The sequence below is a fragment of the Lichenostomus cassidix genome, chromosome 1 (assembly GCF_008360975.1).
Source record: "Lichenostomus cassidix isolate B80296 chromosome 1, HeHo_3.0, whole genome shotgun sequence".
Classification (NCBI taxonomy): Eukaryota; Metazoa; Chordata; class Aves; order Passeriformes; family Meliphagidae; genus Lichenostomus; species Lichenostomus cassidix.
The window spans coordinates 36,998,951-37,126,342 of record NC_139479.1 but is presented as its reverse complement, the minus strand read 5'-3'; the positions used below and the strand labels follow the sequence as shown (position 1 = coordinate 37,126,342).

The 127,392-nt window shown below is 40.3% G+C and overlaps 5 protein-coding genes and 2 long non-coding RNA genes across 20 annotated transcripts; 5 read left to right on the top strand and 2 right to left on the bottom strand.

Annotated features, from left to right (window-relative positions):
* Positions 1-26,310: 26,310 nt before the first annotated feature.
* TEX30 (testis expressed 30) lies at positions 26,311-31,775 on the top strand. 2 transcript variants are annotated; one of them, XM_085056852.1, is made up of 5 exons: positions 26,311-26,408; positions 27,429-27,659; positions 29,084-29,135; positions 30,060-30,265; positions 31,411-31,775. In XM_085056852.1, exons 1-5 carry the CDS (start codon positions 26,391-26,393, stop codon positions 31,582-31,584), a joined length of 681 nt encoding a protein of 226 aa, XP_084912978.1. In that variant the 5' UTR covers positions 26,311-26,390; the 3' UTR covers positions 31,585-31,775. The 2 variants fall into 2 exon arrangements, with proteins under 2 accessions (XP_084912978.1, XP_084912987.1); XM_085056861.1 differs by lacking the exon at positions 26,311-26,408 and adding an exon at positions 27,127-27,150.
* Positions 31,776-32,790: 1,015 nt separating this feature from the next.
* On the bottom strand, positions 32,791-47,256 carry POGLUT2 (protein O-glucosyltransferase 2). Of its 3 annotated transcripts, none has more exons than XM_085056793.1 (10): positions 47,241-47,256; positions 41,055-41,260; positions 40,439-40,644; positions 39,613-39,690; positions 36,352-36,524; positions 35,165-35,402; positions 34,366-34,575; positions 33,916-34,005; positions 33,275-33,379; positions 32,791-33,054 (listed from the first exon to the last, which is right to left on the bottom strand). In XM_085056793.1, exons 2-10 carry the CDS (start codon positions 41,134-41,136, stop codon positions 33,037-33,039), a joined length of 1,200 nt encoding a protein of 399 aa, XP_084912919.1. In that variant the 5' UTR covers positions 41,137-41,260; positions 47,241-47,256; the 3' UTR covers positions 32,791-33,036. The 3 variants fall into 3 exon arrangements, with proteins under 3 accessions (XP_084912919.1, XP_084912911.1, XP_084912904.1); XM_085056785.1 differs by lacking the exon at positions 47,241-47,256 and adding an exon at positions 43,316-43,631 and having other exon boundaries at positions 41,055-41,226; XM_085056778.1 differs by lacking the exon at positions 47,241-47,256 and adding an exon at positions 43,316-43,568.
* Positions 47,257-47,264: 8 nt separating this feature from the next.
* On the top strand, positions 47,265-61,800 carry BIVM (basic, immunoglobulin-like variable motif containing). Of its 6 annotated transcripts, XR_014851103.1 has the most exons (12): positions 47,412-47,521; positions 48,605-49,205; positions 50,118-50,244; positions 51,144-51,239; positions 51,338-51,442; positions 53,249-53,343; positions 54,376-54,508; positions 56,785-56,856; positions 57,682-57,765; positions 59,258-59,354; positions 59,806-59,963; positions 60,306-60,444. XR_014851103.1 is itself a non-coding variant. In XM_085056831.1 (11 exons), exons 2-11 carry the CDS (start codon positions 48,716-48,718, stop codon positions 60,594-60,596), a joined length of 1,590 nt encoding a protein of 529 aa, XP_084912957.1. In that variant the 5' UTR covers positions 47,265-47,429; positions 48,605-48,715; the 3' UTR covers positions 60,597-61,800. The 6 variants fall into 6 exon arrangements, 5 of the variants coding, with proteins under 5 accessions (XP_084912957.1, XP_084912932.1, XP_084912964.1 ...); XM_085056831.1 differs by lacking the exon at positions 59,806-59,963 and having other exon boundaries at positions 47,265-47,429; positions 60,306-61,800; XM_085056806.1 differs by lacking the exon at positions 59,806-59,963 and having other exon boundaries at positions 60,306-61,800.
* A 1,411-nt stretch (positions 61,801-63,211) lies between these two features.
* On the top strand, positions 63,212-78,252 carry ERCC5 (ERCC excision repair 5, endonuclease). 3 transcript variants are annotated; one of them, XM_085056749.1, is made up of 16 exons: positions 63,212-63,363; positions 63,502-63,619; positions 64,254-64,429; positions 64,925-65,040; positions 65,137-65,229; positions 66,012-66,072; positions 66,982-67,125; positions 67,968-68,175; positions 68,437-69,576; positions 69,951-70,183; positions 70,560-70,679; positions 72,187-72,400; positions 74,165-74,309; positions 75,109-75,311; positions 76,165-76,247; positions 77,589-78,252. In XM_085056749.1, exons 2-16 carry the CDS (start codon positions 63,532-63,534, stop codon positions 78,138-78,140), a joined length of 3,576 nt encoding a protein of 1,191 aa, XP_084912875.1. In that variant the 5' UTR covers positions 63,212-63,363; positions 63,502-63,531; the 3' UTR covers positions 78,141-78,252. The 3 variants fall into 3 exon arrangements, with proteins under 3 accessions (XP_084912875.1, XP_084912880.1, XP_084912889.1); XM_085056754.1 differs by lacking the exon at positions 63,212-63,363 and having other exon boundaries at positions 63,371-63,619; XM_085056763.1 differs by lacking the exons at positions 63,212-63,363; positions 63,502-63,619; positions 64,254-64,429; positions 64,925-65,040; positions 66,012-66,072.
* Positions 78,253-79,966: 1,714 nt separating this feature from the next.
* LOC146444540 (methyltransferase-like protein 21E) lies at positions 79,967-95,963 on the top strand. 4 transcript variants are annotated; one of them, XM_085056730.1, is made up of 5 exons: positions 80,005-80,144; positions 81,966-82,050; positions 91,475-91,568; positions 93,517-93,634; positions 94,527-95,963. In XM_085056730.1, the coding sequence occupies exons 2-5, from the start codon at positions 82,022-82,024 to the stop codon at positions 94,949-94,951; spliced, it is 666 nt and encodes a 221-aa protein (XP_084912856.1). In that variant the 5' UTR covers positions 80,005-80,144; positions 81,966-82,021; the 3' UTR covers positions 94,952-95,963. The 4 variants fall into 4 exon arrangements, with proteins under 4 accessions (XP_084912838.1, XP_084912856.1, XP_084912848.1 ...); XM_085056722.1 differs by lacking the exon at positions 91,475-91,568 and adding an exon at positions 90,959-91,116; XM_085056712.1 differs by lacking the exons at positions 81,966-82,050; positions 91,475-91,568 and adding an exon at positions 90,959-91,116 and having other exon boundaries at positions 79,967-80,144.
* On the bottom strand, positions 95,481-99,942 carry LOC146444539 (uncharacterized). The gene is made up of 2 exons (XR_014851091.1): positions 99,429-99,942; positions 95,481-99,354 (listed from the first exon to the last, which is right to left on the bottom strand). It is a non-coding gene; the product is annotated as an uncharacterized LOC146444539 (long non-coding RNA).
* A 6,692-nt stretch (positions 99,943-106,634) lies between these two features.
* Positions 106,635-118,131, top strand: LOC146444538 (uncharacterized). Its single transcript, XR_014851083.1, has 5 exons — positions 106,635-109,593; positions 109,723-109,823; positions 111,785-112,388; positions 113,912-114,100; positions 116,650-118,131. It is a non-coding gene; the product is annotated as an uncharacterized LOC146444538 (long non-coding RNA).
* Positions 118,132-127,392: the final 9,261 nt, after the last annotated feature.

Sequence of the window (127,392 nt, the reverse complement as noted above, 5' to 3'; positions counted from 1 at the left end):
GGAAAAAACCCAAACAGCCAACTAACCAACCAACCAAAAACAGTGGAAAAGGAACATTGTTTTTTCCACTATAAGAATTCAGAAATTGTCTCACATTTTCAGTGTGTGCCTTGAGTCTTTGATTAAAACATTCAGAGTCTTGGAGTTCCTGCAAGATTTGCTGGAGGGTCTGGGTGACCGGTGAATGACTGAAGAAAAATGGCAGGCTCACAGTTCTAGAGCAGATTCTCCTCATTTTCAGAGACATCTCTCAGCATCCAATGTCTACAGCATGGTCTTGGCACGGTCTACTGAAGTATAAACAACAACAAAGTGAATTTGTTCTAGGTTGGCATCCCTGACAGGGAAACACCAGTGAAATATCTCACAGGAATTAAGGGATGTTCCTCTAGGAAGATAACACAGCTGACAGCTCAGATGAGATGCCTTCACACCAGTGCAGACAGCATGGAAAACAGGAGAAGTTGGAAGTTGTGCTGCTGGAAATCTGTGACCTAGTTGCCACTACTGGAACTTGGTGGGATGAATCCCATGACTGGAGTGTGACTGTTGATGGCTACAGGCTCTTTAGAAGGAGCAGGGGAGAAAGGAGAGGTGGAGGGGCTGCCCTCCACACCAAGAGTTGGATTGAGTGTGAAGAGTTGTCTCTGAAGAACAGACATGAGCAGGTCAAAAGCCTGGGATAAGAACCAGAGACCAAGGCAGCAAAGACAAACTTGTGTTTGGGTGCCTCCAGGCCCTGGATCAAGGGCTCAGACCTAGATGATCTTTGGGTCCCTTCCAACCCAAACCATTCTGTGATTCTAAGTAATTATTTTAAATTGTGCTGACTTATAGGGGCTCTTCATGTTCAGGAGCATGGAAGAGTGAAGAAATGATGCAAGATTTTATGCTGAGCAGAGGGACACCAGGCTGTGCCCACCTTTTCACCAGCTTCTCACTGCTGTTAGCTGTGTTTTGTGCATTTCATGCCTGCTCTATCCTTCCCTGGCAGTGCAAGCACTGCAGCTCATTAACAAAGCTATTGGGGAAATCATAAGAGCCGAGATGGTGAGGAATGGGATTCTAAACGGAGTATTTATTCCCATCATCTAACCATCCTCTGTAACTTAGGCTGCTCTGGATTAGGCTAAAGAGCCTCATTCATGTGATAATAGATGTGTTCTTTCTGTGTCCATCTATGTTGTTGGTTGAACCAAGAGCTCTTCTGTCATGCATGAAAAACAAGGGGACAGATTAGTCAAATTTTTTTGGTGGTCTGAGTAAGATCTTCCTTCACCTTTCTTTAAGTGAAGAGCCATGTAGTATTATTTCAGCATGCACTCTAATACCAGAATTAAAAGGTTGGGGTTTTTTTTAACTAGTAATTTCTTCATTGAGTTTTTTGCCCAGCTTCTGTAAGTGTCTGTTACCACAGCAGAGACCATTTAGGTGCCATGCACTTGTATGAGGAGATTGGCTACAGAGGTACAACTGCAGAGGGAAGGCAGGGAAGGAACAGAGAGGCTCAACCTCTGGCACTTCTGGATGTGAAAAGTGCATTTGATTGCATGAAGTCATGGTTAAATCAGATCCTTTGCCCTTGTTTTCACATCTTGACAGCAGAGGCAATATAACTCATCCGTGGATTTTTTTTTGACACTGATTAATTCCTGTTTAATTATAAAGTCAAATACTTCAACTTCCCTCAGCAATGAGTTTTGGGAATATATTCAAGTTTTCTGCAGTTTATTTTTCAAAATCTGAAGTTGTTTGCCTTCAAGGGATCATTTTAGTTTGAATTCCATCATTAATCTCAATTCTCCTCTGTTTTAAATAGGGACAGGTTTTGTCACCTCTTTTTCATCTGCTTATTCATCCCACCTGTTTGGAGAGCCACTGCTCCCTGCAGAGAGAAGTCACTAAAGCTGAACTTTCCTCTTGAACTCTCAAAGCTTGGGAAGAATTTTAGCTCTTCACCGAGGAGCGCCCTGCCTTGCCATGAGGTGTTGTCTTACCTCCTGGGGTCCCTCTACCATTTCTCAGCGGTTGTTTGGAGAAGGAATCAATGACATCTGCTATTTTTTCCTAATGGCAAGGAAGGAGATCTTGAACTAATTCCATGTGGCTTTTTATAGAGCCGAGATTGTGATGGTCTTAATATGCTGAACTGGAAGTTTTACAGCAGAGGCTGCCCTTACTCAGTCTGTTTGGGGCTGGTTACTATAGACACAAATGAGAAACCAACTTCAGCTGGCTGTGTCAAGGGTGAGCACCCCACTCTCAGGGCTACAGGCTTTGGCTGACTACAGTTACCACCATTAACACTGACAGAGCTGCAATTTAACAGCTTGCTTTTTTGTTTTTGTTGGGCTGTTTGATTTTTGGTTTTGTTCGGTTTAGGGGTTTTTTTGGGTGGGATATATAATTATGCCCTGTTGTAATAATATTTGCCAGGCAATACATTCTTCAAGTTCTTATTCAGGTAAAGCTGCTGAAGCCAAGGAGAGTTTTGGCTTGGTGAGGGTTGATCAAATGTCCAAATAACAAGAATGTATGTTCTGAGTAATGGTATCTGACTGAAGAGTCTCCTTGCTTCTCTTCCACTTGTGAAAAATGTGGTTTCTCTCAAAGGAAAATAAAAGTGTATTTAAAGTCATTTCAGATGAATGACTAATGAGTAGCTCAAGCAATATTATAATGAGGCAATTTGTTTTGCAACAGGAATAAATATTCAGAAGTCAGTCTTTGCAGACTAGTACTAGAAGTATGAAAAAAAAATTGATGGAAGAGTCTCTATTGACTTAGAATCCTGGAATCATTAAGGCTGGAAAAGACCTCTAAGATTGAGTCCAACTGTTAACCCAGCACTTCCAAGCCCACCTTTAACCCCTGTGATTTTTAACAAACCTGGACTTGTTTGAGCTTCACTATACAGATGCAGAATACAAATACAAAGTCTGTTTCCTTAACTATTGTGTGTGCAAATCAAAAAATCTAATGCAAATTCAAAGCAGCTCTATGCCTGAATTAGTCCTCAGACTCTTGATGACATTATTGAAACCATAGTGGAAATGTCAGATGATTAACTTAAGGTAAATTTCTAGGTCACTGGAGTCACTGGGCTTTTTTGCCTTGGAATACAAAAAATATGATATTTCATATTTTTTCTCAAATTTATCTTTGAGAAGGCTCTTGTACTTTTGGCATTGTGCTTTTAATTTTTTTCCTGCCTCTCCATTTTCCCATTTATAGAATGAGTTTGGGTGTAAAAGGGATAGTTTTGAAGCCTCCAGTTTCACTCAGATTTAATCAACATCTGTGTGCTGCAGTGTACCATATGTCTGAAAGCTCAGCAGGTTTGTCCAAGCAAGAACTGCAGAATTTAATCCTGAGTCACTAATATTTATTTTTAAAAAATCTAATGAGCTCCAATGTCTATCATCACATATTTTTAACTGCTGGCTTGAACTATAAATGGGCTATAAATTCAGTACAGTTTTATCTGCTGTATCTTGCTGTGCACCTGCTTCACAGGCAAACCTGTGCTGTCCATCTCTTAGGAACAGGATGCTAATTTGGCTCTATAGAAGTTTAAATGTATTGCAATCTGGATATTTAACAACCATCTTCAGTCAGAAGTGATCATTAAGCCCTTGCTAGCTCACTAAAGAGGGAACTGCTGGCAATGTACCCATCATGATTTCTTTAGGACATCAAAATTAGTTCCTGGTTTTAGTCTGCAGAAACACAAATTAGAGACATAAATCAAAGTCTAACTGAAGGGAGAGATTTGGCTTTTTATTTTTTCAGAGGGACAGATGAATCTTAGCTCATTTCCTCAGCTTCACCTACTTTATCAGTGTGTTCTGGGGAGGTAAGAGGCCAGAAGGCCCAGGAACTCAGTGCCAGGGAGGAAGTCAGTCTTGGCAAACATTTTGTTGTGCCTCTGCCTCCCCAGTCATGCAGCATGCCTGTAGTATGTCAGGAATGGCCCAGAAAAAGCAGAATTACGTTATCTGGAAAGTACCAGTAATACTTAAAGCTATGAAAGATTTGCCTGGCAGCTTTTGTAAGGCTATTCAGAAAAGATATTTTGGGATGGCTATTACATCAAGGTTAACATGATTCCCTGCCAGCACCACCAAAATGGTGAGGGGTTACTTCATGTATTTCAACCCAGTGATGGGCCCCACAAATACTTTGTTGGCCTCCTCCCCTCCCAGGACATGGTTCCAGGCCTCATTTTCAAGCCAATTGGTCAAAACCAAAGTTGCTTTAAAAGCTCTGTATGGACTGCAATTGCAGCATTGCAGCACAGACAGAAGCTCAGAGTAGGGGTAGCCATGCAACATAGGAAATTATCTTCAAATGAAATGTATGTCACAAGTAACAATATTGTGCCACAGAGCACAGGCTAATCCACTTCTACAGCAGTAGCAATCCTGGACAATTACATCTGTGTTCCAAACCTGGTTTTGTGTCCCTTGCTCATCCTTTCCTCGGTCCCAGAGCTCCAGCCTTCCTGCCTGCAAGCTTGCTGTCACTGGCAGGTGCTCTGCCTTTCTGCTCCTGTGTCCTTGGGCGGTAGGGAGTGATGCTCACCCCTGTCTGAATGGTCGTCACCTGCTCTGGTGTCACTGCTCTGTGAAGCCTCTCTGCAGGGAAGTTATTACTCACGTATCTCCACAAAATCTCCACAACAACCATGCCATTGTGTGGATATTTTTTATGTTGTTTCTCTTTCTGGTTAGCACTGAAGTGTACTGCTAAGATGGCAAGGAGATGGCTTGCTGCTGTTTCAAATGGAAACAGCTATTGTGTATGTTATGCAGTAAATGCTTTCCCAGGCAGTTATCCATGCATGAGCTATGAAGTTCAATTAGAAGGATAACAGTCTTACTTTGGTTTTAATTGTCACTTCTGCAATGCAGCTCTTCTAAAGGATGCTGTTGGGGTAGTGCCATGTGAGCTGAACAGCAAAGCTCCTCCCCTAATAATGTGGCTTCCCCCTGCATGTGTTTTGGGAGGCAGTGAGCAGCCTGAGGTGCCTGCCCATTGCTGATGGATCTAATTCTCCCCAGCTCTTGGTCCTCCTGCCGTGCACTCACAGAGGTATCAATTGCAAAGGCACTTGTGATAGGGTTTTTCAGTCCTTGCTGACCAGATTCTGCAATATCATGCAGGCACTGGGGAGGATGTGAGTGCACAGTAATGTGCTCTCAAATAACAAGTTTACCCAAACCTTTTTAAGTTTGGCTGTCATCTTTGCTCTCCTGTATCACTCATGTGCTTGTGTCAGACAATGGAAACCTTTCATCACCTCGGCAGGGAGGTTTCATTTATTCCCATCACTCCTCCCCTGGCACAAAACAGTAACATGGTATTACAGATCTATTGGGAGTTTGTTATCCTTAAACTTGATCCCTGAGGTAAAACAAGAGATGGGAACTACGTGAATTGCTGTCTCACAATTGAAAGACATGCTCATCAGCAGGAGTAGAAAGACAATTCTGCATATTCATCCAGTGAATCTCTTTGCAGAGTCAGAGAAGACACCATAAACAATTAAATATGTCAAGACTTTCACTCTCTCCTCCTTGGACTCGGATTGATCCCCATTAATTTCTTTAGTTTAGTCCCTCCTGCCACAGCTCCACTACAGGTCAGAATTTCTCTTGTAATCCCTACCCTTTTACTACTGTGCACAGAGGCTAATGTTTGTTCTCACCCAAAGAGACTGTCAGACAAGGATGAATTTTATCTGAATTATTCAGACTCGCAGTACACATCCTGCCACTCCACAAAGTCTATGCTGATGCCAAAAAAAGAATTTCAAATCACTGAATATTGAAATAAAATTCACAAATCTCTCCTGAGGACTAGGTTGGCAGAAAAAAAAATACAATTACCTAGCAGCATGGCACTAATTAATAAAAAAGCACTGGGAGATCTCTGAGGGTGCTGTTAGTGTAAGAGGGCACAGCTTGTATTGCTTGGACAGAACCACCAGGTCAGAAAACTGTAGGATAAAAAATGGGAATCTCAGCATCAGCCTCCAATATGTTTTTTGAGCTGGAAAACAGAACCCAGTGCAAAATAAGCACAGAGTGAATCAGTGCTGCCCCTGTGAGCCAGCAGTGAACCCACAGCAGACATGACAAAAGTGAATAATATCACCACAGACCTGCTCTTCCCTTCCAGAGGCATCAGAGTGTTCCTGGCAGTGACAGCATTCTCCCATCCCTCGAAAGGACATGAATGGCTTCAATACAGATGCCTAAAGCCCTCTGAGACACCTCAGCATGTCTGAATAATTGCATCGGTTTGACAGAGAAGACATAGCACTGCTGGGTGACCCTCACCCTCCTGCAGCAGCAGCCAGAAGTCCAGATGGGGTACCTGAGATTGTTCTAGGCACCCATATTTAGGCCACTTAATCCTGCTGGGAGAAATTATTTGATACCAGGTAAGAACACCTAAATTCAGGCATCAATGTGGGAGTTCAGTTCACTCCAGTCCATGGAGATATATTCTGTATAACTGATGAATCTAGAAATAATTAATCTCTCTAAAACCAGGATTCAGTGGCCTAAAAGCAAGTGGCTAATGCTATTTTAGGTGTTGTGGAGTATCCCAGTTGGCATCCAGTTGCTTCACCAAAAAGGGCTTTCTCCGTCTTGCATCACATCTACCAGCCCTGTGCAGATGTCACATCTGCCCTGGAGTATCAAATGGCAAGAAGAGCCAGTGTTAAAGGAACTGAAGCCCATCTGTGCTGGTGGGGCATCTGATTCATCCTCCAGGCTCCACTGACTGCATCAAACAGATCTCTGCTGATTAAAGGAGGAGCCAAGATACTACATTTTAAGATAAGATATAAGCCTGACTCCCCAAAATAAAGCTATCTCACTAGAAAAATAACAAGATTTGGGAACTGAAAGCCCCTTTTAATCCACAACTAGACGATTTATGGGAGCAACTGTCTCTATTCCATCTTTCTCTTACCCCCCCTCCCCCAAATGGCAATCCAGCTTACAGGGTGATGATTATTTTTAAGTCAGTTTTTCACAGTCCCTCTTGTTGTAACTGGGACCCTGCTGTGAGAGGGTTGAGAATCCCGTGTCACCTAGAGAAGGATGCCACAAAATTGTTCAGCTAGGGATTCAAAAGCAAAGTATGACATGAGGCAATAAGTAGGCTTAAAATGAGGTCTTCCCCTTGCAAGGTGAAAGATGGGAAAGTGTCTCTTTGGAAAATTCACCAGGCCTTGAGCTCAGACAAAAACATTTGGATTTGACTAATTGCAACTATAGACAGCATCTGATGAGATGGAAATTTTACCAGGGAAATGGAGCTACAGGGGAGATTTTGCCAGAGACAAACAACAGCTTTGGGTGGAAGTTCGCAAGATAGACATTTTGGACTTGGGTGCCCAAGAGGCTTACAGTTGCCATTTGTGATCTAGACTTTTTTTCTCTCTGTGTCAACCCCCGAAAAAAATAGAAGGTAAAATGAGATGGACAGCATGTCCTCTAATCAGTAACTTGAAAACCATTCTCTTTCCAGCAGGAAAACATTCTCTTTCCCCAAGTCTTCTCTTCTTGGAGGTGATACCTAAGTAAAGTTAGAGAGGTTTAACAGCTACCAAAAAAAAAATCTGAATAACTAAGATTTGTTTTAATTTTGGCTACTAGCTAGTAGCTGTACTTGTCATCCATCTAATAGTCTAACCATCATGTACTATAATTTCCTAGAAAATCCAGAAAATTGGGTTGCAATTGCTTGTGGAAAGCCATTTTTCCAGCCCAAGGCAGAAGAAACTCCACCTGAGCCATTCTTGGCAGAAATTTGTCTAACTTGCTTTTTGAGACCTGCCAAGAGGTGCAGTCTTCATTTGACTGAGGAACAGAGGGTTGCAGGTGCTGGGTGCAAAAGTGAAAGCAGGTTTGCACAGTTTGGTTTTGTGCAGCCTCTGGTTGAAGCTCCAAGTCACATGATTGCACAAACATTAGGGACACTCCACATCCCAGTAAACCAAATAAGATTAAATTGAAAAATATATGCAAGCACATTGCTGAATGACAACCACAAATGTGTTCGAGCATGAGGTGACATTACTTGACACCTTTCTGTATCCTTGGTGCCTATTTAGACTGAGACTTACATGGCAAGAAGTTGCTCCAACCCTTTATGAGCCAACAAGTTCCACAGTTGAGTGTCCTCTGAGTTAAACTGTTCTTCTTAGCAAGATTAAAGGGCAAATGCTCATTTAAAGAGAAAAAATAGCATAGGTAGACAGACACACTACTCCTATCTCCACGACATTTCAAAACATTTGTAAACTGCAAGGTGTGAGTGTGTGACTCACTTGGTGGGCACAGATACTGCAGCCATCTATGCTGAAGGAGGACCAAAGGGAGGAGAGCTGCTTTGGCATGTTGTTTTTTCCAAACCATATCACTATGAAGACCGGACAAGAATGTACTTACTCCTCAAAATTGGAATGAGAGACTGCAAACAGAGCTATATCCAGCAAAGTTTTATAGACTCAGAATTATCTCCAGCATCTGTGCAGGAAACATGAGAAAGGACATTCATGCAGTGATTTAAGATGTTGCTAATGAGGATAAGGTTGCCTCTACCAACTCTTGTCAGCTTCCCCATGCACATTCAAGCTATTCCATCATTTCAAGCCCTTCTCTTGAACACCACACTGCTATGGGCTCTCTTCTAAAGGCTACCACCTAACAGGTCTCATGTGCTCTGATACACCTGTACAAGCAGGAAGACTTGTCTAAAGACATTCTCTGTGGCCACTTTTCTTCTGCAGAAAGCCATGGCACTGGTTTGTGTGTGGTCTGACCAGAAAAACATTTCTCTGCTGCTTGCCTGATGGGAGAATTCAGGACCAGAGAGTCATTGCTTTAGTTCTTGGTGACAAAAAGCATCTTCCTAAGAGCAATGCTGCTGGCATGACTATCTTGAGCCTTGTAGCACAGCTCTTTCAAGTCAGCTGATACCTAGGACAAGGACAGCAATAGCCAAAGCAGTATAAAATCCCTTTAAAAGAATAACACTTTCAGGTTTTTTAATGATTTTTTAAATGACAAAACAAATTTAGCCTCAGTTGAAGGTGACAATTTTTACAAATGTACTACTTAACTTGCAATGTTTTAAAAGGTTTTCTTCTGCACTTCTAACTTAATGTCTGGCTTTGCTGCTCCAAATAGAAGAAGCTCCTTTAATAAGTATCTCTGATTTGTTGGTTCTAAAGTACAGCAAACAAAACACCAAAAATATTATCTGCTACTTTAGAAATACATTATAAGCAACAGAGGCAAAACCAGCATACAGCTAAGCTTGTGGCATGTAATATTTTCATTTAAATTCAGCAGAGAATAATAGTGCCATCTTACTTAGGAGAATTCCTTGCCAGTGTTTGCTATTCACTCTTCCTAAACATAACAGATAGCCATGGTCCAACAAATTGTAAGTCAATCTTCAGGTTCAGTGAAAAGCAATATCCTGAAAGAAAAATTACTTTGGCAGTTTGTGATCAGCAACTTGAATTACACCCTTGGTACTCTCAACATCACACTGTTTCATTTAAGAAACATGACCACATATTTGTAAAGTGAGGACTGGTTTTTTATTTCATTGCAGAAGCCAAGTTAAAAATCATGAAGATAGCAAGAGAGCAACAGCTTGCCTCATCCAGAGGAGGGAAAATCAGAAAGGAGCTGTTAAGTGTAAGAAGGAAATAATTATATATAATATATATAATGGTTTATACAACATATATAATACCAATTATAACATTGGGCTGACAGTTGTTTATCTGTGCTTGTTCCGCTGCTCTGATCTCTGGATACAAATGTGGTATTCATTTTTTCCATTGTCAGTACCAATTTACCAGAAACACTGAAATGCCTGGAGCTCCCTGTCTCCGGAAACATCCCTTTCCTATACTTAGAAAGCCCAAACAATGCCCAGCATGTGCAGGGAGAACCTACTCCAGTTTTTAATCCAGGGGAGCAATGACACTAGTTGAACACAAAACAATAGGCCTTTTGACAGAACCAAAATAACTCAGGAAAAATCATTTAGGAAATCCTTCCTCCCTCACCCCTCAGCAGACAAGGCAGCTAAGGTTGGAGGCAGCTAAGGCACACCTTGCTAGGTGAGAGCACGGAGAGATGAGCTTTCCTGGTCCCAGCCTCCCACCATGCCACCCAGAGCCAGACAGGATATTTCTGAACTGCTGTCTTCAGGGGCTAATTAGCTCAGGCTTAGTTTCAAATGAGCCATGAGACCCTCTTGAGTCAAGCATCAAAATTCCAATCACTCGATCCTAGGTCTGACCTACTCAGCTTTCTGTGAAGCAGGAAGGGATAGCCTGAATGGGCACCTGAGATGGTTCCCACCAGTTCAAGGGCTTTTCCACACTGGGGATCCATCAGCAATCCAGGTCCTGGGGAGCCTGGCAGAGTAGCACCCACCTGTTCACCCAAGTCCACCTCAAAAAGTGAATGCCCACTCCTGAAAGCAGGAGATTTTGCTCCCCACAGTCGTGCCTGCCTCCCCAGCCACCTACCAGCCTTTAGGTGGCCCTGGCACTCACTGGCTGTGACATCACTGAGCTTGGTAAGTCTCTCCCCAAAGGACAGGGGTATTCTCCTGGAGAGGCTTTGTGTGTGCCATAGTGGCTGACTAGTGCCCAAGTGAGGGCAAGGAAACAGTGGCACTGTGTGGTGGGAAGTGGTGGGGAGATGAACAGAAGTGAAGAAGGAAGACAAGCCACATTCTCATTTCCATTCACCATCCTGTGCTGGCACAGAGCTTCCCACCCTACCAAGAGTCCTGCAGCTGACTCATTTATATCAGTCAATGGGGCATTCACACACCAGGAATGAAGCCTGTAGTTTGAAGGCTTGTCCTGTGCAGGAGTGCTGCAGCCCCTTTGCCATCCAGATTCGGTTCACAGATCCAGCACATTTGCATTGTACATCATCAACAGCAGAGAGGTACAATGCAAATCCTCCCTCTCATCCTGCTGTGTTTCCAGGACACTCTCCTTATTTCTTGGCTAGAAAAGTCCACTGGCACAGTTTTATATGAACAAAGGCTCCTTTCACAGAAACAGGAGCTTTTCTAATCTTACTCTCTCCCTGCTTTGAAGGCCTGCATTTTGACCTCTGACCAGGTCAGAGGTGCCTAATCATTTGTCATGTCTGTTAAGGCATGTCTAGTGCAAGAGGACAGTGACTAACTCAGGCTGCCTTTTCTGCTGGGCTCCTGGATCAGTCATACCACATCACTCAGGTGGCTTGAGACTCAAGGCACCAGGACTATTGGTTCCCTATGGAAAGAGAACTGTAGTTTCTGGATGGAAAGCCATGACCAAGGGCACTAATTATTGTATCTACAATGCAACCTGGCCTCAGCAGACCAGAGACTCTGGCCTTCCCAAGCCTGCTGAACTGGTACTTCAGCAACTGTGTTAATCATTTTCATCTTCATACTACCAATGACTTCTTATTCCATTATGCAGTGTTGAATTTTCCTGAGTGAGGACCATATCTCTTTGCCTGTAAAGTACTCAGCATAGTGAGCTTGCCACAGCCAAGTCTCCTTTCATCCCAACCAGCTGTCATATCTGGACAGGGATTTCCTCCTTCAGAGAGAGGCAAGGAGAGTAGGGAAGCCATGAATCCTTTGAATTACAGACTTTAAGATACACATCCAGACTTTGAGCTACAATTCAATCTTTTGAATTGCAGACTTTAATATACACTTTAATACACATCTCTGATTCAAAGCCTCCTGGGCAATGGGACACATCTGTGCTGGAATGGAAACACAGGCAATAAAGCTCAATATACAAACTACGCCATTTAATTCCATTATCTTATTTCACTAAGCCAGTACCCCAAGTTCTAATTCAACAGAGGTCACAGTGGTACACATGCAGCCCATGACTCAAGCACAGGTAACCATAACCACCAAGTAATGCACAGCATGTTCAAGTTATGAATGTGCTACAAGCTCATGTTTGACTTCGGCCTCCAGAAGTGAACTACTTTGGATCTGTGGATGTGTTTATTTCTGTCACAGGCTGCAGCTCTTCCCAAGTAACCATTCTTGCATCCTGGAGCTTCCCAGCCTCCCTCAGCAACTTTTCCTAAAATCTTTTGGCTTTACTGTACAGAAGGATCCTGAAAGTGTTGGGAACAACGTGTTTCCTTATCTCAGTGCACTTAAGATGTATAACCCATGTGGAATAGCCCCACTGTCCCATTCAGTGACTGTACATACACCTAAGAGAAATCAAGTTTAGGCTGAAATACGTATATCCACATGTGTCTACATGGACTTCACACACACACATACACATTTCTTTTGAAAAGGGTTTCACAAAGTCTTTGACACACATGAGGGAACAGCATGAAGCTGTGTCAGGAGAGGTTTAGGTTGAACATAAGGAAAGGATTCTTCATGGCACCAAGCCTGCCAGAGTTCAAGAAGTGTTTGGATAATGCTCTCAGGCACATGGTGTGACTCTTGGGGCTGTCCTGTGCAGGGCCAGGAGTTGGAATTTAATGATTCTTGTGGGTCCCTTCCAGATCAGGATATTCAGTGATTCCATGATATTTTTAAATGTGCAGTGAGCTTTTGAACCCAGGTGAACATATCTCACTTCAAGCACATCCAGACATCCATATCTTTTAACTGTACAGCTGCCTCCCTATGGTACCAGGAAATACACTGCAGCTGGACACCTGACCCAGCCAGGCACACTCCTGATCCTGCTCCCCACACCTCTGAGGAAAGAGGGAATACCCTGGCATGGTCCTTCCCTGGGAAACTGAAACCTGAAGTCAGAAGCACTTTACAGCCCTGACAAGCTCAGCTACCGACCTGCCGGGATAGTGCCAGAGCATTGCCTTTGATATCTGTCAGAGTGTCAGAGGTGTTAATATCCAGTTATAGCAAAAACAGAGCTCTGCAACCAAGGAAAAACTGATGATGCCTGTCCATAAACTGGGAAATCTTTGTTCCTGGAAGAGGGTTTTTTTTTTTTTGTCTACTATGAAATATACAAAATCACTGTCAGATGTGTTTTCATTAAATTGAGAATGAGGGCTTTTTTCAATATGTTGCTATTCTTCCGAAGTAAAAGAGACATTATACACAGAAAGATTTTGCTAATATATGAGCAGGGAAATTAAACTGTCTAGCACTGCAAAAGACTAAAGTTACCTTGATGAATATCTGACACCTCACTACATTTCAGAAACACAATTTACCTTCCTCCATTTTTTATTACATTTTACATGTCCATTGGCATGGCTTTTTATGCTTGCTGTTTTCAGTCTGTGGCAAGCTGCTGAGTGAGTTAAAAAGGCTGTCACAAGGAATGGCACCAGGCATTACCCTCTGCACCTCAGTATATAGGATCCCCCTGCCTCTGTGGGGATTAGATTACTGCTGAGTGAGAAGGCCTTCATGGTCAAAAATACCCTGGGAACAGTCCACTTCCTGACTTTCCATAATAAGCAGCAACATAAGAAAATCTGCCACCTGTACCTGTGGACAGTGCTTTTCACTCCCTCACACAGGCTTGGGGTGCCCCTGCCTCAGCAAGCTGGGGTCCTTTCACTCACCCAGGAGGAGCTGAGAGATGCTCTGTCTTGACATGCGCTCCCCGATGATGGAGGTGATGGAGGCTATGCTGACCCTCTGCAATGACAAGAAAATGACAAATAGATGAACCTTCAAAGACTTGCCTCAGCAGCAGGAGTTTAGTCCTGCTCACAGAACCTCTGTGAACTCACTTCTGGGCCCCAGGAGAGTGGAGGCAGAATGTCCTTCTTCTCCAGCAACAGAAACAAAGGTGAAACCAGCTGTCAGCTCTTCCTCCACAGCCCACCCCAGAGGCCTCAGCACACTGGGGCTGCCTCCTGCCACCAAGAGGTTTGCCAGCTCTCCTGACCAACTGGTAATGGCCCTGAGGCTGATGAGGACAAGCTGGCAGTGCCCACTTGCCCAGAAAATGACAGTCCATCCAGGGAGTGGGAACTGTGGGGTAAGATCCAGTCAGACTTTTGCAAGAAACTCTCTGCTGCCTGGAGAGACACTCAACCATAGCCATGATGGAGGTCACTTCACGCTTTTGGCAATCTCCCACAGCTGTTCCCAGCATTGCTTTCCTTGCCCTTCCTGCAAGCACATGGAAATTTGTTAATCATATCCTGGCATCATTTCAAATCCTACCACTATGCTAGCCAGGCAGCCTGAAATTACTGTCTGGGACATGGTGGCAGTAGCTGCAATGAGTAGCTCCAGAGCTACTCATTGCAAGCCTTAGGAAAGAGGGCACTGAGAAGGGCTTTGTGCTACACTCAGACCCCTTCCATCTCAAATATGTCCTCAGACACAGTCTTGTATGAGCAGAGAGAACTCCCTGACTCGCTGACCCCTTGCCCACAGAGCTGCCTCACAGGCTGCCTACCAACACTACACATTTCAAACATGGCCTCAGAAACATCTCTAAAAAATCACATTCCCTGAGGGACACTGGTCTTGCAGCACCTGTATCCTTAAAGCAAAGAGGGCACTGCTGCCAGCTGGCACAGCCTTGCCCAGGTGCAGGCATTTTCCAGAGTTATCCACAAGCCCTACGGGGCACACAGAGAGGTGGTGTCCTCACCTCCATAGCATTTTTGCCTAAGCAGCAGAGCAGATGTCTTTCATAAAGGTGGTGTCCCTTGCACAAAGACTTATTTATTTATATATTCTTGACTGATTGATCCCAAGCGATGTCACTCTTTAGGTGCTTCTGCCCCATGGTTGTGCCTTCCAGCTCATTGCCCTAAGCACTGGGGACAAGCTTTCCCCAGCAGCCTGGGATGCAGTGTAGGCTTCAAACTGTACCCCAGAAATTATCAAAGCAGCTCAAGATGAGCTCCAATGCTGCAACATTTTAATGGGTTGGTGCTACTGACCTAGCAGTGTTTTTCAGGGTCTCATCTGAAATGAGGGCACTCCCCAGGCTGTTTACACAATGCTGCTGCTCTTTCCCTTCTGACGGGTGTTTTGATGGGGATTTCTGCCATCCAGAGAATATCTGGGGAAGAATTTTCTGAAGGGAGCAGCTGACTGGCAAGGGATCTAGCCACCTTCAAAGCTGTCATGTGAGATCTTTCACAGGATGCCAGAGAGGGCACTGAAATCATCAAGATCACAGGTTTTCCACACATGGATTCCCGGTCATCTTACCTCTAACTATTAACACAAGCATTACTTCACAGTCAATGAACTCTACCCACTCCCCTTGCAGAGATGTGGCATGAGGCTTCTGCAACATTTAATGCTATTTAAGCTCTCAGACCAGGCCTTTAATGAGCTCTAAATGCTGAGCTTGTGTAGACTGTCCAGAGGAAAGTTTGTTTCATCCTGCAGGCCATGAACTTGTAAGAATTCTGGTATAAGCTTGAAAAAAATGTGCATAAGCATACCTGCACATTTGTGTTGGTATTCCCATGTGCTGGTATTTGAAAATACACCCCACGAAGTTTCTGGCCGAAGATTAAATGGTATAAATATAAACATGAGAAGGGATGTTTATTTGTTTGCTCTTCTGCTGTATTTTATTGGCTGCAATAAGCACAAAACCAATTATCACTGCAAATGAAGAACGGGAAGCTCCAAGACTGTGAATGTAGCCCACCAATGTGTACATATTGCAAGTGTTTATTTGTGCCCTCTCTGCACAGAACAGAAAGCATTAGGGATGATCCCTGTGGTCCCTTGAGGCTCAAGATACTCTAACCAGTCCTTGTGGCTTGAAAAATCCTTTTATCAATTGCCTAAAGATTAGTTAAAAGACCTGGTGTTATATAAATAGTGTAGTAAATGTACATGTATCTTCCAAAGATGCAGCCTCATTTTCACAGCTGGTTAGGGACTGGAAGGAGCAAACTGGGACATATGAGACCTTCTTTTTTAATACTTCAGTCATTTTCTTCCCTGGATTTTTCTCAGCAGTTTCTCACCATCTGTAAGTTGCAGAAGAAGGAATCCCATACTTAGTACAACCCTGCAGTTCTGGCTACTAGAGGAATTCTGTAGGCTCTGGGAAGACCATGTACTTCAGGATGCAGGGCCAGCAAAAGGCCATCCATACAGATGAACAGATGACTTTCAGCATGCATTAGCTTTACCAATACAGCTACCACTGGGGTGGGTTCAGTGCTTCTGCTGAACCAATAACCCATGGAATGAGCAGGTATAGTGCAGACCAAGTACATAGGAAACTGTCAGCACAAAGGAACACATGACTAAACCTTCAAGTTGATAAAAAAAGAAAAAGCAACTGGCACTGGAGAATTCATGGCTCCATAAAAAAAGAAAAAAGAAAAAAGAAAGAAAAAAATAGTTGAGGGGAGTGTCCTTGGAAGGGTAAAGAAAAGGATGTAACTACTGGAGGAAAAAAAGCAGCACTTAACATCTTTGGGGTATTATCAACGTCAGACAATAAACTAGAAAACTTGTGAAAGGAGGTCAGAACAAGAATCCATAGGCACAGGAACTTAAAGGAGCACATCTTCATGGAACGATGAAGTCTCTGTCTTCAGATTGTCCAGAGTCTGAGGCTCTTGGCAAGGTCTGCAGGTGAAACCCCTTGGTCTCACACAGAGCATATCCAGTAGAGCAGGCTGGCAGAAGAAACACTTTGCTGCTGATCATTTGATTGCCAACTATCCAGTTTCACTTCTTTGGTAGCAAACAATGTTGGGACATATCTGAGAGATGACAATGTGACATTTCCGACCGCCCTGCTACTCCAAAATATGGAGATGGGTGCACAAGTGTCAAGGAATGGCAGAGCTGCAGAAACCAAACTCCTCTCTCTCTGCAATCCTCCACTGAAACAAATCAGAAAGAGGACAGAGAGAGATCAGTCCAGGAAAAGAACCCAAAATGGCACGCTGCATCCTCCAGCCTCTCCTTGAATGATTCAACTGTAGTCACCTGAGGGCCCTGCCTGGTCAAAAGTCAGCACACCCTTCTCAGGTGCCATTTGGGGTGCCCACTATCTGTGCCAGCCTACAGAAAATCTGCCTGCCCCAAACAAAAGGAGGAACACTCTTGGGAGCTGAATAAAACAAGTGGGAAACTGTAAATGCAGTTCTGTATTAAATGCTATGAGCCAGCATTCATTACTATGCAGGTGAGCTCTGGGACTGGGACCTTGCACATAAACACTTTGTCATATGAACATTAAACATGCACTACCCTGCACTGTTTGTGCAAAGAGAAAACAAGCAATCCATTTCAAAAGAAGACACTGGGTTGGTTGCACACTTCCTCTAAGCAGAGGACAAGCAGCTGATGTTAATGATACTCTTTGATACAGGCATAAAATTTCAGGAGTGAGAGAGCTTCAGGGACTAAACAGAATTACCTACTGTGTCTGTACTGGCACAGCCACTTCCATCCCCTCTATGGGGCTTTGTCACTGCAAACACAAGGGCTGCTGCCATAACATGGTCTTAAAAGATCCTGACAGCCACCACAGCGAATGTCATACAACGTTGCACTGGCAGGGATAGGGCTGGATTCTCTTATTTCTGCAGTCCTAGGAAAATGCCTTACCACTTAAAACATATTTAACTGCTGTGATGTCAAGACATGTACTGAAATAGATTTCTGCTGCATTTCATTCCTACTACTAAATATTGAAAGGAAGATTTTAAGAATTTTAACAGATTGATGCAAAATTGATGCAAAACTATTACTTTTTTCAAACTCTTCTTTGACAAATCAACTGACCTACCTCACTGATCTCCTTTGTTGCAAATACAAGTTCATTCCTGACCACACAAGGACCTATAACCTCATCTCTGCATTTAGACAAGGCCAAGAGCTCAAAATGACCAGAGCATCTATGAGAATGACAAGTTCATAAATATGGTTTGCCACCCCTGGATCCTAAGCCTGATTGGGCAATAGTACTACATCTGATCTTGGTCCAAAGTGAAGGCTTAGAGATCTCCCTTAATCCGGAAATGGCTCATTTTCCTAAGAGTCAATATTCTAAACTCACTGGCTAAAAACCCCATAGTTATTTTCTTCAGGGAAAAACAACAACAGCCACCAACAAAACAAACAAACAAAACCCAGAACAAAACAAAAGAAAACATACTAAAACCAAACAACAACCCACAAAATCCCCAAACAAACCCCCAAAAAACAAAGTAAAAGCCAATGGGAGCATATATTCTCCCTTTGGAGCATATATTCTCCCTTTGGAGCATATAAAACTGGAGGGACTGAAAGTAGCAATTAAACCACAAAATAAATAGCACCATAAATTCCATCCTGCACATGACCTTTCCCTAGGTCATCTTTTCACCACCCCTTTCATTAGCTCTGTCCCTGTCCATCACACTATCAAGCACAAGGCCAAAACCTCCCTGTGTGCTCTGGCACAAACTGGCATGGGCATGATGCAGTTTGCCAAGCCTGCCTCCTTATGACTTTATCACCAACTTGCCTCTTGACTCCACAGACAGTGTGCCTGATGTCATTGCTCAGACATCTCTGTCTGATTTGCTGCAATTGGCAAAGAGCTATGAATTCCCCATGGAAACAAGTACTGCAACTTATGAGTGTTGTTACTATCCTTAGGGTTTTCCCAGAAGGTTGCAGTATAATGATCTTGTTTTGTAGTTGTTTTTCAGTTAATGAGAATAATTGTGAAACAGACATTTCAGAGAGCTGTGTTTTTAGATCCAGTCCCCAAAGGGGTTTGCTTGCTGAAGTATCCAGGTGATCAAGACAAGGTTGCATGTCCAAAAGTCAAAGATTAACCCTGGAATGACCAATCCCACATAAACAAGTCTTGTAATGCTACATGGTTTTAGTATTACTCAGTGGATGAAATCCTGTGCTTCATCTTCTTGTCATCTTCTTGAACTTATTCATGTCACATAATCTATTGATTTATAAGTGCTGAGGAGAAGAAGTGCCAAACACGTCCAGGGCTAAAAGCTGTCATGTGGACTTCAGCAATCTGTTGCCCCTGCAGCATCTTGTGAAAGACTTTCCACGTGGCAATCAAAGTGCCCTTGTAACAGGAAAGCAGACTTTGTGACATGAAAGCCACAGCTTCCAGTGGGGGTCAGGATACCTGACATGGTTAACTTCACCAAGCAAGAAGCTAAGAGAAGAAACAGGTCAGGACACATTTCATGGAGTATCAGAGAAGTCCTTATGAAGCTGAGCTTTATTTACAATCTGGATTTTAAATGAGCTCATGTACATAGTGTGTGTTACTACCAGCACCATTCCCAAGTCTGCTCTTCTAGCCTATCAAAGTCTTTGCAATGGCTGCAAGAGCCATACCCATTCACTTTTATAACAGTTTTGATCCATTATTTCCAGCTGAGTTCCAGATGAGTGACCTCAGGGCAAAAAAACCCCAGTACAGTCAGAGCAGGTCTTTCAGACTTATTCAAAGAGCATTCTTAGTTTGGGCACCATTTAATGTGATAGTTTCCATGCATCTCTGTTGTAAATTTTACAACCAAAACTGCAGAGCACAAACAGGTGGAGGAGGGATCATTCAGGCCATACTTAACCAGTGCTTTTCAGAATGCTGTAGAATATGTGAAGAAATTCTTACACTTGTGAGAACTGCAGTGAGAATACATCTGATCGGGTTTGAAAGGTCCTAACAATGTTGTTTCTGGCTGGTCTTTCCTTGGGAGGGAGATTGCAGAAAAGAAAGGAGGGTGCCCAAATGTCATCTCCCCAGATATGCTGAGATGGGTTTTAGGTACAGCACTAAATGCAAGACTTAAGAATGCCCACGTACCTGGATTTGTGAGGGCATGTAGTGATGGGACAAAGGGCAGTGGCTTTAAGCTGAAAGAGAGTAGGTTTAGATTGGCTGTTAGGAACAAATTCTTCACTGTGAGGGTCATGAGGCACTCAGGTTTCCCAGAGAAGCTGTAGATGCTCCATCACTGGAAGTGTTCCAGGCCAGGTAGGATGGAGCTTTGAGCAACCTGGTGTAGTGGAAGGTGTCCCTGCCCAAGGCAGGGGGCTGAAACTGGGTGATCTTTAATGTCCCTTCCAACCCAAGCCATTCTATGATTCTGTGGTTACCAAGTGCATCAAGATGCTAACAACTGCAAGCACTGATGCAGGGAGCACAGGAACTGAGATGAATTCTCTAGTTGGTTGAGCACTGAGTGCAGCTTTGCATGACACCAGGAGGATTTTAAATAGCTGGCAATAGCCTTGCAAGCATTCCTAAGCATTCCTCCACATAAGACTCCCTGAGCACAGTTAGAGGATGTCTGAACTGTCCTATGAGCACACTATGAGCTAGAAGGTTGCTCTGAGAAGTAACAGTACTTTAAAAATTCTGCCTGGAGCCACACACTGCCACATCTGTCAGTCATCAGGCTCATTTCCTTACTTGCTAACATTTCTGGTGTGCATGAGTATGGATGCTTATATTCAAAAGCATATATCTGATAGCAAACTAGATCCTGTTACACATGTAAATTCATGACAATGTATAAGATAACAAGGGAAAATAAGAATGTAGTAATTTGAACTTTCAGTTTGACTTCAGTTTCTAGGCACTAAGCAAATATACACTCTCTGAGTACACTGAAATCTACTTACAATTGAACAATATTCAGAATGAATTTGATAAATTGTGTTAAACCAAACTATCTTTCCTCCTACGCCAGTGTAGCAGATTTTGTGAACAGCAATAGATGTTGACTTTATTAAATTTTGCCACTGCTTCTTTCTATCAGACTAGAGAGTCATAGCATAATTAAACTTCCAACAGTACACATGCAAATCCAGAAACACTTCTCAGTAATGCAACTGAGACTGATATTCTGTTGGAACAGAAGAAATAAATCAGAGAGAGTTCCTTGCACTCTTTCTTGAACTCACTATGTTTAGAAATATCTTGGACTCCAGAGAAAATAATTTACTTCTTAAATATCCAGGTAATGTGAGACTAAAAGAGATTCCTGGAATGCTTTGGAGAACAGTTAGAAACATCATGAGTACATCTTATGAGGAGCAGCTGAGGCAGCTGGGATTGTTTAGCCTGGAGAGAAGGAGGCTCAGAGGAGACCTTATTGCTCTCTAAACCACCTGACAGGATGTTGCCCAGTGGGGACTGGTCTCTCCTTCCAGGCAACCAATGACAGGATGAGAGGACACAGCTTCAAGCTGCATCAGGGAAGGTCCAGACTGGACATCAGGAAGAATTCTTCAGTGAAAGGATGGTTAAGCACTGGAATGGGCTGCTCAGGGAGGTGGTGGAGTCACCATCCCTGAAATTCTTCAAGAAACACCTGGATGTGGCACTTAGTGCTATGGTGCAGTTGACATGGTGATGTTCAGCCTCAGGTTGGACTCGATGGTCTCAGAGATCATTTCCAGCCTAAATGATTCTGTGGTTTTGTTATTCTATCTAAATCAAATAAGTGACCTGGAGGTGATAATTGAAGAAGGTACAGCATATGTCTGCAGAGCCTCTGTAGTTACTCATTCTGACAATTTATGGATAAACAAAGGGCTTAATTTTCTAATTTCTGAGAATCTGTGTGTGAATTACAGGCAAAGAGAAGTTCAATGTCACTTTCTGCACCTCACAATGATCACATTAATGGAAGTGAAAATGGCCTAGAAGCTTGCAGCAAGATTTAAAATGTATACAGTGCCCATACTTAGGAGCTGTAGCATGGTGTTTACAATTATAGCTAGCAATAATCTCCAGGTAATTAACTCATTTGGATGATTAATGACACAACTGCAGAAAGTATCCAATTTTTTAACTGAGAATTAAAGAGACTCAAATCTTAATGCAGTGTTCACAGAAAAATAACCCTAGCAGCAGCAATAACATTCTTTACCATCCCTAACCATGCTAACTTTTAAAAAAGCAACAGATAGAAACAGAGTGAAACTTCAGAAAGAAAACATACCTAAAATGGAGTTCTGCATTCAAAGACCATATGAACATGCCAAAATTACTAATTCTTTCCTTGCAGCAGTGGGAGCAGAAAGGTTTGTTCCACTGGCTCCTGGCCAGATCAGTTCACCATCAGCCAAGGAGAGAGAATAACCAGAATGACCTCCCGCCAGCAATGCCCAGTGCAGTCCCAGCACACGCAAGGACTGTAACAGCTGCCGCTGGAAAACAAAGTGGTTGCATTCATCAAGAACAATGAGGGAATTCAAAATCCCTAACAAAGACTCTGAGAAATGTATAGCATCCAAATTTGCCATGCAGTAGCATGTGTTATGATGACACCTTCCTTAATTAAAGTAAGGAGCTTCCATTTAGCACCACAACTACAAAGCCAGAAATGTTCCCAAAGGGTCTCGTGGAGCTCAAAAGGGAGAGAAGTTTTCACGCACTGCACATTTGTCACCTGATGTTATCTGTGTGTATCTGTGTGTATTTGTGACCAATATAATGCTACAAAAGGCATCAGTTCTCTGTACATGACATAGTTTCATAAAAATGAGTTTCATAAATGAGCAAATGCGCATTATGTATTTATTATATATTATATACTGCCTATCAGTAGCAAGCTTACATAAGTAAGTGTGTTACTGATACATTACAGTCTGAATAGACTAATAACAGATACCCATCTGTTATTAAAAAGTTGTCCAGTGAGGGTGACCAAGTTCCCCAAATCATCATGGAGACAAGGGGATTCACATATGCCATGCTAAAGTCATGTATTTTTCTGCATATTATAGTGGTTCTGTGTATCACCTGCCCATCACCTTCTCTTTCATAGAGGACCTCAAAACTTCTTCAGACCCTCAGGAAGTATGAATGCAATAGTTAAAAATTAAGCAGTGTTTTGGATATCACCACTTTTAAACACAGGAAACTATACTGGCTAACTAGGTAATAGCTTGCTGAGCACTTTCAGAAAATTAGCAAAGCTGCTTTTGATACCTGCGAACACAGCATGTCCACGTGTTGGTGTGTATCCACATCCTCAGGAAAAAAGAATGAAGGTTCTTGCTCAAAAGTCAAGTTTGTAATTTGCAGGGAGAGAATGAACTTTTAAAATAAATATGTGCATCTTCAGCCTAAAGCAAAGAAAAAAAATTATCATCTTCTAGTAAAAAGTTTAAGAAAAGAAAAAAATATTTCTGATCCCCATGACCTTAAGCTGTTATTTATTTTGCACTGGACTACGGACTCCCCCTCCCCCCAACATATTCTTTTATACTTTTATAATTATTTTTATACATTCTTCTGAACAAATCTATTCCAACACAAGATTAATGCAAAAGGTCATCTCTGTTGTTCCCATTATATGTTAATCTAAGTCTCTGGTATGAAATGCTGTATTTATAATCCAAAGAAAAGAACAGGGATTGTCTGATGTGCTACTGAAAGTTAACAGATCCCAAGTATAGACTGGGGATAATGTCATTCTCTGATAAACAGCCACTGTTTCTTCAAACCCAGCTGCCTCTGGCATATCAAATCTGTCAGAGGTGCTTACTGCAGTGCATAGGTTATTATAACACTCAACATATATTCCCATTGAGAAATGGCACATCACATACCTTCAATGGTTTTCATATTTGGTGACAAATTTAGATTATTATGCACTATATACTGTTTTCAGAATAAACTTCTATTTCCAGGAGTGATGTAAGGTTAAAGTTATGAAATGATGCCATGCTCCTAAGAAACCATGTTTTCTTAGATATTAAATTAAAAACATTAATTCAGAAGTTCAGAAAAAAATTATGATTGGTTTGCTTTTTATTCAAAGGTGTGAGCTTTAACTTAGAATATGAATTTATATTTAAGTGTGTAAAAAAAAAAAGCATAAGGATTTTCAATACCCCTGGAAGGGAATACAACTAGATCTCAGAAGAGTTTCTCAGCACACTTGAAAATCAACAACAATCTACTTAAATGTCCCCCAAAACCCACAATGACCTTCCACTAGACCAGGTTGCTCAGGGCCCCATCCAACCTGGCATTTGTGTTGTTCTGGAATCTGTTAGGTACTAGCTACCCTACCTCAAAGACTGTGCTTATGCACAGGCGGGTTTTAAGTATTGAAAGGATGCTGGGGCCAAAAAGAATGAACAGAGAAAATAGGAAGTAAACTGGTAGCAGCTTGTCATATAGAGAAAGCAGTTTTCCAGTTGGAAAGGGTTACACATGGATATATTTAATGGGATACATATTCCTCAAGGACTGCTATGTAGACAGTATGTGAATAATGCAGGACAAGTACAGCAAGTGGACTGAAGAGGGAAGAAAAATTAAATAGAATGCAAAAAGCAGACTAAGAAAGGAGCAAAACAGCACCAAAATTATAAACTATACCAGAGCACATAAACATCCATTATGTATGAAAGAAAGCAGTGATGAAAAAAACCCAGATAATAACATGAAGTTTTTCTTAACTTTCTTTTTGCATGCCTGTTTTCTAGGTTGAGGTTGCTATTACTTTGGGACAACAAATCTTCTCAGTTCACTTTTGCCAAGCATCTAATTTACAAAGGCTTAACTGGTGTTAAGTACTAATCAGAATAGTGTGATCTCCAATCAAGATATATTAATCTGACATTTCCCTAGTCTGCTGGACTCCCCAGATGTGAGCTATGGCTCCAGGAGCAGCTGCCTGAACACCATGAGTGATTCAGCTCCTGGTGAAAGGTATACAACTCACAGAGGCTATGCCAGTGACTTTCACTCAGCTTTAAGCTTCTCCATCTCGCTTTAGCTTGGCATCTTTTAGGCAAGGTAGAAATTCAGACAAATAAATCTCCCATCTCCCTATATTTTTCAGGTTCTCCAGTTTTGTCTTTCACACTTACTGCAAAAATGCCTGGACTGGGAATTTATCAGTGAGGTGGCAGGATGGTCACTGAGACAGCAGCTCAGAACCTGAGCTAACCTGCTAGGTTCACTTCTCAGAGGGCTGCAATATTTGAATCCCAGTGTTTGACAATGTCCAGCTGGGAGGCTAACAATGAGACACTCAGAGCACAAGCCAGAGTGTGCTTTATTTCCCAGCAGATGAACACATGAAAAAGAAAGTTCTGCTTGTTGATGACATCTTCAATCAGCTAAGTAATAGGGCACCTTAATTAATATTGAGTGAGTTTTATACACTGATACTGGAAGAAAATATGAGCTCTGACTAAAGACCTTGCAACAGAGGATTTTGGAATTTGTTTTTGAACCTGTAAAATACTCATTACACAAATACTGCAAGCACTGTTGTATATTATTGGTGCCATCTTCCACCAGTTTAAGGCTGCATTTTGAACACAGTAGGTTATTTGCTGTACAATACAGCACTGCCCAGGGCACAGATATATGTTGGTACCTAGAAAACCAGCCATTGAATCTCTCTCCCATGTGTCAGTGTCACACAGATCCAGTGTGCTGACAGCCACCAAACAAAATTGCCTGATGTCACTCTAGACATTTAGCCTTTCCCTCTGTATTTGGCACAGCTGAGTACACACCTTGAATCCTGTGTCCAGCTCTGGGCTCCTCACACATTGAGATGGTTGATCAGTTCCAGAGAGGGGCAGTGGAGCTGCTGAAGGGTCTGGAGCACAAGTCTTACGAAGAGCAGCTGAGGGAGCTGGGGGAAAGAAGAGGCTCAGGGTGAAATTATCGCTGTTTACAACCACCTGAAAGGAGGCTGTGGGCAGGTGGGTGTCGGCCTCTGCTCCCAGGTAACAAGTGACAGGATGAGAGGAAATGGCCTCAAGCTGTGTGCCAGGGGAGGTTCTGGTTGGACGTCAGGAGGAATTTTTTCACGGGAAGGGCTTTTGTTAAACTGGAATGGACTGCCCAAGGAAGGTGTTGGAGTAGCCATCCCTGGAAGGTGTTAAATGACTGGATGTGGCACCCAGTGCCATGGTTTTGTTGACATGGTAGTGTCCCGTCGTAGGTTAGACGCCACGGTCTCAGGGGTCTTTTCCAACCTAAATTATTCTGAGATTTTGTAACTCATTTTAAGCATCCCATCTGTACTCCCCCAAGTCTGCGAGAACATTTCCGAGCAATCCCTAAGAAATTGGCTTTGTTTTGAGTTACCAGTCCGTGGGGGTTTTTCTTCACACAGGTGAATAAACAGTACTTATGAGGGGCTTTATTTACTTTTGGGGGGTTTTACTTATCTAACACGACTCAATCCACCTCCACCCAAATTCCCGGTCGCCCCTCAAGCCGCTGCCTCGGCCCGCCTCGGGGGGCGGAGCCCGCGCGGCTCTGGCCAATCAGCGCAGCGGCCTCCTGGCCCCGGGGCGGGATTGGCGCGAGGCGCTGTCAGTCACATGACGTCAGTGCCAGGATGAGCGGGCCGGCGGAGGTATGGCGGTGGCCGCTCGCTGCCGTTGGTGCCTCCAACCGCCGCTGGCTCCGTGTGCCGGCATTCCCTGGGGATCTGGGGCTTCTTCAGCCCATGCCAGTTGTTGTGCCCCTCTGGCGAGCCCCTGCAGCCGGGCAGGGGGGCGGGCTGGGTGCGCTGCCGCCTCTGCCTTCCCAGGAGAGGTGTATCCATGGCGGGTGGGGAGCTGCTGCTCTGCCCCTGGCTGTGTGCAGACATCCGGCTGTCCCGTATGGCCTCTGCTGTCCCCTGCTCTGGCATCTTCCACCTCCCCCCGGGGCTGTGGGAGCAGCAGCTCGGCAAGGCCGCCGAGCACCTTTGGCCTGCGCAGCTCCTGGGTAGCAGCGCTGCCGAGTAACGCCTTCGGGAGACAGCAGCGCACGGAGCTGTGCCTCCTCGGGCCGCGGGGTTTGCTCTTTGCTCTCAGAAGCCTCCACAGGGGCATGTGTGCGGCGCAGTCCATTCCTTTCATTCCCCACAGCGTTAGAGCTCGTCCTTGTCTGTGCTGATGGAGGCCCTGTGTCCCCCTGGAGCTTTGTCTGAGCCTGTGCTGTCTCGGTCCCTGGAGAAGGTTCGGTCCTTGACTGTGAGCAGCCTGCTGCTCCGCTCAGTGGTTACCACTGTGGAATTTCGAAGTGTTTGCTAGGCTGTGTCTTAATGCCACGTATTCTTTGGATTAGACTGCCAGTTAGGTCTGGAAAAGCTAGACATATATATGGGGAGGGTAAGAATCATTTCAGTTTATGCTTTGAAGCTAGGTACGCATCATTTTCTAATGCAAAATAAAAGGTGTGGAGTCATAAAGTGACTTGCCCATTATTGTATGGAAAATCTTTGAACCAGAGGTGCAGTTACTCATTTAGTACTCTTAAACAGGAGAAATAAGAACAGGCTGGCAAATTTGGTTTATTTCTTAATTGTCTGGTTTTTCTTCATAATAATGCATAGATGTGTAGACTCAGAACACTTCCTTTTTTTTTTTTCTTCTTTTTTCATTTCTAGGTTAAAGTGAAAATACCTTTTGGAAACAAATACCTTGATGCTATCTTTTCTGTCCCAGAGAAGAAACCAATATATGGAGTGATTCTTACTCACGGAGCTGGAGGAGACATGAATTTCCCTCAATTAGTGTCATTGGCAGCCTGTCTTGCATCTCACAGAGTTCTCTGCCTGCGGTTTACTTGTAGAGGCCTTAATCTTGCCTACAGGACTAAGGCTTTCAAAACAGTTGTGGTAAGGAGTGACCAAATTCTGTCAAAGCTTAGATCTATGGGTGTTGTCTTCCAGATTTCTTAAATGGTGGTCAGATATTAGTCAAGCAACAGTGGGAAAATGAGAAGCAATGTTTAGCTAAATGGAGTACTGTGTGTGAACAGAAACAGCAGAAGCCATTCTTAGATGGGCAACAGCTGGAACAGCTGCCACGGTGTGTGGGTTTGAGTTGAGGGAGAAAGAAAAGCTTGACAAAAAGCAAGAGTGTTTAATGGGAAAACTTAGAGCACGAAAAAAATGGAAGAATTTAGGGTGGAAACAAGAGGTAGGTGATCTGTGAGGGCTTGGTGAGGGGAGGGAGATGAAGAGAGGCAGCTTTGGAAGCAGTTTTGAGAGAAGTTGATCTGAAAATTGTGCTGGGTCTTAGAGGGTTGGCAGCTGCTAGTACTAGACTTTTGGGAAAGAGTAGGGGACTGGGTCACAGCAGGATTTGAAGCAAGAGAGATTGGGATTAGCATGAGAACCTTAGAACCTAAGTAATCTTTGATTCCAAAATCAGTTTAAAGTGTTATCTGCATGTGTTTCTCTTTCTGCTGCTACCTTATTAAAGATGTCCACATGTACCTAGGTTTTGCTAAAATGAGCAGCCTTTTGTTGCTAGAGTATCAGTTTAAGAGTATCCCCCTGATCTGGAGCATGTAGGAAGGAGTGGAAACTTTTTCCTGATTATCTAGTGACTTCTGCTGGGGCATAGGAAGTGTTTTGCATTGAGCATGAGGCATTTCTATAAGAGAACAAAGCCCAGTTCTTAAGGAATTAATTTGTATGATGTCATTGTGATTATATGTACATTAATTTGAAGTCAGACTTTGTTGTCTTTAATGTGGATCTGTTCTCCATTCTTTTCAGAAGAAGCATAATTATTTTAGTTTATGTTAATGTGCTGCTGTGTAAAGGTAATTTTAAGGCCTCTGCTAAGATAGCATCAGATTAGTTATCTCCTAAAACCTGAAAAAATGTTACTGAATTTTATCTTTTCTGTCAGGCTTAGCTGATTGTGTCACAAACTTTTAATTGGAAATACATAACATCAGTGAAGGGCATTTTTGCTAATCTACTTTGCCTTTTGATTGGCCAAGAGTGTGCATGGGGTCTGTTACTATAATGGAGTTGATACACAGTAATCACTTATGTTTTGGTAACTTGATAGGGCATATGATATTTTAGATTTGCTGAGAGCTAACGTGAAATTGATTATGTTCATGTTGTTGCTGCAGAATGTTATAAAACCATTTGTGTGATAAAACCCAAGAGAGCACCTGTTCTTTGTTTAATCTGCAGTGCTAAAAGGGCTTCCTATTTTCTGTTCAGTAGCTACAAATAGAAGAGATCCCCATCTGCCTTAATTGTGACTTGTAATGCTTCTCTTTCTCTTATTTCTTTAGGAATACTTAAAGCGTTCTGATGATTATCAACTTTCTGGTATTTTCCTGGCAGGTATTGTTTTTATTATCAATAATTTTCTCTCTTATGCTGTCTCTAATATTAGCAATCTGTAATTATTCCGAGTCTATCCCACTTTGGTGTGAAGTGAATGAACCCTCCTTATGATACCGCAGATCTTGCTGCAAAGGAGGAAAGAAAGAGCAATAGATTGTATTTTCCAAGTACTTTGGGAGAAAACTTCCTTGTCACTTATAAGATACAGGGTGTGAGTTTTCTGGTTATCCCTCTGTACTTTTGAAATGCAGGTCTTGAAGAATTCTGGTTATTGGTAAATGGGAAACAGTTTTCCCAAAACAGGTTTTGGTAATTAAAATCTAGTGGCAGATAGGAAAAGTCATCTATATTATATGAAAAGGGGAATAGTTGGGGGTGATTAGGAGTATCTTGATAGGGGTTATCCTAAATTTTCTCTGAAGGAAGCCATATCTGTGCTGCTATAAGAATCAGCCACTTCTAATACTCAATATCAGAGCGTTGCCAGCTCATATGCCTCCTCTTTGAGGAAATACTTTGATATTCCCTTGGTGTTACTGACTAACCTCATGTTACAAGTTCACACTTTTTTTCCGTCCTTTCTACTTTTACTTTCAGGCTGAAGTTCAAGGTGTGCATGAAAATAATGATACAAGATAATATCATGGCTATCTCAAATTTCCAGGCTTTGGAGCATAGGACCAGTCCCTCTCTTTCCCTTGCCCTCTTGTCCCTTCATTTTTTAAAGTGGGACATAAATATTACTATGCTAAACAAATATCGTGGCAGAAAATGTTGAAATTACAATTAATATTTTTCATGGAGTAGAACATCCCTAGCATTTTGTACCACTCAGTTGGATTGATTTGGGGAGTTGTTTACTAAACCAGAATGTGGATGAGGTGACAACAGATAATTTTTTTCCTTTTACATGGGACAAAGCCCGTTCCATGGGCTCACGAGCTGCTGCCTCTGTGATACATCAGATGAGCCAGGATTATGATGATGGTTTCATTCAAGGTCTCGTGTGTTTATCTTACCCACTGCATCGACCAACACTGCAGTCCAAGCTCCGGGATGAAGATTTATTACTTGTCAGGTGTCCAGTGCTGTTTGTCTCAGGATCAGAAGATAAGATGTGTGAAAAAGTGAGTACCCTTGTAAATCCTGAAAGGGCAGTCTGGAGGAGTAGGAATGAGCCTCAGTGATGTCTGTATTTCACCTGATTAATAGCCTACCCTAAATAGGTGTCTTCTGAAGGAAGCTTTGGGTAAGAAACTTCATCAGGCACAAGGAAGCCTGGTGGTGCTTTCTTTTGCTGCTTAAAACTTAATGGATCATGCTTGATCTTCCACTTTAGCAAGCTCATCTTTGAGCCAGTGAAATACCACTGCTTTAAATGGTTTTGATAGAATTGTACGAATTAAAAGTGACCGGAAGGAGTGGAAGGAGTGAGTTATTTGCTATTTTGCTTTAATCATTTCAAGTTACAAAATCCGTGCTGTAACAAAAGCCACCAATTGGTCAGATTTTCATGGCAAATTCTTCTAGCAAAATAGTTCTACCCACAAGTCAGGCTTCTGTGGGAGAAAGTGATATTTTTGTAGAGATGAAGAGCAGGTGTGCAGAGGTGAGGAAACAGTGCTTTTCTGCCTTATTTCCTTGCATACAGGTAGCTGCTCTTGAACAGGTCAGCTTGAATTTGGGGGTATGTGCAATTGGCATTTTCCATGCTTGGACAGTTTCTGAGGAGTCATAGTGCTTTTGTGAGGAGTTGTCGCCAAAATAAGTCAGGCTAGCAACCAGCAGATCCTTGGAGTGCCCTCTTAATATGGGAATCTTTGACTTTGTGAGGTGGTCCTTAGATCTGTTTGCTGAGAAATTTCAACAGTGTCAAAGCCAATCCCCAAGGAAATACATTGCTACTTGGCCTCTGTAGACAAACCTGACTTCAATTCTATCATTTTATTGCCAGCACTACCCTCTGACAATAAAAATTGATTCCTTTGTCAGTATGGGGAGGGGGTTGTAACCTGTGCAGCTTTTGAAGTTCTAATTTTCTGCTATTTGATGTTTGAGTGAGGGCAAAGCTTTGGGAAGACCCCAGTATTCATATCCTGAATAGAAAATACATCCCATTTTCCTGTCAAGGTGTTTTTCATGCACACACAGATCCATTTGGTTTTTAGGAGCTGCCTATTATGCATTACACAGGCAAAGCAAGAGACATCTAGGAGTTCCACAGTTTGTAGCAGCTGATTCTCTAATATTTGCATTCTTATTTTCTCCACAGCAATTGCTAGAAGATGTGATGAGCAAAATGAAAGCCCCTAAAAAAATCCATTGGATTGATAAAGCAAACCATGGGCTGGCAGTCAAAGGGCGAACAACAGACGATGTCATGGAAGAAATAAATGCCCAAGTTTTTTCTTGGCTTAAAGAGAATGTTCAAGTGGAGCTGGAATAATTTGCAGTGTTTAAGCAGTATCTTCATTTAGTTTTTCCTGAATGTGGCATGTAAGGGGTTTGTTATTTTTGAGAGGCATATTTTTTAAAACTGGTATTTTCAGAGGTAGAAGTGCAAATGCATATGAAGCTTTGTATGAATGAAAAAAACATGCAAAACAATAAAGAACTTCTTGAAGGACAGAAAATAAATCATGGCAGCATTGTTTTCTGTGTTTCTATGCAAATAACCATATAAAACACTTGGGAATGTAGAGCAGAAAGTAAGGCTTTTGACTAATATTTGAAGTAATACGCTGGAAAAAAACCTACTTGGGTGGCATATCTTTGGGGTCTTCAATTTCCAAGAATATTACTGATTAAAACTGACTGATTTTTAGGGTTCTGCCAGCACATCCCCTGGCAAGCACCTGGCAAGTTCACCTGGCAAGCCTGGTGAACTACTCTGCCTTGGTGTTACATCCTGGCACTCCCAGGTGCTTCAAAACCATTGAGGCAGGGAGAGGAATCCCTGGTCATTTACGTTGTCTGCCACCTTAGGGAGCCAGATTCTGCCTGTGTGGGGATGAAGAGGAGGTAATGCAGGCACAACTGAGCATGTGGGACAAAGAACATGGGTCACAGTTTTGAGAAGTCCCTGTCAGCAATGCCCTTTGTGTAAAGAACTGATCACAGAGGCCCTCTAATAAATAAGAACTGATAGAAGACAAATTGGGTTTAATGACGGAGGAACTCCTGGAGCAGGAAGCAGTCTTGCATCCATTGTGACATGTCACACAAGGCTTCTGTCCAGAGGGCTCCAAAGAGACAGGCCAGGGTCTGCACCTCATTACCCATTAGCAGGAGGAACTAAGGTCCTTGCCTGAGCTCTGACACTGGAGAGGAGATGGAACAGTCAGTGCTGGCAGCTGCAGCCTTCCTCATTATGGGCTGTGAGTAACCTGTTAGTATAACCAAGCTTACAGCAATATTGGAATTGTGGTTTTGTTTCAGGTTAACAAGGTTTATTATGAGACCCACAGCACCAAAGTTATGGTCTGAAAAAGATGCCTTTGGAGAGAGAGATGGGATGGGGCAGGAGGGAGGTGGGGGGACAGATGTACAATTCTCCTTTGTCCTTTCTTGCAGAACGTATTTGTGAAAAGGCTCAGTACATGAATAAAAAGTATCTGCATTTCCAAGGTAACTCAGGACAGGAACACATGACTGATACAAACATGGGTTTTATTTAAAAAAGAAATTATAAAAATGTGTTTGAACAAGGCTCTGCCACCACTGCATGATAAAAAGGAAATTGGGGGTGCTTTGTTTTCTTCCATATGTAGAACATGAAATGTTAAATTTCAAAATATCCACTGACATTATCCACGGGCATACTAATCCAGAATTTTCTCCTTTCTTTAAGAAGACAGTCTGAATGTAGGTAAATACTGAAAAAAATTATTTACTTCTGTCAGAGTTCATCTTTGGCCTGCAGTCAAGAAAGAGGTAACATGTTTCAGTTAACTGGAAGCTTAATTTTTCACTGTCTAGTCCTGCAAATACATCAAGAAATGTTTCTAAGTTCGATAGGTGTTAATGGCCTGGCCTGATAACTGATACTGTGGGGCACTGAGCAGCCCTGCTCCAGCAGGGATGAACAGGAACTGAAAGCACTCAGCCCTTTACATTTAACTCTGCATGTACTGTACCTTTTTTCGGTGGCAAGTGCATGGGAAAAGGTCATCATCAGGCTGCTGCACCTTCTCCATCCCATCTCTGATTTTTGGCTCACTCACTTGCAAGCTGGCATATTCCTAGTTTTAAAAAAAAGAAGATATCGTTAATTCATAAAGTTTTTAGATTGAACATCTGGTTGCCAATACTGTACCATCTCAGCTGAGCAATTCTGTAAAAACTCTGGGGCTACACAATCTGTTCCTGCAGACTCTGTTGCAGACAGGGTGAGCAGGCACCCAACTGCAGACAGGAGCCCCTCTGGGTGCCTCCCAGGAGTTTGGTATCTCGGTGCTAATGCACAGATATTTTCAGCTGTGGTTCACAGGGTGTGCATCTGATGTGGAATTCTTTGATCATTGTGGGCAACATATTCTGGAAGATTAGATCAAGATTTATGGGATCTGACTGCCTCTCAAGAAGCCTGTGTAGTCTTAAGAGGTTTCACAGGATATAATTGAATACAATATTTGTAAACCAAATGAAGACTTTAATTGCTGTGGCTTGCTTCATGGGTTTAAGTACCAGACTGGCCAATTTCCAGCAGCTCTGTTGCCCTGAATTCTTGCTGTGTGATTTCTATTTTTGTGTCAGTAGCCATTAAAAATATACTGACCTGGAAAAGTTTGAAATAGTAACAAAAAATGTGGTCTCCCATAAGATTGTTTCTTGCAAATTCTTGTCCAGATTTTGCAATATTTTTTGCCTGTCAAAGAAAATGAAAGTTTGGTTTATTTTTTTTATTATACAAAATTATATTTATTTCAGGGTGCCAGTGCTGACTGTGGAGGAACATATGATGTTGGCAGTTTAGGATACCTCAAATAAACATTCTTTTTAAAATTTAAGACACGGTTATGAGAATATTCTTTTTTTCTCCACAGTTCAATTTGATTTCAAATTAAGAGCAATATTATGATGTATTTTTACGTGGTTTTTTATTTTTAGAGTTGATAAAAATAGTTTTCAAGTCCTTCTAATATATTTTTTTTGCTTTGTTTTAAAGAAGTGCAATTTTTGTTCTCTTTTAGAAATGTTACTGGGTACTTCTAAATGTGTATTTTACCTCTTCATCATGATCTTTTGCCCACTGTAGTTTTTCTAGTAGATCACTCAGGTCACTTTTAAATGGGATGTAATGTTTCCATGGCTGCAGCTCGTTATAAAAGTGCTCATAGTAGATGGAGTCTTGCTTTAGCACCACACTGTTTCCTGCTAGTAGATAAGGCAATCTGTATGCTGCCACTGTGCCATCAATATTAATTTGGTATTTGTACTGGAAAGAAAAGGACGAGAAGTTATTAAAAACCACAAGAACCCAGTGGCTTGGTTAGGTTATATTATTCTGAGGGCACTGGTGTTACTGACTTGCCGATATTGAGACATGTAGGACTGGCTAGGCAAGCATCAATGTCTAAGGAGCTTTTATTATCTAGTTTGGAATTCATCACAGTGCAGGGTACACAGAGCTTCATCAATTAAGTTCTCCAGGAATTCTTAGACGCTCATCCTCGGATGTGAGGGTAGATGTGCCACTTCATCCACCGATTTTCCCACTATGTTAGTTATGTTAGTAGTCCTGATCGCTGAATCAGGAAAAAGAAATAAAAAGGAACTTGAAGTTACATGAATTATACAAGGTTCTACAGAACCTTTAGATGTAAATCACACATTATGATCCTCAATGTAAGAGCTACATAGCAGTTAATCCCACGGAAGGGATGTCTAGTCATGCTTGTTACTTGTTATGTTTGGTGGTGTCCTGAAAAACTAAAAATCACTTTATTATCAATAGTACATACTAAGTTATTTGATACTGGGAAAAAATGAGAACTGAGTTCTATGAAAAATGGTTAGTGGCTTACCTTAAAAAAATCAAAAAACGAAATGTGCTTAACAATAGGGCCATAGAGGCTTTCATCATGTTTAAAGAAAAAAAAGTTTGTGAAAGCAGCATCTATGATCTCTGGGTATTTCCTGCTGAGTTTTACAAGCTCAAGCCTCTCTTTGCGGCTGTCACGTCCTCTCCAGAAGGCTGTGGTATTCTTGTCTTCCCATGATGGGCCAGTGTTTGCTTGGACTGACATCATATCCAGACTGACTCTGCAGGAGAAAGAAGTGATTTAATAGTGAAGCCTACTGGAAACTTTTTGAAGTGCAATTTCTTAAAAGAGTTCACAGTACCGTTAGGCAGAGAGCAAAGGTGAAGGTAAGTCATGAGCACACCATGATGTGTTACTGTATCAGTCATTTGCAGCAACAGAAACAGATAAGGAATGTTCAATTCACAGGTATGTGGCATGACAGCATCAGTTCAACAACATGGCATGTGAAAAGAGTACCTGTCAGCTGTCATGGAAAAAGGCAGGTAAAAGTGGATATGGTTGCCAGACTGCTGAAGGTGATGCAAGGTAGTATAACTTGCTTAATAAAACATATTTCACATCCTTTAAAATGTTGAGAAATTAAAACACATAAAGTGGGAGGGCAAAGGATAGCAAATTTAGAAAAAGTCTTGATAAAACAAATGGAACCTGAACTAAACAGTGAAATGATAAACGAGCTCAAGATGGATTACAAAGATCTCCCAGAAGCTGTCTTTGTAGTGCTCAAAGATAGAACAGAGCAGTTGCCAAGGCTAGTTAAGATCAGTAATCAAACTAGGAGATGGTAGCTCCTAGTTAGAGAATTCTAGCTATGTTGGGATTTGAAAGGTACCCAAAGAAAGGATTCTAGCAAAATCAAGAAAGACACCTGGCCAGTTGTCAACAAGTTCATGGGGGGGAGAAACAAAACAAACGATTCAAATGCCTAGCCTTGAAACACTCTTAAGCACTATTTTCAGTGACTTGACCATGTTTAGATAAATTTAGATTTTTGAAATGAAACAGTGAAATATAATGCTAATATATTAATTACATAGTTACTGCCTACCTATAGGGTGCCAGTGTCTCAATGAGTAGATGAAAACAATTAATATACTGTTAACACATGAATTTCTATTGAAGACCATTCACTGTGAATTTTGTGAAAAGTTTAAGCCATTTCTTACCGTCCCATAGTCTCCAAAACTGAGTCTGTTAAGTCATATGTAGGCATGACAATGTCTTTTGACTCACTGGACCCACACCACGAGAAGATCGGGTGCAAGTTCTGTGGGGGCTTCCTTTTCTCCAGAGGCCAGTCCCCCAAATTAACAAAAAATTCTACATCTGGCATTTTCACCTAAACAGAAGGAAAGTAGGCACAAATGTAGTTTAACACAAAACAATATTCTGCTGGCACCTTGCATTTTGAAAACAACCTCACTAAGAGAAAAAAAAAAACCAGACAGATGTCTAATATACTTAATGTAACTGTAATAAATCACTGAAGTTTACAAACATGGTAGGAGTTCTGAGACCACAGAGTAAAGCTTACAAAACAATATTTTTTTTTAAATATTTGTACAAAGTCATATAAGGCACAGGAGCACCCTTTTTAGAGGATGGTTTCCTGTTATACTTTACATGATTTGCCACACAATCTTTTTATCAGGCTAGCACTGGGACCTAGTCAGGAATTGTACAGTTCCAAAGTAAATTGGATCACCCTGTTACTATATGGAAAATTACTGCTGGGTGGTAAATTAGTTTTCTGTCACATCAGTGATCTGATTCACCCTGTAGACACATCTCTGCAGGATGCCTAAATCCAACAGAACAGAAACAGAAATAAACAGCCATGATGGGAGGGCCACATGTAGTCAGTGCTGCGGTAAATTATTAAGCATTACATCCTTATTTATTTAAATTATTTGGTAGTGTGGAACCACATCTGAAATCACTGTCACAGCCAAAAAGCAAGCAAAATACAGTTGATGGACAGGAAGCAGACTGAGGGCATAATTTTGCTGCTATATGAAAGTGTGATGCACCCCCATATTAAGCATTGTGTGTGGTTTGGATATTTTCAAGTGAAGTAAGAAAAGGTACAAAGAAAGGCAGCTTTGTACTTTTCCAAAGAAAGGACGAGCTGCCTTGTGAGGAGAAACTGAAAGTGGTGGGACAGTTCAGTCTGGAGAGCAAAAGGCAAAACATGACATATGGGTGAATTTTACAGAACCTTGAAGGCACGTATAAGGTCAGTGTAGAACTAATGTCATATCTCAGTTCACTCTTTTAATTTCTTTTTAAAAAAATATAAATATCCACTACATCCCCCTCAGTCACCTCTTTCAAAGCAAAAGAAATTCATAATTTGCCAAATATCAAACACTCTTCTAAATGGTAGAAAATACTCTTAGAGTGTGTGCTAAACGTTCCAATGCTCAGCTTTAAACTTCATTGCTACAGTGCCATCTAATGGTTATAATGGGCATAAATCTCTACAAATTGTATTTTCTACATATCCTCAGTGGCAGAATCACTCAGCAGCTTAAATCTTCTTCTCCAGCCAGCTATCTACTGTCACTCAGTGACACTGTCCCAATAGAAATTTTTGAGGTATTTAATGAAAACTGTGTTTTCTAGATCTGTAAACAGTCTCTGGTTTTGGAGTTAGCAATCCCTTTTCAACATTTAGCCTGAAGTCCTTAGATGCAATTTAACTCCATTATTTCTTGTCCAACACTACTGACACCAAGAACGGTTTACTTCCATCTTCCAAAAAAAAATCTTTTAGATAATTGCAGGCTACAGTCATGTCTTACCTTAGACATCATGTCCTCCCTTAGACACTGTTAGATGAAGCAATCCCCAGTTAAATGAATGTTCATTTGTACATTTAGTAATTTGTACCATTTTCCTGTGCAATGTTTGCTCAGCAATGCTAGCAATTGAGCAATCCGTAAAGCATGGCTCCCAAAGGTGGACAGAGCAGCATAACTGATCCATTACTAATCCTGAGGATAGTGGAAAGTTTATTTGACATTTCTTTCATGTGTTATGTTAACTTGTGTTCAGCTTTTTGCAGCAGCATGCCACTGCTGAGTCACATTACATTTGTGACACTGTAACCTTCACACTTTTCTGCAGAACATAACCACTCAATAACCCTGTTTTAAACAGCTGTCATAACTACATCACTTATCCAGCCTTTGTGTATTACCCTACCCTTGTCACTTAATTTTACCCATTTTTTATGTAAATTTCTCATTAAGAAGATTTTTCATTAAGAAAATTTAAAATTATGATGCTGTAACATGAGGTACTTGAAGGTTCTTTCATTTCTGTTATCTGAAAATTCAATAAGTATATTCTCTAGTCCATCATTCAGACAAAATATAACTAGTTATTGAATGATGACTGAACCTTCAATAAATTTCTGAAGAATATTTTTTGACATCTTTTGCATCTCTGGAAGCATTGGCAACTATTATTTAAGTAAGGCTTTCCAAGCAGATTACATTAGTTTCTTCTATGCAAGGATTTTAACTTGTTTGAGTAAAGCTTTTGAGACTTAGCCCCCAAAGCATACAATTAAGATACTTGACATCCTATAGGAAATGTTTTATCTTGTTACAGAAAGGAATTTTACTACTCTGCCATATTTTATGATGAATTCACATTGTTTCATACTGATTACCTTATCTTTCAGCTACTTATAAATATTGTGTATATTTTTATTAGATTTTTAAGAAAGATTTTTAGGTGAAGAACTCCATGCTTCAGTAGTTCCTCTCTCTTCTTTCTCCTTTTTAAAAGAAAAAACACTTTGTCTTTTTACAGTCAAAACAGATACTAACTTGGCTATCTTCTTATTTCTCTTACTATTCTTTTAAAAATGACGTATTGTGTGTGCTGAAAGTTAAGCCCTGCTATATTCTGTCACTGTGTACATAATGTCAGGTTTTTTTCAAAGTTTCCCTAGGAAAGAGTCTATGTGTTGCATTTTTCTTGTACATCAAGGGAGTTTCCTCCCACACCACCTGCTGGGCTTTTGTTACTCCATCTCAGTGGAATTCAATGGAGAACAATATACATTCCTTATTTTAAGGAACAGAAATTCCTTATTTCAAGAGACAGAATTTTCTACTAGATGCTACAGGATGATTTATTTAGTCTACAGAAAAGAACCCCAACCCAACACACCCTGTCCAGGTTTATCAAACTCACCAATAAAAGCTTGCTATTCAATTAGCTTTTGTGATACTCCAGTCAGATGGCACCTAGAACATGACAGCTTCAAACAAGGAAAATCCATCTGACGTTCCCATAACTAATCAAAGAGCAAGAGCTTTTTAATAGAAACAGCAACAAATGTGAAGTGTATTTAAGCCCAGGCTTCTATAAAGTAGGACATGCAGAATAAGTGGATGTACAGATGTACTCACTTTTCTTGTCAAAGAAAGCAATATGGCATCCATGAAAATTCTGAAGCCAACATGTTCCCCATATGTCTTTATATAAACCTGAAAATAAACAAAGGTTTTACTGGGTGTTTTCATTTCAAAGAAGGAATTGCACAATTTAGAGCTCTTTTAATCACTTAGTAACTAGTCAGACAGATTGTATGGCATATATTTATGAATCAGCTGGGAAGCTGTAGAAATCTCATCACAGCAAAGTGATGAAAAAAATACAAAAATTACAAGCTTTGCTTGCTTTTGCAGACGTTTGAGGTCTGTTTCATGGAAACAGAAACTGATGCCTATTTCTGTGGTGTTCCATTCTTTTAATTTCCGTATAAAACTCCATTGAAGTGCATATAGCTTTGTTATAAGGAATTCTAGCTCTGATCCTCAGTGGAGCTAAAAGTGGTATTTCTTTACCTCAGACTTATGCACGATGTAATTTATTGATGCACTTCAAATTAGATGATCGTGACACTTCACAGCAGTATTGCTCAGAGAACAGGAAACTGAATTAGCATTTAGGAGACTTGGGTGTATGCCCAGTACTCATATTGATTGCCTGGAAAGGAATTTGCTTTCAGTATGTTTCAGTTGTAACGTGAACAAAAAAGCACTTACAAAGTAGGACAGATATTGCTGAGCTCATATACAAACTGCAAAGTATTCAAGGACAGAGAAGCAAGCAAAGTCTTGTTCTTTAAGAACAGACTACAAGAAGGTTTCACAACTGGGAACAGCTAAACTGCCCAGTTAGCATGACTTGCCACCAAATTCCCATATGGACTTTGATCAACTCATTCCATACCTCATTGTCTTTGATGGTGTAGTGACACAAACTCTGTCTTTGTCCAAATCTCTGTGGAATTTCTTTTGCAATCTTATCTGGGTCAACAGTGGGAAAATTTGCTAGGTCTCTCTGAATCTGCGGAATAGTTTGAGGGCAGTTCATCTCTTCCAGCCATGCACTGCTCTCCTCCTGAGGGCAGTCACAGTTTTCATGGTAAATAGGTCCTATCAGGAACACAATTATAATTTTATTTTTAATAGGTCATAATACTGAGCTGTTGAGATCACAGAACAGGGTCAGACACTGAATATTCATTGCTTAAGGCCAAACCTTCAGCAACTCTAAATGGACATCAGAATTTTTTTTAACTCTAATGGAGTCACGTCAACCTACATCAGCTTCTGTGTGAGCCCTCTACACATGTTCATTAGGCAACAGCTTCACAGCATTTGCTTTCTTTTATTATTTTGAGTAGTATGCATAGGACACACATAATGAATCTATAATTCCAATGGGATTTGATAATCTAGAGAAGTACTGAGATCCCAAAGGATCCTATGCTTGTAGTAGAAGGTATTCTGGGACACAGTTTGTGAGCCTTGATAGGAAATCCATGTGCAGTGGTACCTCTTACCTTTTAAAATATATGGAGACTTTGCAACATGCTTATCTCCTGTTTTGACTTCTATCCTCAGGCTTTTGTAGCTTGCATACATCCTGTATCTCACGAGGAAGGAACCATCTTTCCTGTCCAATACTTGCACACCAACCCGAGTGAACTGTTCTTCAGGAGCAGTGATCTTCACCTGGAATGCATTTTCACCTGGTGATGAAGTGAACCTACCCAGAGAATAAGTGGGAGCTTAATAAACAAAGGAAACATACAACAGATTTCTTAGTCTGGTCCATTTCTTTGCAAGTCGACAGATTTCCAATGACTTCTCTGAGAGCTCTACAAGCATATATCGTAAAGTTCACAATCAAGGTGTGAATTTTCCAAACAGAATTTTGGTAGGCTACCTAAAACATCTCATGTTATTTGAAGCATTACGTATCAAGAAGGTTCCAATCAGTCATGAGCACAGCCCCAGAAACCAGTTGGTGCCCTACATATTGAACAGCATTGGAAATATAATCTTTGACTATATGGGAAGAAAGCACCTTTAAAAAAACAGCATAGCTTTTGATTGGTAGCAGCTCAAGTGTAAAATGATGGGAAGATAGAGAGCATGCAGATTAATGGATCTTGGTGGATATATCTTGGTCTCCTTTCCTGTAGGGACAGAACAAGGGCAATAGTTTTAAACTGAAAATGGGTAGATTTGGTTGGATATCAGTAAGAAATCATTTACATGAAGGTGGTGAGACACAGAAACAGGTCGCCCAGAGAAGTTGTGGATGCCCCATCAGTAGAACTGTTCAGGGTCAAGCTGGACAAAACTTTGAGCAACTTGGACTACTGGAAGGTGTCCCTGCCCATGGCAAGGGGGTTTGAAAGAAACGATCTTTAAAAGACTCTTTTAACCCAAATCATTCTACAATTCTATTTTAAAAAATTACGAGAACAAGTTTCATTTTAACAGGTTAATAAGTCTATTATTTTACATTCAGAAGCAAGATGTTTTCAGATTACCTTATTTTCCAGGTATTATTTAAGGAAGTAAAGAACAAAGTCAAACTTCTTAATCATTATGGCAGCTTATATGGGGAAAAAACAGGGAAAAAACATTATAGAGGGATCACGTAATTCAATGTGTAAATTAGAAATTTTGGTAAAATTCACCATACACCAAACATCCATAAAACCAAATAAAATAATTTGAATAATCATGAAGTTCTCACATGTCATTGAGGTATTAATAAAGTTGGTGCAGTCAAAATGCTGTCAACTTCCTTCCACCTTTCTTCCGTATCTTTAAACATGGTCCCAAATATTTAGGGAGAGCCTGGCATGGAGAAAGGTGGTGGGAGTAGCTAATCTAAGGGGTTACAGCCCAAGAGCATGGTCACCTTTCCTAAAACTTGTCCAGACATACTAGAGATTCAGTCAAGTTCAATTAAATGCAATAAATATTTACTATCCAAATTAAGTTGAATTGGCAGCTTCCATACTCATATGAGCCATGGTGCACCTAATCTGGATGACCTCGATGGAGCATTCTGAGCTCCTACCTAGGTTGTATGACCAGTTTTCCTGTAGAAATGGAGAGCAATGATATCCTCTGAATATCACAGAATCTTTGGGGCTGGAAAGGACCTCTGGAGATCATATACTCCAATCCCCCTGCCAAGGCAGGGTCGCCTGCAGTAGAGGACACAGGAATGTGTCCGGGGTGTTTGGAATGTCTCCAGAGAGGGAGACTCCACAGCCTCCCTGGGCAGCCTGTTCCAGTGCTCTGCCAACCTCAGAGGAAAGTTTTCCTCATGGAGAGGTGAAATTTCTTGTATTTAGTTTCCGGCCACTGCTCCCCGTCCTATTTCATTCCTTTGAAGTTCATCTAATGGCACATGGAGTAATTCCTAAATGATTCTACTGATCTTGTACCTCGGCATGTAGGAGAAATATTAATGTTCCTAACAGTGCAAACAACCATAATGCCTGAGCCAAACAAATTAAATGTATTAGTCACTGCTAAAGTTTTGACAAAGGAGAATAAATCATTATTTTTTCCGTTGACTAGCACGTATGTTTTGCCGTTGAACGTTTTCATCCTCTTATCTCATCCCCTCGCGCCGTTATTTGATACTCCTTGAAAAGATTAACTAGCTCTTGCCTAATGATACACAGAAAGAGTCACGTAGAGAGCTTTTAGCCTGCACTTCCTACAAGCAAATCGCAAGCCGCTCGGTTTGCCCCTGCCCACAGTCTCCCCGCAGAGCCGCCGCCGCCCTCACCTCAGCCCCGCGGCGTCCACGGCCTGCACGTAGAAGTACCGCGCGGGGAGCGCGGCCGCGGCGCGCAGCCCGGGCCCCCACACGGCGCTGCGCTCGGCGCTCGGCCGCCCGCCCTCGCCCGCGGCCGCCGCCGCGGCTCCCAGGGCGAGGCACAGCGGCCACAGCGCACGCATCGGCAGCGCTGCCCACGGCGGACCGACACCGCCGGCACCGGCCTCCTGCCCTCGCCCCGCAGCCGGGCAGTCCCGCCCCCGGCGCGGCTCCATGGGGCGGGGACAGCGGCATGGCGGGGCGGCGCTGCCGGGAGGCGCTGGCTGGCTGGAGGCGCTGGGGAGCCCCCGGGAATTACCGGGACGGGGCGCATGGAAGGCATTGAGGACGGCCGGCTCTGCCCGCGGCCCTGATTTACGCACACGGACATCTCTGCGCCGCTGTTTAATCCGTGCCATGAGCTGAAATTCCTCTCCCCCAACCACCAGCCTCCGTTCACTCCCAAACATTAGGTAGGAAATGGGGTTTACATTTAGGAAAATGTGTTTTCGAATTCCTCCCCAGAGCAGCTGAAGGTGAAGAGCATCTATACTCTGAGGGTGGCAGAGCACTGGAACAGGCTGCCTAGGGAGGCTATGAAGATTCCCGCTCTGGAAACTTTCCAAACCACCTGCTCCAGGTGACCCTGCCTTGGCAGAGGAGTTGGATTACGAGATCTTGGTGCCCCAGTCTCCTGAGGTCCCTTCCAACCCTAACAGTTTTGTGACTCTGTGATGTATGGCTGCCGCTACTGCAGGTCTGGGATTGTCTGGAGCAGAGGTCAAGGGGCACCTCATCCGCTACCACCAGGGCAGTTGCCTGTGGACATTCGGTGATCCCATGGCCCTTTGTCTGTCAAATAATCCGACCTCCAATTGCAGAGAGCTAGTCCCAAACACCAGTGCTATTCTTAACTACATGCAGAATCATTTAGGTTGGAAAAGGCATCTGAGAACATCAGGTCCAACTGTTAACCCAGTAGTGCCAACTCCACCACTAAACCACATCCATGAGCATCACATCTACATGTCTTTTGAATACCTCCAGGGATGGTGACACAACCATTTCCCTGGGCAGCCTGTTCCACTGTTTCACAACCCTTTCTGCAGAAAAAAATTTCCCAACATCCAATCTAAACCCTTCCCTGGTGCAGCTTCAGGCCATTTCCTCTCATCAGTTACTACCCGAAAAACCAATACACACCTCACTACAATCTCCTTTCAGGTAGGTTGTATACACACATATCCAAATACTTTTCTTTGTCCAAGTTTAGCTACAGGAGCCTCACAGAAATATTAAGGGCTGTTTATGGGAGCACTTAAATCCCAAAAGATACTTTCAACTTTGCTCCTTATTGCTTCTCTCTTCTAAGGCAAACAATACAGAAAATTGAAACTCATCAGCAAGGACTCATGAATTTCAAAGAGATTTTGTATTTTCTGTTTTGAAATACTGCAAATATGCTTAGAGAAAAGCACACAAAAATTACTTGCTTGGAGAAAATTCCATGCTGAGAAATGACAACTTGGGTCAATGAAGAGGGTGTTTTCTAACCAACAACTTCATTACAAAATGTTTTAAATATTACCAAGCTCCAGCTCTTAAAGACATTGTTTTTGCCCTGTTATGTTCTCATTGACATTATTTTTCAGGACATTCAGCAGTTAGAATTCTGACTTGCAATTTCCAGTCTAAAAATTCACACAGGCTCTATTTTATATCTATGGCCCTTTAGCTCCTCTCCTTTCCCCACCTTTACTTTCCTGATGTGTTTTATAGGCAGAAATCACACTCCTTCTCAGCTTATATTTTGCTATATGAGAGAAGCCAGTCTCCCCCAGTGGAAGAGAACTTTAAAGATGTTTTTATTTTAAAAGAAATTTGATAGCTGCAGAATTCACAGATCATCCTTCCTCTTCTCAGTAGGATGTCACTGGCATGTTAAAAAAAGCACAGCAGCAATGAAGAAAAGGTGACACACTTCCACCCTCCTGATGTTCTCTCCTCCAGCTTTTTCCCCCCACATAAATGCAACTCAGGGAATCTGTGCAGAGATTTGGCACTATTTGTCAGCACCCAAATAAGTTGTAAGATAAATCATGCAACCTAATTTTAGTCCTGGCTGGCAAAGCCAACATCGCTGCTATCCTAATGCCTATAATTTGGCTCAGATAAAAACGCTTTGGAGGCAGAATTATTTAATTACATCAAATGCTGTTGGCCGACTAAGGCTCAACAGGCTTCCAGCTGGCAAATGCATAAAGGATGCTCTCCATTACAAGAGGCAGGTTACCTCAGGATGAAGCCACATAAAATACTGAATATGATCTAGGTCTTCTCATATCCAGGGGATGGCAAACATGGCTGTACCCACAATTGCTCGAGCACTTTGGCAACTTAGCTCTGCCTAACCACTGACAACTATCACATAACACTAACAGCTGAGAATATATTATAGTCTTTTTTTTCCCATTATTTGCAGGACCTCTCATAGAAAGTATTGCTGGGAGTACAGGCTTTGTGGACTGAGGGCACAGTGTTGTAGTTGTCAGGAGTGAATCCTCTGTCAGCAGGACATCATATAACTTTTTGATATTTTATTTATAATTTTGTAACTACTTTGTTATAAAATCAATCATTCAACAAATCTGAATATTTAAAAATAAATGAATTTTACATATTTGTGGCAGTACCAGAACAGCTCCAGTTGTATCTTCCATGTCACTGTGTTTATTCATGTTGACTCCAGTGAAGGATGGGATGACAAACATTGTCTGCAGTTCCAGACACTGTTACGTGAAACAAGGAACAAGTTTTGTTCCTTCACACAGTTTTAAAGAAGCATTTTTGTTACACATATTCCTACTACCATCAGGGGAACCAAGAGAAACCTGGTGCAAATAAAAGGTCCAGGCATTGGTCCCTTGCTCCCCAGGAAAACCCAATGCTCACTGTTATGCCTCTACATCTTCCCCAAGCTCAGTGGGAAGACACAGCCAAGTTAAAAGTGTGATTCCGAAGCTGAGCCAACAGTTGTGTTGAGCGTGGCCTACCCTATCCCACTTTAACCTACCAGCAGCTCAGGGCAGCAGGGACTGGTGTGTGGGGCATCCCCCAGGAAGCCCTGTGCCTGGCTGGGCCCTTTGGGGCAGGCAGGTGCTCACACCCCAAGGGGACACGGTGAGAGCACGGGGTGACGCCGAGCTGCCCTGAGCACAGTTCCAGTGGGCAGCACTGCCGGAGCTGCGAGGTTTTGCTCAGCAGCTGAGCGCTCCAGCTGGTGGTGACGACCAGCCATTTGTATCAAAATTTTATTAGACAACAATGCTTTGCTTTTTCACAGAATCACTGAACGGGTCAGGCTGGAAGGGACTACAGTGGGTCATCTGGTCCAAGCTCCCTGCCCAAGCAGGGTCATCCCAGAAAACACTGCGTAGAACTGCACCCAAACGGTTCTTCAGTATCTCCAATGAGGGAGGCTCCTCAACCTCTCTGGGCAGTCTGTTCCAGTGCTTGGTCACCTACACAGTAAAGATGTTCATCCTCATGCTCAGGTGGAACTTTCTGTGCATCAGTCTCTGCCCTTTGCCTCTTGTCCTATTGCACCACCGAGCAGAGCCTGGCTCCATCCTCTTGGCACTCTCCCTTCAATACTGATAGACATTGATGAGGTTCCCTCTCAGCCGTCTCCTCCCGAGGCTGAACAGGCCCAGCTCCCTCAGCCTATCTGTTTCTCACTTTTCCGTGCCGAGTCCCCACACAACCGACGCTTCCCGCCACCGCCATCCCCGACCTACTCCTCCCCGCCCTCCCCCGCCCGCCCGCGGGGCACAAGCGGGCGAGACCATGAGGGCGCATATGGGGGGGAGAGGGCGACCAAAGCGGCGCCACTCACGGCGCCGAGGCTCAGTCGCGGCCCAACCGGAGGCGCCCGCGGCCGGTTCCTCCGAGGCACCGTGAGGGCCCGCAGCGGCAGCTCTGCCGCCGCCGCCGGGCAGTCCCGCGGCTCCCCCCCTCCCCGTGCGGCGGCGGGAGTTGGTGCGGACCGGCGGCGGAGGAGGCGGGGGGCGGCGGGGGCGCGCAGGTGAGCGCGCGGCTGTGTCTGCTTCCGGCGCGCCCGCGTCCCCGCTCCGCCGCGGCAGGGGAGGCGACGCCGGCGGGCCCCGCTCCGCGCAGGTAACACGGGCCGGGGGCAGCCCCGCGCCCTCGCCACCCCTCCCGCCCCCGCCTCCCCCGCGGCCGCCCCTCGCAGCCGCCCAGGACGGGAGCGAGCCCACGGTCCCGGGGGGCCCCTTCCCCCAAGCCGCGGCTGCTCACTCTGGAAGCGACTGGCGGCAGCGCGGGGGGAGGGGCGGGTGCTCGGTTGTGTCCCTGCGCTCCGCCGAGCGGAGCCCGGCCGGCCGTGGGGAGGCACAGCCGCTCCCGCGGCGCTGCAGGTGCGGGCGGCGACCCGACGCCGGTGTGGTAGGAGGCGGCTGTGGAGCGGAATTCCTGCCTCCTGCGCGCCAGGTTCTCGTCTGCGGCGCGTCTCTGTAGACGTGCAAGCTGCTGAGATGACAGATAACACACACGCTGTCAGCTTGCCCTTTAAAAATGATCGTTTGAAACGAGTCAGCCAGCCTTCTAAAACTGTTTTTGGTAATTCTTAGCTACCATCAACAAAACCTGCTTTTCTTTCTCACGTCTTGAAGAGGCACATAAAAATAAAAGGGAACCTTTAACAGCTGTAGGAGGAAAGCACTGGAATAGATTGAGGGTACTGTTGTCAATTTACAATCGATAGAGGTTATAGTTACTGTAATTGTACTCTTGAACTTCACTTGCAACAAAAGTATGTAGGATTCAGCAGAATTAAGTGACCTTAAATTGCTGTTCTATGATTTATTAATTTGTATAAATTATCCTATACTACACATTGACAGTGTATTGTGACTGTAAGGCATAGAAGACATCAACAACAAGGATGTAAATACAGAAAGCTTTTAATTTTATTTTATTTTTTTATTTGTGTGCTGGTTTATAACTGTAATTGCTCATTATGTCCTCATCATGACATCACTGTGGTGTATGCTGTTGGCACCTCACGAGTGATAAAAAGTGCTGATTGTAGAGTTCTAGAGATGCTTAGGGAAAGACACCATGTGTGTTGTGGTATCTTGAAGACTATTTCAGATTTTATTGGCTGTGAATTCAAAGATAAGCATTGTGTATATTTTATGTTGAATAACACACCTGTACTAACTTACCATCTTTTTTCAGGTACCTCGTTGATACCTTGCAGAGGCAATGGAAGCAATGATGAAAACACTGTTGTAATTAAAACAAAGAAAAAGTATTTTTAGCTGTGCAATATTCTTTTAGTATCATTCAATGCCTACTATTTCAGAAGATGAAAAAGAAAATGGTTCTGGAAGTAATGGAAACACTGAAAACAGACCTGGGAAAGAATCCCCAGAAGCTTCTCTTCACGGTGCCGTGAAGCCGTACTGCATGTCAGACACCTCCACTGCATCCTTGGTGTCTAGGGGAGATGGGCATTATCCGTGGGGATGTCCTGTGACTCACACAAGAGAGAAATTTTATACCATCTGCTCAGACTATGCTTTTTTAAACAGAGTAACATCTATTTGTAAAAGTCCAAGTGCTTCAGTTAGTGCCTGCCTATCAGGCAGTGCTGCCTTAAATGTTGGAAATAACACAGCTAACTTACTCAGCGTTCAAACTGGTGCTTCAGAGATAATCTACAGTGAAGATGCTAACTTGGAAAGCCTGCCTGGCAATCTTGGAAAGCTTCCATTGGCATGGGAAATAGACAAATCGGAGTTCAATGGTGTGAACTCAAATCTGAAGAACAAAGCAGGTGAGGTAGTGAAGTTTTGATGCGACAGGAAAGGCTTCATGTTTATGGCTTGTTTGCATAGCAGGCTGGCCAGCACTTGTGTCCCTTGAGGAAGTGCTATAGAAGAGCCTGTACTTCATTTTAAGGAACCTGCTTGTCAGGAAGAAAGAGAGTGAGACAGAAGGCATGAAAGTCAAGTTGTAACTGCCAGGGAAAGTGGCTCCAAAACGAGCCTGGCTTCTGCTTAACTGTGTACCATTTGGGATGGTTTCTGGTATTTCCCCCCCACCCCCACCCGTCCCCCTGTGTTGTTGGAGTGATTTTTTTCTTTTGTTTTAGTAGGATCTAGTGTATTATGCATCTGGATGCACGGCTTCAAAATGGGACAGAAATATTTCTGCTCTAGCATGTGGCCCAACTTCCATTTTCTAGTACAACAGTGGCTTATAATAAGGAAAATACCTTGGGTGTATATCATTATTAATGGATTTGCATCTAAGTTTTCGTCAGAAACTGTAGCTGGTTGCTAGGCTGGCAGTGAAAAACAAGCATTTCATTATGTTCCCTGTGTACTTCTTGTTAGGTGATTGGAGGTCCATGTTGGTCTGAGAGTCTATTTCTGGGATGGGTGATTTAACGCATTAGAATAATCAGATTGACTTACCTCTTTAAACACTTGGGTAGGTCGTCATTAATTCTGTTCATGATCTAAAGACCATGTTGTTTACAGAGCTAATGGCAGCTTTACAAACTGTTGACAATTTAGATTATGTATTTGAGCTTTCTCCTTTCAATTAACGTTTAGTCCGAGTTTGCACTTACCAATACAACCAGTGTTTCTATCTGAGCTGTATGCTGTTATTAAAAGTATCTAAGAAGAAAGCTGTGAATGGTAAACTAGGCATTCATTTGATTCTGAAATCTGTTTTGCAGGCAACATGAAGAAACAAGGGACAAAGAAAAAATCAGTGGACAAAAAAAGCAGACAATACAGGGAGTGTCCTCAGCGTTCAGCTCTTGAAGATGTGAAGGAGAGAAAAGTGTTGGATCTTCGGAGATGGTAGTATTTATGGTTTGGATTTAAAATTATCCCATGTAGTTTGAACACTGTTGCTAATTACCTGATTTCAAACTTCTTAATAGTGCCTTCATAAGATTTTTTGGTATAAATGGGGATATGTTAAGTATACACACACTGTCTCATGCATTCTACAGGAAGAGAAATTAGAGCTTCCCTACAATCTACTGAAATTCCTAAAATATTTTTCTTTCTAAACCTTCATTTTTCTTTCAGTAAAGGGGAAAACTTACATGGGGATTCATTGCAAAACAAAATAACAAGTTCAGTAGCATGGTCAGGCAAAAAGTAACCTTAAATGTACCAGTGGTATGTTTTACTCCTGATTTTACTTTTTATTGGGAAATATTTGATTAGAATACATCAGTTGTATACAACCATTATCATATTAATATAGTTCACTAAATTCACTTAGTTTAATCGATCTGTCTGGTTCTTACTCTGTGTCTGTGACATCAGAAAGTTAGAGTTTACCTAGGGAATCTGTGACCCAGAATGACATTCATTAGTAAATTGGCAGTTTGCTACAAGTTCACGTGTTAAGAGACTGGATAAAACCATATGTTGTATTAGTGGAGAATCATATTTTCCTACAGGATCATTTGTATGGAACTCCCATGGGGCTGTTAGAAATTTGACTGATTTATATGAAATAAGGTAGTAGCATCTGACAAAGACATTGGTTAACGTACTTCTTAATTTTTTTTAAGGATACAGTTGTTTTGATTTTTCTGTTTGCATTTATTTAATACAGGTGACATAAAAACATTTAATATAATGCAGCACTTCATGTGACATGACACATAGACAGCTAGTTCAGGTTTGTCCTGTAACTAAATCAAGAATGCTTACTAATGTGTTTGGGGATTATTTTGTTTAAGGTATTGTGTTAGCCGGCCTCAATACAAGACTTCCTGTGGAATTTCATCCTTAGTGTCTTGCTGGAATTTCTTATATAGTACGCTGGGAGCTGGAAGGTGAGTTGCATACATAGACTGTTTTGCCTGTAGAGTGTCAAAAATACATTGCTCATTACTTTATTAAGCAACACTTTTAAATATTTTTTCTTTTTCAGTTTACCACCCATCACTCAAGAAGAAGCTTTGCATATACTGGGCTTTCAGCCCCCATTTGAAGAGATTAGGTTTGGTCCCTTCACTGGAAATACAACTCTAATGAGGTATGTTTGGTTCTTTTGATGCAGCTAAATTGTTAATGTATGCAAAGATAATGTAAAGCTGAGACAGAAACTTAAAAAATACAGTAGTAGTTTATTTATTTTAAAAAATGGCTGACATTTTAGTCCTCTGAAGTTGTAGAATAATGAAGCATATCTGGATACTCTGACAATAAAACTTTTCACAGAAACTTTTCAAAGAGTTGTTTGCATTGGCCACTTTATATGGTGCAATGTTGTTACACAGGCCAGGTCAATGTGAAACTCTATTTGATGTTTGGTTCAGTTTGTGTGATGGTTGTATAATACTCTAATGAATCTAGTCTACTGGTTAGGAGAGTTTTTCTTTATGCTCATTTTCCTGTTTTTCCAAATGCATGTTAAATGTTTGCTAGTATCACTGAAACAGCCTGAAAAGGTGATTGATATACTATAAGCTTTATGTAAGATATAATTCAAGTATTGAAAATGAGATAGTGCTTCACCTTTACTGCAATGGAGCTGTTCAGGAACAAAAATATGGGCCTGGAATCACAGAACACTTTGAAATTATTTATCGCTTCGACTCTGCTGTTTCCTGATGTTTATAAGTTGGACCTAAAATCTTAGTACTTTTTTTTTTGTTATTAAATTAGTAAGATATTTTAAGATTAAACAGAGACAAGAAGCATATTGTACTTGAGTGTTGAACATTTTGGCAGGGCTTTGATGTGTCACCTTTGGTGAGATTAAAAAATGTTGCAGAGTTCTTGCTTGCTTCATGAGTTGCATTTGATTTAGTTAATTTTTTTGGAGTGGGGCAATATACAGTGTTTGGCTCATCAAGGTGGTGCTGGATTGAAAATGTGGCAGCAGTCTATTCTCCATCCAGTATACTGGCTAGACCATTGAAAAGTGTAGTGAAGATTTCCTTACCTGCTTTAGGAAACTTAGATCCGGGATTTGTATATCTTCAGGAGTATGTCAGGATATAGTAACTCGTATAGACCAAACTGATACAATGTTCTGTCTATTTATGTCAACAGTCTATACAGACAAAAGTTAAACTTCTTATTCTTCTTTTATTTGCCATGTGAGTGTCCTGTGTACTGCAGAGAAGCTACCCTTTTAAAAAAAATCAATTAATTAATTAATTTTCTGCCTGGTCAAATAACTTTAAAATACTAGCAAATGGGAAACAGGAGGGCTGGGAGCCAGCCCCATTGCCCAACATAGCTTTATGGCTGAAGTATTCAGACATGTGAATTTGAACTTTTTACTGTGGAAAGGCCTGTCTTCACTTACTGCTGTGGTGAGGAGCTGCAGTATGGGGATCCTGTAATGCTTGGGCTTTGTGAAGTTTAGGTGAGATAAACTCAACAAGATATGCAGAAAGTCTCATTTGAAGGGTCTCTTCTGGTGTCTTAGATTTCATTTATGTAGCTTACAAACCATGGTTGAAATTTGGCACCTCAAAATCTGGTTGTCTTTTTAAAGGCTGAGTATTTGAACATTAGAGATGACTGGACTGAATAAAATAGAAACAACATTTCACATCCAGACCTTTTTGTTATTAGGGATCTATGTCAAGTCTGAAAAAGCAACATGAAGGAAAAGGCTCTGTGTATTTATTTCTCTATCTAGGATATGTTAAGTTTTGTTTGTATTGGGTGCCATGGTCATCTGCAATCTAAATACTAGCGAGGTAGGTACTTAGTAGCACACCAAGACTTTCCTTTCCTAAACTGTCAAGCATAGGAAAAGTGAGAGGAAATAAGATTGCATTTAATAACTTTTGAGTTACTACAATCTTTGAGCTTATTGTTTCAGATGGTTTAGGCAAATAAATGATCACTTCCATATCAAGGGATGCTCATATGTTCTGTATAAACCTCATGGGAAGAACAAGACAGCTGGAGAAACTGGTACGTAGCTAATCCTAAAGCATTCACCTTATGGTGTGTAAATTGAAAAATCCTGCAGTGTGTAGCATTTGACAGGACTAAGTCTGTAAGTAGTACTTCCAGTCTGAGATAAGGTATGAAATAGCTCCAAGTTGGCTGATTTTTCTGCTTTTGCTTTTTCTCTTATTTAGCTAAAATTTTCATTTGTACTTTTATTATTATAAAATACATTCTGTGCTATACTGCTGTCACAGAACTGGAATTTTAAGGTATCCAGGAGAACACTGCATTGCCAGTTTTGCATTGATGTGTGGGAAGATTTGTTTGCTCTCATCCACAAGTAGCATCTTTGTCTACTTTTCAAGTGTTGCTACTTAAAAATTTTACTTCCATGCACAATTTACTCGCCTTTGGTATAGTCTGGGTGGTTACCTTCTTAAAGGAAAGATTCTTTAAGAGCACAAAACCACACTGAAAAGTTTTAAAGGAGGTTATTAAAGTGGATTTAAATTTTTTTCATGGTATCCCACTTGAAAATTGTCATGTTTCAATGCCTCTTCTAGTCTTTTTCTGAAACTGAGCATTGTGGTCACATTACAAAACATTGTATGTGTTCTGAAATTAGGAAGCTCCAAGAAGTTCATGATACCAAAATGTTTTGAGTGTTTTCAGTGGTTTCAGTAGTATCATCAATGTGTGCCACATTTGACTTGGGACAGCAGGACTGCATTCTGTTGCAGCTTGTATTTCCTAGGTTAAGAGATACTTTTCACTCCTTTTTAAATTTGATTATAATCTAAACACATAACATCCTTTATATTGCATTTCACTGGCACAGACTGTGCAGCAGATAGTATTTAATTTCCTGCCTGGTACAAGAAAGTAATAATAAGTTTGAAATCAAAAGTGTATTTTGTGCATGTCTGTCAGGTCATGTCCTCTCATTTAAAAAACACTGTAACTACTTTGTTGTCAAATAGGTCTTTTTTTTCTGCTGAATATGTTACACAGAATCCAAAACATCCTGGCCTGTAACCTGATCTTTCTTTGTAGCTGCAGGGGCCCTTGCAAAGCTAACACGTGGACTGAAAGATGAATCAATGGCCTACATCTACCATTGCCAAAACCATTATTTTTGCCCAATTGGATTTGAAGCAACCCCAGTAAAAGCTAGTAAAGCCTATAGGTAAGATGCTGTAGTTATGTTTATTTTAGTGGAAGAACCATGCAGAAAAACTTACTGCAAATTGATGCTATTTTTCTCCATAAATAACATTTAAGTTTGTGTCAAACAGACATTTGTCTGAGCTAGCAAAAACACTACCATGGGTTTGACAGGACTGACTTTAAACATAACTAAACAGACTACATTGAGAGAACTTAAAAGAGAAAACTGTAAGTGGTATTAAGAAATTTGTGTTTAAAGACCTTCTAGCCAGATAGAGGGAGGGCAGTTATTTTATTGAAGGACAATAAAAAAATAAAAATATATGGGCTGAAATAAGGCCAGGTGGAGGTTTTGTAAGGCTAAACAATAAAAAGTTAGCTAATTATGGGGAGAGTCTGTTCCTAGAGAATTTGGAAGGGAAAACGAAGTGTGTGTATGTATGTTGCAATTTTCCTTTATAAACTAGAAGCAATAAGTCTACAGTGCTATTAATCCCTCATGAGATGGATGTGATGAAATTTACCCTTAGAAACCAGTGTTTGTATATGGCAAGAGCAAGGGTTGTGGAGGTATCCCAGAATGGTGGTTACACACTTTTTTTGCATTAGTGTTGACTAATAATGATAAACTCCAATTACTGGAGTGTAAGGCATAGAAAAGTAAAGATACCTGTATAGTTTATTACCAGGCAGGCGATGATGGGCGTTTGGGCAGTGGAAAGCTAGGAGAGGTCTTTGGGTTATGACAGTAGGTTTGGCTTTTTTAAACAATGCTTGAAATGCTGCAGTACTTCTAAAAGATCAGGAGAAGCTTAATATACCAGTTGTTTTAGAATAAAACTACAGTTACTAATTTCAGATTTGTCAGGGTGACACTACAAGGATAATATAATGCAATAGTTGATACAGTTTTCTACTAAATACCAGTTTTAAAAAAAGATAATAGCATTAATATTCATGCTGAGTTTAGGGAAAGTCTTGCATTAAACCTGCAAATTTTAACTTTGAAAATATTAATTCTTGAGATGATACATGTTGGCTTTTGTAAGGCATGTACCTTGCTGCTCTCTGTAGTAGAGTGTTATGTGTACTACTCTATGTGCTGTCCTGTAGAGAGTAGTTTGTTTTACCTCTTTCACGGAATCATATTAAACTGTTTTTCCTCTCTCAAAGTAGTTACAAACACAGTATGTATTAGAGGATTCTGTTGGACTTTCTTGAGGTTCAACCATTGGTCAGTATTTATTAGTATTATCACAGAGCATAAGTAGTCAATCCCTGAGTAAATTAGCAGATACCAAAAGTGGGGAATGCTAAACAGTGAAAAGCATAGGTCACTACTATAAGGTGAGTCTCTGGAGTGCTATTTGCTTGCTAAGCAGTCTGACTGTTGAAGAGGTAGGGTCACATCAAGGAATGGAGAATGCTAGCTCTGCTTTTAGAATTCAAAATGGTCATTGATTTGAGGTGATGAAGCATAATCATCTGAATCTAATTTCTTCCCAGTGTGAGGCTTATGATAGGGTTAATGAAAGCTTTTAATATATGAACAAAAGAATACAGTTTTTTATTGAGACTTAGTTCACTGATTTGCCAGGCTTCTGAGAAGAGTGTAAAAAAGTATGCCCCAAATAGAAATCCAGCACATCAGTCTGCTTAAGCTTACCAAAATGTCAATTGCTTACTTACTCAATCAGTTAGTAAGAATCTGCACTGGAAGACCAAAGTTTAAAAAAAAAAAAAAAATTACTAGGTCAAAAATGCAGTCTGAGAAATAACATGGTCCAGTGTGGGGAAACATAACATGCCTTACAACTACTTTAAATTTATATTGTTTATAAAGGAGCGATTACTAAATTTTACTAATTACTAATTACTTCCATTCTTTACCCATGGCTGAAATGGATTCTTAGTCACTAGTGATGTTATTTTAAAGTCAATATTAGATCTTTTCCTTAAAACCAGTTCTCTTCTAACAATGTAACATGAAGTAATCAGCTCAAGGAGCTTTTAAAGCCTTACTTTAGGCTGGAGGTCAGACCAGATGAGCATCCTGTTTTCTCTGTATTTTCTGACCCTACTGAGGAAAAAAAATTTGTTTGCGGAAGCACTACCAATATATTCTGGAGCAAGTTATTGTTTACCTGTTTTTGTACTCTAGTTACAAAGGACAGTTCTTCTGTAGAAATCAAGCTAAGAAACATTTTAGATCCCAAAAGAAGTGGGTAGATAGGTTACTAGGCTGAGCTTAGAGACAGTTCTTAGGTCACCCACAGACTTCCTGTATGATCTTAGGTTGCTGGATTTGGACTCGGGAGACCTGGGTTCAGTTCCCAGTTCAACCACAGACTTCCAGTGTGACTTTAGGTAAGTCAATTAATCTATCCTGTGTCTTGGTTTCCCATCTTTGCACTGATGGCATACATTGTTATTTTGCAGGGAATTTTTTGTAAGTAAACCATTTGTTCCAAGCACTAATGCCATATGCTGTCATATATCCTAAGCCAAAAAATGTCAGGAGTTGACACAGTTAACACTGGGTATAGTTTTTCATGAGATAGTTATACTCAGGAAGTCAGAGAGTAGTCCTGTGTATCTCGTCAATCTGTCCTGATAATTGTCACAAATTTTCCCTGACAAGATTACTGCAGGCTTTGAGTTGCTTGGAAGTTGATTGCAAACTAGTATCAGTTCAAAGATTTGGGTTTTTAATATCTGGTATTGGATGCTTAGAAGGAAGCTTTTGAAGTTGCCAATTTTGTTCTTACAGGTTATCCTACAGCTCTTAGTAACAACTGTCAGCTGAGATGTAGTTTAAAAATAGCGGAAAGGACTCCTTCATGACTGTTGGATATGACAGATAGGGAGGAAGATGTTTGTACCACATTCGTGTGGCTTTCCACAGCTCTTATTTTTGCTGTTACCTATATATTTATATTTACATTGCATACCAGACTGTCTTTCATCCAAGTAAAACTGCTTTTAGTGAAAATCTGTCTTCTTCCCAAATAAAGTGCAGTAGTGTCCCCAAGGTTTGCTTTCAGGCCATGTGAAACAAAATGTATAGCACAGGAGCTAGTTTTTAGTTTGGCTGAGGAAAAATGAGAAAATCTAAAAAGACCAACAGAATGTTAACATCTCTTTTTAGTATACACAATAAATCTTACTAGGATTGTGTCTTCTATTAAACAGAGGTCGTGTCTTGCAGCAAGAAGTAGAATATTGGATTTTAATTGGAGAGCCAAGCAGAAAGCATCCAACAATACACTGTAAAAGGTATGGTAGTTGGTAAGAATGTAAAGCAATGTTTTCTTTCAATGCAGTTTGTATTTCTCTACTCAGAGTCACCAAGTGACTTTTTAGTTTTTTTGAATGGATATATAAGTATTACAGAAACAGATGCTGCTTTAGTGAGAAGCTTTGTGTTTTTACCTCAAGGCTGCCTCTGCAGTTTTATATCACCTGTCAGGACATATGTGGCCTGCTGAAAGCCAAAGTCCCTATCTCTTGCTTGAGTGTGACACAGCTCACATTAGTCAGGAAGAAAAGGCACCTCAGCTGTGTCTGGGCTGTGCAGGATATTCTGCTGGTGCCAGGTTCTCCTAGCTCAGGTGCAGCTACAGCCTGTACTGTGTTGTGCTATTTGCTTATCTGTGCATTAAAACACTACATTTTTGATGGAGTTTGACTCATACAAAGTTGGTGTCTAAAGGAGACATACAGACCAGAAGAGCTAGAGTGTGCTATGTAGAAATATGACGGATTAGTTATATTTAATAACTGTTTTTGTGATGTGACTATGTCAATAGCTGCAAATACCTGGATATTTTGGAGTATAACTGCAACAAAATTAAAATCACATTACGCATGTGGTTGCTATGCTGAGAAATGGCATATTATAGATGCCAATTAGAGAACTTTGTCTTCTGGTATATTAGCTACAAATGGCATAAGAAAAGGTTTCTGAATATGTAATAAAACCCTTTGTAATGCTAGTTTTGATTGTGGAGACATTCTTTCTTCTGCTGCACTCCCAATGAGAGCTGGTAGAAAATGCTGTGCTTAAGGAAAGAGGGCAAAGGTTGGGGTAGAAATGCATTTTTAGAACTTGGAGGGTGGTGTTAAAGAGAAACAGGTAATTAGATGTTGATAGAAATGAAAAGATGATATATAGGTTTAAAGAGGTCTGGAATATGAAAATACTTGTTTCAGTTGGGCTGGAAGGAACTAAGAATCTTTGAAAAACTGGGTGAATGGGGAGTGATTGAATTTATAGTTTAGAGTTAAATAAAACAGAGGAGTGAGTTATGATGAGAGCTGTCGGGTAAAAGCACATTTAGTGTGTGATAAAGAAACAAGCAAGGAATTTAACAAAATAATACCAAAAGGTAAGAGAGGTTTAAATAAAAAAAAAGGTTAATGTGTCTCCTTGCCTAAACCACACTTTGCTTCTTTTTTCCCCAAATTGATGAATTAGTAAGCTTAAGGAATGTAACTAATGACTCACAGTGCTCTTACTCATTTTGGAAGATGTTTCCCAAGAGCAAGGATAATCACTGTGAATGCTTTGATTAGAAGTGACACTTTTACATCTAGCTTGATGTCTCTAATACTGAGGCTTTTATATCTTTACACATTCATTTATCTTTAAATCACTGGTAAAACTATTTAAAGCTACAGGTCTGTATTTGTGTGCATATGCATGTGAGTCTCTGCGCTGCTGAGGTTTCATAAATGTCAGCTGAGTAGTAATAATTTTATTCTGTAGGTGGACAGATATTGTCACTGACCTAAACACGCAAAATCCAGAATATCTAGATATTCGTCACCTAGAGAGGGGTTTGCAACATCGAAAAACAAAGAAGGTAAGGTAAACTCACTAAGGTGGGAGGAAACTCATGGTAGGTTTTTGCAAACTTACTCATACTTCAGCAGTGTAAGATAACTTCACTAAAGAAATTTGTTCTGTTATGAAATGTTGCTGAAGACAAACGTATAATATGGGTTCTTGCATACCAAAGTCATTTAGATTTACTTGCTGGACAAGGTATCAGTAGCTTGGTATATGCTAGGATGAAGCAGGATATCTGTGTATACAGGATGTATTTGATCACAATATGTAATTTTATTAAATGAAAACATAGCTGCAGCAAGTAGAGAAGTGTTTTGTAGACAAATTACAGACCCTTTAGGGTATGACCCTCTAACTGCATTTAAGTGGGAAAGAAAGTACAATCGAGTAGAATCAGGCATGAAAGAATGCATGTCTCCCTTGTGTGGAGTTACTGTCAATGCATGTGGCTTTCTTTCCTATAGACAGGGCTGTATCTCATGGGTGGAGGATGTATATGTGATTTGCAGATTGAAAGTCTGTGAGAAATAATAGACTGAAGAGATGATTTCAGATGTGAAGACATTATGGAAGACGGTGTCAGCAAGATCAGAATGGACCAGAGCAGATAATTTCTGAGAAGGTAGCTAGAAGGTGAAACAAGACTAGCAGAAGATAAGTGATATTGGCCCATGAAAGATAAAATGGATAGCTTAAAATAATGATCAGGAAGATGAGAAAGAAAGCAGTGATTGAATCTGGGAAACAAACATAACTGATTGATGCAAGTTGTATATTTGTGTATATGGTTTGGTGTTGTTTTGTTGTTGGGTTTTTTCCTGGTTTGTGTGTTGTGGCACTTTTTGTTTGTTTTCTTTTTGAAAGTATTGTGTTACTTTCCAGAATGTTGATGTCAAATATCTGTGTATGATAGAGACGCATCCATGGTGTGCATTTAACAAAGAACCCTTTTTACTTTAATTAGGTTGGAGGAAATCTTCATTGCATCATTGCCTTTCAGAGACTTAACTGGCAAAGATTTGGTCCTTGGAATTTTCCATTCGGAAATGTTAGACAGAATAAACAATCGCAAACACAAGGACAAGGAATTTCCAAATCTGAGAGTGAAGACAATATATCTAAGAAACAACATGGACGATTGGGTAGATCTTTCAGTGCTAGCTTTCATCAAGAATCTGTGTGGAAGAAATCTAATCTTCGGGAGAGGAGGAACAGTGGATATCAGAGTTATAATGATTATGATGGAAATGATTAAAATTAACTTTAGATGATAGAGTTGATATATTAAAGTTAGTTTTAATCAAAACGTATTAGGGATTTATTAGTCCTAGAATACATAAGAATAGAAATTATGGTATAAAATACAGCTTCATAATTATTAAATAAATATGTTGATACGGTTGTAATGGACAAGATCTGATGTATAAAGTGACAGATAAGCACAGATTGTTGTAATTTTGCCATCAAAGGTGAATATGATAGCAAAATCAAGAATTTCTTTTGAAATAATTGTAGTATGTCCTGATCTGTGAAAACAAAAGAGCAGATTGAAATTGGTCAATGTAATAAACAGAATTCATTGAAAATATTTATTGTTTAAAGCATGAAAAATTATGGTATGACTTTATAAAAAAGGGTTATTCTGCAAATGGTGTGAGGATAAAAGTAAACATTGCCTTTGTTTGTAACACTTCATTATAGTGAGGATGCCCATATCCAGTTCAAATGAAAAAAAATCACATAGGCTAGAAAACCATGTTGGGTTTACAAGGAGAATGTGCATTCTCCATTTAGTTCCCATTAGACTTCTGTAAGTCAGATAATCATATCTTGTCAAGCAGGTCTCAGTTTCTGTTCCCTTATCTGGTTGCCTGTTATTGACTGTGAGGAATCACCTGTTCGAGGATGGAACTTCTCTATTGCTTTTACTCTGTGGGTAAAGTGGCTGAATTTTTACCCTGGAGCCTCCTGAGAGCATGGACTCACTTAACACAAGCTTATGAAATTCAGTATTAAAAAGCTGCATTTACCATTAGCCAAATGAGCTAGCTGAACACTGTGTTCTGTTGGCAGTACTTTTCCTTGTTCAGTCTTAAAATCTCTGTCCTTTTCCTGCTGCTCTTTTCATTTTGTTTGAAGGGGATGCAAGTGCTGAAAACTGCTGGCAGCCCCGATGATATACCTCTCAGCCAGCACACAATTCAAGCTTTTTTAAGTGTCCCAGGTGAAATCTTTTTTTTTTTTCTTTTTTTCTTTCCCTGATTTATCCAGTTGTTTGCCCAAACACATCTCAAAAGTTGTGCTGTTCTGTGTACAAATGTTCATACCTGCTCAAGGATTAATTTTTTGACATACAAGAATTGTTGTGGAATGCAGGGGTTTTGTAGGTTGCTGCTTTTGTTAACCAAAAATGGGAGACTTTTAGACTTTTTTGTTCATTCAATAAAATTTGTTTTCTATTTTGTTGTTTGCTTTTCATTTGTCATGGAAATGATGCCTCTGCATTTAGTGAAGTTCTTCAGCATAGTAGGTAAGCAACTGATCAGAGTTGCAACTACTGCTTAGCAAAGTAGGTAGGATCTCTTGGGTCATAAAAAGTGGCTGTTCTGTGCAGCCACTGTGACATGACTTCTAAGTATTTAATTTCCCAAAGCCTGCAGCTTCATGACTGAACAAAACCCATAGGTTTTGAAACTTTATTTTCCAGATGAACTATTTTCAGACCCTGTTTTTGCAAGCTGAGTTTCAGCTTTGTGTAGAGTACTTGAGCTGTGTTCTTTAGGGGATTTAGGACTTACATAGCCAGAGTTCTATGTGTGGCTCATAACTTCTGCTTATAAGTATTGATAGTTGCACTGGGAAACAGAGTCTCTCCTCTGATGGTAGCTGGCTGCTCTGTGATGGAATTCTGGTTTTACAGTTATTTTGCTCTTGGGCTGGAGACTGTCACACTTCATCTATGGAGCATGTAGTGTAGATTCTTCCAGCATTAGCAGGAAGCAGCTGTGTGTCCTTGGGGTTGTGCTGCAGGGACCTTTCCCTAGGGATTACCAGGAGGTGTGTGCATGCAGTGAGGGGCACTGGGGCTGTGGTGGGGGCAGAACAGGGAAGAGAACAAGCTATGGGGAAAATCATGCTTGTGGGGATGGGTGGGAAACAGGACTTCCTTTGTTCTGCGTCGTGGGATTTTGTTCCGTGACAGGAGGCATTTTTTGTTCTTCATCCAGAGAGGGGCAACAGAGCCAGTAAAGGGTCTGGAGCACAAGTCCTGGGAGAAGTGGCTGAGGGAGCTGTGTTTGTTTAGCCTGGAGAAGAGGAGGCTCGGAGTGGCCTTATCGCTCTCTACAACCATCTGCAAGGGAGCTGTAGCTAGGTGGGGATCGACCTCTGCTCCCAGTGACAGGACGAGAGGAGATGGCCTCAAGCTGCACCAGGTGAGGTTTAGGCTAGACATAAGGGAATTTCTTCACAGGAAGGTGATTAGATATTGGAAGCGGGTCCCAGGGAGGTGGTGCAGTCACCGTCCTTGGAGGTGTTTAATGAAAGACTGGACGTGGTATCTGGACTATGGTCTAGTTGACAAAGTGACGTTCGGTCACAGGTTGGACTCGAGGATCTCAGAGATCTTTCCCAACATGACCGATTCTGTTCTCTGCTGTCTGGGCAGCCGAGGAGCTCACCGGCCTCAGGAACCGCGGCGCCGCCCGCAGTCGGAGAGCGGGAGGTCACCGGTGCCGCCCGGCCGCGCTGTGAGGGGCGGGCTGTGGGCGGGCTGTGGGCGGGCTGTGGGCGGGCTGTGGGCGGGCTGTGGGCGGGCTGTGTCGGCTGCTCCCGGCCGGGCCTGCGCCTGCTCCGCCCCGCGCACGGCGGTTCCCGGCGGCCCGCGGGGCTGTGCCGGGTTGGGCGTGCGCTCGCTGCGCGGGGCGGAGGCTGTTGGGCGTTCATCTTCCGTTCCGGGTCCCTTCCGCGTCCCTTCCGCGTCCCTTCCGCGTCCCTGCGCCAGGATCCGCTCCCCGATGCAGGTCCGGGACCGCGACCCCCGCCAGCCCCTGTCCCTGCCTGTCCCGGCCTGAGCGGCTGCCTCGTTATTTCTGTTTGCATAAATAAAGCAGTCGCGGGCCTTGTGATCTGTGGGTTATTCCTCCCTTTGTGCCTCGCAGATTTTCTCTCACAGCAGCTAAGAAAGGACAATGGGAGTTCAAGGACTTTGGAAGCTGCTTGAATGCACCGGGAGACCTATAAACCCAGAAACGCTGGAAGGGAAAATTCTTGCTGTTGGTATCCTTTACTTTGAAGTAAAGCTGGTGAACCGAAGTTCCAAGGGAGGTTATTTTAACTATTTACCTTATAAATAAGTGATTATCTATTTTTAGAAAATCATTGTTATTATTACATTTAAATCTCCAGCGTTTTGGTAAATGGACCTTTTGCTTTATAATATGTGAAACTAGCTAAGCTCTTTATATTTTCACCTTTTATAAAACAGACTTTTTTAATAGGTTGGTTATACAAGTGTTGGACTATGGAGTCTTACACTTTACAATTAATAGTGCTACTGTCAGTTGAACTACAAGATGAAAATGTTTTAATACTTATGCATCTGCTTTCCTGTCCTGTATACTTGGTTAAATGCTGTAAAGATGTGGAAGGAAGTTACCCTTCATTTGCCTGTAAAAATAACTGGGGAGGTATTTGCTGCCTTTTGCTTCCACTATGCTTTCCATGCAGGGCAGTAGGGGAGATGATTTATTCTTCTTCCAAGTTTGTAGCTATGTGGATAATCTTGGTTTCGATAAGACAAGCCTAGAGCTGTGGGCAAAAGCCATTCAGTCAGATATGTGTACTTTATAGGAGCTCTCAATGTGGTATATGTGTAAGAGAGCACATTTTTTCCTCTCAATGGTTCTCTAAGATATCAGTATTTGGTTGAACCAAGCAATAAAGGGAGCCAGAGATCGTGGTGGTATTTCCGTGCGGAATGCTCACCTCCTCACTCTGTTTCATCGACTCTGCAAGTTACTGTTTTTCCGGATTCGACCTGTCTTTGTTTTTGATGGAGAGGCACCTCTTCTGAAGAGACAAACCTTGGTAGGTACCTTTGTGAGACATTGCAATGCAAAAGATGTATGTCTGCTGATAGTATGCAGCCATTTTCCTTTTCCTTCCTGTTGTTCTGCTTACGTTTCTGAGCTGTGAGGATGTAGGGCTTTGCAGGTATCCTTTTCAGTCCCAGCCTGGGTCAGCTCTTGGAGCATGCAGCAGCTCTCTTTTGATCTTGGCAGGTTTGATTTGCATAGAAGCCAGGTTGCAGAGAAGTAGGTGATGGCAGAAGCCTGGGTTGTGCTCCAGAATGGACCTGGATGCACTTCTGCAGGCCTTTGTACCCAGAAGCTGCAAGCTGTTCCTGAGTCCCACAGAAGAAATAGACATAGATTTAAAGGCTCTGAGTGCTATGTCCCCAGTGGTGTAGGATGAGTTAGGAGTAGCTCATTGGCTCAGCACACAGAATTTTAATAGGGATTCACTGGATATGCATGTTCAGCATCTAGCAAAATCTTGTTGGTGTTAATCTTATTTTCATAGGCTAAGCGAAGACAAAGAAAGGAAGTTGCCATCAGTGATTCCAGGAAGACTACAGAGAAACTCTTGAAAACACTTTTGAAGAGACACGTTATCAAAACTGCTCTTAAAGGCAAAAGGCAAGAATAAAAATTATTTTTCCTTTGTTTATAAGTGAGAGGTAAGTATTTTTGAAGCTGTTAATTGCTGTTTTGTTTTTTCTTTTTTTCCCTAAGCAATGAAGCTTTGCCCAGTATTACACAAGCTCGAAGAGAAGGAATTGATGATATGTATGTATTGCCTACTTTGGAGGATGAAGAGAAGAATAGGTAGGTAGAATTAAGAAAAATAGCTTGAATGTCTTATAATAAACTTGGATAAATGTGTAAACCACACTTTTTGATGCTGCTGAAAGGCCTTTGACGTATGAGACACTCTAACATATATATATATAAAGTGTGTTTTTTGACTTAGATTTTATTTCAGTTTCTTTTTCAATATAGAAGCCTTCTAGTTATTTATGGGAAAGTAACAGAAGAAGCTTTCAGCCCACAGATTAAATTTCTACACTGGATTCATATTTAAGGATGGAGGTTTTACCTCAGTATCTGTGGCCATGTCTGTACAACTAAATGGGATGGATTATTCAAGCTTGGGTGGCGGCTGCTTGTGTGGCAGCTTGATTCTGTTTTGTATTAACATGTTCAGCAGAGGCAGGCTTTGTCTGTACTTGTTTGTACTTGTCACATTTGTGACATCTTCTTAAATAACACTAAGTGAGAATGTGAAGTTGCCCTGGAGGTTATTCTTTGCACATCTCTGCTTTTGTATACCTCAAATGCTGACGAAGTAAGAATCATTTCATGATCTAAACAGCAACAGTTGTCTCCATCCGGTCTTAACTGATATCAGTCTGCCTTCTTACTTTCTGCTGAGATCTTTTTGACCTGTGTATGTATTTGTATATGTGTTTGTATATAAATGTATGTTTGATGCTGTGAATTTTTGTACTTAACTGTGAAGGGATGACTAATGTCTTTTTGCTTAAAATAGAAACTCTAATTTCCTGGGTAAATATCTACACTTTTTGTTTTCTTTTTGTGATTTTTAGCTCAGATGAGGAGGAAGAAAAAGAATGGCAAATGAGAATGAGCCAAAAAATGATGTTGCAAGTAAGTGCAACATAGTTGCCCTGTTACTGTAAACAATCCTCTCATTCATGTGCTATGCCTAAAAGACAAACAAAAAAACTTAAAAAGATCCAATTGTTTGGAGATATAGGTCTTACTGTAGCAAACAAGTTAATTTTCAGTACTCTGAGAATTCCTATTAATAAGGAAATATAAATTTAATTTCTCCACTAGAATACAGCAGAATAGAAAATTCTCATGCTATCCTTTCTTTTTCTTTTTACTACTTCCTCTGAACATATGGAGAAGACATTGGTTTTTGTACCAATGAAAGTGAAATACATGCATTTGCGCACACGTTTATGCATGTAAAAGCATATTTAACAGAATTCCATAAGTGCTTCTCTAAATGTGAACTGAAGTTGAAACATTTCAGTCCTTGAGTTTTCACAGATAAATTCCATATTTGCTTCTGTTGTGCTGATCTTCTAGGAAGAGGAGAAGAGAAATACATAACCTAAGAAGGAGACATCGTAAATTAAAAAATTATCTCTGCTTTCATCAATTAAAAAAGAAAAAGAATAGAAATGGAAAAAACTCATGGAAAGACTGTTTATCTTTGAAGTAATTCTTATTAAGAAGGGGAACCTCTTTGAAAAAATTAAATCAGAATAGCCGAGCCTATATCACCTGCTGCTGTGATTTATACTAAGTATCTTTTTGTAAAAAGAATAAAACCAAGTTTCTTTGTATGGTGTACATCGATGAGGTACTTAACCTTATTTTGTTACATAGTAGTTACTTGTTTTTTTCTTGTTTTCTTCCCCATATGGGAAGTAGCAATAAAGTTCTTTGGGTTTTTTTTTTGTCTTGTTTGAAATGATACTCTAAATATTTTATTATTTTTGTTGTGCTGTAATGTAAAATATGTATTGTTTTCTATTTTTATAGGAACAGTTATGTGAAAATCCTTACTCTGTAGATATTGAGTCAGAAGACTTCCACAAGCTGCCTCCAGAAATAAAACATGAGATCCTGACTGATATTAAAGAACTTACAAAGCGAAGAAGAACGTTTTTTGAAGCAATGCCAGAGGTAATGTTTAAAATAGCTTTCAAGGCATCAGAATAGAGCTATTAATGCAGATGAAGAAAGAGTATTACATCTGCAAAGCTTTATGTCCTGGACTATTTAATAAGATATGTTACTTAGATGAGAAAAAAAAATCCAATGAGATAATGACTCTTAATGTCCTTATTTCTTGATTTCCACTAAAATTAACACAGCTAATTCAATTTGGCAAAAATGGAAAAAGTCATGCTGTGTTTCATGCTTCATCAGCATTATGCCCAAGATTGCATAACATACTACTGATGTGGATGAACCAGGCAGAATGAACACAGTTTGGATCCCAAACCCTGAGGTTGTTAGAGGAGCTGGCAGTTGGGAAAAGGCTTTTTTAACTTAGGCAGATGTGTTGAAGCTGTTCAGAGACAAATGGGAAATCCTACAGTGCCACTTCAACAGTGATATTTTGAAAGTACAATACATATCAGATCATATGATGGCTTGTGTCCAAGTGTAAGCTAAGAGCCATAATTTAGAAATGATTCCCATGTGGATTCTCTTTTACTTACTTTTTTATTTTTAAGGTTGGGGGTGAGCTCTGATAACCAGCTGAGTTTTTTTGGTCACAAAATTGAGATCTCCTATTTAGCCAGCATTCAGAACTACTGGTATCTTTCAGAATTGTTGTGTGTTGCCAGTATGGTATTGCTTTTGCTTGGGAGTGCAGCAGCCAGTGAAAGACAAATGTTTGCTGCTTAAAGGAACTTTTGAAAGAATTCCCACACTCTGGAAGCGTGTGGGAATTGGTTTTTGCTTAAAAGGGGTGCTTTATTTCAATTGACTTGTTTGTTTTGTTTTGTTTTTTTGAGGACTCTGATGAATTTTCCCAGTACCAGCTTAGGGGTTTGCTTAAAAAAAGCAACCTCAATCGGTGCATAGAAAATGTACAAAAAGAAATGAATCAACAGCATTCGGGTGAAATCCAAACACAATATGAAAATGAAGGTGGTTTTGTGAAAGAAGTGGAATCAAGGAGGGTGGTCTCTGAAGAGACTTCTCACTATATTCTGATAAAGGGTATGTCAGGTCTTAATTTTGTAAAATCTGTTGTTTGGAGTGTGTACTCTGCAACTGGCAGTTTTAAGAAAAACCTGAATATTGTTTATTGGTTCATGTGGCCAGTACTTTGTATGAAGTGTGCATTACTGTAATACATCAGTAACTGTGATCAGTAAACCTGTAGAAAAATGATTTATTAATCTTTATATAATGACATTCATTATGTAAAATGGAATGTTATTATAAAGCAGTTTTTTTCAACAAAAAACTTTTTTTCAGGTATTCAAGCAAAAGAAGCTATGAGTAGAGACTTGGAAACTACTGCAGGACCCTCATCAAAAATGCATGATTCTACTAAATTAAATAAAACCAATGAATCTCCTGCTAATGCAAAGCTGGCTGCATCTGACAAGGTGCAGACAGAGAAAGATGACAGTGTAGTGACAGCACCCCCCTCTCCTCGGACTTTGCTTGCTATCCAGGCAGCTATGGTAGAAAGCAGCTCAGAAGAAGAACTGGACACAAGAGAATTGAACGTGAACCAACTTGTATCAGAGGAAGGCAGTGTGTCTCCAAGAACATTGCGGGCAATTCAGCAAGCTCTCAGTGAAGATGATAAAAGGGAGGAAGTTGTTACTGCAACAGCTAATGAGGTGCTATCAGAAAAAACAGAAGTGAAGGATTTTCTGCTTTGTAGCTCAGATGAGGAAGAGCAGATTCCTGAAGTTAAGGAGAGAAAAAACATTCCTACAGCTACAATTTGCTCACCAATCCAAGTGACTGTGCAAGATGCTGAATTTGAACAGAAGAGTCAGGAGTTGAAAAAAAATCATATTACAGCCAAAGACACTGGTATATCCAGAGATGAAAATTATTCTGCTATTGAAAATACTAGAAAAGTCAAGGAAGATGTAGCCAGTGAAGAAAATTATTCAGAAAATCATATTCCACCCAAGGACACCAGTATATCCATAGCTGAAACTTACATTAACAATACTAGAAAAGACACAGAAGATGTAAACAAGGAAGAAAATGGTTCTGAAAATGGTATTTCACCAAATGATACCAGTATATCCAGAGCAGAAAATTATTCTTATATTGACAATAGTAGAAAAGGCAAAGAAGACTTAGAAAAAAATGATTCCAAAATGGACTTAAAATCTCTGGGAGATAAGGATATGAATTTGTGTGCACAGAAGCCAAGCTGTTCCCCTGTGAAAACTAGTATAGAGGCTTTGATTCATGCTGAAACAGACCTTTCTAAAAATGAGGAAAACTTGAAAATGTCTGAAAATACAGAGGAAGAAATTTCAGAAACAAAGGAGAATGTATCTGAGGATATTAGATTTATTCCAGAAGCAAGAGATCCTAAGAAAGAAAGAGAAGGGATATCACAGTCTGAAGACAGTGATTCTGATGGTATGTGCTTTTTAATTGTGTGAAAGTATAAGAAAATAGGACCATATTGTATGTGTAGTCAGTCAAAGATAACCTTTTCTTGAAGTAAGAAATGCTTTAAAATACATCTACTCCCAGATGTGTAGGAGGCATAAAGAAGATCTGAGCTATGTTTTTCCCCTTAATGTCACATTTTATCATTGAAACCTGAGTATAGAATATGGAGAGTCAGGAAAGCATGTTGTTGTGTACCTTGAACTTAACTGGTGTATTAACAATCAGCCACTTGGCTTATGCAATTTCACAATCTTTATATTATTCTTATACTGTATATAGGAAAAAAAAATCTCTGCCCAAGTTAAGAATGTGTGCAAGTTTCTATTTTCCTTTAATAGGAAGCTTTATTGAAGTGGATGCTGAAAGCAGTAATGAGGCTGAGTTTCCTACTAAATATGATGAAAAAGTCAATGATGAAACGGTGCCTTCAGAAGTGGAGGCAGACAGACCTGATGTTGTCACACAGGACTTGCTGAAGGAATCTGACGAAGTGCAGTTGGGAGACACTCAGAATGTTGAAAGAGAAGCTGATGGTAAAGATGCAGTGGATGAGTGGCAAGACATCAGTTTGGTAACTCCTTGTTTCTTGTTTTGAGCTTATAATGGAGTGCTTTGTCTCCAAGTAGTTATTAAGGAAAACTATTAGACAGCTTCTTACTGGTTCATTGCTTTCTTACATATGTATCTAATTGTATGGGAACTGATCTTTCTTTAAAGATGGTTAATCATAATCTCCCTAAAGTCAAGGGAAAACTTCAAGGTTTTAGCACATTGATGACTAGAGCCATCTCTGGTCTTACAATTTGCTGCATTAGAGAAGATATAACAGCTTCCTACTGTAAATTAATGGTTCATATACCTCTAGAATAATTGTCGTTGGAGACTTAGTGCTTTGCTAAGTATACATGAATTGTTGAAATAATAATAATCTTGGTTTCTAAATTCAGGAAGAACTAGAAGAATTAGAAAAGGACCTCTCAGCTGAGCAGAATACGCTTCAGTCTCAAAAACAGCAGCAGGAACGTGTTGCTGCTTCTGTAACAGGACAGATGTTCTTGGAAAGCCAGGTAGTATTTGTTGAGTCATTTGATTTGTTTCCTCCCTCCACTCCAGTCACTTACTCAAAAGCTGTTAGTAATTTTTTTCTTAGTCATAGGTCACCTTTTTTCTTCTTACGAGCTTGTTTTCTTCAGTTTGCTTGATTTAAAATATTGACAATGCTGAGGTAATCTTGAACTCCAATAATTTTGAGTAAGTGTAACAACATTATAAAATAATAATATAGTTATGGATAAGTCAGTATATCTTTTAAGCATATATAAGTCAGTATATCTTTTAAAGGTTGGGCCATTTTGATCTTTGCCTGTTTTTGTGAAAGGTGCAAAATGAGCAAAAAATATTAGGAAGCTATATTCAGCAGCAAAAAGAATTGATGCAGTCTGTGTGTTAGGTGAACTGTGATTTCCCCATGGGATTAAAAGGTAAAAAATGACAAGAAGTCTGTATAGTTTGTGCCCTGAGTAAGCAATTTGAGGATTCTCACCAGTAATGCCTGAATAAGTTACTTTTGTGTCAGTATTAGTGTTCCAAGGTTAATACAATGTATCTGCGTTAACATACCCATAATATAGTAGACTAGTGATAGTGTCTGTGATGTAATAAACTTATGCTAACAGATATGTAAGTGCTTGGTTTTTTTCCTTAATGGGACAGTTTAGGTCGTTTTAAAATGATATTTTGATCTTGGTTGAATATTTGCACATACTTGTTTTTTCAGGTGATTTTTTTAAAGGCCAGTAGATTGCTTTTGTAATATTACATGCCATATAATCATAGGCACACCATTATAGTTGCAAGTGTTTTGATCCTGTGCTTTTATTCTTAATGAAAGTAAAAATTAAAAGTCTTGAGACTGATTCTGTCAAGCCTCAAAAGCCATCTGAGTGAAGAACATGATCCAAACTTGTGTAACTTACATAAGTCTGTAACCCTAGTGTGTGTGTGAGATATGTAACTGACATTAAGTAATGTATTCCATAAAAGCAAAAATCTGTCAAAGTAGAGGCATATCAAAACACTATCCAAGGAATGATTAGTCTTCCCACTGTTTCCTGTTTGATATGAATGTTTCTTATATTCTTTCATACTACTTTCTTAGATAAAGTGATGACCAAATATTTTCTTAAATATGATTTTTTTTATTTTACTTTTTATATTTAATCTGCATCTTTCTTTCATGGAGCCCACATAATTGTAATATATGGAGTTTGCTCCTTGCTGTGCAAAGCAATACTTAAGTATGCTTGTGTAATTAAGATAGCAGATTCTCAAACCATTTGGTAAAAGTGTGCTCAAGTAGTGCTTGTCTTATGTGGCACTGTCTGCTTGAGAGGACTTGAGTGGGGATTCCCCCTTGACTTAACTGAGTTTGGCACTTTTTACTGGAAGTTTAAGGTTTGCTGTCAAATATTAAATAACTCTCAAGTGGGAATCTAACAGTTCTGAGTCAAGCAGAAGTATATTAGAATTTAATTCTTCTGATGAATTATTAACTGTTTTCCTTCCATCCTACAGGAGCTCCTCCGTCTGTTTGGCATTCCGTATATTGAAGCTCCTACGGAGGCAGAGGCACAGTGTGCCATGCTGGATCTTACTGATCAGACCTCTGGCACAATCACCGATGACAGTGACGTTTGGTTATTTGGTGGACGACACGTTTATAAAAATTTCTTCAGTCAGGACAAATATGTAGAATATTATCAGTATGTTGACTTTCAGAACCAGCTAGGTAAGCCTCAGGTATTGATTTGTTAAATACAGTCTACAGAATTTTGTGTCCCTTATTACAGTGTCTGTTTTTTGCAGATTCTTTAAAGCCATTCAGTTAGGTTGCTGTTTTACTGCAAGATGACCTCCCCTGAATTTGCAGACACCTACATTTAATATACTGAGTTAGTGGGATGATCATCAAGGCTGGAGATATGAACTGTTATACTAGCTTCTGGGTAAATGTTAGCATGACTTTTCTAATGTGGTGGGAAAATGATATTCTGATGCCATCAGATTTTTAGTCTTCTGGAAATGGAAGTTAGTTTTGAGCATACTGAGACGTAATGTATTAAAAGAGGATCTGGAATACATTTATGCTCTGTAAAACATTTTTCATATAGCTGACACTGACATTTTTTTCTTCTTTCAGATTGCTCTCAAACTAGTCTAATCAAATTGTTGCCAATTTTGTTGAACTAAGCTTCAGTGTCACATCGCGTATTAGGCAAAATATGAGCCAATTTAAACTTGTTATAATGTCTTGAGCAGAACTCTTTTAAAATCAGTTTTGACATTTTCAATTTGAGAGGCTATAGACTTTGAAATAATATTTTAATATCTTTAGCATGTAAAATTTCATAACATTTTTATGTGGTGAAAAATGTGTCTTTGGCTTCTTCCAGCAAATTGAATGAAATATTTTTCCCCTACTTAAGTATGCTACTGTAGCTTAATTGGAAAGGATTGCTGTAAAAGCATGTCTGTGATTTTTAACTGGTTTTAATGTGATAAGCCAAAGCTTTTATTTATTTATTCATTGGGAAAAAATAATCATCAGTCTTTATGTCACATTCTTCTGCAGTCTTGTGCTTCTCCTTCATTCCCATGCATAGTGGACAGCTGATGGGTGTCATGACTAGCATGATGATGTGTGTTTAGACTCACATCCCTCCTTTTCTGCATGGAATTTTTTTAAAATTATTTTTTCAAATCTAAACTCTTGAAGCTGGTCACTAAAAATCAGTGTGGTTGCCTCAGACCTTACAGCCTATCAAATAGAGGTGGTCAGCTGAGTTCTTCCTTCTTTCTGGCTGTTTTGTGGGCTCTTCTGGTCATCTTAGTAACTGTACCAGCACAGAGCAAAAGACTCCCAGTTGAAGATCACTTCTGGAAATCAGAAGCATTTATATTATGGACCAAAATTCAAACATAAAGTTTTTATTTGAGTCTGGCTTTACTAAATTCAGGTCAGCGTTAGATGAGAACAGAACAGTGACTGGATTAAATAAATGTAAAAAATATATATCTTAGCAACTCTGAATTTTGAAATTGCAGAATCACAGAATTATTTAGGATGGAAAAGAACTCTGAGATCATCAAGGTCAGTCTTTGGCTGTTCACCACCTTGTCAACTAGACCATGGCACTAAGTGCCACATCCAGTCGTTTCTTGAACACTTCCAGGGATGGTGACTCCACCACCTCACTCCACAGTCCATTATAATGTTTAACAATCGTTTCCATGAAAACATTCCTCCTGATGTCCATTTTGACATATTAATTTTGGCAAGATGTATTTGCCAAGTTAGCACAACTATTGGTGCTTAAGCTAGCAGGAGCATATTGATGCTGCTCCAGAATATAATATGACAAATTCTGATGTTGTATTAAATATAATTTTATGGAGTTAATGCCTTTGTGTTCCTTTCAGTTTTTGCCTCTCAGATAATGTTTTTTAAATTTGTAAGATAATAAGAGCTGAATCCACACACTTTTTTTTTCAGGGTTGGATAGAAGCAAGCTAATTAATTTGGCATACTTGCTTGGAAGTGACTACACTGAGGGCATCCCAAATGTTGGCTTTGTAACAGCAATGGAGATTTTAAATGAATTTCCTGGGCGTGGCTTGGAACCTCTCTTAAAATTCGCGTATGTTTTGCTTTTTTGTCTCTCCATATTATGGCTATTAATGAATATGCTTTTCTGATGCTTAAGCATGCAGCAAAACATATGACCATCATTGACCATCATTAATGGGACTGAGTTAGCTGTATTATATCACTATTTGGAATGACAGGTAAATCAGGTGACAGGTTGATATACCAATCACAGTGTGACTATTGCAGACAATAGAACAGCTGTAGAACTGTGCATCTGGCTCAGAGCTGATTGGGGGGCTGGATCCATAGTGGAGCAGAGGTTCGTTCTCCCAGAGTTTGTGATAGGTTGCTGTAGCTTGCTCATAAGAGAAAAGGCACTTGAGTGAGGGATGGATGACCTGGAAAGAGACAGGCAGGTAGGGTGTGGGCAAAAACAAGATTTGAAGAAGGCTGAGGCAGCTGTATTGGCAATGGCAAGGATGCTTAGAAGTTTTTTTTTTTTCCTTTCTTTTCCTTGTGTACCAAAAAAACCTCCAAAAATAACCATTGTGTGTGGAACATCCTCTGCAAGTGAGGCTGAAGTTGGGGCCTTCTGTTTTGCAGCTTATGGGGAATCCAGGTGATGTTTGCTTCTGTGGCTTACAGTGGCTGTATTTAATGTGTATGCTTTGTCTTTTCTACTTTTTAGATTGTTTGTCCCTTTGGTCATTGTTCATTTGGAAATTTTCTACCTCATCTCTTGTAGTAACTGAAGTAGGGAGAATAAGGCTATTGAAATTAGCATGGTGGTTCTTGATATTTCAAATTTTATTTTATGAGGCAAATTGGTAATTTTCTCTGTTTTTCAGTGAGTGGTGGAATGAGGCTCAGAAGAATAAGAAATTGAGGCCTAATCCACGTGATACCAAGGTCAAGAAGAAACTGCAGGAGCTGCAGCTTTATTCAGGTTTCCCAAATCCAGCAGTGGCAGAAGCATACCTGAAACCTGTGGTGGATGAATCAAGGGGTTCATTCATCTGGGGAAAGCCTGATGTAGAGCAGATCAGAGAATATCCTTTTACTTGTTAGGTGAAAGTACGCAAAATTCATGAGTCAGTAATGGAGCGTCAGGTTTTTAACATCTATGTGGTGTGAGGGGCCCCAAGGTCCTGCATGTGCTCCCCTAAAATGATACCAGCTCTGGAATGGAAGGGAATGCAACCATGCATGTGTGGCACTCAGGGCTGCTCTGCCCTCCTGGAGAGGAGGCTGCCTCACTTTGCATGCAAGAGAATCTTGTAGCTGAACTGATGAGTAGTCATATTAAGTTTCTATAACTGTCGTGTGCCTGTTTCTAGGCTTAGAGTAGAATTGTTTGCACACTCCCTCTGTTTGTTTGCCATTTTTCACAAATAAGTTTGAAAGCCTAGACAGAAATGGTGTTTCAGTCTGCACTTTATCCATAGTTATTCTCTGCATTTCTTCCAATAATGTCTAGTTTTTGCACCTGTTGCAGTCTGAGCTGCAGTGAATGGATGAAAAGTAGATGGCAATGAATGCAGCGCTGATAGTGTTTTAAACAGTAAATGAAACTTCCAGTGGGTGTAAGTATAAAAATAAGGTTTTTTTATAAGCATTTTGTGTTATGGCAATACCATGTAGCCAAAGTGAGTTTTGTCTTCACTGACACATGCTTTTGGAAATGTTGATATTAGAGAAAAAGTTCTGTAACTAATGGAGATGTAGCAGTGTGATTGTAATATGTTGTTTTAACTGAGAGTCTTTTGACTGATTTTGTAGTACAAAAAGCTTTGAAGTGGATCATTTTTTCCTCCAGACATTGTTTACTTTGGGAATTTTCATTTTATGTGCTTACAAAATACCAGTCATAGCCATTTTGTAAAGTTCCTTAACTTTCTGCACATTCTGCAAGGATCACTTTGGCTGGACTAGGACAAAGATAGATGGAATTCTTTTGCCTGTGATGAAACAGCTGAACTTGCAGCAGGTGAAGTAAAAAAAACTACTTGTATTTAAGGGTAACTGTAAAATTATGAGAGAAGCATTTTGAAAAGAACAGTAGGTATTATTTGAAGTAAAATACCTTTCTCAGAAGCTGGGCTTTGGTCATACGGTTTTAAATATTTATATATATGTAATTTTTTTTAAAAAGTCATTAAACTTACTTTTCTAGACTTCATTTCTGTATGATTTGAGTGCACTGTGAGGGGACTCTGCATAATTTCAATTGTTGATTTCAAGTTTTCTTACCTATAGAGCACCTATCTCAAGTCCAAGCTGCTGTTTGTTCTAGACATAGTGGAAGCTACAGGTACCTCAAGCTACTTTAGTACTTCTAGAAGACAGTGTGCTGTCTCTAAAAAGTATTTATAAAAGTGCCCCTAAGATTTTGGTGAAGTTATGCTGCCCATTTGTTGCTATACACATCCTTCGAGGAGGAGTGTGGGCTGAACTGTTGAGCAAGTGCCCATTAATAATATTACTCTAATTTCCAAATAAATGTTCTGTCAACTTTAATAACACTTGAAAATGAATAGTAATGCCTGCTGTGATAGCTGTCAAAGTGGGTTGTAAAATTGATCCCCAATATAAGATTATTTTCTCCTTTTGCCATACACAAGATAGAAACATTGTCTAAATCAGTGTTCTAGGTTCTCTGTATCACTTAAAGGAGCAAAAACTATGAAACTCCATAGTTAAACAGATGTACTTTCAGGTTGACTGGAATATCTTTTGGAAGTGTGTGTCTCAGACAATTTTAGGGAAAAAGTAGAGTACTGACTTAGTGTAAAGAAAAAGCTGTGGTTGAATAGCGCAAATCCACGCTGTGTGACAACTGCTACTTCTACTCTTCAGTCTTTATACTGTAGCAGCATGTGGTGCAATGAACTTGAGTCAGAAGCCTGTGTGTTCGTGCATTTGCAGGCACAAATGCGAAGTGCACTTACAGCATTTACTTAGTAAACATCCTGCTTTAACAGCTGGAAGCTAAGGATGTGTTTGTAAGGACATACTTAAGAGCCCTACAGAGATCCTCTGTATTAGGGTTGACAATGGCAACATATGTCTAATCACCAGCAACACAATATTTGTGAAATCTCACTGGAGTTTGCTAATTATTTATTTTATGTAAAGGTTCTTGTTGCCTAATTTCTTATAAAGTATGGGTGTTACTATAATGATGCATGTTATTGTTCACATCTATGTTGATATGTATTAATTTCATTAGGCCTTTGTCCTGCTTTGCTTTTGGATGCTTGATACTATAGCTAACAACGGAATTTGCATCACAAAAACATTCAAATGTGTTTCTGTTTTATTTTGATAGACTCAGCTTCGAATTGATTCATTCTTCAGACTAGAACAGCATGAAAAACAAGCTATTAAAAGTCAGAGACTGCGCAGAGCTGTGACTTGTCTGAAGAGAAAGGAAAAAGAAGCAGATGATGAAATTCAGGAGGCCACTGCTGTTATGGAAATGGAACTTAAACAGCCTGGGAAAAGGAAAGGGGAAGGTACCTCAGGTGGTGCAAATCAAGCTGCAGCAGCAAAAGTACAGAGTGGAAAGAGAAGAAAACATTCAGATTCCAGAAAAGAATTTTTATATGGAGGTGGTTTTGTTGGAAATTTGCATCTTTCAGAAACTTCTAGCGACTCCTCAGTGGAGGAATCTGAAGGCAGAGATTTAGGCAAGAGCAAAAGGAGGAAAAACATGTCCACAGCAGAGACAGCAGACCATAAAGAGAAGAAAGAGTGCAGTAGCTCAAGTGGTGAGGATGAAGACCTGGGAAATGTAGTCATGGTGACTGCCAAACCTGTGTTTGAAGGCAGAAAAAAGAAAACACGGAGCAAGAGAGGAATAAAAAAGAAAACATCTTAAAGAAATAAATATTAAAAAAGGGAGACTGTGCGTGATTTTTCTGACTTGAGCTTTGTAAATATGCTAATGAATTTTTTGTAAAATATAATAAATTATCCCTATTTGTAATGCATTTTGCCACACATTTTCTGTCGAGAGCTTAAATAGAAGGGATTCTAAACAATGAAAACACTAATTTTAGCACATTTATTCTGAAAGACCTAGATTGCACTTGGTAGAAGTTTCCAGGCTTCAGATTTTAAAATTGAGCCAAAACATGCCCATTTATTTGCATTCTAATTGAGCTGATAGAGCTGTTAAAATCAACTGCAATCTCTTTCTTTTTTAACTTCAAATTTAAATGAAATTCTGAAAGTTACTTGGTTTATGTCTACGTGTTGAGAGAAGTAAAATAAGTTCAATTTTTTTGCTTTTCTTCACTAAGCCTGTCTTGAAAGTTTTGTGCCCAAAGTAATGTTGTTTATTGAAGAGAGATGAGGCAAAGCCTTAAAAAATCTCAAGGGAAAACACACAGTGCAGGAAGTCCTTCTCTAATCTGATGTGTGTTAATTGTTTATGTTCTGAATGTAAAAGAACATTCATTTACAAGAATGTAAATTGTTTCTAGATTTGGAGTTACATGACTCTGTCCAAATACAGTATTTGTTTGCAAAAGTGATGTTCAGAGGTTTCTACAGTTGCAGCACTCACATTAGATTAATTTGCAAGAGACAATGTGCAGCTCAGACTTCTCAAACACCTCACTTCTCTGAATGAGGAATTTATTTCTAGCTCCTGTGGCTTAAGGAGGAAAAGCACAGAATCCTACCCATCTTATTTGTGTTCTTATGTTACATTTTAATCCTTCTTGCCTTTTCTTTTGTCTTCTCGTTTGATATTTCTACTGCATTTCTCATTGTTTCATTATTTGAAATCCAAGTCCATACATTCATGTTTTGTATGAGACATTATCCTCCCCTCAATGGGTGAGGGGCTGAGGTGAACTGAGTGGGATTTGGCATTTGCAATTGCAGAGAGTCAAACACTTCATGCAGTTTATACTGGGCAAAAATCATCCCTTTTGATACTAATTTTCTGAAAGATTATAACATTTTAAGCAAATTCTCAGTCTGTCCAGCCAGTTTACAGCACTATTTTGTGAATCACTTGTTAGCATTATTGAATTTTACTTTAAAAGGGTGTATCAGGCCCTGGTAAATTGTTTATAAATGTAGAAGAGTTAATGTTTAATTTCTTCCGCCGAGTATAGCCAAGTACAGAGACCCTCACTTCAGTGTAGGGCTTGGTTAGTATTTTGTGCAATAATTGATAATTTCTTGCCAACACCTAGAAACTCCAGTAAAGGTTGAAGTCTAATTTTTCTAAAAAATGTGTAGAGTGAGAGATGGCTCCTGAACTGATTACAGTCTAAAAAAGAGAAGTCTTAGATACCTATATTTGTCCCCACAACAGTGTTTGCCAGCTGTTGAGCGAATGGACATCTTGGATATGGAGGAGTGGTACATTTATATTTATGCAGGTTGATAGCTGTGTTGTGGGGTAAAGCAGGCTTGGATTTTAGGGCTTATTTCTTTTGTTACAGTTCTGCATTCCAATGTGAGCTTCAGATGCAGGTAAATTTTTCTCTATGCTTGGAAGAACCTTTTGGCTCTGAAGAATGACTCTTTGCTCTTCGGTTACTTTTTAGTAACAGCGTTGCTAAAACGCTGCCACTATTTGTTTTGTAAACAGTACTCCCAAGTTGGCTACTTTGTTGGTTGGAGCTCCCTTGAGAGGGTGCCTCCTGCTGTTACAAAATTGCTCCCTTACATGAGGGCGGTGCGTGGTGCCCTCTTTGTGCTGCAGCTGTCGGGATTTATTATTGCTCCGGTGTGGGGATGTTGGCAATGTGTGACACAGGCTTTGGAACGCGCATTTGCCTGCGGCTGGCTGCGGGGAAAGCCACGGGGCAGATAAGGACTTTGCTGTTGGAGCACCATCTTGGGAAAGCTGCGAGAGATTCAGGTAACATTGACCGAAATGTGGTGATGCCAGTGGTGTTTCACTTGTCCGTGTCTTTTACTCTAAGCTAGTTTGTATCATTTGCTTTAGACGGCGTAACCGAGCTGTTCTGAGCTATTTAGTTGCTTGTAGCACTCCTAAATGCTTCTGTTAGACTGGTTGCTGCGTAGTTCAGCATACCTCAGGATAATTTTAGACTGACATAAAAAATGTAGAGGACTACAAAATACAAAGGATTTGTCCTGTAGGGTGATTTTACCTTTTATTTTGTCTTCTAATAGGAAGAAAATGTCCTTTTTTTCCTTTAATATACTTCTGAGGTAGACAAGCTGATGAATGTGTGTAGCATTTTCTGCTTAATATCCCAGTAGTTCTTATGCTACTTTTTATTCTGAAGATGCATACAGAGACTTTGAATCCCACTGAGTCTCTTTTCTGTTGCCTATCTAATGATGTTGCTATTGCTAAGTTCACATATAGATGTAAATATCATGGCAATATTTTTGTTATGTGTGCTATGGTGATATGTAGAAACCCCCTAAGTTATTTTCACCTTCAAAACAGATACTAGTTGCTGGTATTGTAGTAGCAAAGTTAAACATTAAACCTGTGTGTCTTTTGTAGTGTGAAGTCAAGAGAGTAAGGTGCATCTCAAACAGGAGAGGCCTTTTTCATACTGTCCTCTTTATCCTGAAGTTTTGAGAGAAAACCCTGCCTAAGACTGTACCATGAGGAAGATTTGATATTCAGAATGTATTTTTACTTTGATTGCCCATTTTTTTCCCCTCCACTGTAGAGAGATACTCTTTTAGTCATTACCTTGTTTAATTGCATCCCTGTGGGGTGTTGTTTAGACACCTGTAGATTATTAACTGTATGCTGCCTGTAACTATCCTGGCAAAAATCAGTCAAATTTCCACATAAGAGTGCATATTTAAAAATCATATAAAAGCATCAAAAATTGTCAAAGCACTGGTTTGTTTCTGGGTTGGTTTTTTTTTTTTTGTTTTTGTGTTTGTGGTTTTGTTGTTGTTGTTTTTGGGGTTTTTTTCTGTTGTTATTATTTGGGGGGTTGTGTTTCTTTGGGGCTTTCTTTTGGTTTTTTTGGGTTTTTTTGTTTGTTTGTTTGTTTTGCTGTGAACTCAGTGTTCTTTCTGATGGTAAAATATCAAGAAATGGAGACTATTTGTTGTCTGTCTGCTTTTCTGCAGACAGCTGGAAGTTGTATTGTCCTCTGTCCCACTTTCCCTACTTCTTTTTTCTCCAGCATGTTCTTTGTCTGTTCATATAGGTACATATGCTTTCTGTTCAGCATGTTGTTTGTAGATCCTGTTCCCTTATTCTCATGTGTGAATTTTACTAGTAGGTTGTCTCCTTCCCTTCCAAGCCCATTAATTCCAACAGGATTAGATCCTATTGGTGCAATTTTTATTCTCTTTCAGGAATTGTTTGTTTCCACCTTTCCTTTCAATCCTTTATAAGCCTACCCAACCTGATTTTAATTGATTCTAATTTTAAAATGTCATAAAATAGTTCCAAATATTGATAAAATCTTTTAGGTTTTGGGGTTTTTTTTTGTTTGTTTGGGTTTTTTTCCAATCTGTTCTTTTTCCTCTGTGAGAGTAAAGCAGTTGAACTAGTTTGCTGCTTCTGGTACTTTTATGCTTTGAATATTGATGCTTATGTGTCTTCATACCTTTATTATCTATAGAAGTAAATTCTAGCATAATACATGTAAATTTTTTTTTTTTTTTAATGAAGCTTACGTGCGAAAGAAGAAAAAAGGTAATTTTATTCAGCCAGGCATATGTTTCTCTGTCCCAGGGTTTGTGGCATAGTATGGATTTGACATCACCACAGCATAATCATCTACACAATCAATGGGTCAGAGAACTGGAAAGACAAGAAGGTAAAATGTTTCTTATTTCCTTATGTTTCCTTGTTGCACTTAATATTGCTAAGTATAAGGAATAAAGTGTCTTGCTGACAAGGAGCTGTCTTCTCATTTGTTTGTTTCTGAAGAACTGTGTTTATGGCATTTGTACAGAAAGTGCTACAGCCAGCACTGTTGTAGTATTCTAACAATGCACATCGTATCTTAAGTATGTCATACCTGCATACTCTTGTCCTGGCAGTTTCCTGCTGGTGCCTGGCATCTGTCCTCCAGTTACTTGCTTGTGTCTGGTTCCAGGGAATGAAGCTGTGACTATGATCAAGCTATTCAGAGAGGTTTGTTTACAGGCTGTCAGTTAGGAGAATTGGTTATTACAAGCTTGGCTTCTGTCTTGACAGCCTCAGACCCAACCTTCATGTACCTTCAGGGGCTTTTGACAGTGTTTCCTCTTGAGTACTTTCATGGCTGGATGTCTTTGAAGATCCTAAAGCTTCATAATCAGTCCCCTTTTTAGTGCTCACCAGGAATAGACAAGGTATCAAGACAAATGCACATGTTTTGGGATGGGGTCTAGTTATGTTCTACAGCTGAGTGCATAAGGAAGAGATTGAAAAAATTACTTTATTTTTCATAATATTTTTTGTTTAAAATCTCATCTGAGTTGTGGTCTGTGTAAAGCCATGTAGTTCTCTTCCATGTCTATAAACATTAGTCTAAGATCACGAAGAGACATGAATGGAAAATTGGATATCTTTACAGTTTTATCTGACACCTTTGCCATCCTAATTTCCATGCTAGGTTCAGGAGGTAGAAGGTTGCTGAACTGGATGCATGGAGACTTGCCTGCTCCATCACTCCGAGCCTGTGCCCTCCTTGTTCTCATCTTTTTTATCTATCATGTTTCCCATTACTATTTCATTATTTCACCTGCCCAGCCTCAATATCTGTTTCTCAGGGTTCTTATTCCTGTTCAGTTTCTTTGCAAGTTCCAGTTGTAGGATCACAGAATCATGAAATGGTTTGTGTTGGAAAGGACCTTAAAGACCATCTAGCTCTAACTCCCCTGCCATGGGCAGGGACATGTTCCACCAAACCAGGTTGCTTGCAGCTCCATTCAGCCTGGCCTTGAATACTCCCAGGAATGGAGCATCCACAGCTTCTCTGGGCAACCTGTTCCAGTGTAGCACTAGTCTCACAGTCCGAGAGCTCTTTATATTTGGTGCTTTCCCCTTTGCTTATTAATTAACTTGTCATATGTTCTCCTTATTTTGTTCATGATTCCTATTACCATTGGTTTTCATCTTACAGCTCGGTCCTCACCCAGTCTGATCATCTCTTTTGTGACTAAACAATCAATTCTCCACACCTTCATTGTTAGATGTCTCTTTTCTTTCCTTTCCTCACATAATTTCTCATATTAGCTTTAACTGTCCTTGGCTAAACTTTTCTGAGAGCAGATGCTACCACTCTGGTCTTAATTTCTTGGGATAGTGAATTACTTTACCTCAGTTACATTATGTAAATTCACCCCAGAATAATTTTATCTCTGAGACAAAAGGAGAAGGGCAAGTTTGCAAAGTGTACTTGTCCTTGACAGTCCATAGTCTCTCTCTTCACTTGGCCATGGCTCAGTTTTTAATCCATAAATATCTGAGAAAATGCTGACCACGTAACCTTCTCGTAACTCCTGACATTTTGGAAGGGACACACTCCTTATACTTGCCCTGCCTGACAGATGTCCTAATTGATGGCAATTCCTGCCATCCTTTCAAGTGTCTTGGTGGACTCCAGAAATGTTCCCTAACTGGGATGTACTTGGAATGGAGCCAAGTGAAAAGCATCCTAACCCTGTAACCTACAATTTAAAATAATTCAGCTGGGAAGAGGGAAAGACATAGCATTTCATTCATATTTCCTGGGTTATTTCTAAAGATACTTCTTATCTCTCTTGTTCCCTTCCCCACTGGCACTTTTTCAGTTTGTTGTAAAATGTGAGAAACATCCTGGGACCTGAGCATGGACCCCAAGTCTGCCTCTTCACAGCTGAGTGGCCAATTAGTAGTTGGACTTTTCTTTGCTTGTTATCCTTCTAGCATGATTCTTGCAATCCTGGTTTTCTGATGGCCCACCTTCTTGATTTAACATTTCTCTGTACTCTTTCTCTCCCCTCAACAAGTAGACACACTTTTGTTTAAGGCACTGCTAAACTCAAGTGAAAACTTTTTGTGTATGGATAGAACAGAAGTTGCAGGCAACACTCAAATAATCAAGGCATACATTAACTTTATAAGGAAGTCTGTAACTTATTCTTACCTCTCAGCCATGTGCCCACCTTTCCTATTTTCACTTCTTTAGCCTTTGCAGTAGCTGCATTTTGACCATAAATAATATTTCTCAACTGCCACATGAGAAAAGTGGTATGATTGCATGGGTTGGTGTTGTTAGGTTACTTTCAGGTCCTTTACAGAAAGGAATATTTTAGAAATCCAGAATTATTGGTAAGTGAATACTGACAACATTTTCTTGAGTTTCTTCCTGTCTGTTAGGGAGTTAGCTGCCTTTTATACCGAACATTAGTCCATCTAATTTAAGAACATAGTCTGCTTTGTAGTCAAAGGGAAATAATTTTGTTATTTTTAGAGATGAACTAGCTACTGAGCCTAGACCTGAAGATGTTTTCAATGACAGACAAACATGATGAATTAACAAGGGAAGTACTTGGCAAACTTGAATTCGTTATGTGTTCATAAGATAAAATGACTACAGTACTTCTATTATCAGCTATTTAATGGTATTTAGATGACCTGTGACTTGGATAGGGCTGGGATATCAGTGATGTAAATTTGAAATTGAAAACGTACCTCTCAAGCCTGGGTAAATACACAGACTGGATACTGTGAGCAAATCCTTCTGTTCTTGTGTCCTCATGCTCTGGGTTAAGTGCATTTTGTCTCTTGGCTGAGAAGAGGCTGCCTGTGAGTGCTAGTTCTGTATTTCTGCATTTCAAAGTATAAAGTTTCAAGCATTTTATTACTCTGACATGGTGTCTCGGGTTAATCAATATAATACACCCCTTCATTGCCATCACTTCAGCAGGCTGAGCTTGTAATGAATGTACTGGAATGCCTACACTTACACGATGATATCCCTTTTTTTAGGTAGGGGTGCAGTAAGGAAAAAATAGCTGTGCAGTTTAGACAAGTACTGGAATGGTACTTTGTTTTATATTCTTAGAAAGGTGTAGGTTACATCTGACTTTGGTAAAGTCAAGGGCATGATTAGCCTTCCCTTCTATCCCCTTCCTTTAAGGGTGCTTAGGCTGAAATGGAATTGAATAGAAATAAGTGGAATGGAATAAAGATACTAAAGTGATACTGCCTGAAATTTAGGGACTACTTTGTGATTCAGGATTGTGTATGTTTCCATGGAACCATCTGTTATACTTTCAAGACTAGGACTCTGATCCTAACATGTCAGTAGCTCAGTAAAAATACTGAGATTCCAGAGTCCTGTAGTATTGGGATGTTTTCGTAATTTTAGGATAAACTTGGTCTGAGCCATTGGAAATACCCATATGGATTTATTGGGATGCCTTGAGATGACTTCTCTCAGTGGAGTAATGTAACTCTTCTCCAGTCATCTCCTACAGCTACAGACTTGGTTGCAGGTTTGTTCCCTTACTGATCTTTTTGCAGGTATCCTCTTGACTTTGGGATATATAGATAGCTATTATAGATACTTACTATATAATCTGTGTGTACTATATAAATTATACCCACATGATATATGTAAAATACATCTTTAAACATTTAGTTTGGATGGCTCCAGTCCAATGTATCCAGAGTGGGGGTTATCTGAAGAGTCCTGGCCATTATGAATTCTTGGAATCTCTTGGAAATTACCTTGCATTACTCAATCAGTAATATCAGCATAGCTAGTCCTCCTGTGAGGAGACAATTTCTGAGAAGTCATAGAGGAACCAGCTTCACAGCTGTAGATGCATGGTATTAAAATATTTGTAAGGACAAATCTAAAGGGTAAATTTTAAATCAAAATCTACAGGTGAGAATATACTTCTCCTGAAGAAGGGAGACTATGTTGCTGTAGGGCTGAACTTCATCAGGTCAAGTTCATGCTGAAGTCTTGGATTTCATTCCTTTTGCCAGTTGGAGAAAATCCATCAAAGCAGGAGAGAAGCAGAAGATGATTGGATCTTATTTCCTTGTGACATTGGGCTGTGACACCATTTGACCTCAAGAGATCAAGTAGAGTCAGGCCCACACTCGAAAGAGACTAATACGGTTTTTCTTTTCCTGTAGACTGTTCCCATGAATCAATGGGTGAAATTATTGTTTCTGAATGAGTGCTGTTCTAATCCACTAATAAATACTTGGAGTATGTTTTGTTACTCTGTGTATTATTTGTGAATCAGTCTGAAAGTGGAGATATTGACTGCTAGTATATTCTTCACAGCTTTCATGTGGAAAGGTCCTTTTATTTTTTTAGCTATGTTTTAATCCAGGTATCTAGACAGTGGTAACTTTTTTTTTTAAATATAATTTTGATTTAGCCCTCTTGTCTTTGCTGCTTTTTTGGCATTTTAAGTGCTGTTTTACAGCTCCCTTTTCATTCAGTGGAGAATACAATATTGCAGGCAGTATGACTAGTTATGCAGTGAGAGATTTAACATATGCTTTTAATTGATGGAAGATACTCAACTGAATTTTTAGTTTACCATTTCTGATGGAGCTGTATATGTCCAGGCATGATCTTATGCTACAAGTGGTGTAAATAGCTGATTGTGTTGCTAATTTCGAAACAGGTAATACTTCTACTCATTCTAAGCTAAAAGTGTGCAGATAAGATTGTCTTCTTCATTGTTATAGAAAAAAATGCTGCAGTTTGCAACACGTTCCATTCTGACCTGGTCTATTTCCTGTTATTTTCCTTCTACCTTCCATTCCCTACTTGAAGGACTTCTCCAGCTTTCTCTTTGCAGAACTCATGTAAATTTCTTTCTTTAGGTTTTGTTCTAACATTTTAACATTTTAACATTTGTTTAACACGACTTGTGAATGTGACAACAAAATTCTATGATTCCCTAGACAAGATTTTGCAGCTTGACACATGTTTCTCTAACCAACCTGCCACTAACTTCACTAATCCAGTCTTCCATCTGAGTAGTATGTTTCTTTGGGAGGCTTTTCACTTTTCAGTTGCTTTGCCTTTGAGAATGATGTTTATGCTCATTTGATGTTGATGATATAGTGCAAGATGTGTCAGCAGTACATGAGTTTTTTCCCTCTGCCCTGATATTAATGTAAAATCAAGGGAGCTCAGAGAACATGCTCCAAAGATGTTGATAAACATCTATGATAAACAATTCTTTATCTAGAATATTTCAAAGAACACTGTAAGTAATTGACCTATTAGGCAAAAAGTCTTAAGAAACTTACAGATATTCTTGAAGAATTTGAGGCATATATAGATGGGAAATTTGGGTACACAAGTTCAAGACCAATGGAGTTCTATCTGTTTCACTAAGAAAAATTATTTCAATTTCTATATGTTACCTGGGCAGGATCAAACTGCCTCATCTTTCTGCAAATAAGGTTCTGGCACTAGAAACTCCAGTGGTTTCTGCACTTGCTCATGCAAATCGATGAACAGGCTGAAGGAAATCATCCTGTGTTTTTACCACTTCCACACTTCTCCACCTCACAGAAGAGGAGTGAGGGCAAACCTATCTAGTCAAACACCTGTGTGTTTGTCTTCTTCTGGCTCTGTGAAGAAGGGAAGAGCCAGTGCTGTCAGACGTTTAAGTTCTGATAGTTCAGTCCCTGTGCTCCAGCAGCACTGCTGGAAATGCCCATTATGCACTTCCATTCTTACATGAATTGAGAGCCAGGTCAGTCAAGCCTCTTCTTCTCTTATCTGATCCTACTCTACTGATGAGTCATCTCTTTTTGTCTTAAAATGTCATTACAATCAATTAATTGACTCATAATTTCAGGATTTTTTCTGAACAAGAGAGTATGGACTAACACAGAAGTAAACACTTCCAGGAGAATAACCCACTTTCAGCTTTTTACATCTGTTACCAAGAAACTAGTTTGATAAAAGTACCAGCAGAATTTTCTTAATGCTTTCAGATATTAAAAGAGCTCATCTTACTTGGATTTTGTTTACTCTTACAAGAGTTTTTGTGTTGCTTGAAAGATTTCCCACTAGTTTTTTATTCTTCTACTCTCACTGCTTTGAAGTTACAGTAAAATTAACTTCTTTCCTTTTATGCAGTCCTACCAGAAGTTATTCTGAAAGATAAAAAGCAGCAAACAGAGGAGTGTTTTTTCCTGAACAAAGGGAAACTTGTATGAAATAAGTGAATCCAGCTAAAAGTTTGCACTCCTTATTTTGTCAGCACTCTTTGTCAAGATGATTAGCATCCTGGTTCTGATAAAGCTTCTCCTTTGGGTCTTGTCTAACATATGATAACTCTGGTGAAACACATATTCCTTTTGATTTTTCACAATAGTACTGTCTTCTTAGAGGGGAAAAAGTTAAAAAAAGTGTAAGCTTCTCCAGATAAGCCACCTGGAAGATTACCAAAGGGATAAGACGGGCAAAAAGTGGTGTTATTGATCAGCAGATTTGGGATTGTCCTTTTAGGGGTGCAAACAGTTTAGCTCAGGAAGGGAGCAGTGGCCTACAGACTCTGTTAGTGTAGGTGCCATGCAAACCTGAAGTAGAAAGTTTGCTGATCCTGTAGGGAATAGGTGGGAAATGTTTATTGAGTGCTAGAGGGGCAGCTATAATACTGCTTAAAGTTTATCGATCTTCTGGCAGGAACTTTATAAGTTAAGACTTAATAAGTTACCAACTTCTCAACAAAATTGGATCCAAAACAGATGTCAAGGGAGGAAGAATCAAGAAAAATGGTTGTAATTGAAAGGTAATAGAAAGAATAGCTTTTAGTTCCACAGCTTGTAATGCTCACAGAACAAGATCAGACTGCTCTAAGCAATTGTAGAAGATTAAAAGCAGACTATATCTGGTATGCTTGGAAACAGGATGATCTATTAAATACACTTACGATATGTGTAATAAGACAGCTTTTTATTATTTCTTTCATAAAAAGAAGATTAATTTTGCCCTGAGGCAGTATTTCCCTGGCACTTAACTGATGTTTGTCAGCAGCTCCCTGATTACAGGCACAGTGATGCATGTGGTTTCTCCCAGCTTAACATTAGAGGCTTGAAGAGGCTGACACATACTGCTCGTTTCCTAACATCTTAAAATACCATCTTCTCAATGTTGATTATTTTATTTTAGTTACATTTATAAAATTTATAAAAATTGTATTTGTATTTTTTCCCAGTAGTATATGCATGGTATTCTTTTTAATTTTGCTGTACCCCATGATTAGGGCTCTCCCCTCCACTCCCACAATAAATTCTACAAGTACTGTGGTTGGTGAGTTAGCTTTTCATGTTTCTTTTTTTCTTAGTGTCAGCATACCAAGACTGAACATTTTTGGTTTTTCTTTCTTGTTTGCTGCTATTCTCTAGTTTCCCCTGATGCTAAAAGTTGAGTTGCAAGCTTAAAGAACTGGCTAATGAGCCTGAGCAGCTTCCTGATGTCTTTTTGTTTGGTATCATCTTTTTCTTTGCTCACCCTTGATTTTGTTCCTGGGGCCTTGTATCACAAGGAAGGGAGAGAGACTTTGTCCATAGGTTTTGACAATAAAAATACTGAAACATATGGCAACATAAAAGACAACACTTGGGGTCATTATATCCTGTCACTGCACTGACTTGAGTGGGAAGAAAATGTGAAGAATCTTCAGTAAACCAATATGTTTTAAGTTGACAAATGCATAATTGGTTTCATTTTTAATATCCACCGGGCCTGCAATTTCCATGCAGATCCCAAAATCAATATCTGTGATTTCAGTGGGAGCTGCAGGCTTGATACAGAAACTGTGCTTTGGACAAGGTGGTGACCCAGTTATCTAAATCTCTAGCGTGCTTTCTATAAGGTGTAGCTTGTAAACATGTTTTCGTTCGCTGGTTTGCCAACAGATCATAGCTGTCAATGACAGCGAAATTCCTGTGAAAACTTGGAATGAATCTAGACTTTGCTAAGGAAATGATCTAGACAACTTCACTTAAATATTTTTTTCTAACATTGTGGTGCAGTTTTGTGTGGTGATGGCAAAACTGAAACTAGTTTGGTATTCAGCTAAAAGGGAATGAATCCTCTCCTGTTAGAAGAGTTATCCAGGATTATGTTAGCTATCATAAATATTCTTTGCTTAGCAACAGGGATGGCATTCAGGATACCAAGCCAACTGGAAAGAATCCCTCTGACAGGGCTCTGTTGGGGTGGGCGGATAAGCTTTCCTGACAACACGAGTGCTTTCACTCCTGTCTGTCATAATTTGTGTTGCTAGGATCTGTTTCACAAGTTTTGTGACAGACTTATAAATGATACTCTGGCTTCTTTTGTTTACTGTCAAAAAGAACCATAATATGGGGAAAGTGAACAGTAAAAGGATATGGAGAATAATGAAAAATCCGAGTGCATAAGACCATGAGTACCTCTCAGGGCAGCTGTTTTTAAAGGGAAAAATTTACTTTGGATTACTGAAATGCAAAGCAATGTATGCTAACATTCTCCTTCTTTACTTTTTATGAACTTGGCTACTTCAATGAAACAGGAAAAGAAATTTAGTCACACACTGAAAACTTCAATAAGAATTCAGGAGAATTGCTGTGTACCATGCTAACTATTAATGGTGAAATGTGTTTTTCTTCACAGATGTAATTTATGTGCTTGCTTCCAAATCAGCTTTTCAATATGAACTGGTAGTTTCATTATTAATCCACTCAGCCTGTTTGACCTTTTATACTTTTGCTTCCAGGGGAAAAAGGAGATGAACAGATAGTTGCAGAAATCATGGGGAGACGTTTTATTCCTGCTCTTATAACACATAGGACCTGGGAAAGCTTTCACTTTGCCGGCCATGAGATAAGAATTACAGAAGCCACTGACTGTTATGGGGCAGTCGTCTGGTCATCGGTACAATATTTTTGTGGTATCATTACTTTTTATTTTTGGAGCCTTCTAGCACTTTTAAATTTGTTTTTGTGATAAATGTATTTTGTTATATGTTGTAAACCCAAGGAAATAACTCCATGCTTCTCTGTCTCTGTTCTGCAAATCCCAAACCTGAATTTAACCTGGTTTTGTGTGGATTCATGTTTCTCAAAGCTTACATGGTATTTCCTGTTTGTGCCCCAGTCACACAAGGTGTATGATCTTGTGTCCTCTCCTCGCTTACCTGTAACTTTTAATCCTGTAGCCAATTACAAGCATATTTTGAAAGAAATATGTCAGTTTTATGATGATTGCATTTCTGTACATTTTATAAATACAGATGGCTGTGTAGCAGGCAGATCCAGGTTGTGGAAACAACTGTGGTACGAGCTCACAAGGTGTTAGCACTCATAGAAGCTACTCAACCTACTCATGTAAGAAACAAATCTACCTTGTTAATACAGAGACATGAGAAAATGTTCAGCTGGAGCTTTCAGTTTCTTAAACAGCTGGAAATCTAGTTGGAGAGAACGACTGTTGTTGGCTCTTGATGTAAGAACCATCAATACACTCACCATACAAGGAGCCTTCTTCAAGCTTGGAATTTGTACAATGCAGCAAACTGACTATTTTGAAATAATTAAGACTGAAAGAAATCACCAGGGAGATGCCACAATGCAATTGAAATTTGTGTCCCTATAGGAGAGACCCAGGACACTCCATTTCTTTCCCAACTGCATAATTCCCAACTCCTAGGATCGTACTATTTTTTATAAGTATGACCATAGTTCAGCTGAGGATAGTTGTCTTACTCTTCTGTTTTGAAGTCCAAATGATTATTCTGGTTTTAGGAGACCTGGACCAGTCATCTGTACTGTATGTTTTAGTGACCTCTGTGCATGTCTTCATGGAAAGTTTGGCTGACTACCAACTATTCTCACAAAATCATGGGCTTCACTGAAAAACATATGTTTTTCATCTGGAAGGGCTTAGCCAGTTTTGTTGTGGAAGGAAGACAGCCCTTCAATCTCTGTCTCATAACGTTCTCTTTTCCTCTTCCATCTAGCTCTACTTGAAATTTTCTGAAAAATATCAGAAATTTGTCAAGAGTGCAGAAACTTTAAGGAAAATAAAATTTCTGCATGCTTCATGGAAAGGAAGGCAGATTTCAAAGTTTCCCTGATGTAACCCTCAGAAACTTTATTATGTCAGCCAGTTTCTACAGCAGAAAAACTCTGAGGGAAGGAATTATAGGAATTAATGTAACTAGGAGGAAATCTGAATACAATGTGTCCAATATCAGACCCAAGCTTTAGGAACCTGACTTTAATTATTCCTGGTTCTCACAGACTTATTTCTATATCAAAGTGTTGTTGATTAAGTGATATATATATATATATGTATATGTTCACATTACCTTCTCTTCCGTGCTCTGAATTAAGAGATAGAAAACAAAACCTTTGTTTGAATTTCTAGCATGTTCACATTGGGTCAGCAGTCCTCCTGTTCCTTTCCTTCTCATTTTTAATCAGTTAAAAGCAAAACTAATTTTTCTGTGCCAGAGCAAATGTCTAATAATTGCCTTTCCAAATGGTCATCTGTATTGTGAGAGGTGTGGCAACTATCCTATTTGTCAATGGAAACCATAGAACTATCAAAGCCTGGGAAAAATATGGAAGAAAATAAGGAAACTATCTTTATCAGAGAAATAAAATAAGGAATTTCTTTTTCAACAGTGAACTAAAACTCACTGGTCAGTGTGAGACAGGGTAGAAAAGCTGAAGAATCTTCTTAATTTATATATACATATGTAAGGAGTCTGTTGTAGATGCTATTTGTAGCTATATTTACTGTGAAAGTTTGCTAAGCTCAACAAACTAAGCACATAGAAACTGCAAACAAACTGAACCAGAAGAAAAGGGAGTAAATCTATTTGTCCCTTTTGAAACTTAACAAGAATTAATGATTGTTATAAATAATCAACTATTGGAAGAACTTAACAAGGGTTGTTGTGGATTCTCTCTCACAAGCAGCCCTTATATCAAGATGTCTTTGTGAAGGACACGTTTTATCTCAATCAGAAGTAAGCCCAGTTTTACAGTTCATGTTATGAGTTGTGGCAGATTATCTAATTGCAGTTGTTCCTTCTGGCCATAATAATTTACAAACCTATATGGAGGCATGTTGTAGCATTTATTTTGTTGCCTACAGAGCCCAAAGATCATAGTAAGTGGTGATCCTTTAGGAATAGTGCTGGAATAAATATTGCTTATTTGAGCAGACAACAATTGTTTTGCATGCTTTTACGTGACAATTCATATTTAGTAAAGGGATTTATTTCATTAATTTGTTCAGTATGTTCATGGATTCCCTTCCCTACAGGCTCTTGTTCTGTGTTATTTTTTGGAAACTAATTCTAAACAATGCAATTTGGTTGACAAAAATGTGATTGAAATTGGAGCTGGAACTGGCTTGGTCTCCATAGTAGCCAGTTTGCTGGGTGAGTATATGACATTTCTCTTATGCTCTAGGAAACATCTCTCAGATGAATAGTGGTGGACAAAGGACATGGCTTGGTTCTTCTAAAAGACTGTTGTTTGAAAGCTTACAAGAGCAAGAAACAGTAAATTCTAAAAGACTTGCTTGGAAACATGCCTTGTTATTTTTTCAGTGAGTGGCTGGATGCAGTAAAGGAGGTCCCAGTAGATATGCCATCATTTACTGTGTTAAACTGGGGATCAAAATAAGAAATTAGTGGCTTCACAGGATGTTAGTGGCAAACAGATTGAGCCAGATGTAGATATGACCATTGCATCCTCTTCCTTTGACCAAAGAGCTCTCGGATGCCAGGTCACTTTCTATCCATTTGTGTTTCAGTATTTTCCTTCAGCAACTTAATTTTTCTGCTACAGACACTGTTGTGCTTTCTCTCATGGCATCCTATTCCTCTTCAAGAGTAATCCAGGATAGTGGCTTCTGCATTTTAACAGAACTACAGCTTTCTGTAGTTTGAGAACGCTCCTTGTGTGAGAAGAAAAGAACCTGAGGCAATGCTTAAATCTCATGCTGACTTCTTGGATTCAGTTACTGGTATTCTTCAATCCCTAGTCAGCCAGTGTACTTTTAACCAATGTGTTATAAAGGTACAGTAAGTATCTGATTTCTCCCCACCAGCTGCATTTGGATGCCAATCTGTAGAGTAGAATGACTAGGAAGTAAATATTTATTTTAAGCACAATGTCTGAGAATTATTGGGAGTTTTTAAATTTTTTATTACCCTCAGTGAGAGTTACCTGATAAAACAGTTCTTTGTGCAGTGGCTTTTGTGAATGGGCTTTTACTCAAGTCTGGATGCATATTCAAATATTATATTTGTTTTCTCTGTGTCACAGGTGCCTATGTGACTGCCACCGATTTGCCAGAACTACTGGAAAACCTTCAGCACAACATTCTCCAAAACACAAAGCAGAAATGCAAGCACCAGCCTTGTGTTAAGGAATTGTCTTGGGGAATTGATCTGGAAAAGAACTTTCCTAGGTCATCCTGTCACTTTGACTACATTATGGCTGCTGATGTAGTTTACCACCATCCATTCCTGGATGAACTCCTCCTAACTTTTGATCACTTGTGCAAGGATGATACTGTTATTCTATGGGCTATGAAATTTAGGTTGGAGAAAGAAAATCAATTTGTGGACAGATTTCAGACACTGTTTGACTTAGAGATGATTTCTAATTTCCCCAGTTTGAACATAGCGTTGTATAAAGCAATGAGGAAAGGCAGGATGAAAGCCAGACCTTCCAAACTCGTGGTCTGAAAAATACAGGGAGGTGAAAGTTAGCTGTTTTGCAGCTTGTTGTCTCCTTAATAGTTTCCACTTTAGTAGCTGCTGACACCTACATGAGTGACATTTTTAGAGATAGCTAAAACAAATCATCAAACTCCTATTGCATCCGTAAAAATTCCTAAATTCAATTTGCCAGTAGTGTTATACACAGAAGAGATGTATCTCTGACATTTTCTTGACTTTTATGCGCTAAGATGACAACTCTAATTACTTTCACAAGTCTTTTTGTTATGGGTCATACAATGAATATTTCCAAAATTTTCAACTACAGATTTGAACAGTATCTTATAAGATCAAACAATTACTTAACACTTAAGTCTATGATAAATCTTTGTTTTTAAAAGTTTTGCTCTTAAATCTGATATTTCCCCATTCTCACTATCATGCTAATCCTTCCTTTTAATACCCTTAATAGGACATTAAATTAGCTGAATAAAACCTCACCACCTGGGAAACGTACTGATATAATGAAGGGATAGAATATATTAGTTACTCTTAATTTAATGATTGTGCTTCCATATTTTATTTAAACTCAGGGATTCCTCAACAGACAGCTGCACACGTGAGGCAAGAGGGAGTTGTTTAATGTTTTGTTGCTTGAACAAAGGTCTTATATTAGAAGCATACAGCATATCACCAGCTGCCCTTTGCAAAGACTTTAAATTCTTGGTCTGGAGGTCTGCTCCTCCAAAAATAGACAGTTATCTGGGAACAGAGGGAACAACAATGGAAAAATGACAGTGGCCATCAAGACAGGAGCTTTGCACTTCTGGCTGCTAGTGGTTGGAGGCAGAAAACTAAACCAACCTATCATGGTGTGGCTGAGGCATGGATTGGCTTAGATACTCGCTTGTCTTTTTGGTATGGGCAAACAAAGTACTTTCTTCCTAGTCACTCAGTACTGCATGCTCCTGTTTTCAGTGGCCTACACAAGACTTTTCTTTTGAGGAGATCAACAAAATTATTGTTTCCACACACCATATTTTCTGATTCTGTTTGTAGTTGATTTTGAGGCTTTCAAGTCCCTTTCAGGCTAGATAAGAGAGCTTTACCATCTCTACTGTAGCAGGCAACTGCCCTAGTAATATGGAGGCTCTGGGGACTGTCAGTACTTGTGTTTTTAACTTGTATTTGTATTCTCCCAAGGCGTTTTTTTTTTTTTTTCATTGTTGACTTCCTGAACATACTATTGTTTGTATCTCTGACTGTGGCAGATGCATGTTGCTAATTTACTCTGCTGCCTGGCACAAGCATGGGGCAGAAATTTGGTAAATGGGATGTGGAATGTACTTTTTGTCCAAGCTGAACATTGGTGCCCAGTGTTGGAGATTAAATGTTCCAGAGAGGAGAGGCTGAACTGCCAAGCTTTTCCAGTGAGAAGCCAGTATCCTATGTCTGAAAGGAGAGCAGATGAAGATGTGGAAGGAGGGATCTGTTGTTGCAGGGAGGGCTGCAGAGAAAATGTGGCTACAAGGAGAAGGTAAGATGGAGGAAGAAAAAGAGAACACAGTGAGGCTGACTTCAGAAAGGATTAGGAACCACAGCAGGAGGGTAGATCATCTTTCTTGTTACTGATTGTAATGGGGGCATCCTTGGTGAAACTTGAAGGGTGAGCCTGGGATAAAACCAAAGCAATCAGTAGTATGTCTTAGCCCAGAAGCAAAATGAAAAGAAAGTGAGTCAAGTCTGTTTTCTAGCTCTCCTGCTGAGAGATCACATGTGAGATTTTTGGCTTGGAGGGTATTAGAAAAAAAATCTAATCCTCATCAGTAAATTTCCTGAGACAAAGTTTGTAGATAGAGGTAGCATCCTTTATTGGATCAATCAGTACAGCCAGAAAATTAGACTCTATGCCAGCTGACAGGGAGTATTACCTCTCCTTAGAGATGCTACTATGTGTACATCCTTAGATAGTTATAGCTGTAGAAAAATGACTGCAGAATGGAAATATGTTTTTTTCCACATTACACAGTAGAAATAGTTCAGTGTAAGTGAATAAAGAAATAAACACGGATCTCTGCCATTGCTTGATTTTCTCTCCCTATTTCCTTCCTCCTAACTTGCTTGCAATCATCAAATCTACTGCAATTGTAACCATAATCTTTCTATCCAAAATAGCATCTTAGTCTACAAATATTTCATGGATAAATGGATTGGCACTGTAATGAATGAAATGATCTTTTGAACTCCAAAATGATGAAGGCTAAAGAGGAAGACTACAGCAAAGTGGTTAAGTATGATGACTTTTAAATAGCTGACTAGCCCTCCTGTTTGGGCTACAGACTGACCCCTGCTGAGCTTCTGCTGCAGTCAACAGGAGGTGTGTTTGTCGAATGGAGTCAGGATTCCTCACTTTAGCACTAACAGCTTGTTAGTATTTACTGGAATGTAACATCAGGTCTCTTTCTCACAAGTCTGCCTGGCACTGCTGTGTGAAGCTTCCTGGGAATTCTCTAGTGACTGGCTGCTCCATTGTACAGCCACCTTTTGTCCTCTGGTGTGATGGGCAGGTTATTAGCCATGACCAGTGGAGGGTGAGCTTGTATGTGACATTTGCCTACGGAATTCATTTCTGCTCTTTGAGAATAAGTCTCACAGGAATGTCAAGTTTTACTGACCGCTGAAGTCAGTCATGATTTCAATAACCACTTATTCTTTGTTCTAATATTTCAGATAAAGCATCAAATTGTCCTTCAGTGCATTATGTTGCTAATACACACGACATTTGTATCTGCAGTTTCTGAAAGGCAGGGGGCCAAGAAGGTCAGTTAAATTTGTGGGTGAAAGAGCTCCACCTTTGAAGAATGCCAGAGAATCTGCCTATGCTGGTTGGCTTTTACAGACTCTTATGGAGTGTTATGGTAATCATATTAATTTAAGAGATAAATTAGGATGTATGGTATAAGTTCAATTCATTCTATGGAGTTTCTGTATTTCAACCTCAGAGCAGCAGTATATTTAAGTAACTTGATAATATTTACTAATTTTTCCATGAACAATATGTTTTCCAAGTGCTAATATTTTCAGGAAGGGCTCTTTTTGTATAAAGTTTATGTAAAATCATTAGTGATTTACTTTGCTGCTTATTTTATAACTCCATCAAAATTTTTTACAAATCATTGCCTTTTTCTTCTCAACATTAAAAAAAAAATCATTTCAACATTGTAGATTTTCCATATGGTCATGTTGTGGTTTTGTCTCTCTCTTGTTGAATTTCAGTGTTGCAGCTCTGAGTGATTTGGTTTTGTTTGTATTTTTACACCCACCGATTTGGGCTTTTACCTCTTATAACAACTGTAAGAAAAAACTGTAGCTGCCAAAAATTGAGAAAAAAACATTCAAATGACAGTACAGATCCTCCTATGCAAACCTCATTTTCATTCAGAAGCACTAATGTAGCCCCAGCCTAAGAAATGCAACTGCCAAAAATACCCAAATAACTACCCATGGCCCAAATGGCAGTTCAGTGATGAACAACTTATATTGGTCATTATACAAGCACTAGTCAGTGCTAGGTGAGCAAAATAGACCAGAAGGACAAAATGTGTGTCCTGCTGAATGGATCTGTAATGCCAGTCACATTGAGTATGTCAGCACAGGTGACAGTCATCTGAAGAAATACTACATTTACCAAACAACCCAGGACCTTGAAACCTGAATGGATTTAGAAGACACCAATTCACTAACACCCTCTGAACTCTGAAGACCTGAATGGTGCAATACTTTTCCTCATTCAGCCACTGTTACTGCATTGGTAACCTTGAGGTGATCTCAAGATAAGTTTAGTGACAAAGAAAAAAGAGGCTGTCGAGATGTCATTGCACCATGGGATTAATTAAGAAATTGACATGTTCATTCCTATAATAGGTCTGTGACTTCAGGGAAATGTTGTTACACAGGTGTAAAGCAAAGAGGAAGCTGAGCTAAATGTCAAGGGATTTTAACTTCACTCACAGGAGAAAGTCCAGTACTAAAGTTCTTTCTCAATAAAAAATAACATGTCTTGTGCTCTACCTTGTTTGAATCTGCTTACATTGAGAAAAAAAAAGTAAATTAATTTTATTATTGCATAAAAACAAGTACTTCCATGCCATCCTAGATAAATTATAAACACCCTAAAAGTATAAGCCCTCAGAAGTAGGTCAGAATAAGAAAAAAAATTTCCTTTTGCATAGTTCTAATTCTTTAGAATCTCTTTTAATATCATAGACTCTAAATCTTTATTCTGCTGCTTGCCTTCTCTTTTCTCAGACCCTACAACCCCCATTTCAGGGTTGCTGCAGTCAGTGCTGCTGCAGGCTCTCACATCCCTGATCATTATTTATGAGTAGAATATTCAGCAGAGCACTTTCCCGATCTGGCCAGTCCAGCATCTGCAACAAAAATTGATTTTTGACCCCAAAGCACTCCAGAAACCTCTTGAGTTGCTTGAAGTGTTACAAGTTACCTTTCCAAGATACATCAGGGATGATCAAAGTCCTTGTGAGAACCAGGGACCACCATCCTCATGCTTCCCCAGACTGCTTAAATAAGGCTTGTCCGCCACCTTTTCTCTACCAGCTGGTCTGTAGCATATGTCTGTATTGGTCTGGTCTCTGATCTTACCCAAGTGTTGTTGGCTTGCCCATTGTCTCATTGATAGCAGGGTGTAATTTATTTGAACTTTTTCTTCTTGTAGAGTGCAAATCCACTCCTCATTTTGTCCTCTTTCCCTGTCCTTAAAGACCTGTGGATCACAGCATAACAGTTGTGCTATTTATCTAAAATACAAGGCTCGAAAATACACCAGTGTGACTATTACTGTCTCTGAGGCAGAATGGTAATTGGAAATCGAGAGACGAGTAAATCAGGATTACTTTAGAGATGCTGCACTCTTAGGGGTATCCAGGCATAAAGCCCAAATGCATTGAAACCCTGAATGCTTATGTCCTAGGAGGTCCATAATTAGATGAATTTTCTACAGAAATTTAGTGATTTTTAGAGATTATTAACCTCTAGTATGAGATTATTTCTTCATTGGATTGCCCAGATTACATATTATCAGATGATTATTATTACAAATTAGCCATAGGCCATCTGTCCTCTATGTTATTGGCCCTACTCATATTCTTTCAAGCTTGAAAGCAGTTCATGAAAACAGAAAATGTTGTTGCTCTTGAGATGCCTGTGATTATTACACCCCTGGGTGCAGCAAGGACTGTTGCACTCCGAGGGGCTCAGCCTTGGCAGCAGAGTAGAAGGGTCATTAAATATTGGCTGCATTCCTGCCAACAGTCAATCAGTACTGTATTAATTGGTAAAAGTCTATGAAAACACGCTGGGTAACTGTACAGCTTTCTTGATGGTGGAAACCATCTTTGTTCAGAACACATGATTTCTCATGATTTTTTCTGCTGATCCCTCAAAATAACATTGTTAGCAATGTTCCACAAGTGGCCTGAACAACCAAAACACATGGTTGTGGTGACCTAACAGTGAAAGTCTGGAACATTCTTCCCCTCTAAAATTAGCTCAGTTGGTTAGACCATGGTGCTAACAAAGCCAAGGTGGTGCATTTGATCCCTCTATGGGCCATTCACTTGAGAGTTGGACTTGATCCTTTTGGGCTCTTCCAACTCAGAATATTCTGTGATTCTGCTGTTGTGCTGCCATAAACCGAAAGAGACACATGGCTTCATTCTGGTTTATCAAATCAAATAGTACCGCTTTGCTTTAAAATGGGAAGACACAGATGGAGATAGGTGGTAAATCTGAATTAGAAGTTCAGAGACTACAAGTAGAAAAATTACTTTCTTGCCTATTTCTTCCTCATATGGACCACAGAATCACAGCATGGGTAAAGTTGGAAGGGAGCACAGTGGATCATGTGGTCCAACTTCCCTGCTCAAGCAGGGATAACTGTTAAAATATTTTTAAGTGAGCTCCATAAGCACAGTTTGCCTCTTTCCAGGCTGTACTCCTTCACCAAAGAAGGAAGCTGTTGGAAAGTGTTTTAATCTGAATAAGATGACAAGCCTTACAGTTTCCCAGACTTGTCTGGGAGGTCACACCTAATGTCTGGGGACCTCTGTTAGTGCCCTGTCTCCTGGAGTGGGTGGAATACAATGCTCCAAGACAGGTGCCTGAAAGACTTTGGCTCAGATGAAACAGTGGACACAGGCTTCTCAACTTTTGAAATCTGGTTTTCCTAGAAGTAGAGTAGGCAAACAACTTCAGTCCAAGTGTGTTTGTTGAAACTGGTATGTTCTGCAAACGACCTTTACCAGTGGAGTCCCTGCAAATTCTAATCAGGAAAATGCAGTGTGAAAAAAATTTATTAAACAAGCTGTGCAGAAGGTTACAGAGATAAGAAATCATATGGAAATTATTGCTGAGCTATGTAAAAAGCTCAGCTTTATTCAATACTTGTTTGCAGTCTAGTGCCCATTTTTCAGTAAACTCCTAGCAGATAGTCCATAGAGTAGCCTTAAACCACTGAGTAATAGATGCAGGAAAAAGTTTTATAAGACAAATTGTCTCACACAGCCTGTGAAAAGGAATTTACCTTTTATTTAGTACATAAGGATAACCACTTGAAATCTCAGCACTACCACAGGTTGTGATAGTTGTGGGGAAAAAAGGATGTCAGAGTATAAAAAAGGGAGGAAAGAATAGATCTGGATTCTTTTTCATGTGTGTGGCCTCATCCATTTTTTTCCGTCTCATGGAAGTTTGATATAAAAGATATATGCAGTTCAGCCAGTTATCGGGAGACTCCCTGCTGCATCTTCCTACCTAAAGTGCTTTGTCATGCAGGGCTAAGCTTAGCCTTGGGTCTCTGGGGCTCTGTCCCATAATTCCTACCTTCCTGGATGCAGAGCAATCCAGACGCAGAACCTGCTGTATGTAGCATGCAGTGCCTGGTGGATCAGGGCAGGAGGCAAAGGAGCGCGGGCGGCGAAAGGACGCACAGCAGGCAGTCTGCAGTTCTCCAGGGGTTTATTGTAGGCTCATTTGGGGAAAGTCCAGGAGCGGAGAGTTGGGGCGGAAAGGCGGGGACAGACGAGGGGTCTGGAGGTCTGCAGGCTGCTTGGTGGCAACAAAGCCCGAACAACCAGTGACATAGGGTTTTAAGGGGAAGGAGAAGGGGAGTGGTTTGGCATGCAGGCCAGCTGGGAAGGCTGTAGGGAAGAGGGACAGGGATACCAACCAATAGTTACATAAAGGGGGAGGGTACAGGATTCAAATGAACCAGTGGGGTACAACTCAAGGGCAGAACAAAGGAGAACAGTCTAGAAACAACCCATATACAGAGAAGGGGCGGGGAAGGAGTCCAGGCCAATGATCTTCTCTGCTGGTGCATAATTTGCCACAGGGGCTCATGGGCTGATCTTCCTGTCACTGTGACTGACAGCACAGGCTCTCTGTACTCTGTCCCCACGGCTGGCCCTCTAGCTGGCAACTTGCGTAGGCTCAACCTCCACAAGAACCAAAGCAAAGATTGTTTCCGTCTAGGTCTATGATGAGAAAAGATCTTGAACTTCATTCTTCTTCTTGAATAAGTGCCATAACAACTAGACAAGGACATAAAAATCTGCACCATTACTTCCCTGTCTGTATCAAGAGACACCTGCTGTTTCTTTTAGTGTGAGAAGGAGATACATAATTTAAGCAAACTAGATCATTACCACAGTGTTTAAATTCTGTGTAAAATAAATGGAGAGATAGAGACACTGATGGCAAAGTACATTTGAAGACTCAGCAGACTTCTGGAGGTATTGCCTCTCTGCTTATTATCTAAGGAGCCTCAAAAATAATACTGAAGGGACTGGTCATATCCTTGCAGCTTCAGACCAGCATCTAATATTTCACAGAGATAATGTTGAAGACAAGCACGCAAATAAAAAAACCTTAATGCCACTATTTATTTATTTATTTATTTTTGTATGTTACATTTCTCTTAATAATTAGAAGAACTTACTCAACCAGTTCACTAGATAATTGGTATCTTCTTTCAAGAGGATCTTTTCTCCAGCTAAAACAGCACTTCAGAGATAAGCCTATGATATTAGAGAGTGCTCAATCTCTTGCAGTCCATAAACCAAGTACCAGATGTCCACAGGAGATACAGACTCTTTATTCATATAAAAAAGATCATCATCATTTGAAGTTGTGTCCATTCCAGATAGATGCAGACACCATGCAATTCCCACAGAGACTAAAATTGGTGCATTGCCTGCAACAGGTAATCTGCGTCAAAGTGAGCACTTCAATATATTGAGTTGTGGAGCACCTCTCTCCTCTCCTCTCCTCTCCTCTCCTCTCCTCTCCTCTCCTCTCCTCTCCTCTCCTCTCCTCTCCTCTCCTCTCCTCTCCTCTCCTCTCCTCTCCTCAAGAAGTCTCACTTGACCTTGTCTTAGCATTTGGAGTTCATGTCACCCTTCTGCCGTTTCTTAAATCCAGGTTGACAGGGGCAGGTGTTTCCTCCTTCAGCCAGAAAGTTCTTTCCAACAAGATAACAGCCTGTTCTCTCCTGTGAAATGCAATCCCCACACAAATGTGCTGATGCTCTGAGAAGTTGGAACGGGAATCATGCCACCTTTTTGCATGTTTAGGGCCACTTTGTGCCAGTAGAGATGCACAACACCACCATGAGCTGGGCCTTCCCTTCCAGTGAGCAGGGATCTGTTGATGCAGGAGACCAACACATTGAGCAGTGGGTATGTCTGCTGTCAGTGTGTTTTCCCAAAGCCAACAGTACAGTTGTAACTGAACTGAATGATGAACAGAAAGATTGTGATAGTATTTTAAAAACATTGGATGTAAAAGTGGGTTTTAAATGACTGGGGTACAAGATTGTTTAGGAAAACCCTGGCTGGGTCTGTCTAAAGATGAAAGATCTAGAAAACTTACCATCTCGAGGCAAAAATCAGACAAAGTACTCTCATAATTCAAAGTGGATTCTGTCACTGTTTAAGAGACTTTACTGCCTCCCTTTTGGGCATTATGGGCTGCTACTTGGAGTTTTATGATATTACTGGAATGTCTTAGTTTGATTAAACCTCTGTGTCATTGTACTTCAGTCTTTTTTTCAAACAAGAGCCTCCTAATTTCTCAGGGAGGTGTGTTGCTGAGAGTCACCTGCACAGTGAATGAACCTGTAGAGAAGCTTTTGACAGAAAAAGAAGGAATACCAATGCCTTTTAAATATGTAACCTCCGTAATTACTTTGACACTTTTCCTATCATGGCCTAGAAGGTTTTCCTGGAAATCTGGTGTTGATATAGAATGACATGAAAAAGATGCATGTGGTTGTGTGGAGGGGAATGGGAGCCTGTGTTTTCAGAAGAGGAAAAATGTTTGTGTTGCCACTGCTGGTGACTGCATGAGGGAATTCCATAGCACCATTTGGAAAAGGACCATTAAGGGTTGCTTTTGCATTATTTGATCTCATCTTAAACCCAGACTTTTTCATTTATGCCTACCAACAATCAGGCTACCGACTGTATCAGTATATGCCCTTGGAAACCCTGGCAGTGTTTTAGTAGCCTTGAAACCATAATGAAGAATGTTACCTACGAAAATGAGGGCTGGGCAAGGTGGTATCTCCCACCTCCAGCCATGTGTGAGGAGGCTGATTTTGCTGGTTTGACAATCTGTCTGCACACGTGGCACTGAGTGGCAGGGGATACTGAGAGGGTAGCATTTAGCATACTGTGGGGTATGTGAAGAGCTACACCATTGCATCCCTTCCCCCATGAATGTTCATCTGGCCAGCATGGGGCTGAACAAAGCTGTTGCACACATCAGAAGCTGAAATAGATATAGCTGTTGAACTGTAGTACCAGAAAGTATTTAATGATTAGTATATGTGTTTCTGCACTCTTCTCTCACACTTTAGTTGTGAATTCTTGCAACTTGGAGTTTCCCATATTTTACAATATTTGATGGGCTTTTTTAATACTTGGGTTCACGTTTGATGAGGAGGCATGAAATTTATCCCACTAAACTCTAGATGCAGAGGTGCTGCTAGAAGGATTTACACATAGATAAACAAGCTCTGTTTAATTAAAAGCATACCAGCTAAAGAAATGGCTAGATAATGAATAGTTTAAACTTTTCTCCTGTTACTTAATTCGAGATAACAGTGATAGTTAGTCTTCAGCTTTGATCTTGAAGTACGGGGATCCAGTTTCTGTCTCCATTTCCAGACTCAGCTGTCACACATAGATAACAATCAGGGGTAGTTTTACCTTTCCTAAAATAAGTCTAGAAGCTTGAAAGACTTCTTTCGGCCACTGGAGGTCACTCTAGCTCTACAGAAAAAAGCCCAAAAAACCCAAGCCAAACAAAAACCCCTCCATAAACCCCTAAAAACAATTAACAACTGACCAGGGAAAGATTTAAAGATTGAGTATTCTGGGACTTTCTTTGCTGTGTTTACAGTGTGAAAACTGTGGGATAAAAACAAAACAAAAAAACCCATTGAAAAATGTGCCATATTTTTGCACATTTTTTTTTCAAATTGTGTATGTTTAGGAATGTATTTTGAGCAAATAGTGTAGGAGTCCACTTCCCACGTGCTCCTCTACATGCTGTGAAGATTTCAAGTTCTCAGTGTGAGAGAGAAGGCACTGGGCTAATGCCTATCCTCTTATCTTTACATGGGCAAGGATTTTTTCTATCACGAATTTTTTCCAGCCTCATGAGACTGTTATCTGAAGCATCTGCTTCCCTTATCTGGCCACCTCTTTAGGGGGTCTATACCATGAGGATGCAGGATACATAATTACTGGAGTTTTGTGGTTTCTCAAAATTCCACCTTTGTCCTTCTTTGCCCCTGCAGACAGTAAAAGTGCAGCATCTGCCTCCCAGCAGGCAGATGACATACTCAGCCACAGCAAAGCCCTGGTGCACCAGGACCTAAAACCAGCTCTCATTACTCCTGGTTACTGATGCATATACAAGCACTGTAACTGGCACTGTAACAAGCACTGAGCTACCTTCACTGAAACTTGTGACCTGCTGCAGGTGCAGCAGAGACACCAAAAAAGGCTGCAAAATCTATGTCAAAACGTGGTTCGACTTTTGGCTTTTATCCTGCCCTGAGCTCTGTGCTGTTGCAGCAGTCCTGCCATCAGCTATCGAGCCATCCAGTTTAAAGCCAGCTTGGGAAGAATGAAATTTTGGCAGTATTACACAAAATGGTTTCCTGCAGCAGAGCACTTTAGCATATGCTCAGGCATAGCTATGTCCCTAACTTCAAATGGTGCATAAGAATATGGCTGAAGAATGTAAAAACTTTTCAAAACACTCAGAATTGGTTAAGTTCTTGTACCAGAATGATTACAAAGTTTCCTATCTTTTGTACTCTAATAGCTGCAGCTTGGAGATCTGTCACTTGAAGATACAGATCTTGCCTCAAAAAAGCCTTTGGCTAAAGACAGTGAATCAACAGTTAATATAAAAAATACAAGGAAGGGAAAATACAGAGACACTGAGAATCTGCTCCAGGAGATTAACAACTACTAAAAGCCCTGAAGCCTAGGTTCATCCTATGCTAGGTACAAGCCTCATTTTCCTTTCACAATTTAGCAGAGAGGGGATTCCCCCTCTCTTCCTCCTTTCAGTTGTGCAGAAGAAAGCATGTGTCAAAGAGGGTTGGCACCTCCCAACTCACCTTTAGGTGACAGTCATGTCCTGTGGTGAGTAAGAGGAGCTGTGCTATCAGCAACATGAGAGACTTGGCTTGGAGCAATCTGCCTGTTTCCCCGGGGAAGACATTTGCTGTAAGGGAGGCAAGCTGGCAACAGAACGACAGAAAAGGTCACAAATGTGCATTTCAAAGAGAAGCTGTGGTCACTCACATCTTTTTCTTTGAGGTGGTAACAAGCCAATTTAATAGAAAAGTCACGCATGCTGAAGTGTTGGTTGTTTGTTATGTGTATTGACATCTGATACTAAATGCAAATAACCTTCAGGCAGGTCTGGACACTGATGATGCAAAGTGTGGCTAATAGGCTTGCACAAAAAGTGTGTGGTGGATTAAGATAAAAGATGACCAATGATGGAGTGGAGTCCCCTGGATTCTTCTGTCTGCATATGTGCTTACACTGCACTCAGTCTGCATGTCATGCCTGCAACTGGCTCGAGCAGAGAACAGCAGCCCTGCAAGGTGTGTGGGGTAGGGATGGAGCATGCAGCACTTGCAGCTGCTGGCTTTATGTCTGTACCTAAACAAAAAGGCAACAAATTTGGAAAGGCCTTGAGACTTTGATGTTTCCATTTCAGATCAGTGTTGCCTTATTTTCTGGTGACAGAAAGTCCAAAAAGCCTCTTTGTTTAGAATGCTCAAAATGGTTATGAATGGGGTTTTCACAATTTCCCCCAACTCCTCTTTCAGGAGTATTTCTGCTTAGGTAAGGCTGGTGCTATCAGCTAGAGTTATTTAGTGTCTTCATGGACACACACAGCACCTGTCACTCCTCCAAGGAGCTGTTAGGAGGTTAATATCAACATATTCGACTTCATGTGTGTGTAAATGGTATCAATATGACAGTAGGATTGAGTCCTGAGCTTGAGTTTGAAGGAGGATAGAGAAATGTTGTTCCAGAACAGTTCATTGCATGTGTCCCATGCACAAAAGATGTGCAGGGTAAAAATGTTAGTGAAGACATTTGGGGAAAGTGGAAAAATAGAGGAATAGGTTCACTGCTGCTCTTGTGTTTGGGCATTGGTACCATAAGAGGTAAAGCCCCTCTGACACAAAGTTGTTACTTAAATCCTTTCCTGTCACAAGCCTGTCTCCACAGGGTTATAGACAGAAGGGAGAGGTTGGTACAAAGGACACCATGTGAGGGTTAAGGTATGTGCTCTACTGCTTCCAGCTGGCAGAAATTTGAGACATTTAGAATGCTGACTTTGGATTTTCATCTGATTTACCAGCCTTCGGGGCTTATTTCTTTGAAAGTCAAGTGTGGGAAGAGGCCTTATTTGAGGTCTACATTTTTCCCTCTACTGTGTGAGGCTGTGCTTGAGTCACATCAGAGAGAAGCAGAGAGCAGTAGCACCAGTTTTGCTCAGAGAGGTCTGAAGAAGGCTGCTAGAAAAAAAGGGCTGAATCTAGAGTGTGAGCTGAGTCTGTATGTTCCCGTGGAAGAAGGTTCAGGGAAGTCTCCAGGTGCAGCAGTTATCCCTGGAGGAGGGAGCAATGTGTGCAGATGGGTCTGGAGGCGTGCACAGAAGGGAGAGCCCCAAGGTCAGGTGGGCACTGGTGCTCCTGCTCACTATTGAGAATTCTCCTTCGTTCATTTCCAGAGTGAAAACAGAAATCATGCATTTAACACCTCACCAACCAACTCTGTTGCTTTCAAAATGTTATGTGTTTACATCCTTTTTCTGCCATTCAGTTAGAATATCAGACTGGAAGAAGTATTTCAGAGGAAGGGACGGTAGTTTCTAAGGGATATGCAGCAAGAATTTTGCTGTAGGAGAACTCAAAGGGAAATTTTTTAGAAAAGTTAACATTTGATCCTAACCTCAAATCTAATTTGGAAAATCAGCTCTTTAGCTCCTGATTAAAAACTGTGGCTGACAACTCTACAAAAACCAGCCATGCTTTAAACAGGAGACCTGGCATCTGAAAGACATTATCCATCAGTCTTTCCTTTATACCACACCAACATCTTTGGGAGAAGCAGGTCCAAACACAGGACAAGTTACTCAAAGCTCAACTTCACTAATTATCTGAACCTGCCTGAGTGATTTTGGGCAAGCCTCTGCACTCCTGTCACTGTTTTCTTGTCAGTCAAATATGGTTTTCCTGCTGAGTGCTATGAAGTCTGCCTTTTCTCAGGCACTCCAATATTTCCAGTCTGTTTACCAGTACCTCCCTGTTTTTCCAGGACTGCAGCTTTTCTAGTTACCATACGTTTAACAGGGATATTGGACAGCCATGGGATAAGCTGCCTTCCCCTCCTAGATCACCCTAAGGAGTCTGTAATGCAGGTCAGTCTCCACAAGGCTGTGTGGCACCCACTATCTCACGCTGACCTCTGTCCACCACAGTGGCATATCTGACAACAATTACCAAAACCTACTGGGTCTGGGAGGTTTCAGCCTGCTCATGGTCTTCCTGCTCTTTCTATCAATATCAATCCTAACCAAAATAGTAACTGTAATTCACCCGACTTCTAGATGGTGGGGATGAGCAGGTTAAAGCAAGACTTTGTGTATGCTTCTGAGCCTGGTTCAGTGCTAGGCTTGTGCAATTGTGGGTCATGAAACATAAGAGAGGGGGGTGGTAGTGATAACTGGATGTGTCAATCTGTGCCAACAGTTTTACCTAGTCCTTTCTTGGCTCCTTCATGGCAGGTTGCCTTTGAAATAACAATTCAGTCTCTCGCTTTCTCATCCCCCTTAGTAAGGTCAGTCCTGGTAACCTATTTTGTTGTTTCTCTTTTGTTCCTCTGAACTTTCCTAGAATATGTTGTCTCTGCTGGGATGATTTTGAAGTGCAGGAAGGTTGTGCAGGTGTCATTGTCATCCAAGCTGTGGTCAGAGTCCTGCTCAGCTTCAGGGCTCAGGCACATCAGTCATATGGGCTGCAGGAAATCCTCTGCTTATCAGAACAGGTGAGCCTTATCTTCTGGCTGCTGCAATGCTCAAAACATTGCCAACAAAGTCAGGAATGCTGAAATGGTATTTGCCAGGACATTTCCACTGTAAAAATGAACCTGTTTCCATGTTTCATGCTCACACAGAGGCAGAAGGATTGCCCTCATTGTCTATCATAGCAGCTCTACTCAAGACAAGGGAAGGAGAAACTGCCTCTGCTCTACAAGCCTGGCTCCCTTTCTGCCAGGTCAGACACACCTTCCTGTTCTCCCCCTTTTCCCAGCCTGCTGGGGCTGTCCTGAGGATCCTTCTCCCAGCCAGGAAATTCTCTATTGCATTTGTACCTTGCTCTGCTGGAACCTGTTTCTGCTGGGAACTTGGAGATGTGGCCATCCCATGAGGCAACTTGCACATTCCTATTTTTAACATTATAAACTTTAAAAAAACACCCCCAAATGAACAGTTTGTCAGGTCTGAGCTATCCACCAGTGAGGATGAATCATCCTCCCAACCCACTTTGACAAGATTTGACCACGTAGCAGTGGGTGTGACAAAAACTCAGAAAGAGGGTACATATGGACACATACACGCAATCATTCACATGCTTATGCTGTGTGTACCATTGCTTCAGTAGAATCTCACATCCCTGCTTTACTTACCTTGCATGGGCAGTAGAGGCATTTTCTCTGATTGCTGAGGATGTTCTGTTCTTGAGTCACTGAGGGTGTGCAATTAACAGGACTTGTTTCTAGCTGTTGGGACTTTGGTTGCTACACGCACAATTTTGGACACGTTTCTGGAAGGTCCTCTCAGAATGAAAAGATCACGAAGAAATTTATTCTTTTATTTTTCATTCCTTCTCAAAAACAAACAAAGAGATCTTTCCATGTTAAAAAATTGCTGAGAGGTGTATCCTGAACTGCTCTTCACAATTCCCCATGGGAGTTACTGCAGTAATGCGTGATCATACATATCCAGCCAATCTTTCACTACACATTGTACATGGTGAATAATAATGTCTGACTGTGGGCCACAGTTTAGAGAACATAAAATCGGGCAATTTGCAGTAAAATTTGGATTTAGACACATTACTGCTAGTCTCCATCATTCCCAGTATAACAGACGGTGGAAAAAGGCATTAAAATAATAAATTGTCCACTGAAAAAGCTGTAAATCCAGACTGTGCTATGAATTTAGCACCGCAGAACCGCCTTAATGAGCCATGGGCTGCCACCTACTGACATGCTGTTCAGCAGGAGACTGAAAGCAAGACGGCAGTAATGTTAGAAATAGTGCTGGATTCACTGACAAGCCGCAGAGGTATGAAGAAAGAGGTGAGGAGGCAAATCATTAGTCTGCTTGTGTTTGGAGTGGGAAATAACAGCTGCGGCTCAGGGAGGTGGTGTTGTCATAGTGTAACTGCTTAAACATCACATAACTTTGTGGTAAGATTTTCTTGTTAGGATTTATTTGCCACTGCCCTTCACCCTGCAAGACAGGCATGGTATTTGGTCAGTGCAGTCACACCAGAGGGATGGGTACTGCAAAGAAAGGAGGCAGAAAGGCATTCATTTGACCCAGTACAACTTGCAGGAGTTCAAACCTGAGTCAATAAGCTCAAAAGCAGAAAAGAAGAAAGTTAACTACTTTTGGGTTTCAGACAAGTCTCAAGATTGTGAGGGTTGGATTTACCACTGCTGAAATCTTCAAATTATTAATACTGTAACTATCTGAGCCATTGTGATGCAAGCAGAATCATTGAAGAAATTGAAAACTGAGGTGGAAATCAGAAATTTAGATATTACTAAGAGAACTATTATTTAACATTATCAATAAAATTACCTTAATAAAATAATAGTTATATAATTAAAATATAATTTTGTTATCAAGAAGCATTTAGAGTTAAATATTTAGATATTAAAAGAAATGCAAAATTCTGCTGTTGAATGGGAAGTGTAATTTCCCCCCCCTCACCTTCTGCATGAAAGAAACAAAGCTCTAAACACCACAGCAAAGGGATTTAAAATGAAAGCAAAAGTAAATGATTTTTTACTTCCACTTTGTGTCTGCCATTATGAAAGGTACCAATGAATGTATATTTCCCAAAACATTTGCAGTGTGTGCAGGAGAGGATTAGACCATTATCTCTGGACTCGACTGGGACTTATCTTGCACACTTATGTTGTCTTTTTGTACATTTCCTGCTAGATAGAAGACTTCCCAAGCATGTTTGAAATGCACATTCCCAAATGTGGTTTGCTTCTACTGTTTTAAATGTCTACCCGAGGATGAGATCAGTTGTGTTCCTTGCTGCTGGTGGTGAAGGGAAGAAACAGAAGAAGTTCAGTCAATCCCACCCCATCTCTCATCTGAGTACTTGGAGCTCAGACACAGTTGGAAATGGCAGAAGGACATCTCCTAGATCCCCTACCAGAACCTCCTGCCCTTGATTTAGAAAAGCTATGCAGAAGTGGAGGAGAGTCAGTTTTTCTAACCATGTCTCTACATGACCCTGAGAAGCAGCTGTGAGAGCATCTGCCAGCACAAGGTGCCCATGGCTGCCCAAAAGATTAGCAGACAGCTCCTTGGGCTGGTGGGGGTTGATCTCATGGTCTGCTCTCCTCAAGGGTTGCACTTTGCTTGCACCCAGGCACACTGGCCAGCTCTCACTGTGCAGACTATTTCTCCTTCTTTCCATTTTCTTGCCTTTTCTGTTGTCAGAAGAATTAAAAAAGCCAAAATGGGTGATAGTTCTCACAAGGAGGACACACAGTCACCAAGACCCCGACTGAAACAAGGAATTACTTCCCAGGTGAGAACATTTCAATGCCAGACTGCCTTAGGATGAGAGAACAACAGGAGCTGAGTGGGAATCACAGTTTGTCTGCATGAGAATATCCTTCAGGAACTTATAAATTTAAATGAAAAACTAATGAAAATTTAGGTTTAACTTTTTTCCTATAACCGACCTTACATCTCACAGCTGATCAATAATTTGCTTTGACATCTGAGTTGCAAAAAAGAAGAGAGAAAAAGGGAAGATCATGGCAATATGCCACCTAATTATAGCTACAACACAAAATCACTACTTCAGCTGGATCTGACAAACATCAGGGAAGCTTTAAATCTAGCTGTGCATGAAATTTCTAACAGACTTACCACATGTGTGAAAATTGTCTGCAAAACATTGAAAAGGATAAATTCTACACTTTATTGTGTTCTAATTAAACAGACAATGAGGCACCATATCTGGATTTTTTTTAAGCCTTAGATACTTGCATATCTCATTATAATAATTAACAATACCACTGCAAGTGAAAAACAGTTTTGTGGAAGCTGATGCCCAAGTTGTCATGAAAGAGAATAGTGAGGAGAATTGCTTTCTACTTAGAGAAAATCAAGCTGTGAGATTTCAAAAATAATTATCATGACTGTGAAAAATCTGCTTGGCAGCTCATTTCATTTGCGTCTCAGGGTTGCCATTCTTTCTTTTCAATGATTTCTTGCTAGGTCTAAATACAGACCTCCAGTCTGAAGTTAATTCCCCACTTCAACTTCTAAACTCACTTTTGAAGTGAACTGGGAAAGAATAATATTTGGTGCCTTCTATGATACTTGGTGTTTAACTGCACTTCATTTTCACTACTGGATGTAGACTTCAAAGTGCCACAGAGCTATTAATCCATCCTCCAGTGTTTGCCATTTACTCCTACTGCAAGTTCTTATTCTGCTGTGGTTGGCATCAGAAAATGCAGGCTAGCCTTAGCAGGGGCACCAGGAGTGTGTCCAAGGACTTCTCACTCTGAGGTCTTGCTTTTGTGACTGTGCAAATGCTTACTTTTACTCTCCTTAGCAGTCTGAATTCATGCATCAGGGTACATGATTTTTAATTAAAAGAGAAAAATGAGGAACCCTTATAAACAGTTTCAAACGTTAAGCCTTGTTGTAAAGAATCCCTTGATGATTTACAATGTAGGAACAGTGCTCTGTTTATCACATGTAGGGCTGGCCCACTTTGGTTTTAATGCATTGCTATTGGAAGTGTCAAGGATATCATTATAAGGGGAACTGGAATGAGCAGTGCTTATTATGGGCTCCTGTTAGCACTGTGTACTTGAAATAAAACTGAACTATGCTCTAGTAAATTGTGTCTCTGCACCGACCCCTGGAAAAAAAAAAGGATCCAAAAAACACAGAGGGTTATAATCTCCTAAAAACAGGCTTTCATGGAGATGTTGCTGATACTTTTCTAACCTATTTGAAAATATATTATTCTGTGAAACATGACAGTAAGCAAATTTCTTTTCTCCCTTGCTACCTATTTTGCCTTCAAAGGGTACCTTTTAAAAGGTAAATCTTGATGCCAAATCTCTTCTGAAACATGCTGTAAACCTGTGTATGGCTAGGGTCATGGCAAAACATGGCCAAAAGGAAGTCCAGCAGACGGACAAGGATTCTTGGATGCAGAAGGAATTCTGCCTTAATTTGAAAAGGCATATGAAAATCTTCCACGTATATCTGCAGGTATTGTATCATAAAAAATTTGAAAGTAATGGTGAAAGTCTCCTTGCTTTATATGAGGCTTGTTACATCTGTTGACCAGCTGCTCCATGAGATTTTTTTAATGTTTATATTTGCATGGATTTATACTGTATACTTTTAGGGGCTTTTTAAAGAGATGTGATGTTACTCCTGCTGCCTCTGCTTTGGGGGAAGTTCTCTCCACAAGTACTAATGTGGGACAATGCTCTCTTTTTTCACATCTAACAAGAAGAACTGGGAAGACACAACTCTGAAGCCTTTGGCCTGGAGGCAAAATATGCTGCATATTAGACAAGTGCTCAAACTGGTGGTCAGTGACACAAAATGAAAGCACAGCTTTCTTCAACCTGTTTTTCAGCCTGGCACTGTTACTGATGGACACTGGACAGCTGACAGGGGAAGTCTAGGGTTTGCTCTTCTCAGCTGAGAGGGCCAAATTCCTCCTGGGTGCTCTAGGACTGTCTCATACCAAGTATGTTGATGGTGACACGACAGCTTCTGTTTTGAAGCAGAGCAGATTAAATGCCACAGAGAGTAAATTTTATTTAGCAAACTCTTTTTACTCCAATGAGCACATCCTAATCACTTGTTAGTGGACATTTGAAAGATGAGGCAATCCCTGGTGCTCAAACCAGGTGAAAACTGTTTTCCTTGCTTACAGATCTGACAGCTCTCCTCTCCTGCAGCTGTATTTATTGATTAGCTGAGACTAGTCCAATATTTAACAATGCGACCTGGGAGGCAGTTTTTAATAAAAAAATCTATACAAAATAAACTTTACTGTATTGTAAAGCTGCATGTCACAACTTGAATGTTACTACTGGCAAATCAACAACAAAACCCACATGAGGATTTGTACATTCTGTTCTTACCGTCAGGAAAGGAATTTTGCTCTCCAAGCATTATGTACTAATTTTCCTCCTCATCATAGGCTGGTCAAAAGTAGAAGACCAGAAAAGCACTGCCATTTCTTTTCCTGGACATTGGAGAAAACTCCATGTACCTCTGCAGTCCAGTGCAAAGCATATATTCAGGCACTAATGGCCTAATTGCATAACGTTGACTGATCCCTCAATGATTGACTCTCCGTTTGTGGGAAGCAGAGTTGTCTTTGTCTCTCCACCTCTCCTGCTGTAGCTGTGGCTCACCTTTTACTTAGATTTTTGTCATCCCATGATAATCACCGGCTTTGGTCACGGAAGTCTCTCACTTCAGTAAGCTGGGGAAAATTCTGAAATAATGGATAAACTACTGAAAAGTGAATGTAAAAGACACATATTTCTGATTTCAGCTGTTTTGAATGTGCCTTCTATCAGCAAAAATGAAATGACATTCCTATGACTGATTACAATAATTAGTGATAATTTAACAAAAAATTCTGCAACACCATAAAAATTGGAAACAGAAGCATATATTTTTCTATGATTTTCAAAATAAATGTGCATCTTAGGGAAGAGCAAAAGGCTTTTCATACACTACTGAAAAAGGTCAAAGGACCCTATTTGAACGTTTTAGTGCAAGACTTTTATTTTCCGTACAAGACTACGGACCTTGTGTGAACACTAAGTATCTGCTCATTAGTTTTGTTTCCCCTGGTTTGCTGCAACTGGATGGTTTTTTCCCCCCACTTCTGCTGCCTCAGCTACTGCTCTATGAGCATGGAGTGCTGCTGAGCCCTGGGCCAGCTCTCAGCACGGTTGGCTGCACTGGCTTTTTATTCACTTTATGGCTCCCCAGAGACTTGCTTAGATCCTTCAACTCTGCTCCTTGGTGTCTGGACTTTAGGCATTTGCATTTAACATGCACTGTCTTCCAATCCTTACAGAAATGGGACAAACTGATACACAGTTTGGTCCTGTTTGAGTCTGAAATGCTTTTAGCTATAAATCCTTGAGCTGGAAAAGGGAGAGTTTATCAGGGAAAAGATTAAGTTTAAACCCAGCGTTTCCATGTTGATAACAGCATTATTATTGTCATCAAGCACATGCACTGCCTATCTCACTAGTAAATAGCTCTGGTGTATCATTCAGCTTCAAGGTCTGTTCAAAGGATTTTTTGTTGTGCTCATGTTAGCTTTGGGTTGACCTTGCATTGTTCCCCGTAAGTTTTTTTGTCTGAGGAACAAGTTTTAGAGAAATTTTGTAATCATTTACAAAGACAGAGCTAAATCCCCTGAAGTTGTCTTGCCATGGGGCACAAATGCTCCACCTAAAAGTTAATATACAGTTATATTTTAAGTATACACATTTCAGCAGGTTAATATTTAATATTTTATTTATCTTAGATGTGGCTGTTGCAAGGGGAAGAGCATCAGTGTTCTTGTTGACTGAAACTTCATTGCAAGAAGATACTTATACACTCTCTCATACCTTCTCTTAGCTTCTGCAGTTCACCTGATCCACTTGCCCATGGTGCTGCTTGGAGGCCAGCCAAGGTCCTGGGGCCTGGAGCTGGGCTTGTGTCCAATGTGTTTGGATGATTTGTGGGTGCCTATGCAAAGAATATCTGCAAAACCTTTCATTTTTTCACAGTATACAGTCTGACACCTTCAAGGATTTTCATCATGTCCTCTTCTTTGGCTTCCAACAGCGGTGCTCCTGTGACTTCTCAACAGCATCTCTGTCCTTCATTCTTGTCAAAGGTGACACTCTTTTTTAGTTCTACCAGCAGCATCTCTGCTGTTTAAGAACAAATCTGCCTGTAACTGTTTTTCTTATCCCAAGCTGAAGGTTGAAAAGGCCAGACGTCTAAAAGCTGTTGTTCTTTGGGCAGTTCTGCAGATTGTGCCTGGTGAATGTCACACACAAACAATATTCCTTCCACTTGTTCAATGTGATGGACAAATGATATTCCATGCACCTTGTGATCAATGCACATTCAGCTTCATCAGACACACAGTGGTCCTAACAAGTTAAACATGCAGGAGCATTTGTGAATAATGAAGTTGTTTTAAATATAATATCTGAGTGGTGTTTTAGCATTCCTGAACACACAGGGCCAAAACACTAATATATTTACATTAAACAAAAGAATGAAATCTTTGCAGTCCATCTTCCTACTTCTGTGTCAGTCTTGGCTGGTCTACAGGTATTTCAGCATTAGCATTCTATTCACCTCTCACTTGGTCTCAGAATTACACAAAGGAGGAGTTATTTCAGGACCTGCCATGGGGTATCTGCTATAGGTACTCAAATTAAAATCAGCATAGACAGAGTTCAGATGCTGCTTCTCTGTGCAGACAGCCTAGATTTCCAGCTCAGGAACCTGCTTAGGATCCTTGAGCTGGACACTGCTGTGGCAGGATACGGCTGTGCCTCTGTATGCTCTGAAATGATTTAATGGTTAAATACGTTCAACTATACATGACTATCTACTAACTGTAAATCTGCTGAACAGTTTTCAATCGTGCAAAGAGTGTGTCCTATCTTGCAGATTTGTTTAAATGAAAACCTGCAATTAGCATGGGAGACTGTTGCATTTTGCTTGGCAAAGTCCCAGTGACAGTCTTTGGTGGCCAGTGTTACAAATATCATTGCGGTCATACAGAATCATAAATTACCACTTGAGCTGAAAGTATATGTGCTGAATGATTTTTCTTCAAAACATGGGACTTCAGATGGTTTGAAAAATGGACTGAAATTTCTCTTGATTGCACAACAACATTGATCCACATAAGATGGAAAACCTCTCATATCTCCTTTTAAAATCTAGTGTGTCGCCATAAAATGAATTGTTTCATATGAATGTCTTAGTTCTATGATTAATGGTAAAACTGAAGGGGTTTTTTTCTAATATAGGAAAATATTTAGCTTTATCCAAGAGGGAACACCAAAAGAACAAGTGGGATGTTCATCAGGCAAGAAAATTTGACAGAGAATAATTTAGCGGTGGCCAAAGATTATAGTTTTGCACATTCTGGCTTTTTCTTTGGTTCTTTCTCTCTCTGAGTGTTATTTCTATAACCTTGATAATGTCAATAGGGATAGAATAAAAAATCCTGCAGGAAAATGGGATTTGTGTTTATATGTGTCTGATGGCTTTATGAATTCGTGTAAATTGGGAGTGGGTCCAGGCAGAGTTTGACATGGGAGCTTTATAACGCCAGTGTCTCAGCAGTCCCCTCACTGCACAGGAGTGCTTCACTCAAGAACATACAGCTCCATGCTCATGGCTTGCCCTGGGCAGCTTCTTGGCTCCTTGACTCTCTCTTAGCCAAGCCATCCACCTTCAGCTCTTGACACTCTTCACTGGAGCCTTTAGCAGTGTCCCAGGCTCACCTTTGATGACTTCAGGCCCTACCTGAAGCATCCAGAAGTAGCTATGGTGCCATTCACAGTTGCCATTTGGGATTCTCCAGGGTACCTGAGACACCTGCCTGGGCCTGGCAGATATACCATGAGACTTAGGAGAGATTGTGCCCTTCCAAAGGGGCAGGTGCAGGCCAGGTGGATACTTTGTGTCACCCAAAATACTGCTGGCTATCAGTACTCATGCAAGTAAATCACACTCTCAGACCCCTTCTGCAGTCAAGGAGGAGCAATAATAATTTCTAGATGATTGTTCAGGATACTAGGTAAGTTAAATCATGCTGCTATTTCTTTTTCTGTTGACTGCAGAAGACTCTTCAGATGATAATGCTGCTAATGCTAAGCATCTCAGTTTGATTAGATCTGGGTTTGTACATCTCATGTTCCAGATGACACGGTAACTGTGCAGAAAAGCATATGCTGATTCTAATTAGTTTCTGATTAGATCTAGGCAAAGTGTTTTTCTCTGAATAACATATTTACAAAAAAGCCCCTACTGTTTCAAGGTGGCTGATAATAATTCATGATATTTGTCTCAGTTTTGCCGAAAGACTGGGTTACATAAAAAAGACAGCATGCTGTAAGGAAAAATCAGAGGAGTTTACTTTGATCTTTTTTGAAACGGTTGTTCTCACATTTGTCTTCAGGGTGAAGTTCTTATACTGACAAGAGAAAAAGGGGACAGATACATTGCCAGAAGGGGTGAAACATGCTGCCTCTTCTCCCTCAGACCCCTGTGGTTTGTCTGCTGATAGTAATTCAATATCTTAATCTCTTTATTTTTCAAATTCTGATTGGAAGCCTGTTAGTCCTTGAAAATCGTGGGCTGGCTGGTAGACTGAAGCTGTGATACACATGCCACTTACCTCTGCTTTTCTTTGCTGCTGTATTGTTTTTATTCACTGCCTCAGAGCAGCTGCCAGCTTGCTGGAGGCAGGGCTGGCCTCCCTGTGCTTGGGTTGCACCTCTGCCTCGCTGAGACAAGGATTCACCTTCTTCTCCTGCTTAAGATCCTTCTGGTCCTTCCCAAGAATGTGGGATGAACACACACATCCTCCAACAATGTTGCCTCAGCCTCTTCTGCTGATGCTTATCTTGGCTTTGTAAAGATTCTTGGCTTAAACATAAGCCAAGAAATAATGGGATTAGAAAGAGGACTGGAGCTTAAGTTTCCCTCTTACTGAGTCATTCTCATTCTGCTTGGAGTATTTCAGAATATTACACAAAACGGAGGGCAATCAAGGAGAGGGATTACAACACCATCAAGGAACAGCCCACAGCTCAGTTGTTTTGAAACTCTCCTGGAGCAGGGACATCACTGAGGTGTGTCCCACACATCCCTAATGTGGATGCTGTAACTGTCAGGTTGCTGCCCACAACCTGTGCTGCCTCCTTCAGCAGGCTTGTGAGACTAGCCTTTTGTTTCCATTCCCTTTCCCCCTCCTTTTTTTTCCCTCTAGAGAGCAAATGTCAGGATGACAGCACACTTTTCAGGGGCATTGTTTTGCTGGCTTGTTTTGACAAGGATTGGAACACAGCACAGCTCCCTCCCCATGAATGTGTCTATGTGACATAATGAGTAGCAGTCATTGCAGAGCATTCCAACTCATCACAGAAAAGGCAGGGGAAACCTGAGATAACTCAGCCTAAGCAGCCTGGACTTGTGAGGCTTTATTAAACACCTAATTTTCTCCATCAGCTGAAGAAGGAATAAACCAGTCAAAGGGGAAGGAACTGCTTCCCTCAGTGCTGATCCTATTGAGCTGCAAGACAAATGTCTAAGGAGGGAGGGCCAAATTCTCTCCCTCCATCTTCATTGCATGCGTTGGCAAAGACTAGAAAAAAGTGTTGCAATGACAGTAAAATATAATAATAAAGGATTACTAAAAGATCTTGGAAATGCCGTTAATTTCAGGTCTTGAGTAAATTGCCTTTTAAAGGCTTTCTAAGTATCAACAGGGATTGCTGTAGAAGAGGTGTTTAATTTATTTACTTGCTGTATTAAATTAGATAATTTACAGAAATTATCAGTCATAAATTTGCCATGGAGTGAATCAATCTGATCTCTGTGAATTAGTTTATCTGTGACCTGTTTTAAGCTACCTGATAGGATTTTGATGAAAAATTAATTAATTATTTAATTAAACAGTGCAAATGTTGTCACTCTGAATGAGGTTCTAGCTCCCTCATTTTACGAATCACAGCTGTAGGAACTCATCTCATTGGGCATGCATTGCTCCATGATATACTCCTCATCTGAAATACTGCTCTCTCTCTCTCTCTCCAAAAAAATCTATAAAATATTCTATTTGATACCCATCGACCCAATTGCTTTTTTCTATACTGCTGAACTCATTTCCTCTGAGGTAATTGAGTCAATCGGTTTCTCATTATTTAGCAGATCCAGCTTTGGCATTTTAATTTTAGATATTCAATAATTTCTAGTCTGTCAGCTTCTAACTTTGATGTACATGTCTCTTTATTACTTTATATTAACAATTTCCTTATTATTAATTTTGATGCAGTTGATATTTAATTACTAAAAAACACCTATTACTTGCGAATTGCTCTGTTTTTTGGATTATTTTTATAATGTCTTTATTATTAACACATATACATAGCCTGAAATGGAAAATAGAAGTACAGACTTTTATATACAAAATTATGGTCAGTAACATGCAATTTTTTGGAGAGTCGAAAAAGTTATTTGGGGGTTGTTATAGCTAAAGTATAGCCAGATATTTAAATATCTATATTAAAATGATATTTACAAAATTATTTGTTATGCTAACACAGGTATTGAGCAACTGGGAGAGGGACAGGTACTTACAAGTTAAGGGAAGTAAAATATGATATACAATATCTGATGCATAATTTTAGACATAAGTTGATAAACATGTGTAGGAAGTTGATGTGAAAGAGAGAGAAGAGTGTGAAGAGAAAAACACTGTTACCACACAGTGTCCTCATATTTCAAAATACTCTATTTTCCTTAAGGAAGTTGCTCTGCCTCTCTTTTTCCTCTCCATTTAACTGTGGAAACTTTCAGCATCTGTTTAAGATGTTCTTTACTTGCAGCAGGTGTAGAACGCCACCTCTGATACTTTAACCCCCTTTTCTTGAAGGTTGTGTCTGGGATAAAAAACACTGAAAAGATAACTTTCAATTCAACCTTGAGCTAGTGCCAGCTTGCTTACTGGGGCTCTGAGGCTCTCTTTTTACTGGAGTTATGAGGAGCTGGTGTACTCTGCTTGGGAGCTATTTCATGGTGACCCATGACATGAACATATTTGTATTTAAATACTTTGATCAGCCTGTTTCCCGTGTTTTTGGTTTCATTGGTCAATGTATGGTGGTCTAATTGTATCCTGATTGCACGGTGATTGATGGGCAAACAAACTAATGATCCTTTACCATGGTGTCCTGGAAAAGGAAAACTCTTCCTGTGCTCCAGCAAGCAGAATCTTTGTGACTGCAGTGTTCTTGAGGCTGAGTTTTTCCTGGCCTGACATGATCCCAGGATGAAGGGTGTTACAGCGGGCATTGCCTACTGGGATTCTGTTTACACGGCTGGCCTTTGTTGCTGAATCACAAGCATTTACTGACTTTATCTGACAAACTGATGCTCATGCTTTACCTTTCTGAATGCTAAGGTGCTGCTTGTGAATTTAATGCAGGTTGTGAGTCTGCTGCTGGTGCCAGAAATGTGGTGAAAAACACATCTGCAGCATGAAAAACTAGAAAATCAAGGAGGTAGTGACAACAGGCCAGGCACAAGTCAAGGCAGCTTCTGGGAAAGGTCGGTCCAGTGCACACAAGAGGGGAAAAAGCCTTGGGCTAATGAACTTGCATAAATTAACTTTTGGCACTCCCTTCCCTCGTGGGACTCTAGACACAGTAACACTAGCAAAATGCAGACAGATGCTTCAGTTCATAGCCTCTTCATTAAATTAGGAAACGCCTCCAAACAAAAAAAACCAAGCAAAAACATGAAAAAAAAGGTGAATAGCAAAAAAACCTGGTTGGAGTGTGTGGAAGGGAAAGGAATGACTGCCAAGGAACCCTTTTCTGCATCTCACTTCTTCATGTGCTGGAAATTTCATCCCAGCAAGCCATACTTTCTTGTCAAAGGCTTAATTTTGATGCCAGCCCCACAAAGACAAGCTCTATGTGCTTGTGGACTTGATAGGTGATCTTCTGCCCAATGGAAACCAAACTCCTAGACAAAATCTCCTCCACTGTCATTCTCCAGACTCAACAACATTATGTGATCATCAGACCCTTCCCAGGGTCTTCTCAGAGCAATTTCTGCCCTTGCAAAATGCCCCTTATTTTCCAGCTCTCTGATGCAGCATAATGCAGTTGTTGCCTCCCCCAGTTTTCTGCAGTTGTTACCTGCAGTAGGTAGTACCTACTCTGTAGTACTATTAGTAGTTCCAGTAAGCAGTACCAATAGTAGCAAGTACCTAAGATGGAAGTAAATAATGAAGTTCAGGTCTCCAAAACAGCTCTTAAGAGCTTGGAAATTCTGAAGTGTTGGCACTAGTTCCAGGAACTGATCAGTCTCTTGCTCTATGCATTCTTAGTTTTGTTGGTGAGCATAAACTGCATCAATCAGCAGGCACTTCCAGAGTGCTCTTTTCCTACATGTTAAGGAACTGGCAAATTAGAAGTTAAATTTGGCTTCATATATTGTGCATTAATAGATCAATTCTCACCTAGTCCCAGCGGAAGAGACAGCACTCAGTTTGCTAATGTGTTTGTAATATTAGACAGCCCTTGAAATGTGACACTCTATTTAAAAGTGACCTAAAAGACATTTAAACAAAATGTCATGTGGGAAAAAATGCTGATGAAGTGTTTATAAATATTTCCATATTTGCTAAGAACATGAAACTCAGTGCCAATTTTAGCACTGTGGTAACGCCAAAGTGGGCAGGATACTTTTATGGTTATTCTGAATTTTAGTTTGTGTGAGCATGTGGAAGGCATCACTGAGCTCCAGGTCTTCCACTGTCCTTGGAGAGCAGTACATGCAAAGCTGATTTTTGTGACCCTGTAAACTATTCTGCACTGACAGTCTGTGTCACTGGCAAATTGTCACCAATGACCCAAGATGAAATATCATCCCAAATTCCTGTTCTCTCTGTGCTTTGCACAGTTTGAAGAATACTGCCTGTGAGAAGGCAAGAATGACAAATCACAACGTGCAGAATAACCTAAATTCAGCATCAGTAAGGGGTCAGGTGTGTGTGTGTGTAATGCAGAGACATCATTGGAGGTGTTCCTCGGGTCAACGTCCTTTCTAGGCTGCAGGGAGGAACAAGCATCTGCAGTCTCAACAAGGGAGAAAAAAAGCACCTCCCATCCTAAATATGAAGTTAAGTGTAGATTGGACAAAGCATATCTGAAAATACACCCTCTAACCAGGCACTTACGATGACTAACTTAGATGTAGATTGTAGACATGGGAAACTTCAGGTAAGGATGAATTCCCCTGTGTCTGAATCCTCATTTTTTCAGAGAATGTATATTATGGCAATATTTATTGCTCTAGGTGCTTTTGATCAGTCCCCAAAGTTATTTGCTTCTGGCCCTGTCTTTTCTGCTGAGGTAAGCATACATGTAGCTTTTCTGTTCTGAGTCTACTTTAAGTAGATAAATGTTGCACCATCCCAGTGTTGTCCCTTCCTGCATTCAAATTTGTCATTTTCCTTGAGGAGAGAACTGAGCACACAGTGTAGATTTTCATTTCATTACACTTCTAGATGTGCGTATCAGCAAAAACTTGTTTTATAGAGCATACCTTATGCAGAGTTGAGGGACATGAAATATGTGATGGTTTAGCATTTCAATGGAAACCATACACCATGTTTGCTGTCATTACACTGCTGAAGGAGAATAAGAGAAATTAGTTTACCTACTTACTGTTTATCAGGTACCCAAATGCTATGCTGATTACTGCTTTTCTGAGCTGGATATACATTTCAGCATCTTTAGAGGGAAAAAAAGGATTGAATATTACTGAGTCTTCTTAGATTTTCAAGTCAAGTGAAATGTTGGGTTTGTGGCAAGCTACAAAAATATAATCAGAGGAGGCAATATAAAACTCTATTAAGACCCTTCTGCTACAAAGACATGCATTTTTTGTTACAATACACAAATCTCTTTGTAATGAAAACAGAGGGGTCTCAAAGCCATTCAGATACATTTCTCAAGCAATGACTGAAAACCTGTACGGCTTAGTCAATTTTTGTTGCATACAGGATATCAGGACATTTTCAGCCAATAGGAAATAACTTTGTTTCATGCTGTTTATCACCAGTGCCATGAAATCTGCCAGTCTCAGTATCTCATATTTTCCAGTACCAGTTATATCAGAACTCCAAAGCTCAAGTGTCTAGTATTTCCTGGAAGGAAGAAACTTGGTGAGAAAATGAAGAAATCCATCATATGCCTGTGCAGCTCACTCTGGTTCCTGCATTATCCTGCACTTAAACAGTGGCCTTGAACTCCTGACAGCATTATGAAGCAATGTTCATCAGTTCTTTGCTCCGGGCAGCACTTGTTTTGCCAGCTTGAACCACCTCAAAGTTAAGTGCCTGAATTCTTTTTCCAGTTAATGAAGAGAAATAGCCACTTTCACAGTGCAATTCATCTCTGCTGGTTTAGACATCTTGGCTGGGGCTGGTACTCCAACCCCATGTTTCTATGGGATCTGTGGCTAAGTAAAATTCATCAGTGTACTCACCTGTATGGGTGGCTTCTCTTTAGCCTTTCATAAAGAATATATGTTCACAACAAAAATAAAAGTGAAATAGAGTTTTTTTTTAATATTTCAGCGAGAGAAAGAGATAATCTATTCCAAAGGAGGGAAAAAAGGGGTATGAGAATAGGTACGTGAGAGAAAGATAGAAGATGGCTAAAGTGAAGGAAAAGTGACTATTTCCAAACATATTAGACAGCCAACTTAATCTGTATCTGCTTGCATTTAATTTAATGGTAACAATTCAGCCTGCTTCAAGGTGTGGGATAAAGCCAAACAGCATTGCAAATGAACACATACCCATTAGGAAATTAATGATCACTGTGATGGGAATGTTTAGAAGGCTGAAAAATCAGGCCAGCTTTAAACATTTAAATTTAACTTCACTAAATTAATTGCTTAACATCATACTTCTTGATAATGGCTAAATCTTACAGAATATTAATCATCACTGTTTTGCACACAAACCTTAACACATAAGTCCTTAACACTTATCCTGAATGAGCTGTGAGTATGTAATATCAAGTAGCTGATGCTGTGTAGTTAGCATCAGCTGTGCCTAAAGGAATCCACTCAACAAATGTTAGTTTTTATCCCAGGGGCTCATGCATCAAGTTCCAGATCTCATGGGTATGAAAGCCAACAAATGACGTAGGACTGTTCTTTTTAAGTGGCCCATTTAAAGCACTTTTTGATGAAGTTAGGGCACTGTGGTGCTGTGTTTGTAACTACAAGATGTGCAGTGAAGCTAAATTCAGATTCTCATTCTTTTTAACGACTCAGCACTGTGAACAGTACAGACTGATACAGTCCATAGGAGTTTTATTTGTATCAAAGGCAATGCTTGTAATGTATCTGAGAATGTAAACCTTGGGCAGTTCTGACCTCTAAATTCTCTAAATTCCAATGAATGGTAGCTATAGTACTGTTTTATTTCATGAGGCAATACTCATTCTTCAGTGATTATCTTGAACTTTATCCCTCTTTGATTTTATAGAGTTAACAGTTGATGAAATCAGGATAGCACAATGCAGGCAGTATTGCTGAAACTTGTGTAATGATTAGCTTGACAACATATCTTTAAAGTGAACGAAAGAAATTTCCTCCAAAATTTTTTCTTTCTTCATACGTCCATGAGAGGACAAAGTAATAAGTAAAGAATTATTTTTTGAAACAAAACTTCAAATTAATTCCATACTTTCTCTCTATGTTTTCTGAGTGGGCTCTGAAAACCTCTCTTGGAACTCAGGGATAGTTCACACATTCTAGCTTTGGGTACCAGAACTTCAGGTACTCAGCCTAGCTTAGGAAGTAGTCTCCCTCTTAGTCTAAATATAGTCTCCCATTAGAGAGAGAGGCTTTCTTAGGGAGTGATTGAAGGCAGAAATCTAATTTTGAGTGTTCTGAGCTCGCATACAGAAATACACCTGTCTCATGGTATCTTGCCATGGCTTGTTTCCTCAGCAGGAAGGACACTTGGCATGTACAAAAGCAAGGCCTGTGGCAGTCAGCAATGCAGGTATTGCACTCACCAGCTGGGGCTCTGGAGTGAAGCTGAGTGAGTTTCAACACGGTGATACTTTTATCTCCTCCTTGTGCACAAAGAGAGCCCAGGAAAATCAGGTTTATTTGGAAATACTGAGTGCCCAAAGGTAGGTGGTGGGAAAGCTCTCCACCATGTTCATTTTTGGTCAATGATTTTCCAGAATGACAAGGCAAATGTTTGTACCATGCCTGTTTTGCTAGTATCTGATGCTTCATGCATCTCTCTACAAATTTTAAAAGGAGTAACCATATTTGCTGAATGAAACTGAAGCTTTTGCAATCACTTTGCCTCCTTTTCTTTCTTTTTTTTTTTTTTTTTTGTAGAAAGCTATTTTGGTACATCAAAAGACGCATCTTTGTCTTGCGGAATGTTTTGGGGGATGATGTAAACTGCTACAATTACTGTGAGGTAGAGGTATAGCAGATGAAAGTTTCAGTTTTATCAGTTACATAGGCTTCTCTCTCATACCAATAGGAGATCAAGATTAAATCTGGCATATTTTCTCTACATTAATATTGCTATTCAATTTTACTTTTCTTGGCACAAATGTATATACTGATAGTACACTAAAAGTTCATCTTTAGCCTTTTTATGTTTTATTTGAAATTGAATATGTTTTCACAAAATTACTATCAAGTTAAAAAGATTTAGTTCC

Bases quoted from the DNA above. Each gene is read 5' to 3' on its own strand.
- TEX30 (XM_085056852.1), top strand. The intron at 29,136-30,059 runs GTATTGTTTTTA...CATGGGACAAAG, and splicing joins TTCTGGTATTTTCCTGGCAG to CCCGTTCCATGGGCTCACGA. The intron at 30,266-31,410 runs GTGAGTACCCTT...TTTTCTCCACAG, and splicing joins AAGATAAGATGTGTGAAAAA to CAATTGCTAGAAGATGTGAT.
- LOC146444540 (XM_085056712.1), top strand. From the start codon at position 80,018: ATGTTGGCAATGTGTGACACAGGCTTTGGAACGCGCATTTGCCTGCGG. The intron at 91,117-93,516 runs GTACAATATTTT...CCTTCCCTACAG, and splicing joins GGGCAGTCGTCTGGTCATCG to GCTCTTGTTCTGTGTTATTT. The intron at 93,635-94,526 runs GTGAGTATATGA...TCTGTGTCACAG, and splicing joins CATAGTAGCCAGTTTGCTGG to GTGCCTATGTGACTGCCACC.
- BIVM (XM_085056831.1), top strand. From the start codon at position 48,716: ATGCCTACTATTTCAGAAGATGAAAAAGAAAATGGTTCTGGAAGTAAT. The intron at 53,344-54,375 runs GTACGTAGCTAA...CTTTCTTTGTAG, and splicing joins CAAGACAGCTGGAGAAACTG to CTGCAGGGGCCCTTGCAAAG. The intron at 56,857-57,681 runs GTAAGTCAATTA...TCTATTAAACAG, and splicing joins GACTTCCAGTGTGACTTTAG to AGGTCGTGTCTTGCAGCAAG.
- ERCC5 (XM_085056749.1), top strand. From the start codon at position 63,532: ATGGGAGTTCAAGGACTTTGGAAGCTGCTTGAATGCACCGGGAGACCT. The intron at 67,126-67,967 runs GTAATGTTTAAA...TGTTTTTTTGAG, and splicing joins TTTTTGAAGCAATGCCAGAG to GACTCTGATGAATTTTCCCA. The intron at 68,176-68,436 runs GTATGTCAGGTC...ACTTTTTTTCAG, and splicing joins TCACTATATTCTGATAAAGG to GTATTCAAGCAAAAGAAGCT.
- POGLUT2 (XM_085056785.1), bottom strand. From the start codon at position 43,600: ATGCCGCTGTCCCCGCCCCATGGAGCCGCGCCGGGGGCGGGACTGCCC. The intron at 40,645-41,054 runs GTAAGAGGTACC...TGTTCCTGATAG, and splicing joins GTCTCCATATATTTTAAAAG to GACCTATTTACCATGAAAAC. The intron at 34,006-34,365 runs GTAAAATACACA...TTTCTTTGACAG, and splicing joins CAAAAGATCATGATGAAGAG to GCAAAAAATATTGCAAAATC.